General features: G+C 37.3%; 4 protein-coding genes and 1 long non-coding RNA gene across 11 annotated transcripts; 2 read left to right on the plus strand and 3 right to left on the minus strand.

Moving 5' to 3' along the window:
* Nucleotides 1-28,289: 28,289 nt before the first annotated feature.
* On the minus strand, nucleotides 28,290-77,017 carry LOC141909879 (carnosine synthase 1-like). Of its 6 annotated transcripts, none has more exons than XM_074800549.1 (6): nucleotides 76,977-77,017; nucleotides 50,664-51,349; nucleotides 47,714-47,876; nucleotides 46,949-47,248; nucleotides 42,753-43,018; nucleotides 28,290-30,498 (listed from the first exon to the last, which is right to left on the minus strand). In XM_074800549.1, the coding sequence occupies exons 2-6, from the start codon at nucleotides 51,303-51,305 to the stop codon at nucleotides 29,254-29,256; spliced, it is 2,616 nt and encodes an 871-aa protein (XP_074656650.1). In that variant the 5' UTR covers nucleotides 51,306-51,349; nucleotides 76,977-77,017; the 3' UTR covers nucleotides 28,290-29,253. The 6 variants fall into 6 exon arrangements, with proteins under 6 accessions (XP_074656650.1, XP_074656651.1, XP_074656654.1 ...); XM_074800550.1 differs by having other exon boundaries at nucleotides 76,981-77,007; XM_074800553.1 differs by lacking the exon at nucleotides 76,977-77,017 and adding an exon at nucleotides 54,792-54,813.
* LOC141910123 (uncharacterized) lies at nucleotides 55,361-56,710 on the plus strand. 2 transcript variants are annotated; one of them, XR_012619837.1, is made up of 4 exons: nucleotides 55,361-55,463; nucleotides 55,620-55,738; nucleotides 56,338-56,451; nucleotides 56,692-56,710. It is a non-coding gene; the product is annotated as an uncharacterized LOC141910123 (long non-coding RNA). The 2 variants fall into 2 exon arrangements; XR_012619838.1 differs by having other exon boundaries at nucleotides 55,620-55,727.
* LOC141910298 (uncharacterized) lies at nucleotides 60,221-61,363 on the minus strand. The gene has a single exon (XM_074801029.1). The coding sequence runs from the start codon at nucleotides 61,361-61,363 to the stop codon at nucleotides 60,221-60,223; it is 1,143 nt and encodes a 380-aa protein (XP_074657130.1).
* On the plus strand, nucleotides 70,233-70,778 carry LOC141910299 (uncharacterized). Its single transcript, XM_074801030.1, has one exon. The coding sequence runs from the start codon at nucleotides 70,233-70,235 to the stop codon at nucleotides 70,776-70,778; it is 546 nt and encodes a 181-aa protein (XP_074657131.1).
* A 52,737-nt stretch (nucleotides 77,018-129,754) lies between the features above and the next one.
* Nucleotides 129,755-133,129, minus strand: LOC141910300 (uncharacterized). Its single transcript, XM_074801031.1, is given in 4 exon segments — nucleotides 129,755-130,726; nucleotides 130,729-130,754; nucleotides 130,757-131,024; nucleotides 133,037-133,129. Coding segments are annotated over 4 exon segments (1,359 nt in total).
* Nucleotides 133,130-144,179: the final 11,050 nt, after the last annotated feature.

The raw sequence follows: 144,179 nt of genomic DNA on the forward strand, positions 1-144,179 counted from the left end.
TAAATTGAAATACCGATACATAGAATAAAATGCATTGACAGATTCTGACCTAATATGCAACCACTGTGTAAACGTCAAATATGATTCAGCTTTGAAACCGAACACATGCGGACGTACAATGAACAAATATGAATTTATTTGACCAGGCATTTAATTTGGCATTCTAACATCATGATACTGTATTATCACCATGCTTAAAAATGGATCTGTCCAATTGAGAACTCATCTTAAGCACCTGCTGAGTCGATAGATTGAGTGAATTTACAGATAAGAGCGTATTATGATTTAGAATAGAATTATGAAGTTAATGTTTTTATGGAAATATTTGAATAAATACATATATTGTAGTGTAGATTCAATCAATAAATTATGAATTGATTTGGTCTGGATTTCCGGCTGATATTGATTTTGGCTTTATGGATTACAAATTCTATAGTGATAAACAATTGATACCTGCAACATGTGTGTAAATCAAACCTATTCCACTAGTTGCGTGTGTTTCCTAATAAACGGGAGAGTGACTCTTGATCTGAGTTATTAGAAAAATTATGTTCATTTAGATATAGAAATTCATTTTTTTTTTGAAAATTCTGTAATAATATTTGTTCTGTCCTAATTTTTATTACTGTATGAACCAGTGATATGCTTTGTAAATATGATGTAATAATTTTTTAGCTTGTAAGTTACAATTCTCATGTGCTGCACTTCTAGACTTTCCAATTAACTGATCATGATCTCTTACTTTTTTTATCAGATGAATAGAATACTTGATAACAATAATAACATTTATCTGCAAAATCAAATTCTTCTCTATCTTGTTCTGTCATTATAATTTCTATATTTGTATCTAATAGTTTACTAAATTTTATTTCATATTCAATTAACAAGTCATAAAATTGATTGATAACATTTTCATTTCTATAATCATAATATTCACTTTTTAATAATTCAGGATAATCAGATTTATTATATAACCCGAAAGCTGCAGCTGATTGATGGATCTTTTTAATAGTATTTGTTTCTGGTGGTTCTTCTGAAAAATCATTTTCATTAGAATTTTATTTCTTTCTTTTATAATACATTTCTTTTCTATCTTGATCAGTTAGTTTTGTATTTAGTGATTCAAAATCTCCATATATTACAAATGGTACTTTATTCTTGTGATCATATTTTTTGAATTCTAATATTTTATCTTTTTCTGTTGGAAGAACTAATTTACAATAATCATGATTGTCACATAATTGTTTATGATTTAATAATGCACTTTCAGTTCTGAATTTAGTTATACATTTTCTACATAGATATATTTTATTATCAAAATCAATTTCTGATTTGAAAAATAAATCAATTCGTTTAATCCACATATAATCATTAACATAATATAATATATCTATAACACCATTTGAATCATAATCTTTTGAGAAATACAAAGGTTCTAATGTATAATGTTTAATATTATTACCTTTTGTATTTAGTAATTTGATTAAATCGAATACATTTATTTTTACATCATTATCTCTTTCTATTTTTGGAATACTTTGGATTCTAACAGGATAATTATCTATCTTATAATCATTTTCAAATTGTTTATAATTTGATACTCTAAAGCTATGTGTATTATCAGTTGCAGGATGTAAGCAACTTATAATTGTCCATAGAAAACATTTATCATCAAAATTGTGTACATTAATAACAGCATTAGTTTTAAATGGTAATTTGATATAACTTGGTCCATTTATATTATCATCTTTATAATATGATAACTTATTGACACGTGTTATAAACGTGTAAAGTCATAAATATAATTTCATCAAATATTAAAGCTGATCCTTCAAAATATTTCTTTTCTATTTTACTTGTTATTTCATTATGACATTTATCTAATCTATCATCTAGGCCCTATATGTTGTTTCGAAATAATATGTTGTGAATGAAAATTTATATTATATATTGGTCTATCTTCAGATTTTATGAATTTTTCAGATTTTATGACTTTATGAAGATATACTAATTTTAGGGTATTGTACGTCTGTAATTATTTTTATAATATTTTTCATATTTTCTAAATGTTTTTTATTTTCTTCTAACGTTTTACCTTTATGAAATTTAAATTCAATAGCAGCTGGTCCAATATCACTTTTGAATGCTTCAGTTATTTCTATTTCTTTTTTTTATCTAATGAATTAATATAATTTCTAACATCTTCCATCTATGGTCTTTTATTGTTTAATTTACTTTGTATTCTTTCAATTATCATCTATTTCTAATCATTATCTTTATCAAAATAATCTTTACTTAAAATATCATTATTAATATTTATTAAAATTAAGAAAAACTGTTTTAAAATCTAAATTATTTTTATTTTTATTTTCCTTTTTTTGTTAAAAGAACAACAGAATTTAAAGTGAATAAAATAATTAGCATTGAAAACGCGAATTATACTCTAACAGTACTGTACATGACTTATGCCAAAATCTTTCTGTCGATTTTTAGTTAGGCAGTTTTACCGCAGGGGGCGCGTGCATCCCCTAATCAAATTATCCAGAATAATATGAAAGTCAATATATTTCTTTTAGAGGTGAAGATGTAGTAAATGAATTTTGTAATAAAATGATTGAATTAGAAAGTGATTTTGCACAATTATTAAACAAAAATAAAAGAATAGTTATGACAAAAGAAGATGAAATTGATTTTAATTATGCAACTCATTGTTGTTATTGTGAAAAACGTTTTTATGCCGGGCCAATTTTACTACGTAATGTTTCTAAAATTTCAATTGTATCTTTTATTTCCAGTGAATCGATATAATTTCTAATATTTTCCATATAAGGTTTATTTGAAAGAGATTTAGTTTTTGAAGCTGGTTGTTTTACTTGTTGAGGTTTATCATCAAAATGTTCTGTTCCTAAATTATTTTCATTTAAATTTGGTTTGTGTTTTTGTGATCCAAGATGTCGAGATGTCTTTTATAATTCCATTTTGCTATAAATTCATTACAAACATTACATTTAATTTCATTTTTTTTCATATTTTCTAATTGTTATAGTATAGTATAGTAGTATTTATTTATCATTTGGTTGTTACATTATTACATGATTGATATTATATAATATACAGTGAAAAAATGTAACAAGAAAATGTGGGCTACACAGAGATATCTCAAGTGCCACCCTAAAAGAAAAACATTAACATTCATACAAATTCACTCTAACACATGCACACTACAAGCACCACACGTATACACACACGCACACTGCATTAGTGAATGCATTCAAACAAAGAAATACAACATGGATGTTCAAAATACATAATCACGATAATTTAAGGAATTTTTACGTTAGAATACTGATAAACTAGTAGAATTACGAATCGGTTTATGGATAGTATTCCAGAGAAGAGGTCCAGAAATCTTTACTTTGAATTGTCTAGAATTAGTTCTATAATTTGGCGGTCGTAATTATCCATCGCCCGGGTGTTTCGATTGTGAATGTGATGACCGAGTTGCCAGAAATTTGAGAAAACTGTAGGAAGTTTTGCATATACGAAGTTATAAACAAGGAAGCTAGTTGTAAGTTGTTGATATATCCTAATTTCAATATATTCAAACGGTTAAAAATAGGGTCAGTAGTAGCAAGGTACTCCGATTTACCGATTAAACGAATCGCTCTTTTTTGAAGAATAATTTTAAAGGGCTCAAGTTACATGCGTAGTTTCGACCCCAGACAATGTTACAGTATTGTAAATGGGGGTGAATCAAGGTAAAATATAATATACGCATAGAATTGGTTTAGAGCTTGTGATAAATACGATATAAAATTGCATTATTACGAGAAACTTTTTTACAAACTGAACTGATATGATCTTTCCATGATAGTTTTTCGTAAGTAGTTACACCCAAAAAAATTGTAGACGAGACTCGGTCAATCTCTTGGCTGTCAATAGAGATTTGTGTATTACCAATATACGACTTACTGACTATAATGTAACATGTCTTTTTTATATTAATAGATAGCTTATTAGCACGAAACCAGATTACAAGATTTGATGATTCACATTTGACAGTATTAACAAGACGATTAATATTTTGATCGCAATAGAAACAATTCGTGTCATCAGCGAACAAAATGAAATTTAAAATATCAGATGAATTTGTAGTCATTCATAGAGATTAGAAACAACAAAAGACCTAAGATAGAACCTTGGGGCACTCCAATACCAATACTAAGCGAAGTTGATTTAAATGCTTCAATTTGAACAATTTGCCGACGGTCACTCAAGTAGTTTTTGAACCACATCAGTGCGTTACCTTTTATACCTTAATGGTTTAATTTATGTAGTAAAACGCTGTGATTGACAGTATCAAAAGCTTTGGAGAGTTCTAATAATATCCCAATCGATGGTGTTTTAGATTCAATATTTGATGAAATTTTATCTATAGTCTGAGTCAAAGCCATTGCTGTTGAGTGTTTTTTTCTGAATCCAAACTGGTTGCTATTTAAGAGTGAGAATTTATCACAAAATGAGGTTACTCTATTGTATACAATTTTTTCCAAAATCTTGGAGAAACAGGGTAGGATTGATATAGGTCGATAATTATCAAAACAATGGGTGTCACCTTTCTTAAAAAGTGGACGAACTCTGGCGATTTTTAGTTCAAACGGAACAATACCTGATTGTAGGCTGCAATTAAATATATGAGAAAGTGGGTCTCTGATTGTGTCAATAACGTTCTTAATAATTTTCATTGAGATTTCATCGATAAGAAGAAAACATTTTCCGCTGTTGGACGTCTTAAATAATTTTCAAAACTAACTCCGGAATCTGTAATAGTATTCGCCAAATTTTGGCCAACATTAGCAAAGAAAGAGTTAAATTCATTGGCAATATTATAAGAACCATTAACGGCAGAACCATTCAAATAAAAACGTCTGGTTACTTTGAGTTCCTAGACGATTTTCCAATAAGCGAGTTGGGGACATTCCAAGTACCTTTCATGTTTCCTTTAAAAAAAATGCAATTTACGTTCATAATAATTTTTTTCTGCTAACCGTAGTAATTTACATAAGATGCGCTAATAGTCTTTATAACGTGTTTTTATCTCAGGGTCTGAATTACGCAAAGTTTTTCCATACAAAATGTTCTTATATTTGATGGAATTAATTAAGCCGATTGGAAGCCATGGTTTCGACCATTTACTTTACGATGTAGACCGTGGTTGGATGAACGGAAAGCATTCATTATAAAGACTAGTAAATGTGGATACAAATAATGAGTATGACAATTGAGGATCCATATTATCATGAATACTAGACCAGTCCACGGCTAATAAACATCTATAAAATCTTTGTACATTATGATCACCCATATTTCTAGTTGGGGGTTGCGAACTATTATTATACACGATTTCGCATCCACTAGACACAGTGAATACTGGGAAGGATCAGTGATGTCACGACAAAGAATACCAGATTTAAACTGATTATAAATATCATTACTAAAAATGTTATCTATAATGGTGGAAGAAGAACTGGTTATCCTAGTTGGGTTATCAATCAAAGGGACAAGGCTACCATAATATCAAGAAATACTTCTGTTGGTTTATGGTTATCCGCTTTTTATAAATCAATATTAAAATCTCCAAGAATATAATTGATCTTATTCTCAGCATAGAGCTTATTCAACAAAGAATACAAGTCATCATTAAAAGAACTAATATTAGATCCGGGCGGACGATACCAATAATTTTATTTTTTGCCTTGCCACCATCAATTTCAATAAAAAGAGACTCAAAACTATTGTAAACAGTAATATCCAGACGTACTTTAAAGTCTAGACTTTCCTTGATATATAATGCTACTCCACCGCCATTTCCGTAGTCACGGTTTTTAAAGACGCTTTCATATGTGGGAATATTATATAATTGATCATTGTTGACAGTTGACCAGGTCTCAGTGAGACCTATTATTGAAAACTTACACTTCAAAACATCTAAGTAATCAGTGAACGCATCACAATTTCTATTACAACTTCTTATGTTGAAAGAGTAAATAGAAAAGTTATATTTATAAGGAGAAAAATTATTAACATCAAAATATTCACATGAGTTCATTATTACGAGTGATTACGAGAAAACACAAAAATGGCAAAAACTCATCTATTCAAAAATAAGGGTTTTACATTCGAACAGTCATTTACATACACGTAACTTGTTTCATTCATTTACGGTTTCGTCAATATTAAGCTTTTTCGATGACTTTTCTGCCGAAGGAGGAGTTTCCGATAACGATCTTTGTTTACGCTTGGAACTAGCAGTAACCGATGTGAATGAAGGTTCTTCGGCTGCGGATAAGTTACTGGCCTTAATAGCATCGGTAAAGTGTTGCACTAACGCCGATTTTCCTTGATCATTCAGATGTATACCGCTTTTATCACTCATCAAATAATAGCGATCGCGGACACCGCCGGAAGGTTGTAGAATAGCATCATTATGAATGAATACATATTTTTGTTAATCATATAGTTTATTGCTGTATGCGTTAACCGTACTTGCTGCTGTATTTAATTCTTTTACATCGCCCGGAGTGCCCGGGATGATGCTTGATACGTAGACGCGGGTATTAATAAACTAATCCTTAACTTGTGATAAAGCTGAAAATATATTCATTTTGACTGTATCACAGTCAGTTCGGTGCCGGTTTACATCATTTGTGCCTAAGTGCACAATGACGTCAGATATCAGTGATTTCTCGGTTACACGATCAAGCAGTTTATCAATATTTTTCGCCGTAGCTTTCTTTTCTTTCATTGGAATTTTCTGAGTTCCTGCCTGGAACTCACTGTCTCCCATTTATAACGAAAGAAAATTACTTGTGGTGATGAGTGATTTGTCGATGTCTCGACCTCTGATCTGAAAAAAGCATATTCCAATTACTCACTTTAACAATAAAGATATCATTTTGCAGGTGCGCATAGTGAAGAAATTACCTCGACAGTCCAGCGTCATTGAGCACGGCGCGGTCGGAGCCCGCGCCAATGTTGAAAACTCTTGCGCAACTTGATTCCTTATATACTGGGCAAATTTATCGGTCAGTTCAGTGTGGTTGAAACTACCTGGAGACAAAGTAACGACGTAGAAACGTTTCTCGCAACTGAATATCTAGTTTCTGGTAACTCATTCCGGAGACCAGCATCAACTAGTTACCGTGAATCGGTAACCAGATATTTCCGCTGTGGATTTCCAGGACGTTAGAGATTAAAATCCGGCGAGCTGCGGTATTGAATGATGTATTATTTACCGATTCCGATCATGATATCCATGGCAAGGATGGTGTGTTTGTGTTGCCCACCCGATTCTAACGATGGAGAATTTGGAAATGGATGAGGGGAATCGAGTGCTCGCGGATGTCCTGCAGTGATTTTTGGGACGAGTTCAAAAATATAATGGGTACCAATTCGGAACATATGCCTCTGCTATGACATGATTATTGGTCTGAAAAAATGGGAAGCTGTTGGAAGAATAACAGAATAGGTTATAATCAAGAAGGATATTTTCCCTTTTTTGGCGTAGCCACTTGATTATAAAATATTCTGAAAATGATGGCTATCGATTTTGCTTTCCAAATATCTTCTGATTCTAAAATTGATGGCTCTCGATTAAATGGCCCATATCTTTTAAGTATGCCCCAACTGCAGAATCATAAGTTCTAAGAGAATGCACTGATATAATTGAAGAAATCAATAACGATGAGTTGGTTGAGATATTAGGTACTTACGACTGTCAGAGGCTCCGATTTGAGACAATGTTCAGCACTAAATGCGGTTAATAAGCCACATTGAGCTAGTGCAAAAACCATGGTTGATCGTGGATTGTGGTATTGTGCGAACTGGAGTGCCGATAACTTAGGAAAACCTGAAAGATTGGTATGATGAACTGAAACCCCGAAGAAGATATTAAACTTCTTGTACGTATCCCCGGCGGTTCCTGAACTTTGCTGAACAAACTGAAAAGCTGAAACGCTGAAATAAAAACGCTGAAATTTCAGGGAATTTCCGAAAAACGCCGAAATTTCAGGGAATTCCCGAAAAACGCTGAAATCGTGCTAGGTACCGACAATACACGTTTTGAAATGTTTTCCGGGCCGGTGTCCGCTGACGTGTCCTGAACCGTGTTTTATGCTCTACCTTCGGTTACAGAGATATGCCTTAAGGTCGTCGTCATGATCGACTTGATCGATTGTGGATTGCGTGGATTGTTAGATGTGTTTTTGCCATAGTTTTATGTGCATATACCGGTACGATCTAACAATGAAGTTATCACTTTGAATAAATTCTTAATTACAGTAATATTGATTCACAATATTTGTTGGTGATTTCTTGCAACTTATCATTGCCAAGTCTCATACAATGTACAAGTAGCAGTTGAATGAAAGAAAGTACAGTTAGGCTGAACCTGATAACCCAAATTAAGTGCTAGCATGGAACTAATGATTATTTTGATTCTATTTTCGGTGTCATTGAAATTCGTTAATAAAGGTTCAACCGTCATAGTATACCGTACTTAGCATTGCTACGATTGGGTGCCATATTTCTATAATTTCTACAAGGAGGAAGGAGTCTTTAAGTGTCTTTGTTCCCGGGTAGGGTACGGGGTAAAACCTGGTTTACTTTCTCTTTCGACTTGCCGGAGACTACTTTCTGCAATGTATTGCATGCTTTGATTTGTCTGGCCTATAGGAGTTGAACGATATTTTCCCATACACAGGCTTGGCTTTAGTGTAGATGAAGGCTAGGCACTGCACATTGTGGATTGACTGGAACTCTTAACTCACAAAATTAAACGAGTCAACAAGAAAGATCCAATAATTGGACGTTTGTCTAACTATATTATTTAACAGCTTGAAATAATACATAACACATTCTGCAAGAGTACACAAAGGAAATCAGTTCTTACATTATATCAGAATCAATAGTTCGCTTAACTCTGGCTAGAATTCTGGTTCCATTGCTTCATATTCTAATGAAATCCACTAGCATACCTTAGAATATCGCTTAGCTTAAGACAAAAAATTTGGTACCAGGAAACAGGGAAGAAAAGTGGGTGTACTGTACATCCGCAATTGACTTATTTCTCTCTGGTTGAAACAAGTTATTATTGAAATAGCATTCGAATAGCCATTTTATTTTTAAAAATTGTGTCGTTCAGCTATCCTGCAGCAAATTTCGCAGTTGAAGTTTACTGGTGCCATCTGATTTCTCAGTATCTCAAAAAATTTGCACATTCTAAGCCTGAATCTAAAAATAGAAAAAGATGCATTTAAGTAGGATATAAAAGAATAGTGGCTCATACACCCTGGACTATATAGCCTGTCGGGTGGGCCTAGTTTGAAAGCACTGAGGTCCGAGGGAACAGCACTTAGTAAATAAATACTGAAATTAAACTTACAAAGCACCCAGTACTTGAGATGATGTACTTGACAAGAAGTGTCTCCAGCTAAGCAAATCAACTTTGTCTATGACTCCTCCTTTTATAGATTCAGTAGTAGTCTAAAAATAAGAATCGGTACATTTTTCTAACAGTTGGTATGTCATTTCTTAAAAAAACTAATTATTATCACGCCACAGCAAATCAATTATTCACAGTTGTTGAATGGTTTGCCCGATTTAGATTAATTGGTTGACGCTCATTAGTATGACCCATAAGTAGGGGCCTACTGCATGCCATTGGCGTCAATCCATTCCATTCCATTCCACAGGGAATTATAAAGAAATTTAGTTAGATCCCTTTTGTCCAAAAGCTGCATCATTTATATAACTAGCTGTCAAATTTAATTTACCTCCTTCAGAGAATACCATAGTGACATAGTCCGTCGCCCATCAACGTGTTGACAAAAGAAAAGTTGCTCCATGTTTTATACATGAACGTTCAAATAAGATATATTGCGTCTTGCAGGGAATATTGAGCATAGTGTTTAAGTTGGCTTGCACGGTTTGTGAATGGGTTTTCCTCATTATGCTGCCTATATGCATTAAAAATCCGGATTTCAAGCGACTTAATTTGTCCAACAAGTGGCCCTCTAGAAATATACTCCACACATACTGTCCATGCATGTCTCTGTAACCGAAGGTAGAGACTAAAACACGGTTTGGGACTCGGCAGCGGACACCGGCCCGAAAATATTTCAAAACGTGTATTGTTGGTACCTAGCACGATTTCAGCGTTTTTCGGGAATTCCCTGAAATTTCGGCGTTTTTCGGAAATTCCCTGAAATTTCAGCGTTTTTATTTCAGCGTTTCAGTGATTCAGCTTTTTCAGCGAAGTTCAGGAACCGTATCTCCGGATACCATGAATCCGTTGCTCAGTAGCGCAGTTTCTAACGTGCGATCATCCGATCAGAACAGGAACTCTTTCTTAGATATACTGGATCCAATCTGAGTACACCTCTAAGATAATTGTACACTTCAGTCAAAAGCCTTCTGGGTTGGCAAGATATCCCATAGTTAGTACTTGTGGTAAAATTTCAGAAATTTCAGATTCATTTGAAACGTGGAGCACAAGGAGAAATTCGATGTTAAATCTCATACAAACGAAGGATGTAATACAATTTTCCGACAAAAACCGTCGCCGCACTCGGTGTCGTTTTCGGCCATCGTAAAATGTCGTTTGATGAAAAAATGGGGCATCCGCCGTGCTAGTGTAGACATCATTGATTCCACTTACGGCAGGTGAGGATCCGCCAGATTTGCTAGTAGATCGTTGTTGTCTGCGTTTGGTTTCTTCTACATTTTGAATTAAATCTAAATGGACTTTTCTCTTAAATGAATCAATTATTTATGAAAACCTACCGATATCTGAGTAGAAAAATGGAAGTATCGTTTATTTGAGGGGTGTTGTGATAGTATATGGATTGAGGAGTCTGGTCTGTTCGATGTTCATTGAAAATGAAATAATTTCGACAACGGACGACCTACAGGCTTGTAGGAGCTTTATTGGAGGTTTCGAAAAATAAGAAATCAGACATTAATCTTGTGGATTATCATTGAAACAAGACAAATCAACGATTCAAAATGTCAATACTGAGTACATGACGAACTAGAATAAATAAATTTAAATTAAGTCAAATACATGTTCAGAATTATTTTTTCCTATATGGTAAAAACAGACTACACAGGTCCTCAGTCATCAATATCTGCGATATGAAGCAACCATGCTGCAAGGTTCAAATGGAAATAACGGAATACAAGTGGAAACAAGTTCCTTACTCTTTTACACCCTCGGCAAATAGCATCGAATGGGTTAGTACGGAAAGAGGTTGTGTGAAAAAAGGTAAACTTGCTTAAGGCAAACATGGTAGAATGGCGGCTTAGTAAGAACGCACGCAAATAATGGAGCGCCGACTTAGCTCGTCAATTCTGCCCTAGCATGATAAAAGGCAGTAACTTAATTTTTAAAGTTTTGAGAAAAACGCGATTTAAGATTCACGGCATTCCCCCATCGATCCAGTTAGTATAAATTCTTCAAATCTCATACCATTACAATCAATTCATTCCAAAACACGGTTACGCATATTTTCATGGCAAAAAATTCATTTTTTCTCAGAATTATTTGATATTTTGTCAGTTACTGCTTTTTGACAGAAAATTGAGTCATATTTTACGTGTCCCTGATAATAAGAAAAGAAGTATTCCAAAAACGTGTCCGCATAAAAAGCAGCAACTCCAATTTGTAAAATGTTAAATGCCAGTAACTTCAAGAGAAATATAATAAAAAGCAGTAACATCTTTGTGTTCAGTTAAAGAGAAGTAACCTCAGTCCACACAGGTGGTGTTTGGATCCCGATATTCAAACGGGACCGAGAACACTGTGGGCTCGTATCTTAAAATAGGCTTGCATAGCGGACAAACTGATGATAAACATTCAATACTACAGAAAACAGAAGTTTCACAATTGACAAACTGATGATAAACATTCAATACTACAGAAAACAGAAGTTTCACAATTTTACTTGAAACTTAAAAGATAACTTTTTATTCAGAAAAATTTAACCGAACTCGAACTATAACAAATAACAAAAATCTCAATCTTCAATATAGTGAAAAGGAATAAACGAATTCATTAATCAACTGTCCGTATATTTAAAGAAAATATTCAGCCACAGTTAATCAAGCTCTTTCAGCTCCATCTATTCAGCATTAATAAGATCGATAACATTGTCACTGTTAGGCATATTCTCCCAGAATGCACGTTTCGATTCTGGCATCAGGGGGCACAATTTTCGCACAATGTCAGCCTTTTTCTCTGTCAACAAGCCACGTTGTTGTTCGCGTATCAAATTTGGAACTCGCAGATTTGCCAAGGACACATTCTTTTTCAGATAGGAAAACGTTTTCCAACTTTTTTCATCATGGCTACTTTTGAAGAGGATTTCGACTGAACATCTGCAAAATTTCAACGATACTATTTCCTTAAGAAGTGGGCGGCCAGCTTTACCCAGTTTTGCCAGCGACTGGTTCCCAGTCCAGGCATGAAAGTCGTCATTTGTTATTTCAATCACATCAATTGTTCTACCATTTGAATCAGAAATTACATGACGGAAATCATCAAAATTAAATACGTTTCCACCTGGAACCTTCTTATATTGGGCTTCTACTCCAGCGTGTATACTATCAGCAGCCATGAAAGTGTGGCCTGGTTCGAAATATTTGAATGTGATGTCTTTTGCTTTGATGAGCTCTGAGTTCACTAATGTTATCATTGTTGTAAACAGGCAATAGCACTTATTCTGGCTTGAACAATTATCAAGCCAGAATACGATGTGTTCGTACGTGCTGTCCTGCAAAATGGCATTGTAAAATGCAGAGGAAACCTCTTCTGCTGCACGTCCAGCAACTCCTTCATGCCAGATGATGGAAATATTGGGCCGTTTGTTACATGTGTTACTCTTTTTGCCAACTGTCGCAAACGTTTCATGATAACATACCAATCTTTTAGTGAAGAGTACGCTCTTTATTCCTGGCATCCGGGGCAACATGATCACCTTTTGCAGATCTACTGCACGGATAATAGTGTCGTTTAACTGGCCAGATTCAGCGTCTTGTTTGTAATGCCGTCTTCCTGTTTCTGCTCTGGTTGCATGGGCTTCCTGATTTTTGCAAATTGAACATTCTGCTAGGTTGTGGTCCTCTTTAGTGTGGATTTCATGCTTGAGGCACTGCTCGCACTGCTCTTCTCCTAGCTTAGCAAAACTAATACCCATCTCTGAAACTTGGTGTCGGTACGTGGTATAGCTACAACCATTAGGATGCTTTTCTAGGAAATCGTGGTGCATTGTTTTTATTGTAATGTCTGACGGTAGATACCGCCGATTGGGCGCATGCTCCCGCCGATAGTGGCTTACACACGGATTGAATGCCTCAATATGGTCTTTAATAATATTCTTGTCGATAGTTTTCATGTTATGAGTTGTTCCACGTCTATCATTTGCAGGTGACATATTTGTGACAGGTGTATTCTTCATAATGTTGAAAACAATCGAATCATTTTTTGGGTGATAGCCTAACGTTGTCAGAAAAAATGTTTTACAAACGGGGACTTCATTCCCATCTTGTGCGAGAAATGAATATCTGAAACTGAAATTCCGCCTAGAATCACCACCGTTTGTTTTCCGAACTACTGTTGTGCGACCAACGTAATTGTAAATAAATTTCCTTCGGTCATTATAACTATCCAAAGACCAATATTCCTCCCAGATTGCCTCACGTCTTTGCTCCGATATGACTTCACAGCACATCCTTCTACATTGTACGTTGCAACCAGCTTTTAATATATGCTTCGCAGAATCTCGCTTTCTTCTGCCTTCATGGGTCCGCATTTCTTTTTTGTACTTATACTTTTTTTTCGATTTTTCTGGTTGATTTTCTTTATCTTCATCTTGATGTTCGACGTTGTTTTCAGCGGTATGATTAACAATCTTAGTATGCTGTCCGCTAGCAGTGATGATTTCATCAGCTGCATGATTTTCGGCTGGTTCACGCATCACAATTTGATATCCATCAGCAGTGACATTTTCATCTATATGGTTCTCAAAACTATTGGGGGCTATGTCACCTAATTCTGAATCAATATTTGGATCACTGACGTCATCGTCGTTTAGCTGATTGACAAAATTCATGTCTATCGTTGTGTTTAATGTGCTTAATTCTAATAGCCCTTCACCCACAGGAACATCTCCATCAAAATCAACGTGGGTGACTACAGGTCCAGGTATGGGCGGCAGCGTTAGAATTGTCGGCGTTAAGCGTCTCCGTTTTCGCTCTAAAAACAAAATGTTAATATATTTTAAACATCAGCAGTTATTTTCTCAGAACCCATCGTGTTTTAGTAGTGGCAAAAAGAAATCGAAAATATTTAAAATATCAGATGTTTCAACGAAGGTGGCTTTTTTAAGCAATCTTATCTATTCGCGAGTAATCGTTTTAATTTACACCGCCGAGAATAATGAGTGTACAGAAATTATTACTAAGGAGGTACTTTCTTCACTTTGGACATTCGTTTTTTTTCAATAAAAGAATAACCAACTTTATCTTTTTAAAGCTCATCGATCCATAAAATGAAACCTAATCGACATTTAGACAGTATCTATGAATATATACACCCCTCAACTTCAGATTACAAAACAATGAATGACACTTACCAGGAGACCTTTTCCCTAGCGCCAATTGTAGCATTTTCATTCCACGGGACGACATATTGCAGTACGTCACAGTGATCGTCAAAAAATGGTAATTACCAATTATAATCTTCATCATTAAAAAAGTTAAATATATGACTTACTGAAACCTATATATTTGGTGAATATCTATACCAGCTTCAACGTCCAACATGACTGAAAGTTATCTCATAAATTGACATTAACTAATCATTTGAATTGTGCAACTTGATTTTCATTGAATATATTCCTAACTCAGTAGCGAACAAGTTTGATTTTAAGATCATTTAAGAAAAGTGTCAAGCGTGGTATTACTATCACTCAATAGATGGCAGCACATGCAGAAAATTAGAGTAGTATGAAAAAGAAGTGACTCGAGGTTCCTGGTATGTAGAAAAGCAGTAACTTTGATTGCAGGTATTTTAAAAGAAAGTAACTTCGCGGCGCGATATTTTAAAAAGCAGTAACTTTATAGGCTGGTGACTTAAATAACAGTATCTCTGTTATTGATTATTATGAACAGCAGCAACTCGTAACTACACTATGTTGAAAGGCAGTATCTTTGAGTTACTGTTGTTTGTTCCGAGATTGATGTATACTTGTCCAGAGATGCTGCTTTTTATCTCGCTTTACAGGGTTTTTTTTCAAATAGCGCCCTCTATATCTCACAAACCGAACTATATATAAAAAAACGGACTTGACCAGGTGATTGCGCACATTCTTTTACTTCAGAAAAGTTGAAAAAATAAATTTCCCCAAAAATTGAGTTACTGCCTTTTATCATGCTAGGGCAGAATTATAGTGCTATTTAATTGTAAGAATTAGATATCAATCATGGATTAAACCGTTGAGAGAACCTATGTTATATGATTTTTGGCCGCTCGGGAGGAATCTTTCACATATGGACATAGAGAACATACTGAAAGACTTCCAATATAATAAGACGGTGGTACTGAAGTTTAACAGTCTGGAGTGACTGCTGAAAATTTTGAACAAATATTACCAACAGTAGACACAAAAATATTGGATTGGATTAACGAAGCTACCATACACCTCGGTATGAACGACGTCCCTCAACCTTTAATCAGGCACAGATTGTATCAAACTCAACATGAGACTTGCCGTAGCCGAAGTGCAAGAAGAATTCCAAAATGCAAAAGTCTGCGTTTCAAGCGCAATTCCTAGAAAGGGGTAAACAATATTACCAAGGATTTCGTCGCTGTATCGAGCAGGGTCTACTCAATATCAATCGTCTCATCAATTACTATACACTTCGTTAACCTTCCGGATCATTTAGAGATCGCTACTCTACCTGCCCTAGAGACACAAGTGACATTCATTGGGAAATCCGCACTTGATTCACACTTATACAATGTACTTTCTGATATGATCAAGCTGAAGTCTTCAGTAGGCCTATTCCCGTAGTAAATAAGCGGAAGGATCACCCACTAACATACGCACCACCAAGTGCCGAAAAAGCTACTAAGAAACAAAATGTTGATAATAGAAACTAGTGGGATATAAGATTATTTGTTTCCCAAATATGATTGAAGTCTCTCAAATGTTATTTGATACATAATGGGTAGTCTTCGAAATAGACGTATCGTTATCCAAAGAAGTCGGATAAGAAACCGGATTAAAGGAATTTCGACCCTGTGGGACGTACATTACGTCGACATAGAGCCACGCGAAGAGTTTACAGTGTCCCCTGAAAATTTGACATTAACCAGAAAGAATGTCACGAGGTCACGTGACCGGGAAACCTCAAACCATATAACGGAAACTCGTCACGTTGGAAATGAATATGTTTATTTACACTATATACAGATAGTAGCAGACAGATACTTATATTCGGCGCAATAATGATCTTTGCTGCATCAAATCATGCGGTCCGCAATGGATCGCGGCACTTGCAGGAAACAAGATGAAAAAATCTCTCGGCACTTGTAGGAAACAAGATGAAAAATCGCTCGGCACTTGTAGGAAACAAGATGCCAAATCGCTCGGCACTTGTAGCCGGGGAAGTAACCTCGGCACTTGTAAGCGGGAAAAGTGATACTATCGACGCGGTACGTATAGCCGGAGATACAATAAGCCACTGGCAGGCGTTAGCTACAAAATATAAGCTAGACACAAAAACACATTTTGAGTATCATACAAATACTACAAATAATGATTTAAAGTTACCTAAATTAACTACCTATCATTAAATTAATTATCATTTTAACTATGTAAGAACACAATTACCATTATACTTGATATATAATTATAACTAAATGTCAAAAAGGACGTAAGAATCTCACTTATATATTTAAGTCGCAATAACCTTTACTAAATTTCGACGTTCACGCCAAGAAACTACTGAATTGTTACTGTAAAACATGGAAAACTAGAAAATATAAAACTCGTGTAAAACTTACCCCACGTATCGGGCAAAGCGCGCTCGTGGCAGCTGCGAAGTACACTCGACGCAGGCTTATAATATACTGCCGTGATATATGGCTAGTAAAGGCTTATAAATGCCGTAAACGTTACGGTCAACAGAGCAAGGTACACCTAGCTAACACAATAAAGCAAGGATACGCTAGTGAAGATATATAGATTTGACACGTAGTAATTCATCGACCCCATTCGGTCGTGACAAAGAACATTTTTTATCATTGATTTGAATCGAGACGGGGAACAATGCGAGGATTTTTACTCGTTGGAATATATTTAATGCATAGTATTAATGTTTTCAGCAAAAGATAAAAGGGATGTGTTCTTCAAACTTCTGGACTACAATGAGGAAATCATTAAAACGGAAAATCATGTGAACTTTTTAGAATATTGTGCCAAGAACAGTTAAGTTCAAAATGGGTTATGGATCTTGATTAAACCCCAGATCTCAAACGCGCGTCAACTATTCTATGAAAAAATCGTATAACATCGTCAATGACTGTAGTTTCAAACTAATGGATCTTTTAATCGGTGAACTCAGTTCCAATGATGGAATGGCCCATAGAAAAGGGGAAGATTACGTTAATACGTGCAACAATAAAATTGAGAATATTCTCAAGAGAACGAAACAAGAAATATGTGAGTTATCACCTGTTTTAGAAAGAAAGAAATTACGTCATTTCGACTGGTTTGATATGAAGTAAACACCGTTAGCCCGTACAACACTGAATTCAGAGAGTGCTTCTCCGTTAATAATCCCCGTACAGCGATCGTTAGGATTGATAGAAAAGTGATAGCTTACGTTTTACCGACATCTTGAGAACTTTGGGAGAAAGATATCCCATCTACAGAATTGCCACATGAGTCCAAACGCCATCAAGTTCCACAGTTAGAAAAAAAACAGGAAAGTTGCTGAAATTAACCTTTCAGAAAAAATACAAGAATCAAAGATTAATGTTAAATGTACGAAGTCAGTGTTATACCTACAAAAACAAATGACGAGATCCAACTATTAGGCAAAAACAAATCGATTGTAAACCTATCGTCAAGATTAAACTCTGACGACGAGATTTCACTACTTAGCCGAGGCCTAAAATGTTGTCCGGCCCCTAAGAAGACCGATAGATTTAAGTTACGTCTAGACGTAGAATGAGTTTTCCCGACGTTTACGTCTTCAAGATCATTTCAAGAATAATAACAAGTCCGACACCGATAACGATATTCATCCTTTTCACGTAAAATCATCGGCAAGTAAAAATCTACCGTTAGAAGCTTATATTTTTATAGTAGAGAGAGAAATTTCAGATTTGACCGATATACCATCTAACAACTTGTGAAGGTCAGAAAGGCTAGCCTTAAATGATTTACGAAATGATGTCTCAATCGTCATAAAAGAAGCCGGAGCCATTGTTATAATGGACAAAGACGTTAACGTGAAAGAAGCGATGCGTCAATCTAAGTTTGTGGATTTTCATTTACAACCATTTGAGTAACATATCTTCGGTTACGAGGGATACTACAGATCTGATTAATCAATTGTAACATTTTGGTAAACTTCCAAGTCATGCACTTTTGATGAGTATTGACGTAGTATGTCTATATCCTAGTGTCCCTATAAACGAGGGTATTGACTGTGTTAGGGAATTTTTGTCAAGCACTTTGTAAAGCATGTGAATTTGTACTGAGGTTAAATATGGTCAATTTTGGAGATAATCTTTAAGGTTTCTTCAGAAATCTGGTACTGCAAATGTCACCAAAATGGCGGCTTCATTTGCTAATATTTGCATGCATTATTTTGAGACCCGATTGCTTGCAAGCGTTGACCAAGTCCCAGATTTTTGGAAATGATTCATTGATGATATTTTGGCTTTTTGGCCTCATTGAGAGGAAACGCTTATTAAATTCATAGAAAAGCTCAACTCCTTCCATCCCTCCATTAAAGTAATTCAGAAAACAAGATTCAGGTTATCTCGTTTTTGATGTCATCAGCAAACCTACGGATGCACATATGTACCTTGAATATGATTCTTGTCACTCAAAAAAGTGTAAGGACAGCTTGCCCTATAGACAAGCTCTTCGCCTTCAAAGATCATTTTGTCGAGAGGGGGTACCCAGAAAACTTAGTTGAAAACTAAATTAAAAGAGCTAAAAATCGCTCGAGGGCTGAATTTCTACAAGTAAGAAAATGTGATCAGACCATTTATAGTTGATTTCCACCCAACAATTAGTAAAGTGGGCCATATCATCAATACTAAATTCAATCTCATTGAATCAGACTCTAATCTAGCCCACATCAAGACACCAATGGTAGCATATCGTCGACCTAGGAATTTGAAGGATATGCTGATTCATTCTAATATTGGCATGGGCACAAAAACTACGGTTATTGGTATGAATAGATGCAACAGTCTACGGTGTCAAATTTGTTCCGTTGTTATAAACGGAAACAAGTTCAATAGTAGTTTAACTTCTGAAGTTTTTACGATAAACCATTCCTTTAACTGCAATTCGAAAAAAAAATAAAATCTATTTAGTATCATGTGCTTTTTGTCAAATGAAATATGTCGGTTTCACAAACAATTTTCGACTTCGACTTCGGAATCCATCCGATCTCAAGAGTCCAGATCATAGATAAGTGTGATGCAAAGAATCCTAATATTCGTGAAGGATTTTGGCAGTATCGACTCAAACTTTAACGCCATTTGGTCTCAGTCTCGATCTCGAGTTTAATAGGTTGTTTAATAGGTTATCACTTGTAATTTTGATTTTTGATTTTTCAATTGAAATATGAGTTGTGAGCGAAATGAATACACTCGTGAGAATTATATTTGTCTGTGGTATTTTATTAGAAAATCAATAGTTCCAACTTCGGTATGTGTCTAATCAAAGAGGGTGGGGGTTAGAAAACGAATTAGACAGTTATTCTAATTGCCGCAACTATAATTGAAAGTTAGCTGTTGTTTATTTTCTAAGAAGAGTGGCTGAAACAGATTTTTGTGAGCCAAAACTGAATCCAAAACGTTTCTATTTGCAATGCCTTTGATTTGATTTTGCAATTAAGGTAGGAAATCTAAAACCATAATTAGTTTGAGCCGAAAAGACTTGCTGCTGTAATGGCTTCATAATGATTTCTTTACAGACGTGTGTCAAAAGAGCTTTCACAATTCGAACTTTTTCGACAATTAAAGACCTCGCAAGTGGTGAACAAACGGCTGCCTCAAGAATGAGTGATATGTCCCACACAACTTCTGTCACAATTTCCACATTTTCTGGATGGGGCAGAGGATTTTATTTCCTCGTTTGTCCGTTCATTTTGGCAAAGATGCCACAGCAGATGCCACAGCATGCATTCGCAAACGCAGACATTTTCGCGTTTGGGCCCCCTTGATCGATTGCGCCCTCTCCATCACCCCTTAAGTCACCTGTAATTACAACGGATATCTTAATCAACGGATCAAATTACTTTCTCCCCAGAGCTCCATCCAACACATCATCCCTTTTGATATTAAAAATAGTTGAAACTTCCTCCAGTCTTACTTGTCGATACAAATCTTTCAAACAATCCTCATGAGAGATATATTGAGATAAGCTAAATATAAAATGTAACAACTGCACGATGACTATGTAATTACTAGGGGATGTCTTTAATTAGGCTGAAAAATATACCTTGTTTCACTGTCTGCCATCTCTACCCACCAAAGTGATTAGTATGCAAGTGTAGGTTAAAGATAACACGTATAATTTATTGATAATCACGGTACAATATATTGGTCAATGGTACCAATGCTTTCTACTTTTTGTGAAATTGGACACCAGCCGAAAGGGTTGTCCAACAGTGCCTAGGTAAAAAACTTGAGAGTAGAGCAAGTAAAACTTGATATCATAATTCATATTCTAAATTAACGTAGGCCTATAATTAATTATATCGAATAAAATATTGTTAAATTTATGATTCAGGCTATGCTTGCAGCACCCTCGCTGGAGAGAAAATTCCCGACAGCCAGGGTTTTATTGCTTTTGATTACGCAAATTCAACAAGGACTCGAGCCTCCTGTAGTAGTCTTATATTATGGCTATTGGCACCAGTTGCGGTGGAAGTCGAGCGAAATTTATTGAAAATTTCACGAATTTCGTCTTCTACTGACGACCCCTGTTGTAGCAGGTAGCAGCTGAGGAGGTTCTGATAGTAGAAGTATTATTAATAATGACGACGACGACGACGACGACGACGACGACGACGACGACGACGACGACGACGACGACGACGACGACGACGACGACGACGACGACGACGACGACGACGACGACGACGACGACGACGACGACGACGACGACGACGACGACGACGACGACGATAACGACGACGACGATAACGACGACGACGACGATAACGATAACGATAACGATAATAATAATAATAATAATAATAATAATAATAATAATAAATGTAAATGTGCCCTGTTCAACTTTTTTGGATTGATGATAGAGACGTTGTTTTTCTGAATTGTTAAACGACTAAATGGCGAACTAGTCGTAGGTGGCTGCTCAAACTGTACTGGCATGCTCTACAGCTAATTTACAGTCGTTGATATGGCCAAACATTGATAGGTGGAATACTTGTTGAAATTATTTTTTCTTTGAAAAATCGCAGAAAAAGTTAATCAAGCTTCAATTTTTTTATACTGCGTGTCACAGGTTCCTCCGAAATGATCAGATATTAAGTAAATCTCTGTTAATAGCATATATAGAAATATCTTTGTTATGGATGAGTAATCAGTAGGATGTCTTCTTTACATATCAAGGATGGGTCATGTAGACCACGCCCGGTTGGTTTTCAAAGACGCATTCTAAATCGACCAAACTTGATAAATGAAATTTAGGCTGTTTCTACTTTTGATGGTATCAATTAATCTTTTCGTCCATAATTTAAGAAAGTTCAATTGACATGGTCACTAGAACAAAACACATCAAAAAGCACCTCATGGCCAACATTGTAGAATGAGAAATGATGAGCACCACATTTACATGATTATCCCCGAGGTAACACCCAAGAAACGCGACGTGTTACTTTTTGGTTTACTTCCAGGCAGCTATGTTCTCTTGAAATTGATTCTAAGGTATTACCGTTGTCTGATCAATAAAGTACCTCTGTTAAACGATAAGCGACATACGTATGTGTCGCTCAATGCAATATTCCGAACATTTATGGCATTTTTGCAAACTAAGACGTTAACAGCCCGATTTCATTCATCAAATTAGTTTTTTAAGTAAAATGGGTAGCTTCATAATTTGTCTTTGAAGAAGACACCCTACTTATTACTAATCCAACGTGAACATCTATTTATCAATATTGAGTAACTTATAAATATTTAATAATATCGGAACCATTTGCTGGGACACATTGTATTGGCAATGTTTCATTATCATATATATTGTATATTACCATTTTATCTACGTGTGCTTCATTCTTATCATATCACTTATATAGTAGAACTGTAGTGCTTGTTGTTATCAATCGGTATCTGTCGGCAGTTAGTAAGACCGGAAGGCGTGTGACTCGTGCAACGGAGTATGTCGCCCGTTGGATGAATAAACCGTTATAGTTGTTTCTAAACTTGTCTAAACTATGGCTTTTATCTAACGTGGTCGTACTTAGCAAACATTTCTATAGGAAAATGCTATTAAGAAAAGCCGGGAATTCTTAAATGTATCGTATAGCCAAGGTTTTCCTGTATTCATCGGCATTCACCTAATTCGATGTATACTTAAGTATTGTAATTGTAATGTTTTTAAAAAAGCGGGATTCACATCGTCTAGGGTTCTCATGTCTAAGTGTATGTAGTGCATTGTATCAAATTACTACATCAATATACGTATACAAAACCATATACAATATACAATAAAATAAAATAATAGAAAAATAATAGAATATTTGGGTGCCTCATAATTTTGGCCCTTTGCTGACGATATGCATGTGTATTTTCTAATAAGGTAGTTAGTAGTATTTTCCTGAACCTAAGGATTCTACGTAACTTGTGGTACCCTGGTGTTAATTGAGAAATTAAACGAGACTTACCTGTAAGTTGAATTTTGATTGTAATTTTTCGGAATTATACCAGATGCGAGTGATTACATGAGATTGAGGCTACTTCCGTTACGTCACTATTCAAAGTCTTAAAGAGGCAAGATAGATGTGCAATTAAAGCATGAAATTCGTTTCGGAATAAAAACGAAAAAGATGCGAGAATTCTTAAATTAATCTGTATGAAACACAGAAGAAAAATAATATTCTAACACAAACCCAGATGCGAGATGGGTGGGCATTAGAAAAGGGCGGGCATGTAATCACTCGCATCTGGTATAATTCCGAAGAATTACAATCAAACTTCAACTTACAGGTAAGTCTCGTTTAATTTCTCAATTCTTCTCCATTATACCAGAATGCTCGTAATTCCATGAGATTTCAAAGTCATCTATTTTGCCGAAACTTATTACACACAAGGAAACAAACATAAATACCTTAAATCAAATTGAAGCAAGGACCGCATTAGCCAATTGCTGCGAAGGATGATCAACTACAGTTTTATTGTAATATTTTGCGAAAGTCTGTTCGCAGCTCCAACCAACAGCCTGGAGAATAGTGTTTATTGGGATAGTCTTAACAGCCGCAGACGCAGAAGCTGAACGAGTAGAATGACTGGAGTATCGGTTGATATCAACTCCAGAGGCGAACAAGACATCTTTAATCCAGCGCGATAATGTCTCACTTGACGCTCGTCCGTGAGGTTTGTTAGTAGAAATGAAAAGATGATTGTCTTTCCTAAGACCAGCCGTTACACGAATGTATTCTTTGATACAAGATACAACGCAAATCTATTTATCATAAGGATAAGCAAAAAACGAAATCGGATGAGTCGGTTTCCCCGGTCTATCTTGTTTCTGTTTGACGAAAAAAAAGGTTATATGATCATCAAAAATGTTCATGTCATCGATACGTAATTGATGAAGCACATTACGACGAAGTCCTGAAACAGGTGCCATTAAACATAAAGTTTTCTTAGTCAAATCAGATAGAGAAAAATCATGTAACGGTTCTACTGATTTCAAAAACCGAAGGACAATACCAACATCCCACGTATCATTATATTTAGGTATAGGAGGACGATTCTCGAAAATACCTTTGAAAAGTCGTTTCACAAGAGGGTCGGACCCAATATTAGCGGATGGTGACGCAAAACTAAAAGTTGAAATAGCAGATCTTGCCGTATTTATCGCACTATATGACAAACCTTTCTCATATAATGAAGAAAGAAAATCAACTAAAAGTTCTGCAGATGGGTTTCTATAATCAAACCCTCGGCGAGTCACATAATCGATCCATTGTCTATATACACATCATATTGCCGAAGAGTTGAATCTCGAAGAGATGACAAAAGCAAATTAATCGACAAATTCGACAGACCCAGAGAAAGCAAGTGTTGTGTTAAAAGCGACTAACCAGCAAACTTAGCTGTTTGTAAATCGGATGGATTTTCTCTGGATCTTGAGGAAGACGTAGTAAATTCTTTCTGCAAAATAAGGTGAAAGTTTGATTAGTCAAGTTAATCAACTTTGGATACCATGATTGTGACGACCAATTAGGCACCACAAGAATACCGTGACTTTTTTCTTGTTTAATTTTAGACAGACATTTAGCAATTAAACTAAATGGAGGAAAGGCATACCAAAACCAATTTGACCAATTCACAGTGAATGCATCTATACAAAAAGCTTGAGGATCAGGATGCCAAGAAATGAACTTAACCCGTTGGGTATTAATTCTAGATGCAAATAGATCAATTTCAGGTTGTCCAAAAACTCTGATAATATCAGAGAACGCAGTCTTATCTAATTGCCATTCTTTATTGACCGATTGAACGCGTGATAAAATATCTGCATCAAAATTCGATATTCCTGAAATGTGAGTTACAGAAAGCCATGAATTAAATTTGAAGACTAATTGCCAAATCTGTTTAGCTAAACTATTCAACTGAGGAGATTTTGTTCCTCCCTGATTCTTAATGTAGGCTACTGCAACGGTATTATCTAATTGAACAAGAATATGTTTGTTCTGAATAAGTCCACTGAAAAAAGGGCAAACAAAACTGCCCTAAGCTCTAGAATATTGATGTGATTCAATTTCTCTTGCGCATTCCAAAACCCATAGGTTTTAGTTTGATTGATAATTGCACCCCAACCCGAAAGAGATGCGTCAGTGGTAATAGTTATATCAGGCGCATGACGTGTAATTGGAGCAGAAGCAGAATGAGAAATATTCTCAATCCACCAAATTAAATCAGTCTTAGCTTCATCAGAAAGAGAGACTTTAGTATTGAAATCTCCTAACGATTGAGAAAGAGACGTAGACTTTTTCTAAATTTCGATAATATAATCGACCTGCCGGCACAGCAGGAAAGGAAGAAACTAGAACACCCACGACATGGGCAATATGCCAAAAAGACGGATTTGGTTTGTGCAACAATGTGGAGCACTCTTTGATTATTTTCTCAATCTTATCCTGACCTAGGAAAACCTTCCAAGTCATTGAATTTAACCAAAAGCCAAGAAACTTTCTCTGAACATCAGGATTCTTCTCTGACTTGACCTCATTAATTAAGTAACCACAATTTTGTAATTGAGTTTTAGAAATCGATACATTCGAACTGCATTCGATACAATCCAGCCCTTGCAAATAAATATCATCGATAAAATCGGCAGAGATGTAACCTGACTGACGTAATGGTGTTAAAACCGGTTTTAATAATTTCGTAAAAAGTCTAGGCGCCGAAGAAATCCCATTAGGGAGACATTTATATTGAAAAAGATGACCTTTCCAAATAAATCTAAGGAATTTCCTATCTTCAGGGCAAATTGAAATAGAATAATAGGCATCTTTTAAATCTAATGAAGCCATATAACAACCTGGCGTCATTAAATTCAGAACAGTATTCAATGAAGTCATTTTAAAATGACAATATTTTACAAATTTGTTCAGATGAGTTAGATTCAAAATGAGTCTAAACCCAGAGTCTTTCTTGGGGACAACAAAAATGTTTGAAATAAATTGCCCATGAGATGGAGAAGCAAACTCAATAATTCCCCTCTGAAGGAATTCAGATAATAAAACGTCTATAGCAGACTGCTATTTACTCGAAAAGAAAATAGTTCGAGGCAACTCCAATTGACATGGAGGGAGGTTTTCCCATTCAATGTGGTAACCTTTAACACAATCTAATAAATAACTGTCTGAAGTTAATGACTCCCAAAAGGTCAAAAAATGTCGAATACGGCCAGCTACAGGAAAGGAATGACTTACCATTTTTTCTGGTCCTGAAACTGGCCCTTCCTCCAAAAATCCTTCTTGTTTGGAGTATAATTTGAAGGTCTATAATTAGGATATGGTTGAAATCTGCCATACCGAGCACGACCACGACCTTTCAAAGCGCTAGAGCGACCACGACCACGAAAATTAGTAGGAAGAAGTTTCCCAACCATTCTAGTTGTCCTATCGTTTTCTTTTAATTTTTCGTCAAGGTTATCCCCAAATGATTGATCCCCAATGGGATTCGAGGGTAGCCAAAGCGGCTTGAAAGAATCTTTAAAATCTGTCTTAAGAAGCTCTCTCCTTCTCAAATTCAACTCAAAGTTTCCTTGAGCGAAAAACGAAAGCGCATCATACAAAATGGCCCCTAACGATTTCCTATCTAAATGTTTAGAGGAATCAGTTAAACTTTCAACAACACGGGAGATAGCTGTAACACCCCGAAGATTCCAATTTTGGATTTTCTGCAGTTTTACATCAAAAGCTGCAGATTCTTTAGGAAGTTTCATCCATATAGGCTGATTAACTTTCGTAACAGCCAACTTTGATGTATTATCAGGACAAGCATAGTCCTTAGCCTTACGTTCTAGCTTGTCTAGAAACTCTTTCTTTTCTGGATCGTCAGTTCCGAAACCGGATAAAAGTTGAGTCAATAAAGACGAAATATCTTCATTTAACGGAGGTCCAGTCACTTTAAAAGACTGAACCTCAGATCTCAAAAAGTCTAATAAATCATTCGAATCCTTGTTAACAGGAAGATTATTGTTGTCATCTGATTTATTAAAGAGACTTAAAAATCTCTGACCGATCGAATCAGAATTAGAAATATCAGCAACATTATGATCATCGTTATGACAGGCGATATCCGGAGGATATTCGGCAAAATCTGAAGACATCTGATTTTCAAGGTCTTCTAGTCTCTTTTTCATTAGTAGAAATTCAGACATAACCGGATTAGTGGAAACACTATCCGCAAACTGTTGGGTTTCAACAGGACTAGACGATGATTTAGAAACCGTAGACGGTTTACTCGTTTTGACAATTCTCTGAGGAATTAAGTTTTTATCAGAGGACGCAGTATGCGTCAAAAGTTTATAAGAAAGGCTCTGACGACCTTCATTGATGGCCGAAGCCATGTAATCCTCATCGTCAACGACGTGGGAATCAATTTCAACTTCTTGACCGATGTCAAGAGGAACATAATCTAGATTAGACTGCATGATTGAAAACGATACCCAACGGGTCCGAAAGTCTAATCGAAAAATATATGAATAGCTAGGGCCTAGGCCTAAAAGGCACTAGCTAAATAAATGAGACCAAAACAAAAGTAAATTTAATAATTCACAAGAAAAAAGCTACGGATATTCAGCGAATTCCGAAGACTTACATTGAAAAAGTTATAAAAAAGGCCTAAATGAGATGTTGAACGATATTATTCAACAAAAATAACGAGAACAAATTCTCGGACGTCTCGAAGTGACGGAAGTCAGCAACTCAGTGACGTAACGGAAGTAGCCTCAATCTCATGGAATTACGAGCATTCTGGTATAATGGAGAAGAATTCGGTATTGCGTATTCAAAAATCAAGAAGTTCCTGCATTGGCCCTTCTGGTTTTGAGCTCGTTTTGGACATATAACAAAATGCTAATAAACGTAACTGCACATAAACGTAATGTTAGTTTATACCAAGCTGTGAATTACAATATCACGAAAATGCTAATAAACGTACGTAATGCGCTCATAAACGTATAGAGATTACGTCATACCATGCTGTGACCTCAGAGGGATAATTATCATGGTTCGTACGTTTCATTTGTATTGAGTCCGTATAAAAGTTGTGAAATAGCTCAATACCGTACTGAAATAAACTGCCCAAACTTCACACGTCGATGTCCTAGCGTTGATAACTGGTTTCTCTGTCCGTGTCCCGACATATCCTTAGAACGTATGTGGCTTTAGACTAGCCTCTAAAGCCGTACCGTACTGTACTGATAAATTATCCCCGAGGTAGTAAGCGAATTCCATGGCAGTCTGAACAAGAGATATCATCACAATGAATCGGATTAAGAAAATTTGCCATACAATGCCAGGAGAGGCACATGATAATCCAATGCAATCGACTCCCAGGTAAATGGAAGTCGACCGTTACTAAAACCAGAATGCATGGTTCGAGCGAAAATCAAATAGCCTATTGATTATAGGTTTGGGGAATTTCGTTGTAAAATGCTCCCAGAATCGGGCGATACCGAAGCCTGCGAGGTATTTATTTCTCTTTCAATTGCATAAATTCGCATAAAACTCAAAGAGATACATACGGGTTGAACTCACCAGATGGCGCAACACTACACTCGGTCATTTCAAAGGATGAATAAAGTTATTTTATGATGTCGTAATGAAAATGATTCTATTTTCGACCGAATTTGGACTGGTTTTTGGGCTCCCGCATCCAAATAAGTCTCGAATAAACGATATTTTGGCTGCTGGGCACGGGGGTCAAGACCCCTCACCCCCCGCGATCTGCGCCGGTAGATAGATATCAACTTTCTAACTCTGTGTTTGGTATATATTTTACCGAAAGTAGATTTATTTGTTGAAAGTATTGAATAAAATTAAAATGAATTCAATGTATATTTGGCGGATTCGGGACCCTATATATTCAGTTCAAAGTTCAACGTTTGTGGACTAATCAAGACAATATGACTGATTGCTGATAACGCCATCTGGTGGGGTAGCTGATTTAATCAATAATCAATAATCTAGATCTAAACAGTGTCCTTGCGAACGAAAATCGATGAACTTTTCCACTTCGTATTCGTCAGACGAGATTCTAAGACGTTCGCAAACGTCTATCAGCTTCACTTTGGCTTCATCTAAATTATCAGCTTTCACGCCCACGTAGCAAATGTGTATTTCGGTATCAGCGTCGACGACTTCATCAGGCGCGTATGATTGAATCGGCGTGAACAGAATCTCACCTGAACTCTGCAATTCGTTAATTTCGTCCATCATATTCCATAGATGGGCGTGAAGCGAATGTAAGCAAGTGACGCCTAGTATGTAGACACGAGGTGTGTGTGTGTAGACGTGTGGGCGAACGCTGCACGCGCACATGTAGACGCATCTTATAAAGTCGATTCCGCTGCATTCTTTGATCCAGGTGACGCTGAAGCCTCCGATGCGGGCGTTGATTTCGATGAGTTTAGGACCTTTCGAAGTCGAGACCATCTCCACGTCGAATACCCCACTGACAAGGCCTATAGCGCGGCAACATTGGTAAGCAGCCGTAGTCATCTGCTTGACCTGCTCGGCGGACAAGCACGACGGCATGCAGAGGGAAGTCTCGAAATAAGACGGTTTCCTCGTCGGACCATTATCCCAGACAAAAGCCGTAATCAACTGTCCTTTGTACATGACAAGTTGAATGTCGTGCTCGACTCCTTCGAGAAAGTTCATCATCATCATGCTAGTTCCGAAACTTTTCCCGGTTATAGGTGTCACCTCTTCCGTTTCGACCTTACTTCGCACGACGTTGAAGTAACCCTTGGCTTCGTTGATATCTTGGACAAGTTTCACGCCCACTGAACCGCCTCCATATTCTCGTTTGATAATGCACGGAAACTGTACCGGCGATGCGTCTATGTCCGCTTCCGTTTCCACGTGTACGGACTTGTCAGCGTAATTTCGCGTCTGAGGAAAGTGCTTATATTCGCTGCGGCTTTCGTGGATGGCTTTCAGTGTCGACGATTTCTGCTTCGCGATTTTAGCCCCGTTGATACCGGACCCGTTCAGCGACAATAACTCACATATTTCAGCGCACAGCACGATGCAATCTTCCGATACCGTGCAACAACCGTCGATTTTCAAACCACTGCTTTTGAGAAGGTGTATAATATTCGCGACGTGCTCGTCGTCTCGGGTGTGGTCGGATAGATCATAGTCGATGAAATATGCTACGTCTGGGATGTAACCAGTCTTGCAGTCGACTACTATCATCTGAAAGCATAGAATATTAAGAGAGATACAGGACACGAATACGCTTGCTAAGATTGGGGATTAAAAAAACAAATCAGGGCCCAGTTGCTTAGTCACAGTTCTTTAGCCATCCATGGACGGCTGGTTTCAAAACATAAGGAAGGGAACCGCTGAGGTTACAACGGGGTTCGCCTCATTGGTAAATATATTTGTGGATGAACGAAATCCGAAAAGATTTAATTTCTGACAGGACGAGTGTAATTTGTAATTGCAATTAGCAATCTCAGTTCAAAGGCAGGGTCCCGACCCCAAAATGTTTTCCAAGTCCGCCCAGGGCCCAATTACACAGCTGTGACTTGAGTCAAAAAGCGGTCTCAAATCTTAAGACAAATCTAAAGTCCTTAGAAGTAAGATCAGCTATTAAACTTAGGTCTTAGACTAATCATGACTGTTTAAAGGCCCCTAGATAAAGACTTTAAGGCATTGAAAAATGAAACCGCGTTTGTTATCACCACCCGCCTCGGAAATCGGGTAGATATAAAATGAGTACTTCCGCGTCTACGATTATATTTTTTTTTTTTTATAAAGAATGAAATACTGCTGCCCACATCAGTTAATCTGTGATCGTATTGATATTTTTTTCTATTTTTTCGTACTTGGAAATGGAAGAAAATGCCGTGCTAACAAGATGCGTAGGGGCGGACCCCAGACCTAACCCTATGGCGAAAACCACTTCAATGCGTAGCTAAGTTCCATGAGCAGGAGATCCCCTGAATTTACGCGCTTATGCATGAACAAAACTCTCGAATTTCTTGTTTTTACTATATGATATAGAAGATTTTGGAATAGGGGTCTGAGCTCTGACAGCCAACACTGTGCCAAAATAACGTTTAATAATGTTTAGGTTTTGATGAAATTTCACAAATTATTTTTTCTTTTACATCTTTTGCACATACAAGTCCTTTTGAAGCATTCATTGAGACATAATTCGCTGATTCTAATCAGTTCATGGTAGGATTTAGTAATATTTTTGCTTGTAGAAGGCTAAAATCGCAGATTTCGTTTAAGATATTTTGAATCGTAAGATATTTTCTCGTAGGAGGCTCGGTCTAGGCTTACAAGTTTATTTCATAAAGGCCATCCTTGCCCATGTGGAATAACCACATTAATTCAGCTTTCTTTTATATAATAATCTAGTTTGACTGACTTTTTGTTTTGGTGCCAGATATTGTCAGGAATTTAAGGGGTAGGGGAAATGCATATTTTCGTTGAAACCATGACAACCGAAAGGACGTTGTAGAAGGCTAGTTCTGATATTTTTCCTAATTAGTACTAGTGACAACTACGCTTGGTAGATAAAATTCAACCCAGTCGAAGGCCTGTGGACGCAGTAGGGTGCATTCGAATTTTTATCCATAGCCATATATCATGTCCATCGGTGAAAAACCTATCAACTCTTCAGAAAATGCTGTATAATTGTTTAATTCATATTTTGGAAGTGTTTGTTTGACTTTGATGATATTGATAGAAAACTTGGATTTTGTCGCATACGCGTGATTTGTGCATATTTCCACGTGTAATTGGGCGAGAGCTATTATTTTCCATTGTATATCTTGGGTGTCCCCAGTCTTTCTAAAACTGTACAAAAATGAGAGTCCATGAACAAATGAATTATCAAATTCTTTTCCATCATAAAATTGTACCTGAAAGAAATTTTCTTAAAACTTTTGATGTTTGTACAGCATCTTTTCTAAATAGTGGGAAACTCCATACATAACGACTAAAAATATCGATTATATTAAATATCCACCAATAATCATTATTACCTTTTTTAAGATTTTTCATATCAATCAAATCACCCTACCATTGTTGATCTACATAACTTACCATAGTTTTACGAGTTTTATATTTTCATACAATTTTTTTATGTGTAGTATGTTGGTTGTTCTAATATAAATTCATATAAATATATATCTTTATATTTAACTAAGTTATGTGGAATTATCTTATTTAATTTATCTTATTTTACTTGCCGCCAAATATTCTTTACAGAAGGAAAGGCAACCGAACTCTTAGGATTATAACATAAATTTCTTAAATATCGTTCTTTAGGATTAGGAGATTTTTATCCCCCATTGATGTATCATTAATATTAACTATTTATATCTAATATTGAATAATATGTAATTGTGGATTTGTTATAGATAATTGCGCATCAGCAATAATATAAATATTAATTTTATAATTGTCGATTCTTTTTTTTCATAAATAATTGTATTCCATCTTTTGTATTTTCTAATTTTTTCCAGAACCATGTTATGAATTATCTTCAGTTTTTCTAAAATCTTACCATAATCAAATTTTTTACCAGTATAATGATCAATTTGATTAATATCACAATTTTCGGATAATTCTATTTTTTCATTCATGAAAAGTTTTTTAATTTCTTCCCATTGATCTATCTATCATTCTCATTCTTTAACAATAAAATATTTTACTTGCAATACCTTCAATTGTTATTTCTACTTTCAATATTTCATGATTATAATAATTATCAACATCTATCGTACCATTAGCATATACTTTAGTAAAAAATATTAAAATACCTTTAATTGATCTTCTAAGCAAGTAAATATTTTCATTAATCATTTCATCACTTGCGTTAATAGTTACAGTTAAATTTATCAATATAATAATATATTAAGAAAATCCTTGATTATATCGAGTTCGAATTGTACCCGCAATATCTTCATTGGCTACTGTATCATATTCTAAACATATATTTGATAATTTGTAGCCCATATCTTCAATTACACTAGCTATTTCTATTTCATTAAGGGGAGCAAATGTTTTTTCGAATATTAAATCTTCTTGAATTGCATATTTATTTAAAGGTGCATTTATATTTATCATTTCAAAAATCTAATGGAATTTTATATTTACTATCATAGATCGTTTTAATTAATTAATTAAATTATTCACGACATTAGTTACTAATGCATTATTAGCTTTTGATCTCAATTTATTTTGATTTTCTGTTTGAATCCCTTGAAATATAATATTTTTTCTATTCTCTTAACAAAAAATAAAATTAACAAAAAATCATTATAATGCGCAAATAAATTATAATAATCATCTAATGTAAAAACAGTTTCCGGTCCAATTTTCAGGGTTTTCTGTTTCTCCGTAGAAAACCCTATTGATATTCGCGTGATTTATTCTTTTTTTCCCCTTTTCAACACTATTTTCGTCGAAAGTACATAGGATTTTTTACCTAACCGGTGTTTCCGATACAATGCGTATAATATCCTTTAGCTCAATTCGATCTACAAATACTCCATCGTTAATTTGATGAATCGACGTTTTAAAAGCACAGTCGGCCCGTAAACATCGAAAATTGGGCCCCATTCAATGAGGTTTTCAATGAAGTTTTTTCTGAGTCGTCATCCCGAAATCCACCGTAGGCTGCTCGTCACTTCGATTATCAATTCAAGTATAGATCAACAAATTTATTACCGCAAGACTTCATATTCAGCCGCGGTCTTCAAACAGTAATTTTAACAATTACCCATTTTCTTCTTCAGTACACTCTACCGATCCATAGGATATTCATCAACATCATCAGTTACATCAGCAAGCGCCGCTGCGCCAAGACGTTGTGTACTTTATTTCTCCACTGCTCACGATCAGTAGTAATTTGTTTTAGGATTTCAATATCTTATGTTCTAGTTTATGTTCTTATGTTGAGGTTTATGCCAATCGTAGAAATATCTTGTTTAATGTTTGACAGCCAGGTTTTACGGGGTCGTCCTCCCGGACTTTCAGTTGGTCTCAATGACTCTGGTAGTTCTTTACGTACTGGTGTTTCGGATGGTAGGCGCATCCGATGTACAAGCCAAGTTAGCCGTCTTCTGGTTATGATTTCACTCCAGGGCACAGTATCTGTTCTTTTATTCATTGCTTTGTTGTTAATAATTTTCGGCAACGTTAGTCCTAGTATTCTTCTTAGCAGATATCTCTGGAAAGAATCAATCTTGATTTCTAGAGTTACGGTAAGAGTCCATATTTCGCTGTTATACAGAAATATACTACTGAGATAGGCATTAAAAGTTCGGATTTTCGTTTCGATGCTAACTGTTCTATATTTAAAAATATCTATTAGGGTGTTATACGCCTAGAAATGGTATGTTCATCCGTTTTCGTCTCGTTGGTTTCTATAGCTCTAAGTTTTGAAATTGAAGGTACAGTTTGTTTAACATTATCAATTCATCTGTGTTTAGCCGTAGTTGCCCAGTTAAATCATCCGCATATTTAGGCTCTATTCCAAAGAATTCTTCCTCTGATATAGTAATTATGATCTCGTAGCTCTTTTACGCAGGTGTCTGTTGGTTTCTTGCAGTAGCTATGATCAGTGTAATTGTCTTCAGGGTTGAGTGTAATTGCTAGGTAGAAAATGAAGAGCACAGCGCTGAGGCAGTCACCTAGTGGGATACTTTTCTTGGTGATGAAACTTTGCCCTGTTGTATTTCCGATTCGTATTTGTAGGCTGACGTCTGTAATCAGGATGTGAAACTCGTCTGGATTTGGTATTTGGTAGAGATCTTCTAGAAGTTTGTTTCTGTCGTTAATTCCGTCTACTGTGTCAAACGCTTTGCTCATATCAAGCATAAGAAGATAGACATTGTATCCTTCTGATGCAATCGCTTTCTCGAAAGTAGTTTTAGTGCAGCTACTTGCTCTGTGGTGCTTCTTCCTGGTTGATAGGCACTCTGATCGGTAGGTATTCTTGAGAGCTGTCATTCCCAGTATCTATTTATCCTGCATATTGCAAGTATCTTGCGAAGTATGGACAACAATATTATGGGTCTGAGGTTTGTTGCTGGACCTTACTTTTTTCCAGGTTTTTGAAGTGGTGTTAGGATACCTTGTTTGATCTGTTCTGGGTATGATCCTGTGTCTGCAATGATGTTCAATATAGTTGCGAAATCTTCGTGTATCTTCGAGTGGGCGAATTTCAGATATTTTGCTTTCAATTAATCTGTACCAGCACTTTTGTTGTTTTTTAAGGATTTTATGGCTTTTTGTATATCTTCTTTGGTGAAAGGTGTAGTTAGTCTAGTTGGATTTGTAGATATTTCAGTTCGTCCTATCAAAGATTGATTGAATGTGTTTTGTTGTTATTCTTATCTTTTCTTCTTCGCTTCCCAGATATTCATTGTTTTAATTCAATACGAGTAGTTGTACGTTTGGTTTTTTTTCCTGTTAATTAGACGGACAGCTCGGTGGTATCTGGTGGAGTCAGCTTTTTCGGTCTCAATTTCCTTCAATTCTTGTTCTATATTTTCTATATTTTAACTTTAGTAATTTCAGTTCTGATTTCTTTTTTGAGTATATTACTTTGTTGATTTAGTTCTCGCCTTCGTTCTTTGTTTTTTTTGTTGATTCGATTGTCTTCCTTTAATCATGCCTTTGTCCTCAGCGACGTCATTTTTGACTGTTTTGGATTTTGCCTTTTTCAATGGCGTTTTTCTCTCCAGCAAGATGATTCGATGTTATCGCAGATGTTTTGGGGTGATGAGTCCATATTTCTCCAGCGTTTTTCAGTTTTGTTTGATGAAGCAACGTGTTTGATGAAGCATCGTCGTTCCGCGGATCCACTGCGAGTTTCTCCTCACCACGAGAATCAAATCAAGTACAAATAAATTTATTACTCTCAGCAATTTTGCCGTGGGCTTCAAACGGTTAGTTTAACAATATTCTAATTTCTTTTACCATATGTCCCGGATATTTACTGCGAAAAATCATTAAAGTACCGGCGAGTCGTAGGTCTAAACTTAACACGCCGAACTGATGCAGTGGAGAAAAGCTGTTGTGTTGACGAGGTATAGAATCTGGGCGGAGAAATGCTGTTGCGGTGACAAGGTATCAAAATAAATGAATTCATTATTACCAGTGATTCGGCTGTGGGCTTCAACCATTTGTCAATATTCTATTTTTCTACAGTGCATACCGGTCCTTACTAAATCCACAGGATATTGATAAATACCTGTATATAACACATTCTCATCCGTAAGCTGGACTCACGCTTGATATTCAGAGTAAGGGAGCATCTCAAAAATTTCTATAACAAAGTTCCGTCAATTTGAAGAACTGTCTGATTGGTTTTAACTGGAACTATTGATTTTCTAATGGGAAACCACAGACAAATATAAGACATCTCTGTTAATAGTGGGATTTTATCTTATTATCTCAGGAGTGTATTTTGATCACAACTTTTAATTGAAACTCTAATAGACTTTATAAACAAAGTAAAATACATCTAAAATTCCAACAGCATCTAAAAGAGACACGGTAAAATCAACTGCGTGTAACATATTTGAAACTGCAATTCAATTCAAAGTTATTCTTGCACCGCAATAAATCAATAGTTCGGCAGTCATGATTTATTCGCAGGAGGCCTTAACCCCACCACACCCCCACCCCCTCCCGCGAGTTATTCTATTTGAAGTAACAATCGAAATTTTGAGATGCTCCCTAAGTGTTTTCGATGCCGCGGGTGATGATATGACGTCGTTTCTAGGCCGCTTTAAGTGTTTATTGAGTTGTACGCGACCTTTAGGCATACTGTGCTCTTCAAACAAACGCAAAATAATTGCTGTGATTATTTGGACGCATTGATTTAACTTCAAACAAAATTTGTGGTAAAAAATCCGGCTACAAAAGATTTAGGGATTATGAAGAAACAATCGTTTCTTAATAATCTGAAAAATAAAATTGATTTTACGAATCGAATACCAGAGCTACCCTTGTTAAATAAGGTGTAGGAATACGATGTTTAGGAGGGTTGAATAGCAATAGGCCTAAGCGCCTTCTGTCAGGCCTACGCGCACACGTAGGCCTACATATGAAGATTTTTTTAAAGCTGTTATAGCATCGTCTGAGCTGTGTTTCGTTCGAACCAAAAATATTTTGTTCGATCAAACAAAACATTTTATCTTATTTCCAAGATAAAACAGTTCCGTCGATTTCGGTCACCTTTTTTGTTCGTCGAAAAATGCTGAGCCATTTAAGCGACCCCTGATCATTGATGCCATTTCCTAACAGCTTGTTTAGTAATCGCTAATGTAGTACCTTATCAAATGCTTTTTTTGAAATCTATAAAGACTGATTAAGACCTAACAATCGATTTTCAAAAGTCAAAAAACAATCTGGTCCAATCATCCATGGTTTCAATTAAGCCTGATTGACTGTATGTATCCCTTCCTTTTATAAAACGGTGTTGACTGTTGAACAGGATTCTGAATTCCCTTCAATTTCATATATAGTAGCGCTGCGGCAGCATACACGCATTCGTTGGTCGGCACATTATCCAGACAAGATCAAGAATACGAACAAGGCTGTGCAGAAACCCCGTAATCGCTGCTTTGCTGCTATATTTATAGTTATTTTTGTATCAAATATCTACCAACGTTATTATTACGAACGCAACATTATTATTATTATTTCCAGTTAATTCTATATCATCGGATGAATACATACTATTTGGAACATAAAATGATTTTGATTTAATCGAGGAATTCTAACATCAAAAGTTTCAGATTAGCATTACTAGGATTATGAGTAATTATATGATGACAATGTTCTGCTTTAATTGCGTTAGATATTCTAGATTTATTTGAAGGTCTATATATTTCCCATACACCAATTATTAAGAAAAAAATTATTTTCTTATTTTGATCATATTTACTAATCCAAAAATAATAGCACTTACAACTGTAATAAAGAATAATATCATATATGCTGCAACAAAACTAATAATATATACAGCAGATTTCAATATAAAACTTACAATTGACGCTATAAATCCAGGTAAAGCTGCAGCAGATTTTTTAGATAGTTCCAATAAATATTTTGATAATTTTTTGTATATTAGGTTTTTTGAGGGTTATGTGTAGATTTTAATGGATTTGATATACTCAATCATATTGTTGTAAAAATAATTGTTAAAGCTGTTAAAACTGAAAGATATAGTAAAACCTTCTGATTGAAATAATGATTTTATTCTATCTTACAATGATATTTCAGAATTTGGTTTCATTAACAAATCGTTAATTATAACTTTTAATCTATTGACACAATAATCATATGATTTTAATAAAAATTTGTTATCACCTTTCTGTAATTCTAAATTATATTTTAAATCATTAATTTCTTTTTCCAAAAGTATTTCTTTTCGTTAATATTCCATTTCATCATTTACTTGATGATCTAAATCAGATTAATTGTTTTAATTCTTTATTTGATTTAACTAATTCATCTTGTGAAGTCATAATTCTTTTATCTCTTTTCCTTTTATTTTGTGCAATATTATTAACTTCATTTCTAATACTATTAATTTCTCTAATTGCTTCACCAGAAAGAATATTAAAATCTTCTAATTCTTTATCTGTTACATCAAGTGATCAGTTTGAACCATCTCTGATTTAAGTTTACTGGTTTTCGAATTAATAACTTCTTCAGGAATTGTTTCTGATTCTAAATTTCCATCAATTATATTCAAAAATCATCACTTCTTCGATTTAATATTCTTTTATTTTGATTTACTTCTTGTTCCGTAACATCAGTTTTATCATCATTATTATTTATCTTTTTAATTCTAGGTTGTTCTAATTTAGCCAAAGTTGATTTTTTTACTATTTTATCAAGACTTTTATTAGAAGATATCTTGGAATAATAGTCATCTATCAAATGCCAATAATAATTACCATTTAAATATTTCAAATTTGGGGCTAAATATTCTTGTATGTTCTTTATAAACAAATCCAACAGAATCAGGTATTGGTAAATTAGTATCAGCATCATTAAAACTTGTGTCATTTGAATAACTTTTAACACCGGGTTGTTATTCATCAGGTGTCTTAGATTCATCGAAAGTATCCATTTCAATATTTTATTTACCTGTCATTTATATGATGAAAAAAAAATTAATATTAAAAATATGATATTCCACCAATTACAATTCCAATACAAGATATAGCTAATCTAATATTTCCATGCGATTTATTGTCATTATTACTTTCAATTATTTCATGTTGAATATCATCAGTTTTTATATATTCTGATGTATTATAATTAGGGTTTCTGCTGCTTCGCAAAAAACCCTCTTGCAATTCTCGTGATTATTACCTTTTCCACTTTCCAGACAAACATTTTTTATAAAATGTATTTCCTCTCAGATTCGACTGCTGATAGCTTATAAACGTAATTTCCAATTCTCACAGAAATATAACTCAGCGTCTGACCATTTCGAATTTGCATATGGTATTCTATTATGAATTAATCCCGTGTTATTGCCGGGTCTAAACAGCGACAAGAATAACGCAAAGCATTGTCATCCATTGATAAAAGTACATCCCGAAAAGCCTACAAATTTTTGGACGAACTCGACCGTCAAACTCAACCGTAAATCGCGAATTCAGACTCACAACTAGTCCGGATCCGTCATTCACCGCGAAAAATATACAGCCGGTGCGCAAAAAGTGTCTTATTAATAAAACAACATGAGGGATGGTTGAAATAAATTTCTGCTTAAATTTATCGCGAGTTTTTGGACTTTAATGAATTTTATCGAAACTCTGATCCCTAAAATGAATCAATTAATTTATTCTATTCGTACATCAATTTACGTTGGCCTCATTTCCTGAAGATCAACGTAATATGGACAGAAATGGTAGGGATTTTCATATGGAATTTCACTTCCGCGTTCACTTGACTCGGAGCGATGACAATGACAGCAGAGTTAAAGTAATTTAAGGTGAGAATCCATTAACCAGGGAATGTTAGACATGATTTCTTGGTCTTACTGCAGTTAAGGCCACCTTTCCACTGGGTGGTGCTATGATATGTGGTAGCAAATCAGTTCTCGACGAAGCACTGATCATTGTTGGCTACTTACTTAATGCCAATCTTTTTTGGGGATACGCATAGCATAGATTAGGGAGGGCCCTTAATGTAGTGTGTAGAGCCAGTGGTAGACCTAAGTAGTTAGTAAGGGGCTGGTTTACATTCATGTATACGACTATTTATTTCGATTACTTTCTTGCCAGATATTATTCGTGGAATGAACTGGTCACTACGGTCTTCATTTGCGGATTCTTGCAGCTCGTGGGAATATATTTAAACCACAGTGCGCAAGTGTACGTTTCAAATCAAGCTTTTACGAAGCCGTAACTTATGCGCAACTGTCTCAGATACTGTAAGTACTTGAGATTTTATGTTATTGTTTTTCTAATGCCATGTTTAAAATATTTGAATTAGTTATCAGTCGTACTAACGTACATACAGAATTGGATTCATTGTTATTATGAGATAATAATTCATGGACATCAAGAGTCCTACGATATACCCTTGATATGAAGCTTTTTAAAGTTTATCATAGACTTGTTTTGGAGAAAACCGAATTAATACCAATTCCACATGGCTTAATGGTCGGTGTCTGTGCTCTGCGAGAGGTAATAGATTTTTCACGACGAACGCACGATTAAAATTTTAGATTTAAATTGGTCTCCTGCGATATCTATCATACTTTCTTTCGCTCCTCTGTTATACTACATAACTGAGTAATTCTTACATTTGATTGCTTAATTACAGGTGGAAAGAGGTCAGATGGCATGAAAACCGAATTTGGCTGGCCAATTGGCGCGAGTAGATAAAGCGATGAGGTTTCAAAAGGTGTAGCCAAATGCTTGTATCATCAGGGGTAGACAAATTATCCGCAGATAAAAGAAAACTTCACCTTATTGATCTTCAGTTGATTTTGCTGTAATTATTCGCCTGGATAAATCAACAAACACATCCTAATTTCAAAATCTATGTTCAGTACAATTTCTTTTAATAAAATGAAAATTCATTTGGCTAATTTTAATGTATTTAAGATTGAATTTGAATTGATCTTAAAACTAGAGCAGAAAGCATTCAGCAATTTCGAAAATCCTAGACTCATAATCAAATTCTGTGAGTCAGTTAAGCTCGAATCAAGTTGAGGACTAAGGTGCCTAAAATTCAACTCCTCGATGTCCCTGTAAAGCCGAGTACGATGGAGTTTACACAATGAAAAACGTTGGACTGTGTAAGTGATACTTTCAAACGAGAAAATGGAGAACCTACGTAGGCAATCGATACACGTTATGCATATTCTTTTTTTAACTCCTTTATTTGTGAAGAGAAAGCTGTTACTAGTTGTTCCCCACGTTGATTCCGTGTGATTAAAAAAACGTATTATCGGTACGGTACTAGACGTAGGCTTCTGTCAAAATAGTTTTTAAGGAACCGTGGTACATGTTTGGTCGTAGCACATTTCACGTTTGCAGCTATCTAAAACTACATACGGCCCAACCTAGAGTGAAAAGTCAATTAACCTCGATAACCGGTGTTTGCCCCGGTGCCGATCTCTTTGTCCGACTACGTTCCGACTGCAGCAGGGGACTGGCAGCAAGTGAACGATATCAGAGAAAAAGATTGTCAGATAAAATTGCGATTCGACACTGGGTATCCCAGCGGGAAAACCCGGTTACCATTTATAGGGATAATGAAGAAATTCCGTGTTTTTTAAAAAATTCCGCGATTCCGTCATTCCGCGATATGACAACACCGACCTAACACGGTGGGGGATTTCCTTCGATAATCGGCTCGGATGTTCTGGCACACCTGTACTGGGATACCCCTCCGTTCTAAAGATTATTTCAAAAGTTAGGTTGGGTATGAGGGGCGAAGACCATTAATCAATGCTTAGCTAAGATGCTGGCCTATATGAGCCGTAAGCAGGATTTCCCCTGAATTTACGCGACCATATGAACTTAACTCTTGAATTTCTTATTTTTACTATATGATATAGAAGATTTTGGAAAAGTGGAATAATCTGAGCTCAAACTGGACGTCAAGTGGCGTCAGTGTCTGACTTTGTCAGTAAGTCAGATTCGGTTAAAAGGACACTTCGAAGGATCCACATTTACGCGTTCATCAAAGGGACGTCCATCGGGCGCCTTCGGCGCCGGGGGTCTGTCTGATATTTTATTTTGAAGATTTTTTTAATTGAAAAAAGTAGAAATAAACACTCGCCTCTCTGAACACTTTTGAGAAACCAGTGTTATAAACACGGGTTCAATTTTGAATGCCCTAATACAACCACGATATCACCCTTCGATCTACACGTTCTGCACACATGTGTATAAGTAGAACGATTAGAATAAATAAATTCTCAATGCACTTATACATACCTTCATATTGTCGTGCTTGGCAGTAGTCCACATGAAGTCTTTACTGGCGCGCCCTTTTCCCAACACTACAAGAGTTTTTCCCCACATTGCAAACTTCTGAGATTTTTCGCACATCATTTCGATCAGCGGAATAACCGATGTACCAGGATGTAAGTTTGTATTGATGAGCTCGTAAGCCAGGAAGCTGGATAGACTGCGACGGCTTTTGACTCCGATTCCTATTGGAACGTACTGACCTTCCTGATTAGTCAAAACGTAATCGACGACTAAAAGTTAAAAAAACGAAATTTACGTACTGGACAGCTGCACATTATAATGTTCGGTCGATCCACCCATGAACTCATCCATTTTTCGACTACGCCCCTTCCAAAAATCGTTGATGAAAAATGCATAGGTTGGTTGAAATACTTCTTCAGAGTTTATGAATAAAAATGCTGATATAGAGATGGGTTTTCGCTTAACTAACGGATGTATAGTTAGGTTTTACGCCCAACGTCTGTATATATTAATAATCCGATGCCATCTCCGAGAGAAAGAACACATAAGTATTCCATTTTGGTTCCTATATACTATTATTTCATTTGACTGACTTATTTGCGAGGGGAGACTAGGTGTTAGGTCTCTCCCCGGAGCCCTGATGGTTAGTAACTGCCGAGGTAAACTACATGACTCAGTACTCATACTGTACTGCGTAACTAAATATGGTCAGCTATAGGAGTACTGGCTACTCTAGAGGTCTATTTAAAGCTGAAGAGGAATTATGTTTAAACATGCACTGATGATTATATAATCATAGCTCAACTCTGTATCATATGCCCCACCTTCCATTTGATTCGGCCCTGAATCAAGCATATGCCAAGACCGGGAACCAATGACTCATAAACCAAACCTCGATCACTCAGGGAAACGATCCCTAACCCCCGTAAAACTTTAAAAATAAAGTCCCAGCGGCTGCCATTTCAATGATCTAGACCAGCAATGGACACGTGAGAGTTCCTGCAAAATTCTACGGAATCAAATAGTAGAGAAAAACTTCCACGATATTCTTTTCTTAGACGTGCATTTTAAATGCTAAAATTTATATGAAATTAAGTTGCCTTGAAATTTGGGAAAATTAATTTTAAATTATATTCTTTGAATAACCTTAGCGACACCCGAAAGTAATAAGTGAGTGATCAATATGATCTACATTTAAGTTATGATATACAAGTTTCTCTTTGCTGCACTTGTCACTTAATCAAGTAATCTGGCCCACAAAAATAAGTTAAACTAACAGCAATGTAGCTGATGACACTACGGTTTTCGTAGACAAGCTATATAATTTCCTTTTTTACAATTCTTAAGTATACAATTATTAAAATGATAGCATTATAAAGTAGTGCAATTGTTGCGCAACCTATATATACGTATCTATATATTAATTTGGGGCCAAAATTCATTAACAGCTTTATTCATGCGACAAGATATAAATTAATTATCACTTAGTTGATAGCATAACAGTGTAGGGCAGTCCCTCTTCATTTAGAGCATCTTAGATCCATTGTCAGCTGTCTACTCAATTTTCGAAACTTATGACTACCATGTGTCCAATTTTAATATTTTAAATAGATTCAATTAAAAAAAACATTAAAATTGAATAAGCTAGTGTTGCTTAATAATCTTATTGTTTTTCTAATGTTTTTCTTATATTTCTTATTGATACTAAATTTCTTTACATTTGACTAAAATAATATTAGAAAAACTTTACCTAAGAAATTTTATATCATATATGAATAAATTAAAAAATAAATTATTCCTGAGACTTAAATTCAAAAGATAAAGCATGATATGTATTTAATACCATTAATACGTATTTATTACATTAATACGCATTTAATACATTAATACGTATTTAATACGTATTTAATACATTAATACCTCAAGGCCCTTTTTTAACATCAATATAATTTTTAAAATATTTTTCATTTTCTTATTGTCTATTGTCTATATTTTCTTATTGCCTTATTCTCAATTTGAATTATATAATTTATGAATATACAACACTGAATATAAATTTATAAAATATGATAAAATTATTATTTGAAATATTATAGAATTTAGAATGTGTATGAATGGATGAGTGGATGAATTGGAAGAATTGGAAGACTCGTCCATTCATCCATTCATCCAATTCATCCTCTCATCCATCAATATATAAATAGAAATTGATCTTTTTCATTATCAAACTTAATTTGAATTATGTAATTTATCATTAAGCTCATAAATATATATATGATTTCTTAATGATTTTTCATTTTTATATCTTTTATTGCATATTTCACAGCATTTAATATTATTAATTCTATCTGAAATATAATCAATGTTTTCTTTTAATTCAGCGTATCTAATTTTGCAATTATCATAGAATTCGAACAACTGTTTCAAACTATAAACTGAAAATGAAACTAATCCTGTAAGCATAATAATTGATTTAATATTCTGTTGATTTTTATATATTAGATGTAATATTTCTAATACCTTACTCTCGCTCATTTTTATAGTTAAATATATATAAAATAAATTAAAAGATGCTATTTTAATCCTCTAAATCATTTTTATAGATTATTTTTTTTATTGTTATTTTTTCTGTGATTGTTTCCATTTAATTTCTTTAATTTCCTGCTCAATTTTATATTTTCATTCATCAAATCTTTACTAATATTTTCATAGTAAAAGAAAAGCGCGGCCAATATTAATCCTCCTGCTACAAGATAATGTTTTAAATCACTTTTCCCAGTCGGGGTGAAACCATCCATTTATTTAAGAAAAAAATTAAAAGATTTATAAGTAATTTGAAATATCTTATTTTGAGTATGAATATTTAGAGTTGAATTATTATTTTGAGTCATGATATTTTGATTTAAGATGGTGTGATTTATTGCTTCGAGAATAATATTTTCCACAATTACATAAAACGCTTTTATTAGGATTATATTTAGGCGTAACAATTTCATTATCTAAGTTACATTGAATTCCAATATGTTAAAATGATTTTTCATTATCTAATTCACATTGAATTCCAATATTTGATGAATTTTCATTATAGATAATTTGTTTATTATCAAAATTAAAATAATAATATGAGTGTCTTTTTTCAATTCTTAAGTTAATCAGATCATTGTAACTTTTAGAAAGTATTAAATCACTATCTCTTTCATTAAAAGGAGTTTGAAGTATATTTATTATGTTTTCATCTAAAGTTCCTTAAGTATCTGTTAGTTCAGTAATTGAATATGTTTCATTTGATAATATTTGATTAATTACAGTAATATTATCAATTTTATAATGCCTCTCACACACTTAATTTGATTTCTTAATGTTAAACTGTGAAAATAATTCATTGGTTTCATTGATTTCGATTTTGAATTTTGGTTCTTCTTCTTCTTTCTTCATTTTTATAACAAAACTTTTATTAAAATAAATCTAACTCATTCAAATATAAATATTCTATGTGAAAATATGAATTATTGCACTCAGACTTTTTATGTTTAAAAATAAGAATTAATATAAATATTCAATGATTTAAATATGAATTATTTCACTCGTTAATCACTCGTTACATTTTATATTGAAAATATGAATTTAACGCATATAAATATAAATATTCACTGTTTTAAATATAAATTATTTCACACGTTAATTACTCGTTACTTTTTATATTGAAAATTGATTTTTTATCATTCGAAATCTATATTTGATCTTATTTTTCTAGATTACGCTAACATTTTACTCTCACTTTTAAAACATGAAATTAGTAGAGTAATTGGTAATGTCTTGTTTCAAGTCAAAGGTTAAGAGGGCGAGTGATTAGAAATATTTTTATGAGCTCGACCTCTCGACCTTTGGCTTGAAACAAGACATTACCAATTACTATGGGAGGTTTGGGGTGTGAAATAATGAATTCCTTCCTTGTTCCTACATAAATAATTCAGATCCAACTTACTGGGGATTTAGCAGCGAACGGCAGTGTGCTAAAGGAATCAGGTGGATTTAAAGAGGTCCATTTAAAAAAAATCCGACACAACCCCTTAAAAATCCTGAGCCTAAGGCGTCTCATGCAACTATTCCCCTTGAAAAACCGCCCCTGCATTGTACAGAAAATTGCATGAGTTACTTACTTATCACTTGAAGAAAAACATTGAGTAATATCAACTTACTTATCATGTCTGTTTGGCAATCAGTGATTGTATTTTTGGCCTTTTCTTCGTCAAGAATCATTATTCGTAGCAGATTTGCAGAATCATTTACTAACTGTTTTTTAATTCTACGTATTTCGGACGCTGCTATACCCCACTGACTAAGCGTCGCCTGTATCGACTGCGGTACTGTGTTCTCGCTGGTAATTGGCTCGTTTTTGCGCCCGACTCTACATATGAAACCGGTAGTGATTGGTTCATCGCAGCGCCCTCTACACGTGATAACGCTGATGCGGAAAGTGGCATCGTCTCTACCGACAGCTGTAAGTATTAAAAATTGATCGCAAAACAACTTTAAACGTTTCGTATCAAAGTATTCCCTAGTGAGCAATTAAACTCCACCTAAAAGCACCATCTAACGTGTTAAACAAATATCATAGTACCCAGAGCTATTTGAACAAAACATAACACCATACTGTCCTCTAAACACGATTTCTAGTCAGCTGAACATCCACTACATCACAGTGCACCCTAGTAAGTATAACATCCACTACATTAATGTGCCCCCTGGAGAGTTTTGACAAACACTACGTGAAAACCCTTAAGTGTCCCCTAGTGAGTCGAATGTTCTCTACATCACAGCGCCCCTAGTGAGCGTAGTGTGCACTAACTTCAAAGTCACACCACGTCATCCCACCCCCATAACTAAACATGCACTACAACGTACCACCCTCATAAAAGAAATCGTTCTTTTTAGATTTAACTCCAATAAGATAAACCACGTACCTTTGGAACCAGGATCGTAGAACTTCTCAATCAATACGCCATTCCCAGATTCGGGCTGCGACAGAAGGGTAACGGCTCTATTGCAGATATTTTCATATTCGTCTTTACTGTGAATGCTTGCTGTTTTTTCATCGTACGAATTTTTGATCGGTTTGATCATAATCTGTAAGCGTTGAAAACATAGAAAGGAAAAATTAGTCAATCAGCGCTGACCGGGACACGAACAGATACAAACTTTAACTGCTGCGGAATCTGCCGGATTCAAGTGAAACTCCTAGTTCAAGATCAGTGAAAAATGCAGAAGCCGGGCGTTGTAGGTAAAAATCCCCTGGGTACCCTAGGTGAAAAATATCCCAGATAAAAAACACTTGATAAATATCCCATGGGTAAAAGTTCCAAAAATCTTTAAAGTAGGTAAAAATCCCCACTTTTTTAAGAACATTTCAAAGGAAGATATTTCTCCAATTCTGTTCATTTGCAATAAAACTGCTACGTGCAATGAATTTTTTCGTTGAGATAAATTCGTGAAAGGATTTTTAGAATAATTCTAATGAACTTTTTATTTGTAATATTTTTAGATTCGAACTGAAACATTACTTTTAATATGTGGTATAGGCCTATTACACTGTGCGATGCGATAAATTATTCGAAATAATTTACTTTTAATTTTAAATATTTCGTATTCAAGCTAGTGAAGATTTTAACTGTGCGATGAACTTTTATAAATTTAACATGAGCTGTGCGATAGCTCTTAGGATTAATTCAGTATTGACGAACAGTTATTGATCCAGAGGAAGTCCCTTTGATGAACGCGTATTATGTGTATAAGTTTCTTTTTAACCGAATCTGACTCAATTGTACAATAATTAGTATGCTCATAATATTATTTTGCTATACCATACAGCAGAATATGTATAAATTGGACATATCAATATGAATAAATGCACCTAGATTTTATTCATTTGCACACTCTATGTCAAAAGGTGGGCGATTTTAACTACCGGTACTTTGAAGAATTTTGGATTAATTTGTCCGACTTAAGTGAAACTCGGAGTTCAAGATCAGTGAAAAGTACATTTAGAAGCCAGGGGTTGTAGGTCAATATCCCCAAGGTGAAAAATAACCTAGATAAGAATCCCCTTGGTAAGCCCAAAGCCCATTGCCTAGACCAAGAACTTGTCCACGGTCCACTTGGTCAGTGATTATCTTGTATAACACTATGTACATCAAGTAGGTGCCTCTGGGGATAAGTATGCCCATATCAGTGATTTAGGATTTTGAAGGTAGAACAATTGGTTCTTTGGGGTTCTTTTCTCTATGCATGCGTGGCGTTACCGGAAGTAACAGTCGTTGAACAGTGTGTTGACGGCGGGGTGTCACCCCAGGTAACATCGGGGTAATGTATACAGGCTCCTGTACTATCTAACTGGCTTCGAAATTCAAATTCAAATTCAAAATCTTTATTCAGCATAAACAAGTGCACTGTTTGCGACCGACATTCATACATGTATGCATGTTACAACAATGTTTGAAATATAATAATCTACATCTGAGTAACAGGAACCGATAGAAAAAATACGATAGACTATGTATGGTTTGAAAATTTAACAAAAATACTCTTCAGATATGTTTGTAGTGGCGGATTTAGCCTACCGCACTTGCCGCTAATGCGGTAGTCAAAATTTTTCCTCTAACAACATTTTATTTATTTCATGGATGGACTTGACTTAGCTGATTCCTTGGAAAAAAGTAACCATATTAAAACAGGATTTTTTCCTTCCAAAACCCAGGAAATGTCATCTCAGCCCTTTAAATTTTTCAAAATTATCTGGGGGAGGACCCCCAAACCCCCCGTTGGCACGTCGTGTCTTCGGCACTCGTATCGCACATATCGTGCCTTCGGCACTCGGTTGCCGAAATGCGGTAGTCATATTATGCCTCTGGATCCGCCATTGGTTTGAGCATACTTTATACATGTGAACAATGGTAGTTTTTAATTAACATTACCGTAGTAGGGACATACAGACTTTGGTATACTTTAATAGATTTTGGATATCTAGCTTATTTTTTGAGTTAAAAGTTTCCACCAAAGTTTGTATGTCTAGTTTTTCAAGTCTCTATGTCTGCCTATAATGAAGCTTATACTGCTTCTATGCTACGAGCAATTATCTCAATTATTGAGATAATTTCTCGTAGTTGTATGTATGCCTGGTAGTCTTGGCAACCTCAGGCACTGGCTTTTGTTCGACTTCGCTGGTGGATGCATTAAATTCGATTCAGGTCACGACGTCGGTGAATTCAGGTCAGCTTGTATACACAGAAGTAGGGCAAAATTGATTGCATAATAAATAGATCTGACTGCTATACTACATAGATATGCCATTCTTTCCTTGGCAATTTTTCGTGGCCAATTTTTCCTTGGCAATTTTTTCGGTTTACCGTACTGTACACCATCCACTGGATATAATGGAGATATTCAGAGACAAATTGAAGCTGCGAATAAGCGGGGGATCCTCTAGGGCCCCGGTCAAAGGTCAAAAATTATGTTTTGATATTTAGGGCCCCTAACGACTCCAAAATGTCAAGATCATCAGAAACCATCGGAAACATCCTATTTTAGCATAGGGAAGCGTATTAGACCTTCTAGAAGTCTGATAACCGAATATTTTTTAATATTTTCTTCAAGTAGTCAGCAGAGTTCGCATGGAAAGAGTTTTTAAACCAGAGTACTTCGCTAAACCCTGCACTTCAAAGAATCCATAAATTCTATTCCGACATATATATGGCGGTATTACGGGGTTTAATTGAGTCTTATTCCAACACAGATTATAAATGTTCTGTTCTTAGAAAAAAACTGGCTTTAGGGGTGGCACTCTACTTTGATCCGGGAGGGATGGACTCCGGGCGTTCACTGGTTGAAATACCCGGTATCCATGTACAACTTACGTACCTGGCAATTGAGTGAGTCAATACTTGTGAGGAATTTTTCCATTCCTTTGCCGACGACACCGTGTAGTAGATCAGTTTGCGAGTCAATCTTCTGCAAATCTATATTTGCATCATCAGGTACTTCATACCCCGAAACGTCGCAACAAAATGCCAATGTCTCCGGATATGCTACACCAGCCCGGGCCATCAAAATACGCGTCCAAATTCGGTCGTCTAATCTACCATTTACCGGATTCGACGTCGGGCAATCTAAACCATTCTCAAAACCATCTGCAAAGTTATTCGTCAAGTAACTCACCCTTCGCGGAGGATCGAACACATCTAAGAAGCTAGAACCTCCCTTGTACATCGAAATCGCTTTGTGCAGATAGACCGCTTTTAACGGCGGATTTCGTTCGCTGTGTTTCACGGTCAGCCACGAAGTCGACAAAACGAGATGTACATTTCCCGGGCAAGACTCGCCACCTTGAAGAAGTATCGGCAAACATTCTTTGAGGGGTGATAGAATGGCGATAGTTATGCCACTTTCTGGTTGTTTTGTCCTAGGTGTTTGCGTGCGATCCTCAGTTTGCGGATACCCGGTTTCCTGCAGCGAGTATTGCAGATCGTTGTACAATTGTTGGACCGTATCTTGTTCAGGCATCGTAGAAAGTTTTGACTCGCTTATTGTCTACTTGATGCAAACTACTAATATAAAACAAAACAAAAAAAAATAAATGAAAAAAGGAAAACAAGTTTTAAAAAATTAGTCTTTAGTACTGTTACTTGATATAGCATTCTAACATATTTATTGTGAATTTTGTAGTTACGTATATGGCTTTAAATTTTCCCTATTCACGATATTCTAGCCCAGAAAATTTGACGAGAAACTTGCCTAATATGAACAAGAATATTCAATCGTCGAACACTAAACAGTCACATGGGACCGAGTGCAGTGTCCACAGGGTCGATCAGAGAATAGCTATAATAACTGCATCTACGTAGGTGACACGAATTTGATATAAAGATGCGTTCTTCCAATAAGAAAACAAGCGGTCTGTGTAAACATCAAACATCGTTGCAAATTTTATCTCCCACGTAGAAACGCTCCAAGTACCCTCAATTCAACGTGGATATAATCGAATGATGATTGTAATTTGAAGAAAAATCTTAAAAGTTCAGAAAATTTCTGCGCAAATAGTTTCACCCGAGAGTGAAGAATATCGACGGTCAACCATTCGCGCGCGCTTAGCGTTAAACTCAATCCGCAGTTTCAGTAAACGTTCTATTGTATCACAAACCATGAAATAGTTTTGTAGCCAATGACAAAAAATTAACCAATTTTTTGAGGCGCCTTCGTAAAAGTGACGTATTTTTTCTTTAACGGTTACTGCGTCCGATTATTGTAGCGAGAAAAATTAAATTAACACCATCAGAAAGTAGACATTGCCAACTTTCTTACGATACGTTCCCTTAATTTTTGTGGCGAAAGGGGGATGGACGACAATAAATCGCGCTAAAGGTTTTAGTGTAAAAATACGTCGTGGCCTGCGGGACAGCCTGAAAATGGCACCTGGCAACATTAAACCTGCCAATTTGATTGACGACGAATGATTTACGAAGGAATTCTAGAGCAGTATATAGATGATCTATCTGGAATGTGGAAAGTGGTCTGGATCTAACAGAAAGCCAGTTCTAACCTCAGAATTTATAGAAAGTACATATAAGTCAACACTACAAAATGTTAAATATTTAGATATGTAGTCAATATCTCCTGGGACCAGATCAAAAGGCCCCAGTATCTGACAAAGGCGAGGTCTACTATACGCATATACCAACAAATCGCCAGGATATTGATTGAAAAGAGCAAATAATCATATTGAGCCGAACAACGGTAGATTTCTTTTGTTCAAAGCTCATAGTAACTTACAGACTCGAAGAACTGCGCTTGTCGTGCTGATTTGGTCGGCGACTAAAATGGCATTATGACTCTGTATAATGAGCTGTGTATGGTATGTATTAAAGGATGAATAACCATATCATATCATATCATAATTTAACGTCAATTAAAAGCCTGTAAAGGCCTATGACTAGACAGCCTCTTGCTTTGAAACAAAGTTTACTCTCATGAGGTAGGCACTTAGTGTGCCCTCTTAGTCTTCCTTTTTTTATGAGCGTACTGTCTTGAGATTAAAGTCTACATTTTTTCTTAGTGATTTTAAAGTTTTCTTTTTTTTAATTTCGTAGTCAAATTTCACTCTTAGAAGTCCTGATAGCTATTCTTTTTCTTTCGCTAAGCGTAGCCCTGATGTTTAATGGCTGTTTGTTGTTTAATGGCTGATTCCCAGGGCAGTTGATTCAGACCCCTCTGATAAGGAGCCGCTCCATGTTTCACTGATATCAACCCATTTACCCGACGCTTGGTCATCTGATGAGTCCATTTGAAATCTCACAATATTTCTCAGAGGATTTTTGTAGTCTGGTCGATTCTTTGCACTATTTCTCGTCTCATTTTCTGTAGAGCATGCTTCAGTCTTGCTTGTTTGTTTCGATGGTCTGTTAGAAGTTTTCGAAGTTTGTAGCAGTTTGTTTTGTAACCGTTGTTCCTGTGTCCAGTTTCGAGTGATACTAACAGCATTGAGATTACTATCCTTTGTTTTCTGCAAACTTAAATATGCTTGTAAGATTAGTTCTTTTTCTGAAGTTGTTGAAAGGATAACTCTCATTGGCCTTGGCTTCTTATCATCCCGTTTTCCGAGCCGTATACGTCTCGAGTGTTGGCAATTTTCCTCCGAGCCCCAAACATTTCATTCGATTTTCAATTATTGTTAATTCAGAATTTTCACCGCTTTAAGAGTCAGCTATTTTTGGTTCTGCAAAATTATGAATTATAATATGCGTTCGGCGCTATCTATTTCTTCCAAATCTTGCTTGAATTTATTGAGTTGATCTAACAGCTGTGTGGAATGATCATTAATTTCCTCAGATATAGCACATGACATATATCTAGTAAAACTATGTTGAACATCTAAGTCTGTTTGTTTTTGTGATACATACTTGTCATATTGTTGAGAATTATCCTTTCTTCCAATTTTTCCAGGCTAAATTTTAAGTCTGATATTTCTTTGGTTGCTAATTCTTTAAAGTTCCTCAACTCCTGTGACCCATTAAACCTGTCAATGATAACTTGTTGTAATGGACATGTATTACCATACTATATAAGTACATGCGATTTTCAGACGAGACTTCCCTTTTTATAAGTGCCTTAGCCTTTGTGAAGTAGGCTATGTCTATTTTGTTGTCCTTGAAATCATTTAGAGAATTATTCCAGTTTACTTTCAAGGATATGATGTCTAGTTCAGGAAAAACGTATCAAAGCGAACTTATCAAATTTAATTGGTGAATCCTTTGTGAAAAACAAGTTCAGGCATGTACATATTGTAAATTTATATTTTGAGTAGATTATTTTAAAAATCAAAAGTTATCAAAATTCATGACAAAAATATATTGGAGATAAGAAGAAGGATAAGAAATTTTCGAAAATACGTATCGGGTTCCGATACGTATCTTCAAAAGGATACGTATCGGTTCCGAGTTCGGTTGTCGACCAGCCCCAAATGTGCTGGCGATGGTTACGAGAATGGTTACGATTCCTAGGATATACTTATTGAGGGAAGACATAGCTATAGGTATATAGTCATAGGCATATAAGAAAACAAGAGGCCCCAAGGCCTTGTACCTACATGACGCAGTAGAAGAAGAATGATTCAGTATTCAAATTTTTACAGAAAGATTTACATTGTAACGATGTAACAAGTTTTGAAATAGATAAGATGGTATAGGCTATGTGGCGATAATGTTCAGTTTCTGTTAATATATCCTCACGAAAAGGCAAGCCCATTTTAGCTGCCCTGCAGAGATTCGAAGAAAATGCAAAAAATGCATCAATTATTGGCGTAGGCATCGTGCTGAAAAGAAATTTAAGATGGATGGCAACCCTGGTGGCCATACTTGAACTCAATTTTCAATAAGGGGTACACATTTCACCTACCAATATTCTTACACCTTCGAGATTCGAGATGGCTGACCTAGCAGCAATATTTTAACATATATGACATCCATATACAAAAGGCATGGACAGCTTACCTACCCTGATCCTCACACCAGATTTTGTGGAAATCCATCAAGAATTGCAGGCTGCATCGTGCAAACAATAAATTCAAAATGGCCACCCCAATGGCAGCCATATTTGATCACCAATGACATTTTCTACAATAGGGGTGGACATCTCGCCAGACCAAATCTTCAAGCTAATTTTCAAAAAGATTCATCGTAAATTACAGGCGAATTACTGTGTCGAATTCAGTTCCAGAGGGCCTGGCCTTTTCGAAAAACTAGCACAGATGCCTATTTAAATCACATGTAATTAAAAAATTCAGTGTTTCTTAGTTTGATGTCCCTGTTTTCATCGCGCACGTGGTTAAAATTATTGTTTACATCGAACGTCTTCAACAGCTGAGGCGCATTTGTTTGAAACCGGTTTGCACAAACCGGTTTGGTTTGTAGGAAAATCGCATTTGTTCATAACGGTTTGCAAACCGGTTTTCATAAACCGTCGTCTTTGTTCACGCGTAAGCCTAAATGGTTATTTTATAATGGTTATTATTATATAATGGCTAATTCCGACCAAACCGTTCGCCGAGCGGTTTGCAAGACCAAACCGACTTTTCCAACATGGCGGTCCCCTTTGATTTGGTAATCGCTGATAAGAAAATATCCGCCGTAGCTGACTCTATGGACGCTTTTGAATGGATCAGAGACAGTAAGATTAAATACTAGTTTATGCACGGAATATATTTAATTCGTAAAACTATTTCTAATAGCGATTGTATGTGCTGTAATTCGCTCCATTGCATGCAATTCTATCTAAATTCAAAGTTAATTTATTGATAATGCTCATTGAACATCCTTATTTCAGATTCACCTGCTGTCATTGAATAAATTAAATCTGATTATGACTTAGCTGCATTACCTCCTGATGAAAAAATTCACATAAGGGTTCCTGACGATATTTTGCCTGGTAATGGTAAGAGTTAAGTATGTTTAGAGTTCTTTAAGATGTAGTAGAGTAGGCCTATCTATGATGTGAATAAAATAGTACCCAGTCAGTAGACTACTTTACTCCCAGTCCTGGCACTAATGCTATTGATTGCCATATGAATACCGGTATCATATGTTTAATCGTCGTGAGAATGAGCAGTTTGAAATATTTTGTATAAAGCACATCTTCACCCGTCAAGGGATTCGAACCCACTACGCTTAAGCTGTTCCCCGAACCCCTTGACCTCACGAGTCGTTGGAGTCGTTACTAGCCGACCAGAATCCGGTCGTACCAATCACAGCGCTTGTAACAAACCGTCAGTAGACTTCTGTTGGTTTTCCCGTTAAATTGACCAATCAGCGAACGTTTTACCGATCAAGGAAGTATTTCGCAAATCGATATATGACGTCATGCGCAACAGCGCCAGTAATGAAATCACGCTTCGTGAGGCCAGGGGGCTGGTGGAAGCGAGTTCGGGAGTGATACCGCATATAAAGCATTGCGTTTTATGTTACGTAGGACATATGTGATGAAAATAGATATGAATGCTCGACATAGTCATAGATCCTTTGTTAATTTGTTTCCTTTTTTCCAGTTCACAAGAGACCAATTCAAACAGAAAATAATGTACGTGTATCTAATACTGATGAAATTACTGGTAACAGGCAAACAGTAAACAGTAAAACAACTGTGAAAAGTATTGATAGTGGTAAGTCTTTAATATCAAATAGGCTACAGTTAGTAACCTTTCCTTTACTAAGTTATGTTTATTGATCTTTGAATATTATAGCTATATTTTATGATTTTTGTTATAGGGGACATCTTTCATTGGTCATCCGTGCTTAATCAATATTTTTAGCCCATTATTAGTCTTGCTAAAAAAAACAGAATATGCCTAAATTTGTTAGTTTTTTCTGAACAATATCATATTAAATTCTTTTATTTTCAGACAAACAACAAATGCCTGATATCATTCACCTTCGTACAGAAATTGATGAGGACTTTAGTAAAATGGGGAAGAAGAAGCGTCCACTTTGGGAAAAAATTGCTGAAAAATTGAAAGAAGGTTATATATATACTTGCGAGCAGATTAAAGCTGAATGGAACAATTTGGTTCATATGTACAAACAAACCTGTGATAAAAACAATCAAACTGGGAACTCCCCTGCAACGTGAAAATTTTTCGATGAGTTGGACAATATCCTAGGCTCCAAGCCCAACACCTGTCTTGATTTCACTGTCTCAGCATTTGAAAATCTCAACAATAATGATATTGAAGAGAGTGACATTAGTACTAGTGATGATCCTTCAGATTTATTACCCCAGAACCCCCCAAAGCGCAAAAGGCCAAATAAACGGACGCAGGAGAAAATGATACCTTGTTTCTCCTAATCAGCCGGGTAATTTTTTATATTGCAATAAAATTTGTAATCAGTTTTCATTTTTATAACTGCCGGGTCCGATCATGGTTTAATAATGTACAGGGTAGATAGGCAGCTGGCTGGGTCAACTTTTTAGCTCAGCAATGAGGAGAAACAATGTATCCTATTAACAATGTAGCCTAGGATTGGTGTATTTAGTTTTGAAGTGATTTCTTTTACATTTTTCTACGAGTGTTCAGTAATTGGTCAAATCTTACCTAGAAGCTCAAGTGATATAGTATCTAGTAGATTTTACTAATGCATACATGATATTGTATAATGAAGATCTCAGGAAATTAACAAGTTTTGTTGTTCTGTTAATCACTGTCAAGATGGCGGTATAAGAGAACATTTAAGACATTTGGGGCTCACATTTATAATTTTTAAGTTTTTGTTTATAATAAACGATTTTATTTAAGTTTTATGTCAGATATTTTTATTATTTCCTTCAACATTTTGTGTTTTTCTGTAAGGAGAGCCTCATGTGTTGGATGTAGACATCAAATTGAAATATTTTGGTTTATCTTAACATTGTACGGACCTTGGTTTCCCAAGATTAATCCTATTGGATTGTTCATTTAACCTCACGACGGGACCACAGCCTTTGAAGAGTCACCCGCAAACTGTAAGCAGCCCCAGCAGGACTCGAACCCACTTGTCACTCGCCACTTATAGTACACCAGCATTACGCCTTATTCAAGTCAGCTACCAAGGCCGCGCTCTTGTTCACCAATTTATCATTCCTCTTGTCCTCAAGTCAAATCAAATAGGAATCTCTGGTTGAAAATAGAATGCATCGTAGAATAAAAAAACTAACCATTAAATTTTATTTCTAAGAGATTTATTAAACCAATTTCTGGGACAAATCTAATAACAAAACCACATGTTGAGTGACTGGTTCTATGGAAATGTCTGCATCAATATTTAAGTACAAATTTACAAATTGAATCAAAACAAGAGATTAAACGGTAAATGTCATTACAAACCAGTATTAAGTAGCACAGATATAATATCTCTTTTCTGTCGCCCATTTACAGATTCTCCTTCCATTTCACATAACACTGGTACATTATTCTCCTGCATGTTATGCAAGCCCTCTTGCATATAATCCTCAAATTCTCCGTCAGTTAACATGCAAATGTTGTGAAGTACAAAACAACTACTAATGAAGTTCATCATCCGTTCCATGTCGCTCATATCTATATATTTCAAACGTCGGAATCGGCCTTTTGAAATACCAAAAGTATGTTCAACCCTCATGCGTGTTGAGCTATGTTTGAAATTGAAATTTTTCTGTATTCTGGTTACATTGCCAGTGTCTTTGAAAGGGGTAATAAGGACACTGCTCAGAGAATACGCAGAATCTCCAAGTAAATGACTGTTAAGAGGAAATATACTTTCTTGGTTATCAGTACTTTCGATTGCATGTCATAAGGGAGAATTTCGAAAAACACGAAAATCATGGATTGATCCAGGCCAACCAGTATAAACGTCAATAAATTGATAGTCACTATCACAGATAGCACATACGTTTATGGAATAAAACTTTTTTCGATTGATGTATGCTTCTGGACTCTTGACTGGTGCCTTTATTGGTATGTGCGTGCCGTCCACAGCGCCTAAAACTTTCGGGAATCCTTGAAGTCCTTCGAAACCCGCCAATATTTCTTTCGCACGTTCCAATGATGGCCACTTTATAACCTTTGGCATGACCTGTCTAACCACACAGGCAGATACCTTAACTGAAAAAAAAACATACAACAAATACTTATTACATTACAATTATAAATTTTCCATCAAAACTAGTTTCAAACGACTCACCGATAATTTTATGCACGGATGCTTCACACACGCCAAACATGTAAGCAATATGCATGAGTGTTGCCTGTGTTCCTGCATAATATAAGTAAACAAGTAGTTGTTTTTCCACGGGTATATTTCGTGTACCACTTTCGATGATGTACGGTCCAACATACTCCAAAACCCTATCAAATGTTTCACGAGTCATTCTAAAACGTAGCCTAAAGTCCTCTGGCAGATATCTACTTACTGTAACGTCACAGTAATTTGCAATCCGATTTACAGATCTCCTCTTTTTGTGTTTAACACATTCAAAAACATTTATCAGAACACAAGCTGGGGTCGATGACGAACGTTTTAGAAGCGTATTTTGATAACGGTTTGAACGAATACTGTTATTGGTCACAGAACCAACAGAGGAAGACAATTCAGCTATCGACAAAACGCAGATGATTTTCTTCTCGCTATCATCGGCCATTTTGAATACCCCACACAGTAAACCGTCGCATTTGCTCACACTACGGCAAACCGGTTTGTGACGTTATAAACCGAAATAAACCAGTTTGTTCAAACCGCTTTCAAACGAATGCGCCTCTGATACAACCGCACCCGCGTCTGTCAATCATCTTTATTGATTCATATACTAAAATGTAGACTATGAAAAAACTATGGGGTGAATCAATCCGGATTTTTTCAGTAGAATGTCAGACACTAGGTACCTTTCTTTAAAGGTTTATTTGTTGTATGACATCAAATAGGTTACCGTATATAATACTTTATTCATAACTTTGAAGCGGCGCGCCGACGGTGTCCCGACAGTGACAAATAAGATAGATTTTAAATTCAATTTTACTTTTATTTACCATGTGCTTACCATTGTTACATCAATTTCCTGTATTTAGTACATAATTCTGATACTGGCGGCGCCACTGCATAGTCTATAGTTATTTTCACCCAGCTTCGGTGACACTCCCGACAGAGAAGACGATAAACGCATGTTGTAATAAAGAACCTCCGAACGCTGGGTTCTTAATAATATATTAATAGAACCTCTGAACACTGGGTTCTTAATATAGAAATAGAACCTCTGAAAACTGGGTTCTTAATATAGAAATAGAACCTCTGAATACCTCTAGGTTCTTAATAATTAACATTCAATCTCTTCGATTTTAAAGTACAGTACAGTTAATGTCCGCGAAACGCAAAATCGTTTTAACATAAATTATATCCAACTTAATGTCAGTTCAATTCGATACTTCATAGACGATTGTCACTGATGAAGTCCTGTAAAAGTTCTCTGGCTTTCACCGTAGCTTTCCTTACCGGTCGTTTTAGGATAATGTTTTCGGTGGGTGGTTCGATTTCTCCATCCGATATTGATGACTCACTACTTTCCACTTTTCCGGGACACTCTAATGGATATAGTGTATTGATAGCGCGTCTGGTAGTATTTCCTGATGGAAGTTTCACCACTACGGAACGACATTCTCCATCTGAGCTTGAAAAATTTTCTTCAATTTTCCCAAATTTCCAGGAACCTCTGGGCAAATTGTCTTTTATCAAAACAATATCCCCAACCTCAGGCACAAATGGTGACTGTGAATGAGGCGCTTTTAATGTAAACTTTTTTCTTTCTCGCAGACTGAGGAGATAGTCTTTATACCAAACTACCCAGAATTTATTCAGGTGTATTTGACCTTTTTTCCACAGACTGGTCATTTTTTCTCCAGAACTCATTCCAGGCCGCTCATAATCTGGGTCATCAATTTCATCATCGATATGAACATTATCAGCTGGAATTCCTGTGTTAGTCTTAATAGACAAGAAATCCCCAGGTGTTAAGGCAACACCAGAGTTTATATCTTCACCAACATACACGATAGGTCTCGAGTTAACCACAGCTTCCACTTCTTTCAGAATTGTGATTAACTGATCACCTGAAAGGCTTAAATTTCCGATAGCTTTTCTTAGTGATTTTTTCACCACACCGACCATTCTTTCATACACGCCACCTTTCCAGGGTGCTAATTCAGTAATATACCGCCTAAGAATTCCTTCATTGGCTGCATAACCTTTGATATCAGGATTTGTCATCAATTTCTTCCAGACAAATGCCAGAGTTGCATCAGCTAACTTAAACTGAGAGGCATTATCCGAGATTATGTTTTTAGGTTTTCCACGTTGAGCAACAAATCTTCTCAGACATAGCAAAAACTGACTCGTGCTCATGTCTCGAACCATCTCCAAATGTATTTCCCTAACTGTAAGGCAGGTAAACAGACAAACCCAGACTTTCATTACTTCATTTGCTTCTCGAATGTACGGAGGACCAAAGTAGTCCAAGCCAGTATAAGTAAATGGAAGAGATCTACAGACTCTTTCATTCGGCAGTGGTTGCATGTTAGTTGGTTTTTACGGTCCACCTTCATAATACCGGCAAGTTCTGCAGCTTTTTATGACTCTGTTGACTTCAACTCTACCGCTTGGCACCGTACTCACAGTGCTCACTGCGAACATCAGCTAATGTCTGGGATGTCCCACTGTGCAGATTCTTTTGATGATAATGGGTTATTATCAGATTAGTATATTCATTTTTCTTTGGTAGTAATTTTGGCTGTCTACTACCTTCTGACATGTCGCTATTCACCAGCCAACCAGCACATCTGATGACGGAATTTTCATCTAGTAACAAACCTAACTGCTGTTTCAGTGTGTTTTTCTGGTTATGTTTTACAGCATAAAGTATATCAGCATATGTCGATTTCTGAGTGGCTTTATCCCACATCAGTTTAGCTGTCTCCAATAATTCAGCTGACAGATCAGAATCAACTTTTTTCTTCATCAAAATGTCGAGGAATTTTATGATCCATGCCGTCACTCTCAAGAGTTTTAACCAAGTTGAATAATTTTTTGTTTCAAGACCAAAGGGACCTAGGTTTCTTCCTGTTAGGCCCTCTCCAGCCACGAGTTTTAACTAGCTTGAAACGACTTCCTTGAAACTGACAATGATCTCTGAATCTACTGTTTTCTGGATATCTTCTGAGTTTAGTACATCAGTATTCCAGGATGGCCATTTATCATGAGATATCAGTAACCACTCTGGACCATGCAACCAACTTATGTTGTTTTTAATTTCTTCACAGGTTTTCGGTTTTGTGGCGAGATCAGCTGGGTTTATTTCTGATGCTATATATCTTCAGACTTCAAAATTTCAGTAATCCTGTTTTTAACAAAATTTGTTAAAAACAGGATTACTGAAATTTTAAACTTTTCTTTGTTTTCAGCCGTTTGAGGACACATTGTGAGTCGGTCCACAAAACTCTACTTTTAATTGGCAAAGAAAGCTCATCTTCAATGAATTTCAAACTCCTATCTCCTATCAAGACAGCTAAGAGTTCCATACGAGGAATAGTTATCTTATTCCCTTTAGGGGCTAAACGAGCTTTAGCAAATACCAGGTTAACACGACAGACGTCACCGATAGTTACTCTTAAGTATACAACAGCAGAGTATACACGATTTGAAGCATCACAGAAGCACAACAGCTGATAAATGTCTTTATCACCAATACCAATATAGCGTGGTATTTCTATGTACTGTAAGTTCTTCAACTCTCGAGAAATTTTCTGCCATCCTTTCATCTTGGCTGAATCCAGTTCATCATCCCATTTCATCTCTTCACTCCATAATTTTTGGAGAAATAGTTTGCCATCAATAACAATAGGCGCCATATACCCCATAGGGTCATACACCGATGCAATATCACTAAGTACTGTCCGCTTAGTTACGGTCTCATGTGTAGAATCGTGAGGCGAAGGAATTTTTAAGGTATCATCAACAGTAGACCACCAAATACCCATCACCTTCAATAATTTTCTTTCATCACGATCACTCTCTGGTATACCGTTTAACAATTTGCTTGAGTTCGAGGCGAATTCTCTTAAATTCATACCTGCACTGTGAAACAATTGTTTTGCTTCATGGTAAAAATTAAGGGATTTCTCATCATTCTGACAATGTGTTTTTTCTTATTTTCTTAGCCACGTCAGTGTCAGCTTCTCGCATGAGATGATCAATTACAGCAGCGGGTAAGAAGGGACTAGAAATTATACCGAATGGTACACGGCAGAATCTGTATATTTGAATATTGTTTCTGACATCAGGGATTTCATCATTCTTCAAACCAGAAAAATCTGGTTACATCTCTGTCAGGTAACTGCAGCGCCACCTGCAGAAATGCCTTTTCGACATCAGCAATTATCGCCACCTGATAAAGACGAAAACGTAACAGCAAGCCACAGAGATTTTGCAGCGGAACTGGATCTCTAAACAAGCTTCCATTCAGACTACTGCAATTTTTTTTCGCTTGGCGGATGCATCATATACCACTCTGACCTTGGTTGTAGATTTCATTGGTGTTACTACGGCATGGTGGGGAATATAATGTTTCACTGGACCACCAGAATTTTCATTGATTACTCGTTCAATAACGCCTTTCTCTAATTGATCTCTTATGATACTTGCAGAGCGTTTAGACAAGTCAGGAGATCGATCAAATCTTCGAAGAAGAGATTTTAATCGCCAGTAGGAGATTGTTGTCGGGCCTTGTTGTCGGGCAGTTCCAACTCCATGGCCATTTTACAAAATATCTTTCATTCTCATACTTCAAAGTTTCTTCAAACATCTTCAAAACATTTTCATGACTGGAGGTTATTGGATCAGTTATGCCTACAGACTCTAGCTTCCACCGGTCTTCAAGGTTTAGACCTTGAGTTGGGTATCTGTAAGTGTAAACCCAAATTGAAAACCCTCAATATGATTGCCATTCGACAAAGCAATCATACTTATTTCATCATTTCTAGTTTCTGAATCAAATCTTCCGGCAAATACCCATCTTAATTTGGATGAGAGAAGGTATAAGCCTTCAGCAATTTGGATTTTCTCAGGTAAAATAAAATCCAAGTAGTAATAATTGCCCACCAGTATGTGGATCACTGAACACTCCGCCGAACATGGAAATGAATCAGCTAATTGTAGATCTTTCCACAATCATTTCATATTTTTGAAGACTTCAGCGTTCAGTGGAGATCTAATCATTTTTCCAGTGATTTTTGGAACAATGTTGACCGACATTCGTTTATATGAACCATCCTTTAAAAGTATATCCACTTTAGCTGTTGGTGAATTGACAGCTTTTGGTTTGTCACATCCAAATGTGACCACAGAAAATTGTTCAGTTTTATTAGACTTCAAGTTAAGTTGTTTCACCAATCTTTCAGAGACATAGTACCGTTGACTACCAGTGTCGAAAAGCATTTTTTGTGATATTATTTTTTCTGGATCACAAATTACTGTAGTTGCCGTTTGCATTACGACTGCTTCTCCAGAAACAAACAAACTTTCTTCTGATTGTAGAGATTTAGCTTCATTTGATTGAACCTCGATAGGGGGCGCCGCAGCTGCCAACTCCGAGCCAAATTTTCTGGGGCACAGACTGCGGTGATGTGCCTTTCTTAAGCCACAGTGTGCACATATACGATCTGTGACCCAACTACTTGATTGATGGCCCTTTTTAAGGCATTAAGGCAAATATAACAACAATCAATTAATTGATTGATTGTTCCTATCTGCAATGGTTTTAAATTTTGAGCATTTATCAGACCAATGCGCAGCTTTACAGTATATACAGCTTGGAGTAGATGGTTAACCAACTGACAGTGCCTGCGAAGTTCTTGGAAAAATTTTAGGCTGAGGCGATTTTCCATTAGTTGGTTGTTTGTGGGAACCATTTGTCTTTTCTTCATTTGAGGAAACTGTCGAAGAACATTCTTCAGCCACTTCTCGGGTTGAATGTAAGCTTTCAGCTTTTCCCGTAAACTATAAACTGACCATTTCTCACCAGGGTCTTTTTGCAGCTCCAGCTGTACTCTGACTTCCTTCGATAATTTCGAATTTATTACCGAAACAAATACGTCTTGACTGATATTTTGATTAAGTGTCTCACGGCAACGAAATTGTTGTTCTAACTCATCATAGGTAGCACGTAATCTAACCACTGTGTAGTTGCTGGGGTAACATTCATCAATTTGGGGTAATGAGCACTTATTGACGACTGTTCATCACCAAATCTGTCCATTAATATAGTACAGGCTACTCCACACTCGTGATAGCAATGCCCTGAATTGAATCAAGGGCAGCACCAGACAGCATACTTTTCAGGTACGCCAATTTTTCAATCAGAAATTTTAGTATTTCTACCGACAGTAGCCTCAAATTGGTCCATAAATTCTTTGTATTTCAATACGTCTCCGTTAAATGAACGTATTTTCAATTTAGGTAGCTTTGCGGTTTGTTCTTAAATAGCGGTGGTACCCGCAGCTGGACTTGTAGGTTTACTACTGCCAATTAATTCTTTTCTTTTTTTCAATGCTGGTTAGCCTTGCTATCCAGTCAGAGGCATTTGACGGCAAACGCTCAAACAAGGTCAGTGTCGTAGGCCAACGATAACACGAAACAGACCACGGTTTTGCCGGTTAAGAGCGTCTCTCCACACAAATTAGAGGGACTGTAATGGTCCAGTTAAGTTGACACTCACCTTCAATAAACTTCGTATGGATAAAATCAAGATAATTCCACCTTAACTATATTTCCACTATTCAACGATCGATGCGCAGCTTAAACATGGCGCCGCCATTCAATACGCTAGTCACGATGTATCTCTACACACATCAAAGTCACACGTGAATTACAAGTGTTGACTTATGGGAAACGATCGAAATCTAGCAATTTGGTTGGGAAAAAAGCAGCACTATAGTTGAAAAAAGTTGATAAACCACTTCCGATTGTCTAATCATTTAAAAGCTTTGCCTTCACATGGAACTATTTCCGCCTTATCACAGGTGCACTCGTGCCGCCGTGATTCGCCCATTCAACGATAAAAACTTTCCCACGGTCTTACTATCGGCATTTTCTAATAAGTTAGGGAAATATTCTTTAAAAAAGCGAAATTTCACACTCTGCATTAATAAGATTAGAGTATTTATTCGTTTGACAAATCTTGCTCCGGACTCCCACCAACAAGGTATAAGTGGCGACACGAAAATGACGTCAGCGACTCACTACCATCTTATAACCTTCATGACTAAGGTAAAGATTATCATTAATACACGAAATATATTGTTCTATATTGTAGGTTTTTATAGGGTCTATCATTGCGACATTGCACTGGATTGAAGAGGATAAGGGTCTGTACTATTAGCTCTTCAAGTACTTGGAGTGACTAAAATAGGGTCACGTATGATGATTGAACTTTCCCACGTCACTCAAGTACGATCGACTAATACGTACACTATCCGTATGGCCTGCCTGGTCTCGATATCTGACATGATGGCAGGAAACCTTACGTCGTTAGAAAATGCGTAGGACAGGACAAGAACTATAGCATTAGTAATGAGTTAGCGTTTAAATAATGACCAGGGGCCAACTGTCGAGAACGACATGTTTCGCACCATGTATACTATACAGTAACCCTATACTGTAGTTATAAAGTTAGATGCTGTTTAGATTCACAAAATACAACACGCTCGTCGACTTTGCTCCTTCGGATCTGGCCAACTCTGTGGTGATAGTCACTCCATCACATTTGGTGCCGTGACCAGGATCATGTCGACGACATTGGAAAATGCGAATGACGAAACTGAGCGTCAAAACGCAATGGACCAAACGAGCTGTCCTACAGCATCTCGGTTGGCCCTCCGAGGGCAGTATCTAAATATCTCAATCGTGCAGAAGAGGTCTACCAGGGCCTACAATCCGGATCAACAGAAGTAGGCCGAAGTTCAGGATCTAGTAGCAATCATATCATCAGCAGTCGCAAAGCTAAACCTCACACAAGAACTCGATCAAATAATTCTCTCGTTGACACCTCATGAAAATCTACAATCATCCATCACATAAGCGGATGATTTCGCATTCGAACGGATTATCGAAATACAGATAAAGTACAGATTCGTTATTGAAACGTTCAATAACGACACGAAACGGACGACAACGACCACTGATCAGCCAATTAACAATAAATCAAGGCAAGTCAATTTACCTAAGTTACATTTACCGACTTTCAACGGGAATTTACTACAATGGATCTATTTATAGATGCATTCGAATCAGCTATCCACAACGATACCGGATTAGACGACATCTAAAAATTCCAGTATCTTCGCAACTCAGCAGAGAAGCGGCCCGATGCATCCCGATGCGTCGAGGGCTTATCACTGACAGAAACAAATACGTCGAAGCCATTGAAGTCTTGAAAGTACGGACAAACTCATGAATTGATCAACGTTTATATGAAGGCATTGTGGGAATTGCCAAAACCACGCGAAAATATACAACAGATGAAAAAGTTCTACGATGAACTGGAAGGCTATATCAGGGTTCTAAAATATATCGATAAGAACGAGGAGAGCTAGATTTCTAAGACCGGGAATTGAAACTCAGATCACACGCGACCATGGTGACTCAGCATGGAATTTAACTAAATTGAAGAAAGCGTTGCAGAATGAGATTCAAGCGGGTTTTACAGGACAAGCCATTCAAAGTGTGCTCATCAGCGATTCAGAAGATGAAACCACAGACACGTCGTTATTAATTCATCACAGAAACCAAGTCAAACTAGCCGTCTAGACCGTAATTATAAAATTCAATGTAACTACTGCACGAAAGACCAAAAATCAAGGGATTGTCTGATCTATAACACTCTGGAAAAACGGATGGATATAGTGAAAAGATAAAATCTCTGCCGAAATTGTTTGAGGAAAAATCACAAGGCCAGAGACTGCAGGTCACGCTATTGCTGTTCCGTATGTTCAGATAAACACCATACATCTCTCTGCGGCAAAAAACCACAATCAGCTGGTCGTAACGATCAGAACTCGCGACGGAATGACAGGCAAATGTACATCGGCGTGCTAAATTCACAAGACTCAATCACCGTATCGACGTCAGTCGTTTTAAAGACAGCTGTTGCTGAAATTACTGATGAAAAACATCAAAGCTCCGAGACCGTCAGCATATTGTTTGATGAAGGTCGATCCGAACTTGGATCACGGGGGTAACTGCCGTGAAATTAAACTTGAAACCGGAGTCAAGCGGAATACTGAATCTTTCGATCTTTGGAGATACTAAATCTAAACAATGGAAATACGACCGGGTCAAGTTAGCCATTAAAACCGAAATTGGAGACGTGCCGATAAGCGCACTCGTAAAATCGAACATTACGACACCTATGAGTAATCACATCAAAGATACGTGAAACTTACATTATTTATCGGGTCTGAAACTGGCGCACCCTGTAAGCGGTCGCGAATCGTTCAAAATCGCTCTATTAATTGGATCCGACTACTACTGGTCCTTAGTTGAGGACAAAGTCGTCAGGGGCAACGGCCCGACAGCGGTTGCATCAAAACTCGGATATCTTCTTTCGGGTCCGCAAAAAAATTCGAGTCACGACCGTCGTGACTACGCGAACTTTATCCTCACCGATGATACTCATAAACGAGACCAACTCGAAAACTTTTGGAGAGTCGAAACTCTCGGGATAAAACACCCGATAATCGAACTTACGTTTGAAGATTACGCGACGGATTGTATCGAAATGGCGGGAAACCAATACGTTGCGCATCTACCGTGAAGGCCGGAACACCCTCCATTGCCGACCATAGACTGAACACAGCCAACCGAACGCAAGCGATGGTCAGGAAACTAAATAACGATACCTGGAAAATCTATGATCGAATCAGCGAAGATCAAAAAGTGCTTGGATTCAACGAGACGATCCACGAGGAAAACGAATCCGAAGGTCATTATATACCGCACCACTCGGTGAAGAAAGACTCAGCTACAACACCAATTCGCGTCGTCTATGATTGAAGCTTCCGTACGCGTCAGTCACCGAGTTTAAATGACTGCCTGGAAAATGGACCGCGGGGGCTACTGGTTAACGATCTTGGTTCGTTCTTGATGAACTTTCGTACATTCGACGTTGGGCTTAGTAGTGACATCAAAAAGGCCTTCCTACAGGTGGGCCTAACCGAGCCAGACCGGAAATTCACGAATTTTTTTCTGGCTAAGCGACCCAAACGATCCCGAAAGCGAATTCATTACGTATCGATTTAAATCTGTATTATTCGGAGCAGCGTGCTCACCCTTTATTCTCAATGCCGTCATAAAATCGCATTTGGACAAAGATAAGAGCACGGTAGCTAATGATATGATATCGAGAATATATGTAGACAACGTCGTTACGTCGGTGAAAGACGAATCGACGGCAATCGATTATTACAATAACGCAAATCGGATTATGTCCGACGCAGGATTTAAACTATGTGAGTGGACTAGTAACAACGAAAGCCTCAGACATATTGCGAGGAAAGACAACTTATGAACGGGTATGACGTTGTCAGCAACCTAGGACTCGTGTGAGATCTCAATCAGGAAAGGCTTAAATACAAACAAGTGATCGAGCATAGCGAGCCAGAAATCATTACGAAGCTCGAAATCGTCAGGAGCGTGGCGAGTCTTAATGATCTGTTAGGACTGTTATCGCCGGTTCACATCAAATCAAAAATATTCATCCAAGAATTGTGGAAAGCGAATGTCTCGTGGGATGAATTATCACCAGACGAAATGAACAATAATTGGAAAACTTTGTACCGAGATCTACAAAATGCGAGAAAAATAGCCATTAACCGGAAGTATTTTTCTACGCCGTCGGAGGATACCGATACTGAATTACATTGTTTTGTGGACGCGAGTTCACGTGGCTACGGACGTCAAGAGAAAAACACCGCACTTGTCATAGCGAAAAACAGAGTTGAACCCGTTAAACAGCTCTCGTTACCGCGCCTCGAGTTAATGGCCGTCGTCGCCCGTTTGATCAGATATTCATTCGATGCGCTCAATCCATGTTGCCATTTCAGGAAAGCGATTATCTGGTCCGATAGCGAGATGTTGCACTAGGAGTAAAAATCGACTTCCGTGTTTCGTTCAAAACCGGGTGCACGAGATAAATCCTTTGAAATTAGATAATCTCAATGTGGAATTGAATTACGTACCGACCCAAGATAATCCAGCGGATCTACTTACACTTGTATACCCATTCATCAACTGGCCAATTCAACACTATGGTGGCACGGGCCCGACCGGTTGAAAGTCGGTGATTGGCCAGTCTCGCGATTTCAAGCCGATAACGAAATTAAAACCGATTAAAATGTCGATACAACATGAACAGTTAGAAAAAGCGGGTATCTTAAAGATCATTGATCCAGAAAAATATGGAACGTTGACCGAACTCGTTCGTGTGACCGCTTATTTCCTCAGATATTTACATAATCTGTGGAATCCGGCCGATAGGATTAGCAGGGAACTCAGCGCCGATGAGATGAAAACAGCAGAAAACAAATGGGTCATGGACTTACAGGAAACATCCTTTAAATCTGAATTGAATCAATTGACAGATCAGAAACTCAAACGCGGTAACCTGGTCAAACAACTGAAAATCTTCATCGATGACAGGGGACTTATTCGATGCGGCAGTCGTGTGCAAAATTCGTCTTTACCGTACGATGCCAAATTTCCCATTCTATTACCAGATCACCATATTACGCGTTTGATCGTGTTGTTTCACCACAGGAGGTGTAAACATTTAAGAATTGGCGGGACTGTTACTGCTATCAGGCAGAGATACTGGATACCGAAAACTAGACAAGTCGTAAAATCAGCTCTCAGAAAATGTGTTACGTGCGCTATAGTATAAGGCTCCGCCTACTGTAGACCTATACCACCGCCACTTCCAGTTTCGCGCGTTGCGGATGTTCCGCCCTTTACTGTTACTGGAGTAGATTATTCCGGCAGTCTATCTCGAATCAGTCATTAGTATGACACCTGCCGCGTTTATTCGAGCATTCCGGAGATTCGTTTGGCGTAGATCATTACCGCATGAACTGATCAGTGACAACGGGTCATGTTTTCTAAAATCTTGCGTAGAGATAGAGGAAATCGTCAATTCGCCGATCGTCGCGATATATATGGCGAACAATCGAATCAGATGGACATTCATTCCCAAACGAGCCCCTTGGTTGATCAACAATCGACCTCTCACGTATGTGTATAGTACGGAAGACGAGCCTCTTCCGTTGTCTCCGTCACAACTTTTATGCGGTCGCCAATTAACTCTGTTGCCGTATGAGGACATTGATCTAAATGATCCGGACTTTAACGTTTCGTATACCGATATTCAATGCCATAATCAAACGAATTCGATTCAAGATGACGGACTAACGCGATCACGTATTCGTTTACGTCCCAACAAAATTACTTATCAAGGGCTTTGTCTGTCGATTATAAAAGGAATAATGTCTTCACTGAATAGGAAGTTTTCGATAAAATTTCCTCTTCAGGAGGTAAACTCGAAAATTTCTCACCAGGACGTTATAGATGCAATTAAAGACAGTATGGACGATGACGTGAGTAGTATTATCTCGATTCGAATCACGACGCGATTTTGTATCATCACTGCAGTGGATGAAATAAGCAAAGATCTTCTAAAGCAATCCGGACTATTTTTTCATGGGGACAAAATCGTTTCGGAGGATGTTGATGTAAATTTTTTGACAGTTAAAATAGTCGATGCACCGCATGAGATGCCGATCAGACCCATCGTTAACTTTATTCGGAACTATGGTGAGTACGTTGAGGGATCGATCAATAAAGGTGTGATTAAGAACTCGCAAATATTGGGACAAGATACTTGAAGTTAAAACAAGTTACGAAAGTAATTCCAAATTTTACGCAAATCGACGGATTCCCTATAAGAGTATACTGCGAGGGCAAAGGGTGTCAGCATTGCCTTGGTGATTCAGATGTGGCGCCTCAAATCAAAAAGCCCGTGATTGTACCATGAATCAACCGAACGATACGACAACCATCGAAGCGAGTGATTATTGTGAGAATCTGCCAAACGATCAGACCAACATACTACTAATAAAGTATTAGTAATCGGTGACTCCAACCTCCGTAACGTCGAGTTTCCGGATGGCATTGTTGTTTGTCAACCGGGTGCTAGCAGTGAAAAGATCTCGTCACATCTGAATAAAGCGGAGAAACAGATACCAGATAGATCGACGATTACTGACGTTATTCTACATCTAGGTACGAATGACATCAGTAACAACAAAAATTACACCGACACCGTAGTTATGAACCTGTCATTAGCTATGGCCAAAACAACTGAACAATTCAATGATGCACAGATCCATTTTTCGAGTATTATCCCAAGAAAAGGGAACTCCAACAACGTGAAGGAATCCAACAGCCTTGCGATAGGAGTAGATAACCATATAAAAAAACTATGTGTTGAACAAAAAGCACATTTATCGATAACGACCCCGTTTTGAAACTTAAACCATCCGGTAAAGCTTTGGACCACTTTTATTCGCCCACCGACAAAAGTGGCATTCACCTCAGTCAAACCGGTAAGCTAGCGTTGCTTAAAAACTTTTGCGAGGTAATAGATGGCGTTTCCGGTGATTCTTTCTGCTCACCGATTTCGGCAAAACACAAGGAGCGGTCCCTATCCGAAACACCACCTTCGATAGAGAATAACAGGAAAAAGCAATATGTTGAACATTGATTGTGATCCTTGCAATTTTGTACGAACATGACTAACTCCGATTCTGATATTCCTAGTGCAAACAACAGTTGTTTGTATCTTAATGTTGATGAGGATTTTCCTCTTGAACGGGGAAGCTATCTGTTATTTCACATGATATCAGAAGCCTGAACAAACATTTTGACTGTTTTACCGACTTTTTGACTTGCAGTAACGGCCAATTTTCGGTCATTGGTTTGACCGAAACTTGGACAAATTCTAATAATTCTGACTCCAATTTATATAGAATTAATGTCTACTCGAGTATTAAGTCTCGCGCCAATGGTCAACATGGCGGTGGCGTAGCTTTATTTTTCATAGAGAATTTCAAAGTTCGGACTAACTTGTCATCTAAGTATCTAACCTTCGAATCTTTTTTCATCGAAATTGTTTCAGAAAAAAATCTAATATTATCATTGGAGTAATATACAGACCTCCAGGAGGAGAATTACCAACGTTTAGAGATGAATTCGAAGTCTAAATGGCTGAAATTACTCGCCAGAACAAACTTTGCTATTTAATGGGGGATTTTGATATTGATCTCATTAAATATGATATGCACAAACATACAGAATTTTTTCTCGAAACATTATTCTCCTATTCCTTTTCACCTTTGATTGACAAGCCTACGCGAGTGACTTGTGACTCGACGTCTTTAAGTGATAATATATTTTGTAACGATTTGAGAAACATTCATAAATCTGGGATTTTTATCACCAGCATTTCGGATCATTATCCAATATTTACTATTTGCAGTGGTGTAGAGCCTCTGTCTGATAAACAACCTTATAAAACTAGAATCTTTTCGCAGCGTAATATTTCTAAATTCCAAAGATTATTAATCAATACTAGCTGGAGTGAAGTTTATTCTTCTGATAATCCTTGTTCCGCTTACTCTGCCTTTATTGAAAAAATCTCTTCAGTTTTATTAAGTTTTTCCGTTGGTATCTGTTAATCCAACCGATCCATCATTTCACAAACCTTGGATAACTCCTGGTATTGTCACAGCAATTAAAACAAAAAACAGCCTCTATAGGAAACTTGTTCGAACTCGTTCTGATAAAATAGAAACCAAGAATAATTCGTACAAAAATCTCATTTCAAAGCTTATTAACAAAGCTGAATCTGATTATTATTCTGAAAAGTTACTTGCTGCTGGAAATGATATGAAGAAAAAGTGGAATCTGTTGAACACAATTTAAGGGAGAAACACTCATTCAAAACTACCAAACTCTTTTACCTCCGATCAACGCATTCTTTCTGGTGATACAAATATTGTCAACGAGTTCAACAATTTTTTTGTAAAAAATTGGTGAAAAGCTTGCTAGTCAAATCCACGATACAGGGCAATCTTTTCCTCAATATATGAATAAATCGTGTCAATGAAAATATCTTTTTTCTCCCTACCTCACCCAATGAAATAAGTGATGGAACTCGAGTTTTATGGTATCCGAGGGGGGGGTTGTCATGATTGGTTCAAAAGTTATTTGACTGATAGGAGTCAAGTAGTTAGTTTTGATAATACTATATCGTCCCCATTAAAGGTATCAATTGGTGTACCGCAGGGTTCCATTTTAGGTCCTTTACTCTTTATTTTATACATAAACGATTGCGTTAATGCATCCAAGTTGCTCCAATTTATTCTTTTTGCCGATGATACCAATTGTTTTTATAGCCATACAAATATTAATGAATTGGTTTCTACAGTAAATTCAGAACTAGTAAAACTTGGTATCTGGTTTCAAGTGAACAAACTTTCTTTAAACATTAAGAAATGTCACTTCATAATTTTGGTAATGCAAATCACTTCAATTTTCCCATTCATTTAAATGGTGAATTAATCAAACATGTTCACAGTACACATTTCTTAGTTCTTTTCATAGATGATAAATTAAATTGGGATGTCCATATCAAAAATATTTGTTGTAAATCTCACGCTCCATTGGAATTCTGAATAGATTTAAAAAACATTTCCCATCATATCTCCTTATTACCCTATAGTTTTGTTTATCCTCATTTAACATTCTAACATTCTAACATTCTAAGATTGAAACGCATTTTACCAAATTTCAACTCAGTGTATTCTTGTTCAAATTCAATAACTCACAATTGCCAAATTCTTTCAACCATTATTATCAAAGGAATATAGATATACACTCGCATTCAACTAGAAACAATATTTTTTTCCGTATTGCTAGATTCAGGACCAACAAAACTCAATTTCCTGTAAAAATCTCTGGTCCTGTTGCTTGGAACAATTTGCCAAAAAGTCTGAAAAATCTTTCGTGTATCCATATCTTCAATTGTATCTCATGAATTTGTGATTCTGAATTTTTCCAAGTTTATTTTAATGCTTTTGTATTTGTCATCTGTTACCAGAGTGTAAGAATGTATGTATGTTAGTGTGATTGACAACGTCTGTGTATGTGTGTGTGTGTGTGTGTGTGTGTGTGTGTGTGTGACATGTTTGGTGTAGGTATATGACTGTATGTGCGTATGTGTATGTGTTCGTCTGTTCGCGTGAATCTGTGTGTGTGTTGGGGGATTAGAAACTTTCGTAAGCCTTTGTTGGCTTCAGCTAATCTCCCCCGCATTATATTAAAATGTCCCATACTTGTATATTTGTGTATATCCTTATGGTATGTTGTAATTTATTGTGGAAATAAATTATTATTATCATTAACGTTGTAAGAACTTTTGAGTTCGTTCAAGCGACGTTGGAGCCGTGAATACTTAATAGCGCTCAGAGAACGTGCGAAACTTGATGGAAAACTCGAATTTAAATGTTTTTCGATACGATGTTAACTTGCTTTCTATAGATAGTCATTTATTATGAAATATTCTTTATATACTCATTTATTCTACACAACGCAATGTCTCTATTTCTAGCCCTTATGGCGATTCAATTTCATACGTGAAACTATCACTTAGTATAGTGATTATTAAAATCTTTCAGTTTAATGCGATACATGTTATCTTGGAGTAAACTTTCTAATTTGGCGCTTACCGCCGCCCCGGAGTGTCGAGAACGACATGTGTTGGTTCTCTTATATGATTCGTTGATGACTCTCTTATATGATTGGTTGCTGTTTCGCGCCATGTATACTATACTGTAACCCTATACTGTAGTAATAAAGTTAGATGCTGTTTAGATTCACAAAATACAACACGCTCGTCGACTTTGCTCCTTCGGATCTGGTCAACTCTCTGTGGTGATAGTCACTCCATCACACCAACGACTACCAACGAATTACTAATGAGAACACGAAACATTTCCGCCCGAACTATTGAACTGTTCACCATCATGTTTTCTCTCTGGAATTCCTATCGTAACAACTTCACCAGCCCCTATATTGCTATTTTTCGATTATCGCAAGGCATTCGACTCAATTCCGCAGGACAAACTTTCCAAAAACTACATCAGTGGTTGGTATTTAATGCAACCAAAATACTCTTGTTGATGAAATACTCTAGGTCCGTGATGAAACAGTTATATAACCCCACAATACACAAAAGAAGGGACATCCGAAAAGATTTCCTTGAGCAGCTTTTATGCTTTAGTAATGCTTCACCCCTAGTTTGTATCACATCTAATTACAAAATTTTTCTTTTCGCACTGAAATGGATTACATTTCATAATTTCAGTTAAATTATGCTGATGACTATTAGGATATATAGTCGAAACGTTGAAATAATTGCTACTAACTCAAGGAAACATTTCAGACCATTTTTCTTGCAGTATATGCAGGAATTTTCTATTACCTTGTTTCATCAAGGTTACAATTTGGTCAGTTTTCCTGAAGATGACTAGAATTAGGATATCGTCATCATCAATTGGCGGATATTGTTTTTAAGTTGAAAAAATGAAAGAAGAATTTCGGACTTTGCTTTTACGCTTAGTTAGTACCAGACATAATGAGGCTATTTGTTCCGGATTGCGTATATAACTAGCAAATTATTCTATAACTACACTAGTTTATATCAGTCGAACTATAGCTTCACGACACAAATTCGGTCGACAAATCGGTCTAAACAAATGCGATTGAACCTAATGGTTTGCCGGCTCTAACAAAGATGCACCGCTGGATAAAACCTTGATGAATATTCTTCGAGGCCTACATTTTTGTGCAACTGTCTTTTTTCAAAGATTCGCCAATAAAATTGTCAGAGGATATGGCCTAAACGTGTGGATGGGCAATTTTTCTCAACTCAACGACTGAATTTTCTAAAAGTTTCATCGCTAGTACTATATTTCTAGAAACCATAAGTAATGCCCACATTTGTATGAAAATAAATGATACATACTTACGAGAGATGTTTAAGAATTGTATTCCATTCTGTAGGCAGTTAGTAGTCTGCGGTATACACGTACATATCTGCAATCCTTGTCTCGAACGTACGTACCAAATTTCTTCACTTGCTAGAATCGTGCAGGCACTCTTTCTTGTATTCAAATATTGTTTACGTTATTGTCAATCCATGATTCGGACCGATTTGGCGTTGTTACTATCAGGTAGCGTTTGCAAAGAAGCTGATCAAACGGAGTTTCAGTATATTGATAACATTTCTGAACTAAGTGTATCAAGAGATATAGAATAGCGCTAGAGTTTTAAATAGACGTATGCACTAGACTAGCCATATTCAGTTGCACAGTACACGGTATAGGTAGGCCTACTGCTGATTTCTGTAGATTATTCTAATAGTTGGTGTTTTTGCCTCTTTTGGTTGATTTAATTTGATTCATACTAATTTTTCGTGTCCCTTACAAACCCACCAGTCACACCTGCTGGTAACGAAACAGGGGGTTCGATTTTGAAATCGGAAATCGAAGTACAGATCGATATATAGTTGGGTGATCTGTCGAATTCACAGATTTTGTTCGGTTTAAATCGAAGGAAAAATGGTAAATTTCGGTTCCAGGCCGTGTTTACAATTTTCCAGCCTGGTCCGGCTAGCGACTGATAGAGCTTTAATTTGACTGCCTGGTTTAATACTTTGAGATTTGGAAATAACTAGGGGGTAAGATCTTGTATATTGTCCATATCTATATTTGGTCGTTTCCCATGTGTAAACTCCGATTATTTATTGTAGCCTAGTTTTTTTTAGTAGGTTTTGATATAGCAATCCTCTATGTCGCCTGTCCTCCACGTTGCCTAGATTTAATTGATCGCGTAGAAAGAAGCATATTCCGAAACGAAAATTATCTCGACGTGAGTGGTGTTCTGGTGTCTGAAGTGTAGTTGTTGACATCGACGGCGCAGCTTCTATGAGATTGCAGCTTTCTCTGCCAACGACTGCAATGTGTACTTCCCATGAGGTTTAGATTTCCTTAAAGGTTTATACGGTGCACTCTTAAAATCAGACAACGGGGACTGGACATTATCTCTCTGATGATCATCTTAATTAGCGCATTGATTCGAATAGCAATACTATCAAAAACAACGTGGAGACCACATTCAATAATATATCGTTATAAATCTATAAATATTAAATGGAGAATAGATCAAAACTGTTACCCGGACTCAAAATTGCGGATCCATTTCAGGGGTGGATTCAAGGGGCAGGGGGAGCGCTCCCCCCTCAAAATTTCAAGGTGCCCTTTTTTTCAATTGTTTTTTATTTCAGTAAAATTTTACATAGAACTAAACCATCCGTAGTTTGGTGTTTAATAAATATAGTTGATCTTTTCTTGTGACTTTCATGGAGGGTGCCTAGACCACTCTTCCTTTTCGACTCTTATCTTTGGCTATTTAATACATGTCTAGGATACAGGATTCGGAAAGGCTCCCAGGTGCCACCCGAAAAGCCCAGGTTAGCTTTAAAATTCCATCAAATTTAGAAATGCGGTGCGAGGTGTGCGTCACGCTCTTTGAGTGCCCTTATTCGTCAAAATGTGCCCTAACTTTACCTGCTCCCCCGCCTTAATCAAACCCTAGATCCGCCCCTGAGGTTTCACATGGTGAGGTACAGTTAAAATCAGTTCATTTTCAACGAGTTAACGCTTAGCTAAGAACTGTGGAACTTGGTCTAGAACCTCAGAATGTTTGACCCGTTTGTTTCGGGACGTAGTGTACATTGTATCCAAGATATTATATCAGTGCATGTGGTTAACATGTGGGTCCTTAGAATTCGGATGCGCCCAGGAAACTAGGGTCCCCCGCCAAAACTCATGTTAGGTAGATGTGATGTGATGTGATGTGATATGAATTATCTTCGTATATGTACATTCACAAAATCAATGAGCAAACAGTATAGCTATTATATACGTAATTGTTGAAAGACTACTTTAAAGCACTACAAGGAAGCAGCCCTCAGAATACTAAAGGTTGCAAACCTATAACGAGTTAAAATATCAACAGGCTGAAGGAAGAAAACATGTCTGACTGTCAGTCAAGTTTATCTTCGACTTGAGCCGAACAGACAGCAAGCAATGTGCAGGCTATGTATGTTTTAACTCTACCGCCAATGCATATCATGCATGCGCTGCTGTGGCCTTCACCTCACTGTTGCCCCTACTGTGGTAAATCATGCTTTACCGGGTTGCACGTAATTATTTTCGACTAACGAAATGAGACGTTTCCCCAGATCAAGCAGGTGGATATCACAACGGAAAAAACACGAAGATGCAAACAGTAACCATTGAGCCAAATCATCTTGTTATATCATGGACTCAAAAACGATTTCGTTTTTGAGTCCATTAGTTATATATGTACCGCTACTTATTTCATCGACTGATACAGGCGCGTTTTGCAATGGAGGATTCTACGATATCATCTAAATATATCTAACTATATATCAAAAGCTATCATCCATCAGATGGGCTTAAACGATACCACTTTGTTATTGTAGCAGTTGGTTAGCAGCACCGGCGCGTCCATGTGTCTAATAAAATGTTCACGTACAATTTCTGTTATTTCGACTGAGGGTTATTAAACTTATAAATTCTCGTGTTTCACCGCTAGCAGTTTTTGATAATCAATGAATATTTTGTAAGTAGTCAGGCCTTGTTCCAGAAATTGAACGAGATTTCATTCAAAACGCATTAAATAGTTCGCAACTCCGACATATTTGACTCATAAACGCACAATTACTGCACCCGGTTTCAAAGACCGGGTATCAAAGTTACCCGTATGGGTAAATCCTGAACCTGTGTTTTCATAGAACGGGTATCGAAGTCAAATTCCGATGATATTGCGCAATGTGGTACCGGCACCGCTACTGTGGCAATCGAGGATTCCACGCATAGCAGGCGAGGATCCGCAAGGTCCAGTTATACGGTTACCGCGCTTTAATTTTTTTCTACATTTCAATAATTCGAGTAGTCGTTTCTCATTAGTCAATCAATTTCTAATAAAACTATACCATACACTTATTGGGAACGTCAATCTATAACTGAGTGTATTGTCGCGCCATCGGGTTTGTGCCAGTACCCCATTGATTATGCAATTTACTAAGAAAAATGGCGTGAAACAATAACGTAAACTAACCAAAAAAACATCAAGTAGAGGCGCGTTCACACTACGTTATTCAGACTGGTCTAAATTTGACCAATTTCCAATTTGGACCGGGCGAAGCGTTCATACTTTCAAAATATTCGACAATTCAATTTGGACCGACCTAAAAGGAAAGGAATCGCGAGACTTTTCCGATTTTGGAACGGACTATCGTGTGTGAGGACAGAAACTGGTTCCAGTTCCGTCCTGAATTGTAATCTGCTTGTAGTTGCTTTGAAAGTTCGTAATGAAAAAAGACTACAGTAGTTCAGCGCAATATCGTAATTTGCACTACTCGGCCTTAGCTATATTTCGAACCAATTTGCTGGTCCCAGGAGAGGTTCTCTTCAGATTTGAATATATCATCATTTAAATTGTTTATTTATGGGGCATATCGCGCGGTTCTGTCTCTGTATTCCGAAGTTAGAACAGGCTTTACACTGTGAGATCCAGACCATAATTCCCTATTTTTGCGTATTTTCTAACATGTGATGGAAGTGTAACATATGGAGGATCAAAGTTCTTCTCGAGCGTGGGGAACTATGTTTATCAGATAAAACAAATTCGTTTTCCACTACCTACAGTTCTGTTACCTGTTAGATGGTTACTAATCAAATTGACAGGCGATGCTCTACTGATTTCCTATCTTTTAGATGTAAGAAGCCCACCACATGATATTCATACATTCATATATATATATATATATATATATATATATATATATATATATATATATATATATATATATATATATATGCATACCATATATGTATGTACGTACGCACGCACGCACAACGCACCACACACCACACACACGCGTGCGTGCGTGCGTGTGTGTGTGGTGTGTGCGTGCGTGCGTGCGTGCGTATATATATATATATATATATATATATATATATATATATATATATATATATATATATATATATGTGTGCGTGTGTGTGTGTGTGTGGTGTGTGCGTGCGTGCGTGCGTGCGTGCGTGCGTACGTACATACATATATGGTATGCATACGTAATAAAACGACCTCCTACCGACGATTAAACTGTTCGTTTACTGTATATTGATCTACGTTATGACTTTTTTTCAAACATCAATGTCAGTAAATAGAAAACTACTATAAGTAACAGTCGTGTCACAAGCGGAATTTTATCAGCAGCAATGAAATTTTGCAATCCCTAACTCAATTCACTTCGAACGTAAAGTGCCAGGGCCCCGAGATGGGCACGGGAACGACATACCAAATATTAATATACAGCTATGAAATGTTCTACTCGATGGGGTACCCACGCCTCTACTATGAAAATCGAGGATTCCACGTAAAATGGAAGGCGAGGATCCGACATGTTCGTTTGTAGGTAGTTGGTCGTCCGCGTTCGATTTCTTCCACATTTCAATTAAAACTGAATAAACATTTTCCTTAAATGAATATCGGAATTGATGAATGAAAACTATTCCCGTCCGATATCATGAGTAGAAAAATGAATCTATTATGTGACAGGTCCTGCGATAATATGTGGATCCGGGAGCCTAAAAACTCGCGGTTCAAAGTTTATTGAAAATGAACTAATTTTGATAACAAATAAGATGTAGTTCGTCGCCTAAAAAGTTGCAAGTGGAGCAAAATCTATTGTACACTATTGGTAAATCGAGATTTGAAAATGTATTTACAGGTAAAAGATAATACCCAACTCTGGACTGGAAAAGCTGCTCAATAAGTCGCCATCAAACTGATTGATATAGTTTTCATACGTATATTTGTCTAAACTTAATGTATAATGGATCATCGTTCAACTTGAAGTCCGTCTCTTGAACGCGCTGATCTACGGAAGAGCAATGCGGCCAACAACATTTTATTTTCCGTTTAAAAAGTCGACTTTTCGAATTAGTAAGTCGTATTTTCGACTTAGTAAGGCGACTTTTCGACTTTAAAAAGTCGACTTTTCGAGTTCGCATGTCGAATTTTCGGCTTAGTAAGGCGACTTTTCGAGTTAGTCAACCATTCAAAAAGTCGACTTTTCGAGTTTACAAGGCGACTTTTCGACTTAATAAGTCAACTTTTTGACTTCATAAGTCGACTTTTCGACTTAAAAAAGTCGACTTTTCGAGTTACTAAGTCGACTATTCGACTTTAAAAGGTCGACTTTTCGCCTTTTAAAAGTCGACTTTTCGACTTTAAAAAGTCGACTTTTCGAGTTACTAAGTCGACTATTCGACTTTAGAAGGTCGACTTTTCGACTCAAAAAGTCGACTTTTAAAAGTCGACTTTTCGACTGTCACTTTTTGGTACGGAAGTACGGAAGCGATAGAGGGCCTCGAGATGTCGCGTTCCAACTCGACAAGTCGTCATATCTATGTCGACATACCGCGATATATCGCGTCAAGTCGACATGAATATGTCGACATATCGTGACGTTTTCACGAAAAATTTCGCTTTTTCGCCCATTTTCCACGGGACAAGCCGTCATTTGAAGACATGTCTAAATGTATAATGTCACGATACATGTCTAAATGTCACGATATGTATATGGCACATCACCGGGCTTTATGGGCCATATACTCCTTGAGATGTCTGGCTGTACCCCCTACCCCCTCCCGTTTGACTATGGGCCTTAAGTATGCGTCCTTTTATTGAAATTAGGTCAGCTATGTCATTGGGCCGAACAACTATCACCACCGGCGGACGTACGGACGAACGAAAAGTTGACTTTTTAAAGTCGAAAAGTCGAATTACTAACTCGAAAAGTCGACTTATTAACTCGAGAAGTCGACTTTTTAAAGTCGAAAAGACGACTTTTTAAACGGAAAATAAAATGTTGTTGGCCGCATTGCTCTTCTGTACCTATCCGTATCACCTGGGAAGTGACGATGAAATCCTGTACATTATGGTGAGGTCACCTCATAGGTGACTGAGCTACTGACCTAATTGTCCGCTAGATGGCGAACTAGTGAAAGGTCGCTGCATTTATGACAAATGCTTTAGAGTGAAATACCCAAACACCGATAGGTGGCGAGACTTCACGATAAAACATTTGTTTTAAATATCTTTTGACATTTTTTGAAATTTTTGAAATATCTCGAAAAATGTAATTTTTTTATTCCCCAGAGATAGGTTAAGATACCGGTTTAAAGAAATTTTACAAAGAATTCCATTAAGTCTAGTTTGCTTGCAGGAAGGTCGCTTTAACACCAAAATCAACCATCCTACGTTTTTCGTGATTGTGCATAGGAATACGCCCCTCCGCCAATTCTTGCACAGGAATATTATGTTACTTCCATCATAATTTTATAGATTAAACATTGCAGGGTTTCTAATAAATCAAAATTTTCATATCTCCAGATTTCACAGCCGTTTGAGCTACAATAGCAATCAGACATGATTATGCAGTATAGTATAGTAGTTTATTTGTCACCATCAATATGTACAAGATTAATAATAACAATAGTAAATTACAAACAATGAGGTGACAGGAGCCTGAACAGAGCGAACAATTTCGCTTTAAAATTTTCAACACCTTGTGAGGGAAAACCGTTGAGTGTATTTCATGCTAACGTCCGAAGTGTCAAGAAGAACTTTGATAACTTCAGTGATTACCTTCAAACTCTGAACCATCAATTCTCTGTAATTGGATTATCCGAAACATGGACTGACGAGAATTTCCCAAATGAATCCTTGTATCACATCCCAAACTACACTAGTGTTTTTCGAAGTAGATCGAATGAAAAGGGTGGCGGTGTAGGTATCTTAATAAATAATACTTTTCGGTTAAAATTAGGGAGGATTTAGTTATTGGTAAATATCTATATTTGCTGAGTCTAAAATTTTAAATGGAGTCTTCCTTAACGATATCAGAGATCATTACCCGATTTTTGCTGTGATGGATATTTTAAATGAGAAATGTAATCCCAATTCCCCTAAAATTCAGATCCGTGATATTAATCCAAGGTCAATCGAAACATTTTCCCGATCATTGTTAGCCAGCGATTGGTAGTGTGTTTACCATAGCAATAGTCCAGAAAAGTCTTGTAACGAATTCTATAATATTGTAAATACGTGTTATGAAGCATGTTTTCCGGTTAATAAGTGAATAACACCCAAACAACACAATAAACCATGGATTACAGCAGGGATCAAAACGTCTATCAAAATTAAGGATAAATTATATAGAAAATATATAGGTAAAATAAGTATTGAGAGCAAAGCCAAGTATTGTAAATATAGGAATTTCTTAAACTCTTTACTTAGAAAAATAAAGAACGTTATTACAAAGAAAAATTTTTATCGTGTCAATATGATCCTAAGGAAACTTGGAAAATAATCAATTCATTACTTAATAAGACCAAAAATAAGAAGTGTAATTCCGAGTTTTTACACAATAACAGGGTTATTACTGATGAACTAGAAATTGCAAACCAGTTCAATGATTATTTTGTAAATATTGCTTGATCTCTTGAGTCTAAAATTCCAAATTCCATTGACGATTTTAAACAATATCTTGGCGATAAAAACGATGAAAACTTTTTTCGTTCACCTACAAACGTACCCCTCAGAAGTCGGGGAAATAGTATCTAACTTCCAAAGTAAACCAACGTGTGGATGTAACAATATCAGCAATAAATTACTCAAATCAATTATTTCCGTTATTTCAAGTCCCTTAACTCATATTTTTAATTGTAGCTTTGTCACAGGTATAGTTCCCAATATTTTCAAAATCGCTTACATAACCCCTATTTAGAAAACGGGTGATAAGCCTTCTTTTAGTAACTATCGCCCTATTTCTGTTCTACCTTCAATTTCAAAGGTGTTGGAAAAACTTGTTTACAATCGGTTGATAAAATTTCTTGACAAATATAAAATCTTAAATGACCGGCAGTTTGGTTTTAGAAAAAAGTACTCAACTTCCTCTGCATTAACGTACATTACTGATAAAATAGCAAACTCTCTAGATAATGGTTTAATAACCCCTGGGGTTTTCATAGACTTATCAAAAGCATTTGACACAATTAATCACAAAATCCTAAGTTCAAAATTAGACCATCTACGGTATACGTGGCATACCATATCTCTGGTTCCAAAATTATCTAACTAATAGAAAACAAGCAGTGAAGTTCAATAACTGTTTATCCTCAACTCAATTCTTTTTGCGCTGATGATAGCAACTTTTTTACAGCCATCATGATCCAAAATTTGTCGAATACACATTGAATTCAGAGTTGGCTAATCTCTTGCAATGGTTTCGGGCTAATAGATTGTCTGTAAATGTAGGAGAAACCCAGTATATTATTTTTGGTAATAAAGACCATATTAAACTCACCATTAGTCTGGATGACCAAATTATCAAACGTGTTGATTCTACAATGTTTCTAAGTGTTATATTTGATCACAATTTTACCTGGAAGGAGCATATATCTTTTACGTGTAGAAAAGTATCTCGTGGAATTGGTATAATCAATAGATTAAAGTACATGTTACCTTCTGATATTCTAAAAAATCTCTACTATTGTTTCGTTCACTCACACCTACATTATGCCAATCTTATTTGGGGAAATGCCTCTAAAATATATTTGCAACCATTATACATCCTTCAGAAAAAAGCCCTTCGGATAATCACTCGTTCAGATTGGCTTGAACATACATCCCCGATTTTCAGGAAATTAGAAATTCTTAAACTGGATGACATTTACAGACTTCAAATTGGATCGCTTGCCTTCTTAGGTATCAACCTTTTATTACCGACCATTTTCAAAAGATTTTTTCATTCTCAGGAACACCAAAAATCTTCGTTCTAGTTGCAGACCCATGGCCTTATCAATAGAATTTCCTAAATCTAAATACCAGTATACATCTATAACAAGAAAATTAATTTAAGAAAATTATTTGACGCCTACGAAAAAAATGTAGAATTTCTGGGCTAAGCTAATGTGGAATTGCAAATTTGAAATCGAAGTTTTAAGAAATTTGGGGAATGATGAGATTTGGCGATTGGATAGATGATACAGGTCTTCGACTCTAGTAGTGGTTTAAATTTTTTTATTGAAAATTCTCAATGATCGCGAACTTGCGACCGACTTCATTTACTTATGCCTCTAAGCTGGTCTGCAACTTCATTGCCTCCATGGTTTAAGAAAGAGCTCTTCTGATGTCTGCTTCATCATGACCTCGAGCATTTCGTGTGGCCTAGCCAGCCGGCCCGGTCCCCGGGCCCGGGCCACGGGTTTGGCTGTCACTCGATATCCTAGAGTCTTGAGTCTGGGTTGAAGTAGACACTGTCATTTAAAATAACATGCTTATGTTGTTCTGTATGAATTACCCGTGTGTCATGTATGTTGCATTAATTTATTTTAAAATTTGTATTTATTGAATTTGGGAATTTTACCCCGGGATTTCAATGTTATAAGGATCAATAAAGAATTGAATTGTCACCTAATACACATGCCATCAGAGGACGCGGAGCCGTATATGACAGCTATGCTATTATAAATTGCTAATCTCACGAAACCTGCATACTCCTAATATCAAACATATTTTCTAAAACGTTTGAATATTGAAATTATATGTTTACACATTTTCATATTGACCGCTTGTAGCCGCTGATGAAATTCACGCCGGCCCTTCCCACATCGTAGATAGCTTCGTCATTCCACCGGCATGCCCACGTCAAGGTCTGACTTTTATATCGGACTTCCGTATCGTGTATACATCCGCCATTTAACCGAATAATCCGATTTACTTATCATTTCTATTTATGCCTGCCGCTTCTGATATAATCATACATCCTTTACTATTACAATACGTCTTCTAATGATATTCAATGCAATATAACATTTCGGATTTCAAATATAGGTCATTATATAATCACAGGAAGCCATTCTACATCTATGTCAATATTAAAATGCCAGATAGCTTGGTTGTGTACACATAGACCTGTGACGTTTTGCACGTCGATTTACGTCTGTCGTTTGTAAAATGACGCTGAATGGTTAACATTTAGGTTTAGGTTTCATAATGGTAACGTTTTATAAGGCGTCAAAAAATTCAAGGAGCGAAATTTTGGAATGGTTTACCAGAGAAATTGAAATATCTAGACTCGATATCCAACTTCAAAATCCAGCTTCAGCGTTATCTTCGTTCGACTTATTAATTATCTGTGTAATCGTTTATAACGTGCTAAATTACTTTATCTGCAATTTTCTATGTATATTATGTATATTTGGTTTGTTTGGTAAATTAGGAATGAATGTGAATTGGTGTAAATGTCTGTGTGTATGTGAGAGTGTATGGACGAGGGATTAGGACTAAATTAAGCTAACTTTGGCTTCTCCTAATTCCTCGCATAATTTATTGGTACGTTGTTTTCCATATATTATGTATTCATTTGTAAACTCTGTAACAATCTTTTATGCAAATAAATCATATCATATCAAAATCAAATAATTCAAGCATTACATTATCGGAAGTTTCAAACGCCTGACCTAGTATTGCATAGCTATCATAACCAATTTTTTTTGCTTTTACGAAACTGTCATTCCTGTTAAAGTTTTCCCCGAGATACACAATCCTAAACTTTACACCTCTAATCCCTGGTTTCCAAACATAAATTTCGAAATTCGTTTATTCCTACTTTTAATTCGAGCTAACACTAATAATTTAGCTTCATCATCCACCGTATGGCCCTTGTCGGCGGAGTATTCAAATCGTATCATCAAAATGTACAACCCGAGAGATGTCTGAATTACCGTGTCGTCCGCATAAGGCATAATTAATGAATAAGTAAAGTCATCATTTCTCGATCACAATTCAGATTTAGTTTTTCAATAAACAACGAAGTTGGTTTACTGCATGAAATAGGGAATTAGTCTTCGATATCGTATAAAAATAAGGAAACTAGTCAATAGGCGATAGATTTTCACCTTGTCTTAAAACCTTATATCAGCCGCAAAATATTGTGACGTGTTGCGTTAAATTTAATCTACGGAAGACCTTGCTCGTTTAACGCCATGTGGTGAGATAGCTGGTGTTGCCGATTCCCCGTTCATGTGCAATGAATGGAAAAGTCAGAAGTTCTACGTCGAAACGCCTATGGTTTCCACGGGTTTTCCACTGGTGAAAAGGAATTATTCTCTAAATGCTTAGTATGCTCAGCTGTTTGGCGGTTCTAATGAATGTTTTGCAACGCCATATTGGCTGATCGTTTGAAGAAATAAGTCGCTGGTATTTGTTGATAAAACCCTGAATTAAATCCAACTAGAAAGAACCGGTTATTTCTGGTTCACTTTTGGTGTGTTTGATATAGTCTGCAATGATTAAAATGGTTTATTGGTTAACTTAGATATCGAGTCAATACAGGAATAAAATTATGTATGTGATCAGTCCAGGTTATCTATGAATTAAGATCATTTACCTTTTGACATCATGACTTTTTGCTGGAAAATCCTTACATTGGACAAGACTAACATCGAGGAAAGAATCGTCGGGTGACGTCGGTAACGATGGCAGTACCCGTCGAAAGTTCGATGCATGTATCGAGCCAATATATGAATGTGAAAGCAAGGCACACTTAAGATAAGTGGCTCATGTTTGAAGGTGAAAGCTTATGGGAATGTAATAAGAGTGTAGTTACTATTATTAGAATGCGAAGACTTATTTGGGGGGTTCAGGAGGGGGTATAAGGAAGTGGCAGGGACTGAACATTAAGAAGAAGCTGAGGGCTAAGGAAAGTGAGGTATGTACGGAATATAAATATAAGTTAAGGGTTTGGCACGGAGAGAGAATGAATTGGAGGTTAGGCGTGACCATACAAAATATAACTGTAAGTTTTGAATATTTAACTCGAGGAAGAAGCAGACTGAAGAACAACCCTAAATGGTAGTCAGATTACCGTGGTGACGCACGGAAGATTGGGATCGCACACAGAATGTGGAGAGTTCTTCAAATCTATACCTGACGAAATATAAGTTTCATCAAATTATTGCTATGAAATCGACGTGTTCGTACATTTTTCATTTTTTGCGGGAAAATAGTACCTGGTGAATAAAGAAATTACTAGAGAACTCAAACCGGCCAGGTTTTTTTTTTCCAGAAATAATTGCAGCAGTAAGGAAAATATCCATGTCTTTAAAATATCCTCTGCGACTCTCGTAATAGGTCAAACTACGTGTACAGTGTACTAGTGTTGAGTTGGCATTCGACGAAAATACACCCCACCTCAGATACCAATTATTTTACTCAATCAGTTGTGTATATATGTTGTTCAGTATAGGTTGACTGAGAGCGCCTTTTCTAGCGTCGCTTACCATCTGGCCGAGTAAACATAGCACACGATGATCTCTCTTACTCTGTAACTTTCAGAACGATTTGTAACACCACACGTGGTTACCCGTCGGATCTACGTCCGGTTACCTCGCTTCAACGAATTACCCGTCGTTAATGCGCGACGTTGAAGTCGTTGGTTCATCAACAGCTCTCTACCGGGAACTTTCAACATCAAACTTACCACGACATCGAGCTGTCAATATTCTATAGTGCACACAAAATAAAAATGAATTCTCGCACGCTCGAATTTATTTGTGTTTTATTCACTCAACCTTTGGTATCAAACAACATATATACACTATATACACTTACTAACTACCTTCTCGTATCTAATATTTGAGGTGAAAAACATTTACTGGACAACTTATTATCAAATCTAGTAATCATAATTCTTTTCATATTTGATATGTTTATTGGTTTGAAAATGCTTTGATTTATGTGATTTTGAATATTTACCTCCACAAAAAACAATATATTTTTTCATTAGATTTAAATCTAGAAAATTCATTGCCTAAATTACATTGAATTCCAGTAAGTATCTATTGGTTCTAAAGTATCTATTGGTTCAGTAATTCAATATGTTTCATTCGATAATATTTGATGAATTAGATAGACATATCGATTTTTATATTATCTTCCATACACTAAATTTGTTGTTAGGATATAATTTTTAACATCAAATGGTAAAAATGATTTATTAGTTTCTTCGATTTCAATTTTATATTCGGTTTCTTCTTCTCCTTTCTTCATTTCTATAACAAAACTTTTATTAAGATGAATTGTCTAGATTGTTTATATCTAAAAACTTATAACTTATAAATTCTAACTTATATCGATATAAACATTTGGTATTTCAAATCTAAATTATTTTGCCAACACTTTACACACACTGTTATTAATTTCATTTCATGAGCTCAACCCTTCGACCTTTCGTATCAAACAACATATATACACTTACTAACTACCTACTCGTTGGTGCATATGATAGTAGATTCTGCGGTTACGGTGAACGAGAAATCACCCGTAACGGTTCGATCTCGTTGATGTTTATGAGTAACGTACATCTGTAGAAGAAGCAATTTTCTTAAATTTAGCAAGTTACAAACATCGAAGTGTACAAATTTGCCATAACCAGATTACAATGTCAGCTATTATTAGAATGATTAGAATGGTTCGGATATTTATGCTTTGAATCTGACATTCATGGCTATTAGTTTAAAATTGATCCGTATCTTTGAATTGGCTTCGGTTAAAATACATGACGGATGGAACAGCAGCAGTGAACCGATCGCCAATATACATGAACAAACAGGACTACCATCGGTAACATTTTACACAAAATCCAAAAAAGCAATCATCACAGGTTTTTCATTATTTCAAATTTCATACGCAATTATTAGTTTAAATCTACAGAATATCCGATTGGAACGTCACTAATCCGTTGATCCAGACCTCTATTAACCAGATTGGAGTGCTCATTCGCGATTACTCATTCACATGTAATAACTCTCTGATCAAAACACTTACATTGGTGGTTTATCACTGCGCAGGCGTTAAGGCTGGCTTATGTCGACAAGCAACGCGACGCCTACCGACGCAACTGGGTTTATCGCCGATTAGCGGCAACTAGCGGCCTACGAGAGGCAGCCAGTTGCTGTTCTATCGGTTCGATATAAGCCGGCTTGCGACGGTAACCCGACGCCTATCGACTCGTCGCAAGGCGTATCCGGCTAGTTACCCATGTGCTACTCCGGCCTACGGTAGGCGGACAGTTGCTTTCGATCGCCGACATAAGCTCATCTGCGACGCGACGGAACTGAGCGCAGGGGTTCCAGCCAATGAGAGACCGCATATACATAGTACAAATTATCACCGCTAGCTATAACGTCATTCATAATTAGTCAATAACTTTCGTAAACCAAACTTTCGGCACGGCAGAGGACTGGACCGATAAATTGGTAGAATTATGGTGTGAGCGGCCATCGTTATATGATGTCGCTAGCACGTTGTATTCAAAACAGAATCAGAAAGATCATAGTCTTAAAGATATAGCTTTTCTAATAGAAATATATTTCCTAATAATTCAAATTTATTCTCAAAATGCTTATCACGTGACCATATGAGCCGTTGCAGTTGCTAGTAATCGCAACCGACATAAGCAGGGAAGCAACTGGGAGGATCTCATATCCCGCTAGTCGACCTCAGTTGCTGCGAATCGGAGCGCAGTCGACATAAGCTGGGCTGCGATCGCGGTTGCTCTCAGTTGCGTCGGTAGGAGTCGGTAGGCGTCGCGTTGCTTGTCGACATAAGCCAGCCTTTACAGTATACATCGGCTTCAACTGGACACGCGATCTAGTGACTTCAAGTGACATCATCGGTGTATATGAATTGGAAGGGGTACGTGTAGTAGGAACTGATACTATACTCTCTCGAATCCTCTGCGTTAATTCAGACGGCTTTCTATGCATACTGTGCGTTTCATTGAAGGGTGCACTTACAACCAAGTCTAAAAAAGAAATATACTTTAAAATTGAATCGCTTTCGATGGTTGATGTTAATTTCTTGTCTATGTCAGTAAGTACTCTAATAAATTCGGATCGGGACAAATCATTGCGTTTGAATGGGGAACCGGCACACCAGCTATCCCGTCAGATGGCGCCACTGAGATGTCAGACACACTCGATCAAAATAAGTTCATTTTCAAGTAACTACTTTGATCTTGATTTTCGGTCTTCCAATCCAAAAATTTGGCAAATCACGCATCGACATAAACTCTGATTAAGAGTTCATATGTGCCACGATTTGCATATATCATGCAGATATTTTGAGAAATTATTGTTAGATTTTAATTGAGTTTGAGAAGAAATCCAGCGTCGACGTCGTATTGTACACTAGCGAACCTGGCGGATTATAGTGGAATTCCGCTTGCCACAGTAGCGTTGCCGGTACGCTACTGCAACTGGTTCCGGAAATGACTTGATTTGTTCGAGCGTTGTTTGGTATCGGGCGAATGGTTCAGTGCGCTTTCTGATCAGGCACGGGCCAGATCTGTGCCAATTCGTCCAGAGCAAACATCGTATTCGCGTGATCATTAATTCAAAAAATCTTTCGAGACGATACGTACAATGACCTTTGAAATGTCTAGTGAAATGACTGGAAACAGTCAGTGTTCAACATTGTTCAACAATGATGACGTTAGAAACACGCATCAACACACATAAACAATAACAGTGAGCACGTGATGAAATTGCCGATTTAATTCTCAGAGAAGACTGAACTGAAATTAAAATCAGTAGCATATTTATAATTTGTGAACATATTACTTTATAGAATAACTTTAAGTTCAGTTTATCGCCCGGTGAACCAACAACGAAAAAGTGTGCAATACGTCCCTAAATGCTGTTAAAAAACAGACTGCTCTATTTCATTTTGTTACGATTGCGTTCGGTAACTGTGTGTGACGATCGTCGTAAAGTAGAAAATAAGCTGGTTTTGTCGTCACGGCCCATTCACTAGGTGCTCCAACTGGTTCACAACGATGACCCTGGAATGGAAATACCCTGACCGAATGGAGAGCTATAGTGGTGTCATTTCCTTCTGACATAATTTCCTACCCATCTACGTATATGAAAAATGAAGGCTTGTGGTAAACGGAAGTATGATGTTGCGTTTTTGGACCACCCTGTATTGATGAGTTAATTATTATAAACATTATAAAAAATTGAAAGTTCGAACTAACGACCTTGACTAACGACCTCGACATTTATTTAATTTGCATTTATCAGGAATGTAACGTTATGGCCCGAACTATACGCCACTGCAATGTCTATACAAATGGGATAATCGCATGGCTACTGTGGCGATCGATACCACGTATGGCAGGCATGTATCCGTCATGTTCGCTAGTAGATAGTTGGTCGCCCGTGTTCGATTTCTTCTACACTTCAATTAAATTTGAATGAACTTTTCTCTTAAATGAATCAATTATTTATGTAAACAATACCAATATCCGAGTAGAAGAATTAAAGTATTGCTACATTTCGTGAGTGTTGTGATAATATATGGATTTGGCAGTCTGGAAATCAAGTTCAAAATTCATTGAAAATTATTTAACTTTGACAATGGACAACCTACTGCTCGTCGCGCCATCTGGTTAATGGATAGCTGGTTGTGTGGGTGCCACATTGACGAATTGTTTTCTTCTTTTTAAGATTGATTCAACCAATTTCTGATAACATTACGCAATCAATCATGCAATTTACTGCGGGAATTTGCATGATATAATTACAAGTAAGCCAGACATATGTGCTTTAATTGCGCTCATTATGAACACTTACGAAAATACATAAACTGAATATCAATACTTTTGTATATTTTCGACTCATCGCAATGATACAGCGCAAGCGAAAGTGGCTAAAGAACTAAACAGGTAAGATACAGATACACATTAGCACCCATTTCCAAAGTTTAACTCGGAGTTAACTAAATGTTTAATACAGTACATCTACTGAGAATAAGGGCTTCTTTGAGATGAGAGTTTACAGAGAGTTAGCTCAGAGTTGAGTCAGAGTTTCCTTGTTTCCTGGAGACTAGTAGTTTATTCGAAGTTTTAACTATATCCTAACGTCGACTTCGAGAATATTGACTTATCAGCTTTGGAAACATTTCAGACTCTTTTTATTTTTCAAAGTAGCATTACAACACGGACTCAGAGCTAAGGAGTAAAAAGATCGAATAGATATCATTTTATAAACATATGTACACATGTTTTATATATCTAATATATAATTCTATGTAATAAGCAAGTCTTTATTATTCTAGGTTTTATATCAACAATGATGTTCTACTACAAGTTATTCCTCTTATCAATCGTCTTAATTCACGTCAATGAAACCAAGAAGGTACGTAGTTTGGGGAGGACTTGTCGAAATAATAACTTATAGTTGTATAACTTATATGCATTTTTACAAGCATGTTCATAAAATGAGAACATGACATAACTGTGGCGATGTAAAGAGATAGATTGTCTCGCCATCTTAGAAATCAAACCGCCAAATTGCTCGTGGAGGCAATTTTTTCACAAGGTTGATCCTTTCTTGCGCATGCGTTACTCCACCTAATTTCCGGCTATATTAATCATATTTACTGGGTTCAAGGGTCCAAAGGATAGAGGTTTGGGGGCTCTTGACCATTTGTACACATCTAACAAAACGCATAGTTTAAGGCAGAGATACCCCACCGTTGCATGGGCAGCGGGAGAGCTTGTAACTAATTAAGATCATGCGTGTGATTAGTGATTAGAAAATTAGTGAAGTACTCGTGGACGAACGAAAATCCATAAACTGTCTGGGTTAGGGTTAGGTCATGCATTATAATAGAGTAAGGCAATATTAAGTTTTAAAAAAATATAATGCCGTCAGTTGATTCTCCGTTAGTGCAGTGTTCTCAACCGTTCGGCCATAGTCTGTGTTCGAATTCCAATTTTCGCAATGAAAACGTTGAATTTTTAGGTCAAGCAACGCGCATGCGCACAGGGGAAATCGCAAAAAAATTGCCTTGCGGTGCGAGTTTTGTCGACTTCAAGTCATAATATACAAATAATTGATTAGTACGACCTTTTGACGGATCGTACAAATACAAATAAAAATAGACTTTATTGATCGTTAGCAAGACAAAATCACCATCGGTTTAGTAACAATAAAGTGGACAGAACAGTGATAAAATTTGCACTTTAGAAAGTTGAACACGATCAATTCCAACGATATTATCGGTCGATGGATCGGTGATGAATGGATCGCCGACGGATCGTATGGGCGACCTCTAGTCGTCACACTTTGAAAAAGAAAAAAATATCTCTCCCGCTCTGCCCATGCAACGGTGGGTAATCTCTGCCTTAAACTATGAGTTTTGTTAGATGTGTAATGGTCAAGAGTCCTCAAAACTCATTAATAGAGACTACTTCAGAAAGTCACTTATTCGAGTTTAACTGTATAGAAAATAACTAACCATCTTTGATATCTTTTTTGTCTAACAGGCAGCCACCACAAGCCGGTGTCGGGCTGACCTGGGCATAATTCGAAGGATCGACGTGGCGAAAAATGGACGGGTTCGGGTGCTCAGAGCTCAGGTCGAATATGAAACCGATTTGAAATATGAAATAGCCATATTGACAGTTAAAGGACATACAGTTTTCTTCAGAAAAGGTATTTGAAATAGATGTAACATCTCCTAGTCCGTAGTTTCCACCGCTACCGAACAAGATGATTTTTGGCTCTCCTATTTGTGGTCTTTACTTGTATTGAACATGCAACAACCCGATGAAACCAGCACGAATCAAAGGAGATCTATGAAAAAATTGCTACTTGTTCACTGCCCGTCAGCAAGTTTAATTCTGTTTTCACAGGGCCCCATTCCAGAGGGCACCACATGCTGCGCCAAGATGATGCGTACTTTGGTTATCCACTGCTCACGATTTGTAGTAATTTGTTTAGGATTTCGATATCTGATGTTCTATTGCTGAGGTATTAATACCGGTATTAATATAAAAAGGCTACAAACCCTATGACATAGAGATCGGTACTCCTGGTGACGGTGTACATCCGTTTATCTCAAACATTCTATTTTGTTATCAAAAGGAAACGGTCGAGTCTGAGCTATATATGATCATCATACATTTGGCAACTGGGCACAGGAGCTCGTAAAGACCCCCTTTATCGAGATTCAAACGTTTCAACTCCTGACACAAGAGTATCATTTGATGTAACTATCTAACGATGGACGTATAAACTATAGATCTAGTATATACTATACATAATGTAACAATTGCGTAGTAGTTTTAATACACTTTTGGGGCTCATTGAAGGGGGCCAGCGTAATTGTTTTCGTATGGATAAATAGTCGTTGCCAACCGCTCGAGCAGTTTTAAGCCCAACGCACTCGACGATGTAGGGATACTCGGAAACAAGGGACAGATAGATGATTCCTGCATCGTATGTGTTTACGAGAACCATGGTTTCGGGAAAAAACGTATCAACATGATGGTGGTTTCCTTTTTTGTGTTTCCTGCATCGTGTGCGTTGGGCTTGAAATTACAATGATATTTCTAATAAGAATGGGTATCTTTTCAGAAAATGAACGCCAGTCAAATGAGATAAGTGCCGGTGGCAAACCGTTGTCCATTAAAACATTCCAGTTCAAAGTCCATGCAGACACGCGCGTCGACAAGCTCTATTTTCAGTTCTACATAACAGACGCCGGGAATTGTTTCGGGGTGTTCCGAGCAGATGTCAAACTAGGTCCGATCTCTGATGATAAATTGGAGGTATCCGACTTCCAGTTGCCGACCATCAACATGATCACACCGCTCGTGCAGAACGTGAAACAGGGTTCGGGATATTCGCTTATCACGGAAATGTCGCTGAAATCTACCAAGAAAATTGACCATTCGAGAACTTATAAACGATGGTCGAAATACGTTCACAGGCGCGATGATGGACGTAAAAATGTAGTGAAAAATGAAGGTCGGTAGCTATGACTGCTTGAGATAGCTCATTGATAATCTAATGAAAACCCCGCAGAAAGATTAAAACAGTCCAAAATTCTTTCCTTGAGTAAAAGATTTATTTTCGACGTTCGGTTGTATCTTTTAGTCATCTTCAGAAATACTAGCCGGATACAAAAGTGTTTTTCAGATATCAAAGGTTATAATGAGGACAACATCAATAATCCTGAAGCTGACTATTAGGATATAATCGAAACGTTGAATTTTTTTTAGTATAAATTGATTTTATTAAACGAGTCAATGGTATACAAAATAAATACACGCTAAGGTCCAGAGGACATAATAAGCAATTACAATTATAATTGAAATGACAGTGACATTTGACGGTGATAAAAAATAAATAAATGCACGTCGAAACGTTGAATGAACTACTAGCCATAGGAAACATTTCGGACTCTTCTTAACCTGGGCTTTCATCAATATACGAGAAAATGTCACTAAAAGTTGAGTAGGCTTATAATGTGTGGAAAAATATTAGTCACGATTTTTTTCAGCGAAGAGAAACTGGTTGAGCTCCAAAAAGGTTTACGTGGTACGACCCGAAATGGTAGTTAGTAAAGCTACACCTAGTGATGAAGGCATGTACTGTTTTGTGTTTGGGTTCAGTTACATGTTCACGCACTGCGTTGTCGTTCATTTGGTAGGATCGGGAACTTTCGGTAAAGTCACTTACGTGAAGGTTTTCAGCTCAAAGACAACGCCGCGGGTTACGAGAAAATCGCAGGGGATCGACATTGACTCGTTGAGCTACTATGGCAACGTTCCAGTCTCCAGAACGGGAGACATGATCTACGTGATGGTCGACGGATGGCCTCCTCCGTACGTGCAAGTGTTTAAAACCGATAAGCACGGCGTTACGAGGAAATTGACGAATGATGTATACTGCGGATACGATATGACGACGACCAGGGTGTGTTTCTGGTCGGATGATGACGCGAATAACTCGTTCACTGTTGAAGCCGGATACAGGGAGCCGCTCGTGAGAAAAGCGTTTGAGACGATGATCTACACACCGATCGAATTCACTGATGGCAAGAAGAATAAGAAAGTATCGTTTACTGATGGGAACGCAACGAATCAAGTGAGTGAATAATTTCTGTGTGGCACTTTAAGAGTTACACTGCGCTCTTAGACCTGACCTGCGTGAATTGGTCCATGCCCTTGCTAGTCTTCCCTTCGTGGTTGTTCACCCTTTTTGTCCAGACAGATTTTGACAAAGCCAGCTGGAAATTTGACAATAGGGTCCTCTTTGAAATAATTTTGTTTCTATGGCCAATACATTCTAAGCGCATTTTGAATCTATAGCCAATCTAACAATTTAAGACCAGTGTAAGCACATTTGGTTCTCTTCCATACCTCACAACTTAAGGCCAATCTAAACTCCTTTTGATTGTATAGCCTAGCCATCACTGGATCAGTCTGGCCACATCTCGGGCCTATCTATAATAATCTAAGGCCAGCCAAAGCACATTGTGGTTCTACATGTATAACAAATCTAACAACTCCAGACAAGTCTAAGACTATTTGTATTACGTAGCCTATAATCCGTCTAAGCACATCTTCGTTCAATAACCAATCTAACAACAAACACCAGACTAAGCTAAAAATGAAAAGCGTCAAGACAATTGTTGGACTAGCCATCACTGTACAACTGGTACAACAGTAATAATGCCAGATGTAAAAAAGTCATGTAATAATGCCAGAGGTAAAAATGCCGGAAAGAAATATGCAATATATCTGTTTATGCATATTCAAAATTATAATAATTATAATAACCTATAATTTTAATCTAATGCTTTCAACGAAAGTTTCAACAATTAAATGAACTATTCATTTAATTGTTGATTTGATATCATGAAATACAACAGGAAATTAATTAATCTATACAAATGTTATATCTAAAATATGCATTCATTTTCTTATTTCCAATAATCTAGAAATATGTTACATCTGAATGCCATCTAGTATGAATAAGACTATCATGTCCAATGTTAGAATATTCTCATGTTTTAATTGCCTAGGTCTTGACTTTTTGAAAATAAATTACTGATTCAGTTTTTTTATTTCGATTATCTAGAAATACGTTATATCAAAACTGTGCATTCAATCTATAAAATCTAGTGTACATAAGAATACCATGTCTAATTTTAAGAAATTCTCATGTTTGCAAAACCATCTGCATATTTTCGTCTGGCATTTTTAGCTCTGGCATTTTTACATAAGGTATGGTTTTACCTGCATGGCATTATTACCTGGGCTCGTACAACTGGGCCCCTATCGTACACTGCTATATGGCAATGTTGGTACACGGCAATAATGCCAGAGGTAAAAATAAAATGCCATAGTAAATAATGCCAGAAGTGTTTATGCCGAGTATAAATGCCGGACGTGCAAATATGCCGGAGAAAATGCCAGCAGGAAATATGCACGATATCCGTAAAATCATATTCCAAATCGTAACAACAAAAACTTAAATTAATGCTTGCCTTTCAACGAAACTTTTGATTCGAAATATCATAACAAACTAGTGTGTCAAATCTTCATGAACTACTCAGAAAATTGTTGGCTGTATATTATGAATTACGACTAGCTTTAGCTAGTTTGTAAAGGTCATTTTGAATTCATTCATGAACTCAATAATAAATATAGCTGCAGAGAAGCGTTAACGGGTTTTCCGACAAGCCATGCGGCCAAAATTAAAGGAATTAGAGAAATTAAAGTTGTTTCATTCGCGGGATTCGAACTTGATGTGACACCTTCTGATTTAACAATAAATTGCCGGAGATTTGAACCAGATATAACTTGAGAAAATTGAAAGATGTCACCAAAGTAAACGGGTGCAGACAAAGATGTATGCAGGAATACGAAGCACCTGAAGGGACATACCGATTGCCGATCTCTAGTAGTATATTTCCGCCGGTGTTAACTGTCTGACAGTAAGTAATTCTAAGTTTGAAATAGGATGGAAAGCACATACATAGAATCTACGCAGAGAGAATCTGTTATATTACTACCAGAGTTCAACATTTCGTTAAGAAGATGTTTATAGTTGTCTATCTGATAGATGAATTTAAAGTGACGAAAAAAGTGGAAATATGTAATAATAATGATAATCAACAGAATTACAAAAGGGATTTCGACGAAAGTCAGAAAACCCTAATTATTGATTTCATAGAACAAAATATAAAAACAAGTTCATTGATGTAGGATGTCTAACTACGCATTCATTTTGTGAATTTCCAATAATCTAGAAATATGTCGTCTTATAATAATATCATCGTGTGAATAGGTCTATCATGTTAATATTGATATAATAATATTCTCATTTTTCAATTACCTCTATTTTTAAATAAATGACTGATTCACTTTTAATTTCTAGATATATTTTATACTTAAACTGTGTACTCAATATGTGAAATCTTGAATAAATAAGAATATCATGTTCAATGTTCTCATATTCTCGTATTCCCATAATCATCTGCATATTTCGTTCTGGCATTTTTTTGTCCTCTGAAATTTTCACCTCTGACATTAATACTTGGATTCGCAATGTTAACTTGTTTAACTCCTTTAAAAATCAACACCTTTTCCATGTAGGATTACTATCATTTTTAGCCTCTCAATTGATATTTAATTTGCCCTATTAGCATAATAACTCCACCAAAATGCCTCTACCTAAATATACCACACCTAGAATCCATCCACCCAGAATACCCTCATATGTGACTAGAATCCCTCTAGGCCCTAAATACAGTGGATTCATGCCTGAAGAAAAAATTAGGAATATATAAGTGAAACAATTTTAGAAAGAAAATTCTGTGTGATGCTGGAGCTAGAATGTGCAGGACAGACTCATTGTTGAAACCAATTAAAGTTCTAACGTATAGTGTAGTGATTAAAAGTAGTTAACTGAGCACAACTAAGTTCATTTCAGTGTATTGTTATAACAATTGTTGCAGTTAAACGGAAATGAACTGAATTCATTGTGAAGACCGTAATCTAGCAGGCCCGGACATGGGGGTTCGGGGGGTTCGGACGAAACTCCCTTTGGTGAAAGTTCCCTTTTTCAAATTTTGGACTTTCTCCTAAAAATTTTTTATCAAAAATTTCATCCCCAAACTAGAAAGGGCACATTTAGTCGTCCCTAATCACACACGCAGAAAAGAGGTAATACTTTTATTGTACGAGGCAGATAATTTCAAAGAAAAATCATGGCACATTCAGTCGTCCATCAATACCAAAAAATTAAAGAAGAAAGGGCACCTTTTGTTGTTTTTATCAATCCCAAAAGTAGGAAAGTGCATACTTTTACTAGACGAGACAAAAAGGTTTACCATTCTTCAGGATTTCATCTTTATTGCCATGAAACTACATTTTCATGCATTAAATTACCTAAAAGCACAATTTGTATCAGGAATTCATTAATTGCTTGGAAAAGCAGTAAATCTTCAAACATTTCTTGCGGAGGTTTCCCAGACCACCCTCGTTTTTCGGTGATAATGCACTTTTTTACAAGTTGTCCCGTGATCCGTCCATCTTTATGGTCCAGATTGCAGGAAATCTAAAAACTGGTAAATACATCAAACACCCCTTTGGCGATCACACTGTCCGGCCCACCGCCAGCGCCATCTTGGGTGCCTTTTTTGGTGACATTGCCCTTTTTCTCCAAGCAGAACTCCCCCCCCCCCCTGTTTTCTTAGATTTCAGGACTAACTAATATCCTATAATTTGAATATTACTTCCTTTCCTATATGGATCAAAGAAATCTTGCAACAGATTAAAGACATGAGGTAATCAACCCGGATTCGTTCTCTTCCCAGTTTCAAATACGTTTTTGGTGTTTATTTTGTTTTCTAGATCACGTTCGAATGCGAAGTCACTTCAGAACCGAAAGCCACGATCACGTTTTACAAAACACCAAAATCTACAAACTTGCAACCGGAGTACGTAGTGACCGAGACGGGTAACACGCACATAGCGACGACTTCCAGAGGAAATGTGGTGAAAGCTAGGCTGACTGTCGATAGCCTGAAACCAAGGAAACACGAGCCTGGATACTGGTACATTTGCAACGCGGACAACGGATACGACAGTAGCTTCCAGGGGTTGTATATCAACCTAATCTCCGAATAGTAGCAAGGGGAACGAAGCTCGATGGCGATGAATAAAAATGGACAACCGATGTAGAATATTGAATAATATGTAATAGATGAAATCGAAGTGACGGACGCCTCGTCACAGCGAATTTTATCTAGTACATGATACATTATAGAACTACGGAAAGATAACTTGTACGTTTGGTGTGAATCAGAGAAAATCAGCCAAAACAATCTTATAGAAAGAAATGAACACTCACAAATTTACGATTTTGTGAATAAAACTTCCTCAAAGGAAAATCCCTAAATCTTATTTCATGTGTAAAAGTTATCCGATGACATCGATCTTATATTGAAAAGCCTATTGATCCCTGGGATGCATAAATCATTGCAATCTAATATCATGAAATTAATAAAATCTAAAATTGCCCGATCCAAAAATGCTGGATTTTAGTGAATGCGCTGCCGGATTTTAGCATGACGTAATTTTACTTCCGATTTCGCCATGAACTTCAAACCGGACATCAATTGACGTCATTTTTTCTGGCTTCGTCAAAGTCAGATTCGGTTAAAAGACACTTTGAAGTAACCACATATACATGTTTATCAAAGTCGCGCTCCTTCAAATTGCCGTATGTTATTAAGTGATTAGAATTATTTCGATGAAATCTTTGTGCGCTTCCCAGTGCGACATTTGAACCAGCAAGGCAGAAAACCTTTGCTGTGCGGCTATATTTTTCGTTATATTTTGGCTTTTGGGAGTGACGCAGGCGGCTTCGTGATTTGATGCGAAACAAGGTATCACTTTATTGAAGGGCCTAATCGTGTTTATATATATGCAGAAAAATGAGCATATTTCTATAGAAATTGAACGTAACTAAGTCAATATGAGAATATCTATAACTCATGTTTGTTGACGACTTGTTCATTGAAATTGTATGCCATCCAATTTCTGTTAATACTACCCAATCAAGCTATTGATCCTGAAAATTTCAAAAATGTAGATTAATATTTGTAAGAATTACGAACTTTTGAATGAGATGAGCAATAATTGAAGTTGAATTATCGGGAAGACGATATCAATGTTTATAACTTCACCAGCGCACATTGTTGCATTAACTTTATAAATGAGTGATATCATAAAAAAGTTTATTATCAGCCGAGTTCATCGATATTTCTACTTTGTTTCTATCTTAATCAAATCCAGACATATGAACGAAATAAAAAAATTAAACCGGAGAAAAATAGGGACAAAAAATTCAACAATGCGGACCCGGCGGGTACCCAAAAAAATGGCGCCTGGAAACTGTAAAAAGGCTTATTGACCACAGAAATTGGCATGAAATATGTAATTACGAGAATACCAGACACATCAGTTATGTGCGTATGAAGAATACCGAAAAAGCATAAAAACTGATTTTCGACACTACTCAATTACACAGTCGTGGAGATTACCTAAAAACAGATATGAGGTAGAATATACATGAACTGGATTCAGTTTCAGAGTTGTAAGTTAAGATTTGACTCATCTCGTTGAAAACGAAGTTATTGTATTTAACTGAGTTAACTCTTAACTTGAAAGTTAACTCATTGGAAATGCACAAATTTTAACTCACGACTGTAAAACTGGGGCCAAGTTCTATAGTTTTGATAGATTTGACTCGAAACACATTCCAAAATGGACTATCTTTATTTCAGAACTGTGAAACTGGGTACAGTTCCATGGTTATGAGTTAAGATTGGGCTCGAGGGTTAACTAATTGGAACTAATGTTAACATAGAGTTACTCACAACTCCAACGCAAATGGGACCTTGGACCCAGTTCCATGGTCAGGGTTTGACTCGGAGTTAACTCTTTGAGAATGAGGTGATTTCAATTAAGATCCGGTAAATCAGTTTGTGAGTCGAGATTTCACTGAGAAATGTGGGGCTTGTACAGGTACTTTACATATTTGTATATAATTCTGTTACTTAAAAATACTTTGTACTTATCATTCTGTTTTTGTCTTCCAGGTACCATCGACAATGACGCGGTACTAAAAGTTGTTTATCTTAATCCTCTTAGTTCAAGTCAGTGAAGCCATGAAGGTTGGTATCGTAGTATTTAGATTATATCAGCTATTGTTCCACAGTCAGGAGCTCATCTAGGGGTTTGTGGCCCTTGCACAAACAAGACTCAACTATTTTGAGTTGCCCTTTTCTGAATGCTCTTTTCGACAATATCATTTGAAATACAGCTGTTTGACGGCCAATATGACGCATGTGAACAATGTGTGTGACTAGACTCTTCAGTATTCCTGAATATGACCATCAGGATGAATGTTAAACTAATAACTCAAGGAAACATTACTGACTCTTTTACTCTCAGTGTTGAAATCTGTATCATCCTTACAACACTCAGACTCATAGTGTTCCTTCCATCAATGATTATAACACGAACAGCATCGCATTCCCTGATGAGATGACTATTAGGATGTAGTCGGAACTTCGAATATTCTGTACCTAGTTTATATCATTTTCTTATTAGGCCTACTTAATTAGTGTCCTTTTTCTGATAATCTCATGTTCTGATGGCAAAGAGAATAAGAAAGTATCATTTAATGATAGGGACACAAATAATCGGGTGAGTGGATGAGTTTTAGTATGCGACAAAGTGCTCTTCTTCTTGATATACGTACGGAGCTCCGAATTAGTACGGACGCCTTCTTGTTTGCGTTGCTGCCATTTGTAAAAAAAATACATTGTATATTCAAAACTAGCTGCGAATTTGACACTGATCCTCTCTAAGATTGCGATATTTGGGAGTACATAAAATCGTATGAATGGATTACATTTTTTATGATAAACATAACATTTGCGAACTACTTGAGCATCGCGACTTAGCTAGATAGTTTTGCACGTTGAATTTTCATTATCTTTTATAACGAATATTTTAGCAATAGGCATTAATTCAACTCACTGATTATATTGTGTTTTATAGATCACATTTGAATGCGAAGTCACCTCAGAACCGAAAGCCACGATCAAATATTTCAAAACATCGTTCGGCATTGTAGATTCGAACTCTGGCTGCCTGAGTACGCGGGTTCCGCATTACCGGAGATGAGTGACACCCGTGTCGAGACTTCTTCACGAGAATATATCGCGAAAGCTAAACTCACCGTCAATAACTTGATACCAGGGGAATACGAATCTGAGCGCACATATATATGTAGCGCCGACAATGGCTACGACAATATCTTCAAAACGTTGGTTGTAAAATGGCCCGCAACAGGTCATTCCTTCAACGCAACAATGTTCCACCACTTAGAAATCGATTAGATTCGCCGAGTTAATACACATGATTAAAAAGTTAAATGAAACTTACCTGTAATTTGAAGTTGGATTGCAATTCTCTTGTCATAGTATACATCCATACTCCCTACTCATAATTTAACACTGTATAACTTCCTCATAGACTCTGCCATTTAGCTGCAAAGTATAGAGCCAATAACGTTACCAGTTTCATCGCCAATGACTTAAGAGTCAACTCCGATAGAGCATCAATGAATCAAAATGGGTTAGCAACACATTAACATCCCAGGCTTGTATATAACGTTGCAGTGCTATAGTCTATTATTGAAAACGCCTCATTATCCTTGAAAAATCTTACTTTTAATATCCGTTCTGTACTCGGTTTGCTTGTTCCTGTCCCCGAAAATCCTTCGTTCTGTAGACAGCCCCCGACAAATGGCATGCGACAACTTTTGCCACAGTGGGTGTTCCACATCCGATTCCGGTTGCCTCGCTAACCTACGGTTTTTTGCCGAATGTTCCGCAAAACTTCTGAGACCAAGATGAAAGGAGGAAAATGTAGAAGCTGAGACAACGCCATTCAACAGTGGATGCATCTACAGCCCACGCTTTCGTATCAGGCTAACAAGACACACATCTGTCAACATGACGGTTATTCCTCAATAAAAACAAATCTACGCCAATACGCAGATTTAAATCATTTCTTAAAATTTCAGAAAATGTTGGGGTGGAGCATCCACTTAGTTTTCTGATTACATTCCTTCTGTAAAAATTCGGCTTTATTAACCCCTGGTAGGCAGCACTGATCCATATTCTATCTATCAGAGAGCTTACTTGTTGGAACAAAAACAACAAACTATGTTGGAATTCATGCCCTCCTGGGGACAGAAAAGAGTTATCTCTCGATTAGGGTGCTTCATCTTTATTTGTGGAAGCTTGTTAATAGGCGCTTTGCCTTTTTAGCTGGCATTTTGCCTTTCCTGATTATCCCCTTCTTAATAGGTAGCGCCTCCTTCTGGCGACCCGAAGTCCCAGTCTCCATTGCTCGCAGTACCAGAAGACACACCCACCTCGCTCCCTTTTGTGCCCTTCATCGTAGACCAAGAGAAGCTAATCGTTGAACTCAGCCTCGGACATGATCACAAAGTTAATTCCAGTAAATATAGGATATCGGGTGACAAAACGTTCAGTTAGAATAAACACCAAACACAAACAAGAGCTTCTACGGAAAAGTAATCGCCTCTGCGAACCACAGAAAAATAAACACGTGTTACTGAGTTAAAAGCACTATGTACAATGAGTAGAAAGTATATATGTATATCTCATGCTATCTCCAAGTGACCAGGAAGGATAATGAGAATGGGAACCGTAAAGCCAATGATCCCACAAGGTGGCGTTATGAGCACTCGATCTTACGTTGTCAAAATTAATTCATTGTCAATCAGCTTGGAACTGAATTTCTAGGCTCCCGAATCCATACAGTACTAAAAGACCCACCAAATATACATTACATCCATTTAACCAGTGATTGGCATAGTTTCCATTGATTTTGATTTATTAAGTGAAAGTCTTATTCGATTTTTACTGTTAAATGTCGAAGAAATTGAACGTGTACGAATACTGAGTTATTACTAGAACCACCAGGTGGACCATAAGCTTGCCATTTAAGTAGAAACCCCGATTGCCACAATAACAATGGGAGCAGACCATTGCGTATCTGAACTCTTCTGGTAATGCGCCTCATTATACTGCTATTTCTACACGTTTATATAACTATAGAATGAAATATAGCTGCACAGCAGGGATAACGGTTTCTGCCTAATTGGTTCATATCTCGAACTGGGAAGCGTACGAAGATTTCATCGAAATAATTCTAGCCCATAACATATGACTATTGCCAAGAAGCGCAACCTGGACGTATCGGCCCCACTCCGCGCGGTTGAGTGTCTTTCTTCCTGGGTCAACATTATGCTGGATATGTGGATATTAGCAATACAGTCCAAATTGTTTATGATGTCTCAGATGGAGCGCACGGGGCAGGGCCATTATATATTGCTGACTTATCCAAAATACACTTACACAGCGCAACGTCTTTCAATGTGTAAACTCTGTCGTACTCGGCATTATAGGACAGTGAGGAATTGAATTTTAGCCACGAGCCCTTGGCTTGATTCGAGCAGAAGACCTTAAATAACTTCACAGAAATTGATTATGAGTCTAGGACTTTCTACATTTTTGAAGAATGCTTTCTCTTGTTTTGAGATTAATTAAAATTCACTCCTGAATACATTAGTAAAAAAATAGGCAAATAGGTTCTTATCTTACTGAAAGAAATTTTACTGAACACAGATTTTGAAATGAATTATGTGTCGATTGATCCAGACGAAATAATTACAGCTAAATCAACTGACGATCAACAAGGTGGAGTTTTCATTTATCTTCGGACAATTTGTCTACCCCTGATGATACAAGCATTTTGGCGACATCTTTAATTTGAAACCTCAACGCTTTATTTGCGCGCGTCAATTAGTCAGCCACAGTCGATTTTCATGCCACCTGACCTCTTTCCACCTGTAATTAAGCAATCTAATGTAAGAATTACTCAGTAATGTAATATAATAGAGCAGTGAAAGAAAGTATTATAAATATTTAAATCGTGCGTTTGTCGTGAAACATCTATTACTACTGTCTCGCGGAGCATAGACACCGACCGTTAAGCCATGTGGAATTGGTATTTTAAGGGCTATTCGGTTTACTCCAAAACAAGTCTCTGATAAACTTTTAAAAGCTTCACATCAAGGGTATATCGTAGGACTCTTGATGCTCGTGAATTATCATCCCATAATAACAATGAATCCAATTCTGCATGTACACTAGCACGACTGATTACTGATCCAAATATTTTAAACATGACATTAGATAAAAAACAATTACACAAAACGGCAAGTACTTACAGCATCTGAGACGCTTAATTTGAAACGTACACTTGCACACTGTGGTTTAGATATATTCCCACCAGCTGCAAGAATCGCTAAAGGAATTGAAGACCGTAGTGACCAGTTCATTCCACGATTAATAGCTAGAAAGAAAGTAATCGAAATAAATAGTCGTATACATAAGTGTAAACCAGTCCCTTACTAACTACTAAGGCTTTCCAATGGCTCTACACACTACATTAAGGGCCTAAATCTATTCTAGACGTATCCCCCAAAAAGCTAGGCATTAGGCAAGTAGGTAGCCAACAATGATCATTGCTTTGCCGAGTACTCATTTGCTATCATATGTACTAATATCATAGCAGCACCCAGTGGAAAGGCAACCTTAACTGCAGTTAGACCAAGAAAATCATGTCTTACGTTCCCTGGTTAGTGGATTCTCACCTTAAATTGCTTAAACTATGCTGTCGTTGTCATCGATCCGAGTCGTCAAGTGAACGCGGAAGTAAAATTCCATCCGAAAATCCCTACCATTCCTGTCCATTGATTTGAGCGTAGAACTATAACGGAATATTCCGTTATAGTTCTATGATTTGAGCCAGAAATGTAGCCAACGTAAATTGATTTACTAATAGCAGTAATCAATTGACTCATTTTAGGGATCATAGTTCATTAAAGTCCTAAAACTCGCCATAAACTTGCGATAAATTTAAGCTGAAAATTATTTCAACCATCCGCCATGTTGTCCGCAGTAAATGACGGATCCGGACTAATTGTAAGTCTGAATTTGCGATTAACGGTTGAGTTTGACGCTCGAGGTCGTCCGGTAATTTGTAGGCTTTTCGGGGTGTACTTCTATCAATGAATGACAATGCTTTGCGTTATTCTTGTCGCTGTTTAGACCCGGTAATTATACGGGATTAATTCATAATAGATTACTATACGCAAATTTGAAATGGTCAGGCGCTGAGTTAAATTTATTTAATTTAAAATTACGTTTATAAGCTGTTGGTAGTCGAATCTGAGAGGAGTTACATTTTATGAAAATTTTTTGGCTGGAAAGTGGACCATTTATAATAATAGATATAGCTGCATAGCAGCGATAACGGGTTTCTGCCTAACTGGTTCATATGTTGCAATGGGAAGCGTAAAAAAGATTTCATCGAAATTATTCAAATCCGTCCATAACATAGGACTATTTCCAAGAAGCACGACCTGGGTCAACAATATGCTGGATTATGTGGATCCAAAAAAGCTACCATGTAAAAAGTACTGATGTACCAAGTAATCAAAATGGGTTTGAAGATACCGAAGATATGGTCCCCCGGTGGCAGTTGTATCAACTTGAACCTTGTGTGTCGAGGCAGGTGGTGGCCAGAAAAAGAAATATTTCCGGGAAAACTTTTTTGGAGACGCAAGGCATTGACTGATCAATTGTGTTGTTTTCTTTCTTAATTTACATTTGATTTGGCAGGTCATCTTGCTTAGGAGTCCGTTTGTCAAAGCATCGAAGCAACACAGTCCAACTTGTTCATGTCTTAGATGCAGCGGGCCAGGGCGGTCATTATATTGCTAACTTATCCAAATAACACTTACACAGCCCAACGTTTTTCAGTGTGTAAACTTTATCATAACCTGCATTATAGGACATTGAGGAATTGAATTTTAGCCATCTGAGCCCTCGGCTTGATTCGAGCAAAAGACCTTAACTGACTTCACAGATTTTGATTACGAGTCTAGGATTTTCTAAATTTCCGAAGAATGCTTTCTCTGGTTTTAAGATCCTTTCAATTTCAATCTTGAATACATAAAAATAAGTCAATCAAATTTACATTTTATTGAAAGAAATTCTAATGAACACAGATTTTGAACTGAATGACGTGCTGATTTATCCAGGCGAAAAAATTACAGCAGCAAAATCAACTGATGATCAACGAGGTGAAGGTTTCATTTATCTTCAGATATTTGTCTACCCCCTGATGATACAAGCTTTTTGGCTAAATCTTTTGAAACATCAACGCCTGATCTAATCGCACCAATTAGTCAGCCACAGTCGATTTCCATGCCATCTGACCTCTTTCCACCTGTAATTAAGGAATGAAATGTAATAATTACTCGGTTATATAATATCATAGAGGAGTGAAAGAAAGTATAATAATAGCTGATTACTTATCCAAATATTGTAAACATGGCAACTGAAAAAATAACAATTACATAAAACGTTAGGTACTTACAGCATCTGAGACAGTTGCGCTTAAGTTACGACAATGACGAAAAAGCTTGATTTAGAACCTACACTTGCACACTGTGGTGTAAATTTATTTCCACCAGCTGCGAGGAGTTACATTTTATGAAAAATTTTTGGCTGGAAAGTGGACCATAAATAATAATAATAATCAACAGGAATACAAGAGGGTTTCTGCGAAAGCAGCAGAAACCCTAATAATAATCAACAGGAATACAATAGGGTTTCTGCGAAAGCAGCAGAAACCCTAATAAATAAGTCAGGCCCGTACATAGGAGAGGTTCGAGAGGTTCGGACGAAGTGCCCTTTTCAAATTTTTGCCGCCTGAAAGATTACTCAAATTTATCTCAAAAATCGGGCACATGTTGTCATCCCTATCAATCGCAAAAATAGATAAGGGCACATTTTTACAGGATGAGGCAGATAATTTTAAAGAAAAAAGGCACGACCGTTCGTCAATCAATTCCGATAAAAAATAAGAAATGGCATTTTGTGTCGTTTTTATCAATCCCAAAACTAGGAAAGGGCATATCTTTACAAGACGAGGCAGATATTTTTCAACAAAAAGGGCCTTTCTTCGGGATTTCATGTTTAATGTATGTAAACTACATCTCAAGGCAGTTAACTTCCTAGAAAGCAATTTGCATCAAGACTTCATTTATTGCTTGGAAATCGCACCAAAAAGCAGTAAATTTCCAAAACTTCTTTGGGAGGACCCTCAGACCCCCTCCCTCATTTTTGGTGGGTAATTTTGGTGGCTTTTTTAAAATCATTACTACAGTGGCCCATGGATCCACCCTTGTTTTGTCCATATTTCAGGAAATTGATCTAAAAACAGGTCAAATGATAGGTCAAATATCAAAATTTTCTCACCCCGTCGGCGATCGCACATCTTGGGTGCTTTTTTGGTGACATTGCCCTTTTTTCTCCAAGTAGCACCCCCCCCCCCCTGTGCATGCGGGCCTGCAAGTATACACTCATGAGACATTGAATAATTTGGAAGTTGATATTTTGGCTATTGTTGAATATTGTAAGCAAGTAAGTTGTAAGTTGTATTGTAAGCATTGTATCGTTGCTTTTTGACGATGGGGCGCAACGGACGTTCATTACGTCTCAATTAGCCAAAGATTTAGGGCTTCCAATCACTAGGAAAGAGACAGTAAGCATGTCTGTTTTTGGATCTGATAAACGTAGTACATCATTTGGATTTGGTTACATTGAATGTCCGTTGCAATGATAGCTGTGTAGTTGTAAAAGCATTGGTAGTACCCGAAATTACTCAGCCTATATCAGTGAATACTGCATTCAGAGATATTCCAGAATTTAAATCGCTGCAGTTTGCAGACACTGTAAATTCTGACAAGATTAATGTTCAGGTGTTAATCGGGTAGGATTTTCATTATGAATTTGTGACAGGTCATATGATTGAATCGTCTGTTGGTCCTGTAGCAATTAGTTCGAAATTGGGCTATTTGGTTTGTGGTCCGGTTGGTATTTTTGCTGATCGTCCTGTAGCTGTAATGAGTGTATTAACAAGCGCAGGAAAAACGCCGGAATCAGTTGGTGATTTTTGGTCATTGGAGAACATTGGAATTATGCCAAATTCATCGTTTGATAATGATAAAGAATTTGTTACGTATTATTGCACGAATGAAAAGCATGACAATACATACTACGCTAAATTGCCATGGCGTGAAAATCATCCAGTTCTGCCGTCAAATTTTGACGTGATAGTGAATAGAACGCATTCAACTATTGATAGATTAAGGAAATCTCCTGAGATGTTGGGAAAGTATTCGGACATCATTGTTGATCGGCTTTCAAAGAATTTCATCGAAAAGGTTTCCGAATCTGAATTAGATAATTCTAATGTTAAACACTACTTGGATCATCACCCAATATTCAAACAGTCAGTGACGACGCCTGTGCGTATCGTATTCGACTGTAGATTTAGTGTAGGCGATAATCCTAGTTTAAATGACAGTTTGAATAGTGGCCCTTCGTTGTTCAATGAAATAATTCAAATACTCATGAGATTTCGCTTCGGTAAAATAGGTCTAACTGCTGATATAGAAAAAGCATTTCTACAGATTGGGTTACACCCTCGGGATCGTGACGTGACTAGATTTTTATGGCCTAAAGATCCAACCGATCCAAATTCACCCTTAGAGGTATACCGTTTTAAACGGGTTTTGTTTGGTGCGACATGCTCGCCTTTCATTTTAAACAGTACAGTTTTGTTCCATTTACAGAATAATTTGAATTCTGTTACCAACGATTTGATACACAACATTTACATGGATAATGTAGTTTCCTTCGTAGATTATGAGGAACAGGCCTTGGAATATTATTCACGATCGCGAGATGTGCTCGCTGAAGGTCATTTCAATTTACGTTCCTCGTCTTCGAACTGTTCTGTATTGAGGGAACACGCTCGAAGTTATGGCGTCTTAGAGAAGTCATTAACTGTAGACATTTTAGGTGTTACTTGGGATACCGAATCCGATTGTCTATCATTGAAATCTAGATCCATAAATACTCTAGAACCCGGTAAACCTATCACGAAACGCACAGTGACGAGAGACATGAGTAAGATCTATGATCCATTAAGGGTTGTTCACCCCAGTAACTGTTAAAATAAAGGTCTTTGTTCAGAGTCTTTGGAAGGATTCTTACGACTGGGACGATCCCCTGCCAGAAGTTTTGTGTTCTCGGTGGAGAGAAATAGCTGGTGATCTAAGCAATCTTCCAGAAATCTCGTTACCTCGATATTACTTTGCCGGTCGTGATCAAAATGCACAGCTAGAATTGTTTGCTGATGCCAGTAAATCTGCGTATGGGGCTGTTTCATATTTGAAGTGTGGTGATGAATGTATCTTGATTTCTTCTAAATCACGGGTAGCTCCTTACAAAGAAAATACTATTCCAAGGTTAGAATTAATTGCAGCATTGATAGCGTCAAGGTTGACTGATTATATTTGTACCGCTTTAAAGGCGAATGCTCCAAATATCGATGTATATATGTACACAGACAGCCAGATCGTGTTATCATGGCTTAAGTCTAAAAAGAAATTAAGTGAATTCATTAGGAATAGAGTGTATGAAATAAGATCTTTGGTTGAGAGTACACGCTGGTATTATTGTAGGTCTGATGAAAATCCTGCTGATTTGCTCACTCGAGGTGTTGATTGTTCTAAACTACGTGAGTTGTATCAATTCTGGTTCCATGGTCCAGACTGGCTAATTAGTAATGTTAGGCCGGAGTACCTTTCGATGCCCATTGATGATTCTGAAATCCATGTTATGTCCACTGATTCTGATGCCGATGTTTTCGATGCACCGTTACCGTTTGTTGATTATAATTGTTTTTCTTCTATTGTTAGTTTGTTACGACTGTCTTCACTGGTGTTTCGATTCATCAACAACTGCAGAGCTGGAGTTACCCCGAGGCTTCACGGTAATATTATTACCTTACTCGTTTGATAGTGTACAGAGAGCATTGTTACAACTTCCATTCTGGAGTTAATTCTACTATCGCAAAACTCAGAGAGGTCTATTGGATTCCGCAGATTCGACAACTTGTAAAGAACATACTTAAAAAATGTGTTGTATGTCGCAAATTATCATGTAAACCTTACAGGCTCCCAGATCCTCCACCCTTGCCTATATCTCGAATCACAGAAGTAACATGCTTTCATTTCACAGGCGTGGATTATCTGGGGCCTTTGTTCGTAAGATCGAAAAGTGGAGATTATGTAAAAACACACGTTTGTTTGTTTACATGCGCGGTGAGCCGTGCAGTTCATTTGGAGCTTGTGTCAGATCTTACTACAGAACAATTCATATTAGCATTTAAGAGATTTGTGTCACGTAGGTCCGTACCTAGACAGCTCATTTCTGATAATGCATCTACGTTCACTTGTGCTAATGATATTCTGATCCGCAGAGTTTTCGACATATTCATCCCAACAAGGGATTATTTGGAAATTCATTCCAAAACGTGCCCCGTGGCACGGCGGATTTTATGAACGATTAGTAGCTTTGGTGAAATCATCAATTTATAAGGTGCTAGGTAGAACCTCCGTGACATTTGATGAGTTGCATACTTTAGTTACGCAGATTGAAGGTCGATTAAATGACCGTCCAATTACGTATATATCTGATGATGTACGCGACCCGGAACCTCTGACTCCGTCCATGCTCCTTTGTGGACACCGTCTTACTTCTGTTCCGGTTGCAGATTTTGATAATACTGATCCAGAGTTTCGTGTTGATAATGAGAAATTTGTGAAAAGATATAATTATTTGGATTCATTGATTACACAATTTTGGAATAGATGGAAAGGTGAATATGTGTTAAGTTTACGTGAGTTTCACCGTACTACGGGCCATTATTGTTGTGATAAGGTCGGTTCAGTAGTTCAAATTCACGATAGCGTTCCTCGTTTAAGGTGGCGTCTAGGTGTAGTTACTGAATTACATCTGGGAAACGATGGCCACGTGAGATCCGCATCTCTTAAAACATCAACCGGATTTACGAATAGAGCTATAAGTTGTTTGTATCCTATAGAGGTTTGCGCTAAGGAACCCGTAATAAGTTCTTCAGTGAGTGATGCTCCAGTAACACGTCCGAAGAGATTCACGTTTTATCAACACGTCCGAAGAGAGCAGCGGCAGTTGCAGCAGAAGCAAAAATTCGTCAACTTTCGCGCCGGGCGGAGGAGTCGGATGATGATTAATTGCGCTCTTGAAATATTTATAATACTTGCTGTTTAAATTTAATTATTGTATGTATATCTGTATTTTTATTTGAGGTAAACTTGAATGATGTAAGAAAATGAAATTGTTATATCAATTTTGAGATTTATATATTTTGCGGCGGGAGAAATGTTGAATATTGTAAGCAAGTTTATCTGTATATCCTGTTGTTACGGTTTATGGTCGAGTTAGTTCACGGTTTATTACTCACATTATTTGTACCTTATATAAATACAGTATTGGGAATAAATTTTATGTCATTTGTATCTGCGATATACGTGTGTGTGTTATTGGTCTTTGGTGCGCCCGTTTAAGGGCCCGATCGTCGCAGAGTTTTCTACAGCAATATTAATTTTTGTAATATCTTTTTGTTGCCTTATGGCTTATTGTGACTCATTATTGACGTCGCAGGTGTACATTAACCAAAGCGAGAGGGCTTGAATACCGGTAGCGATTTCACAATGGGACAAGCTCCTGTAAGCAGGTAATTTAGGGAACCACCCAAGGCCAAATTCTACAAAAGCAGAGACTATAATGTACATAGAAAGAATTGGCTGCGTTCTCACTACGGAAAAACTATTCAAAGCCCGACAAATAACCTGTATTTCATAAATTCCAAGCTCGGTAATAATAGTCCTAACTACGCTAATAGTTATGACGCGATCTTTGGGGAAGAGTCGGTCGCCTTCGTCATCAGTATCTGTTATGGCCGTGTCTAAGTGAAGGGATCAAGGATTTGACTGTGAAGACCTTTTGACCAGCGAGCCGCGCAGCAGCGAAGTCCGAGCGACCGGATATCGCAAGACTGGGGCGCTCAAGGGGTGTCCCTCTCGACGTTTCGAAAGTTTTGGAAAATCCTCGGGAAAATGGTGGAATATGATGGCATTTGAAGACACGACGTTTCGATCTCACCCTAGAAATCATCGTCAGGTGTCAAGACAACGTCGTGTCTTCTATATATTTTAGATTGAATAAATAAATTCTTGTTTTTAAATTCTTTTAATCTGTAGATAGTGGGTTTTTATCTTATTATCCGTTCGCCACGTTTGAGTTTGGTTATCGTTCTATTGGTACTTATTGTATTAATCCCCACCTGTGCGGTCATTTTGATACCCCTCAACCAACGAATTGACCATGATATCTTCATATACCTAATAATACCGAAAGTCGTACCGGACTGCTCCGTTGTTACTGCATGTGTCGCCCTGAAAAATTTGCCCGGTGGTAGATCTCGACGTCTTTTATCGCTTGGGCATAGTTTCCAATTCTGGAGCTTATGTGGTGGGTCATTGACCAAATTTCTGTAGTTTCTCCTACTATTCACTAAGGGCGCATGGGTCTGCTGGCATCACTGACTTGAGACGAGACAGCCACAGTTGCCAGTTGATACAGTACGAGTTACTGCTGCCTTTGAGACCCGGCTGCTGGGTCAGGAAACAGTTTTTCAAATGTAACAGATGATAGTAAATAAAAAAGCAACTAACCCAACTTACTGTAACCTACGATGCACTGTTGCCGGTTCACACTCACTTACTGTAGTCAGCAGAATGATGAGCTGGACTGAAGCGTTAGCGAAGTGTGTGACTAAACTTTTTTTGTTGTTTATCTGTACCTGCTGCACCCACGGGTTCAAATCTGTACCGCATAAAATTCATACATAATGAAATGATCATATCGGTACTTTGCACATTTTTTTGCTATCTAAAGTTCTGTTACGGCCCTCGATGGGAAGGAGAAATTTTGGGTATGATATAAAGGGACCCAGCTATCCACGCGGGCACATGTCAAGACGGTCCCGAGATCCCATATGGTCTCTACGGGCACGGGTGATCACACCACATAATAGGCCACTTTAAAATGCTCGTACTCAATTCACGTGCAATGAATTAAAAAGTCGGAAAATCTACGTTTAGAAATCACCCGGCTTTCCAGTACTAGCAATGCTTAAATTTTTATCATACCATTAATTGAAAAACGCCTAGATAGTCGTCAATCATTTAAAAGTAGAACATTTAGATTGGATACTGATATCTAAAATAATGCATCAGAAAGTGCAGTTTGGCGTATGCATCTCTCGTCCACTTAGTACGTACATTTTCTAAGAGACTCCCTATAAGAACCGTACGTCCATATTCCTTTCATCACTTCCCGTTCGAAATTTAGTAGAATATTTGTTTATCTCCCTCCCCAGGAAATCGTTACATATAATACTAATTGAACGTTCATCCTCGAAGTTTGTAAATCCCCTGATTTTCTTTTGGTGTTATGTATATAAGGCGAGTCTCCAGCACTGAACAAACTATGACGTCACGTTCACGTGCAATTACTCTGTTCTGCTCATAAAATATGTACATATCTATTTTTAATGCATGCAGAAAATGGCGAGGTCAGTCGTTGAAGTATTTACTGCAGCTATAATAATTTCAATGCTATTCCCAGTCACCACAAGGTCAGTATACAACTTAAGCCTGGATTTCCGTTTAAATTCACTTCTTATTGCAATCATCATTCATAATAATCTTAATTATCATTGATGTATTTATCATCATTTCTTAAACCTTGAAACCAAGCGGACATGAACGTCCAGTGTATGTACAGCCTTGCATGGCTCTTTTCAGCAGGGTCCTATAATACACTTCATATTTCTATGATCCATTTACGTAACCTAATTCAATGATGATATTATATTTTCAAGACAAAGTTTAATAATTATTTTTAATACAATTCAATAAATACAATACAAATGGTGTTTTAGTTTCAGCCAACGATGTGCAATGCTCAAATATGATCGACCTGTTAAAATCGATCCCATTGTCGAACATGAAAATGTCTCATCACGCCTTAGACGATCATTTCGACATAACTGATGCCTTGGAGGTAGGCTTAAAGGGCCAGGAAAAATTCTGGTCAATTTATTCTTTGTACAATCGTAAACAGACAATTCAGAAAAACGCTTTCTCATTATTGACAATTGATTGTGATCACTACTAGATAAACCTTCTGCTATTTTGCAGGGGACCCTATCGTTAATTATCGTGAATACTTGGATTTTCTGCTACTTTGCAGAAGGCTATTGTTATTTTCATTCATGATAACTTTTTCCGCCCCTTCCAGCCAGTCAGTGTTCATAAAGTGTATATCGCCTATCAAACCGACTACTGACAGCTACTAGCGCAATGAATAATCCGCTGGCATACGTCATATCTCTAATATGTACATTCCTCCTTATTTAAGTCGTTAAATAGTACATTGTTTTACATTGTCAATGATGAATCATGAATAAATGGCATAATATCAATCGATAATATTTTGAATTTGAATATATCAGTTATTGAGTTGAATTGACCAACAACCAGTCTAGCTCAGATATATAACGCTGAAAAGATAATTATCAGGACATGGAAATTTATCAAACACAAAAATTAAGATATGATGAAATATGTTCAATTTCAAAATAAATGCCAAAATTCACGATTGTCATTTTGAAGAAACGCCAATATTGATCATGTTTTCCTAAATTTTGCAGGAATATAGATAGGAACGAACTAACCCATATGATGTTCTGTACAACACTAACTCAACTTTATTCAACGACTCAACATACACAATATAATGCCTGGTCAGGCATGAAGGAGGCTTACAGAAATAAAGGCCAAATCCAGAGTTAATACCACATACCCAATAAGCCAAACACAATTCAGGACACTCCCGGGGCCCAAAAGGTCAACATTATCATAAATGACGATAAATCACACAGTTCATATCATACTTTTAATTTTATCATTAGCAATTACCGCAGCTTTTCTTAAAGTTCTAGAACGTAATGGCGTATTAACCTCGATTTTCAGAATTTCCAAGGGCATTCCAATCCCGCCACGCACATTATGAATACTGTAACAGTCAATTTCCAATGGATAAAGTTTATTTACTGGTCTATTCGTTACTCCAGAAGAAGTATTAACAATCGCGGAACGCACCAAATTATCGGAACTGCGAATAAGATCGGTAATCACACCAGACTTCCATCTAAGGCGTGGTAAGTCATCGTGTATAAGAACGCGAATATGTTCCGAGTTATTCTTACTAGCGTATATATGCCATTCGCGTAAACTGGTAAGATATTCGTTAATCCAACGACGTCTAAACGACAACAATAATCCCGCACGATATCTTACTCTTTTATCGATATCAGTCTGATTTATCACGAACTCTGGGTCACCACGTTCAGACTCTTCAACACGGATCTGCGGTAACGATGTAAGTTTACGACTAATCAATAGATGCGACGGAGTTAAGGGGTTATCGTCTTTCACGTCCGTCGATAATACGGTAAGTGGACGGTCGTTTAAAATGGCCTCCACCTCGGTGATCGCAATTCTTAATTCCTCAAACGATAAGTTTTGGCGACCAAACGTTTTCTTAATACAAGATTTTACTAGGCCGACTAAACGCTCCCAGTATCCACCATGCCACGGCGCACGCTTACAAATATATTTCCACGTGATACCCAAGGAAGCTACGTGATTTTTCACCTCACTGGCCGAAAGAGGTTTAGCTATTTCAGTAGACGCTCTAACCTTGGAGTAATCATAATGATTACTCCAAGCTCTAACAAAGGTTGAAGCATTGTCGGAATAAAGTTCTCTATAGGTAGCGAACGACGGCTAACGAATCTGCAGAAAGCTTGAATAAAACTGTCCGTGCTCAAGTCTGTCACTAACTCTAAATGTATAGCCCTGGTCGCGGCACAGGTAAAAAGACAGACGTAAGTCTTCTGTTTCCCGGCTAACAGCGGCCCAAGGAAATCTAGTCCGCTGTAGAAAAACGGCGGTACGTCTGAGACACGGCTCTGCGGTAAAGGCGGCGAATTCGGCAAGCAATATGGTGAGCCTGCTATTTTACGACATGGCACACATTTACGCTGTATGCGTTTTACAAACGGACGAACGGAAGTTATCCAGTATCGCTCACGGATTTTGGCTACAGTATTGTTTGTTTCCAGATGAAAACACGCTCTATGCGATTCCTTGACGATCAAAGCGGCGATCTCACATTTAGGAATCAATACTGGGTACTTTGCTTCAGTATCTAACGGCCAATTATGAATACGACCGGCACTTCTGATGACACCTTGTTCATCAATGTACAGTCTCAGATGTGAAACGGTTTGATTCTTCTTGCTGTTTCGAATATCCGATATAAGCTCATCGTATTGCTGCCTCTGAACCGATTTTAGTTCCGCAGTCTTTAACTCGCACGAACCAAGAACATCTAATTTTCGATTTTTGACGTTACATCTGCAGTTGTTGATAAATCGTAATACTAAGGCTGTAATACGCATTAACCCTCTCAGGGTAGGAAAAATCATGTACACTATACATATCGAATCGCTAATGTCCGGTAAACGAAATTCAACTTCATGTAGTTCTGCTGCAGAGGTGTTGACTAAACACGTTTCGCTCTCATTTACGATTTCGTTGTTCACTTCATTTAAATTCACCGCGTGTAGTTTGTTCTCGCTAATCCAACTAGGACCGTTTAACCAGTCTTTACTGTTCATCAATTTAGACGCTGTTGTACCTCTAGGTTATATGTCTGCAGGATTGGAACCCGAACAACAGTAATTCCAATTCGCGATATTCGTTAATTTCCGAATTTCGACAACGCGATTGGATACGAATCTAGGTAGCGATTTCGCTGAATTCAACCAGGCTAGTACAACTCTACTGTCACTCCATAAGCGAACGTTCAGATCAGGAATTCCTAATTCAGCCCCCACGAGCCGCAACAAGAGCCGCCAACAATTCCAGCTGCGGAATTGTAAGTTGTTTCGCTACGGGTGCTACGCGAGTTTTAGCTATCAAAAGCGCGGAAATATTTCTATTGACCAAATAAGCCACTGATCCATAGCATGACATACTTGCGTCACCGAATAAATGTAGTTCGAACGGCTCTGACACAGAATGTCAGAAGTATTGACGCGGTACGGATAAACCAGAAATCTCCTGTATATCGCGCGCGATGAAACTCCATTCACGACATAAGTCCGGCGCCAAAACATTGTCCCAGTCTAGATCTAACTTCCAAAGCTTCTGAATGAAGAGTTTCGCCCTGATTACTACCGGGGTCGTGAAACCCAACGGATCGAATAACTTAGACGCTTGCCGTAATACAATACGCTTGGTAACGTCATTATCTAATTCCACGGTTTGAACTGGTTTTAATGCGTTATAATCCGTTTCAGTGTTCCAATGTAGACCTAACACATTCGTTTTTGTAACGGACTCTGCTAAACTCCGTCATCAGATACCAGTTCTTTAATGTGCCCATCGTTGCCGTTCCAGCACCGTAGGCTAAATCCTCCTTCACTCATTACTGAACGAGACTTGACGTAAAACTTTTCGGCCATAGATCGATCCCAGACCGAAACTATAACGTTATCCACGTAAATATTCTTCATGATGATATCAGGTATACGTGATGAGCGTAGCATCAAATGTTTATAGATAGTTGCATTTAATATAAACGGCGAACTGCTGGCTCCGAACAAAACTACTCTGAATCTATACGTAATTAACTCGCTAGTAGGATCATTAGAATCTTTGAGCCACAGAAAACGCGTAAAATTCCAGTCTGCTTCTGGCAACAAAATTTGCAAGAACGCTTTCTCAATGTCTGATGTTATAGCTATACTGTGTAGACGAAAACGCATCAATATCGCTGTGATGTCGTTTTGCATACGAGGACCCTGGTCCAGACAATCGTTTAAACTAACAGAATTGTACGGCGACTTACAGCTACAATCACAGACGATTCGTGAAGGTGTTGTCTGCGACTGATGATAGGCGGGGTGGTGCGGTAAATAGTGTGAATAAATGTCCGACACTTTTGCATCTGGAAATCGTTCGATGAAGCCCCGATTTTCTTGTTCGGCAATAATCCGATTGTAATCCGACAAAGTATCGCTTTTTACCAACCGATGAATAGTCGATATAGTTCTACGCTTACACACGTTGAAGTATGTCCAACAATGAGTGCTCCGCTTTCCACGGCAAGTGCGCTACATAGCGATTTTCGACGGGATCAAAGTTCACAGATGATTCACAATAGTCTAATATTCGAGTTTCATCTGCCCGTCGATCCGTTCGTGCTTTAATCCCCATTGTCTCTAAGTCCCAAAATCTACGAAGATCGAGATCTACGCGCTGATCGACTAACGTGATTTGAATATCGACGCATCTTCACGTTCCGTAGACGTGACCGGACCAGAAACTACGTAACCAAGTTTAGTTGCAACGGCGGTCGGGCCTTCACTATTCGGATCGCGAATCTGCTCACCCATAACAAATTCATAATAGTAGTCCAATCCGATCAGAAACGAAATGTCAAACAAGTCGTCGCAGTTTAGTGGGTGAGCTAATTTCAATCCTCGCAAATAGTCATATTGTTCTAATTTTTTCCTCGCGGAAACACGAATGGACACTGAAATATTCGGGATTGCAAGTTCTTCCAACGATAACGCTGTTATCGGTACAACGAATTTCGATCTTCACTTGATCTAATGTAGTAACTTTTTTTTCTCACTAGTCCCGTAATTAGACAAACTAATCTTTTCCGTACTAACTGGCTCTAATCCGAATTCAGCAACAACCGACTGACAAATAAAGGTCCGCTGCGCACCATCGTCTAGCAAAACGTTAGAGTCCCTTGAAGCATTTCCACCGGAAATAGGCACGATCGCGGTTTTTAGCAAGACTGAACCCCGTTGTGACGTAGGGGTCAAGCCATCGAAGACCTCTTTAAGCTGTGTATTTCCATTCGTTAGCTGAGCTGCGATTGGTTTCACCTTATCACATTCTGAAGGTGCAACCGCGGTGGTCTTCTCGGGTTTAGGCGGTGGACATATGCTAATATGAGGTCGGCGCTTACATTTTTTGCACGAGTAACGGGATCAACAATCTTTAATACGATGATGACCAAAACAGTTGAAACACAGATTTTCGGCTTTAATAAACGCTATTCGGTCACCATAAGTGGACACTGTTCTACAGTCGCTCGAAAAATGGTCATTACTCTTGCAAAAAACGCATGATTTCTGCCTTGCTGCATTCGCTTTCTGTGATGCGCTCGATTTACGATAACCGATATGACAATCTTGACCAGTTGTACTCGCGAACAGAATTGTGGAGAGAAATTATCTTCACTTCCCACACCTGCTTCTAAGACGTTAACCTCCTTGGCTATAAATTCACGAATTTGCTTTAACGTGAAAAATGTATTACCATGTTCACGAACCATATTCTTTCGGATTTCGGATAGGAGTTTACTCTGTAAAACTGACGTGAGCATATCCCCTAAACACGATTCATCGCGACCGGCAGCTATCAAAGATCGAATATGTGATTCGACCCTATCATGAAATTGACGAAGACTCAAGGCAGAGTAACTCGGAATGTTCAATGCAACGATGGCCTGCATATGGGCGTCAATGATCTTATGCGGTTGTGCAAATCGTGAATGCAAAATGTCCATAGCAGTGTGATAATTCGATTCCGTTAACGACAAACCACTGAATCGATGCTTAATTCTGCTTCATCGTCCAATAACGATTTCAAATATTGGAATTTCTGAATAACCGGAACAGATTTAACATTGTGTACTGCTGCGCAGACAGAATCGTAGAAATTCTACCAATCCATGATATTGCCACTGAATCTTGGTAATGAAAGTTTTGGTAGATTCGATAGTGGACATTCAGCCTTGGTAGATGTTGACACGGGATTCGTTTCAGGTACTGATTATAATATAAAATCCGATCGCGATATTGTTCCAGCTGGATCTCGTATTCGGTTGCCTTCGAATAGTAAGTTGTGTCATCTGCTATACTTGACAGAATATCATCGCCTAAGTCACTGACGATGGCCAATTTCTCACTGATCTGAGAGCATAATCTCTGTAGTTTCTCCAAATCTGGTTTTTACGAGGTTTGACTGTTAACCAGAACGTCTGCTTGATCAGTAAAACTTTTAACATGGCCCAGTTGGGCCCCACGCTTTCTATTCTCTGACATCGTTCTCGAGGCTCCAGGGACCAATTTCCTAAATTCTGCAGGAATATAGATAGGAACGAACAAACCCATGATTTTCTGTACAACACTAACTCAACTTTATTCAACGACTCAACATACACAATATAATGCCTGGTCAGGCATGAAGGAGGCTTACAGAAATAAAGGCCAAATCCAGAGTTAATACCACATACCCAATAAGCCAAACACAGTTCAGGACACATGTAGTACAAATCGAATCCCACAGAACCCTTCTTTAAATAACGCATAATATAGTTATCAATGTATACACATTATTGTACAGCGTCAAAACACCAAATGATCTGTAGAAATCATCGTGCAACGGCGAATTTATTTTTCACAAGTGACCCGCGCATGCGCAGTAATGAAATGGCTATTGGATGATCCCAATCTTGATTGTCGATAGAAAATGGCGGCTTTTTGAATAATCGTTCTATAGAGAGTCCAGAGCGTAAGGTTATGTTAACAGAGTCCAACAGGTCAGAGTTAAGTTAGGATTAGAGTAGGCTTAGGTTTAGGTTTAGGGTTTTAAGGGGGAAGAACAATAGGTAAATGTAAAACATGTTAATATAGTAAAAAATTGCTTATCCGGTACTCGAGCAGTGCGTGCATGTTCAAATCCCATTTTTGAAATCAACATCGAATTTTCTAAGACGACTAAACATACTGAAAAACTGATTAAGATAATTATCTGATACTTATCTTAAGAGAGTTCCTGTAAACATTAAGAGCTCCTGTTTACAAGTTGATTGAACTGCTGAAAAGTGAACTATTGTTCCGATGACTCCTCGATGAATACAGCACTATATAGCTGCTGTAAGTTTTTGATGGATATCCATTGCATATATATTCTGAATTCTAATTTGAAGTACATGACTTCTTTCACAGAACTAGACGTTTTTAGAAATTACAATTTTGGTTGACCTGACATTAGTAGGCAATCGTAACTTGCGTTTTATTTTGTAGTTGGCTCCATAAATGCGAAGACCTTTCATTATTTATATTGGATTTTTAATATCGAAACATAACGAACATGAAATGATAAAATGCTGATCTGAAATTAATAACACATAGAATTTAAACTCTGATCTTAAATAAATTTGAACACTGATCTTAGATTAATTTCCTATTTAAATCATTCATTATCATAATAGAATACAAATCAACTGTTAAACTTACATGTTTTTAACCAATATATTCTCCTAAATACTCGTTTAATTGCATGAAATCTAATCTCTAAAAAGAATCGACGTGTCGCTCGTTGTATCTACAAAAGTTCTCATCCTAGATTTTGTTGTTACACGTAACTCGTGATGAGGCTCTCTATGAGCTTTTCGTACCTTTAACACCGGCCCCATAAATTTCCAATGCTTCGAAATTTAATTGATTCATACTACTTCTAGATTTAACAACTATTTAAACTAAACTTCTAATGATACAATTCAACTTATGCATAACATTTTAGATTTATCAATTCAAATATCGTTCTCCGATTCAATAAGCCTAGCTAATTTGGTGATGGGTCTCACGTAAGTTCCATTTTGTGTCTTTACGTGGCATGACCTGGTTCGACCATCGCGACTTGTTTCAACCTTCAAGATTCTCCCATACGGCCAGTAAGCTCGTCCAACGCTGGTATCTTGAACAACGACGATATCTCCTACCTGTATGTCAGGATTCTGATGTTGCCACTGTAAACGAGTGATGTATAGCTTGTGGAAGTGCTTCCACACTTGTTCAGTGACGAAATTTACTCTTTTCCATCGACCTCTATAGATATCATTTTCGGTCGTTAAGCTTGTGTCGGTTTCAACCGTAGTTATACCCATTAAATGATTCGGGGTAATGGCAACTACTGTTGTGTCTTCACATGACGATGTAGTCAGTGGTCGGCTGTTCATAATCCATTCTACTTTGACAAGAACGGTCCTCAGTTCTTCTTCAGATAGTGTCTGTCTATTTATCAGTCCGTACATAATCTTTCGTACAGACCTGATTTGTCTCTCGTAGTGACCTCCCATGTGACTAGACAACGTTGGATTAAATTTCCATTCTATGTCATCTTTTGTCAATTTTTCTTCAATGAGTAACTGCTTGTTCATTTCAAGTAAGTCGTTTCGCATTTCTTTACACGCTCCGATCCAGTTTGTACCATTGTCGGACCGTAATATCTTCGGTGTGCCTCTTCTATTAACAAATCTACTTATGGCTAGTAAACACGACTGGATATCCAATCTACGCGCTAACTTAAGGTGAATTGCTCTTGTAAAGTTACATGAGAACAACACTCCATACCGCTTCTTTTCACGCCGTCCGATTGTCACGAGCAATGGTCCTAAGTAGTCGATACCCGAATTTTCGAATGCGTGCGTAGCAGATGTTCGGTCTTTTGGTAAGACTCCCATTATCTGCGTCTCTAACCGTGCCTGGTATTTTCTACATATGACGCAATCTTTTAAGAGTTTTCTTACGACATTCATCAGGCCAATTATCCAATACTGCTCTCTCAATTTCGAGATAGTATGGTTCCTTCCAACATGACCTTCCATACAATGGGTTCTACGGATAAGTTTCCTGACCAACGGCTCTGATCCGGGCAGTATAATCGGGTGTTTACCCTCGTGTGGGAGCAAACTATCATTCAATCTTCCACCAACTCGTAGGATGCCGCACTCGTCGATCTCGGGCATAGCTTTCTTATGGGCTACTCTTCGATACGGGTTGGTGTCGGTTTAACGCTTTCAATTCATTCGTAAAGTATTTTCGTTGAATGGCTCGAATAACTGCTTGTTTAGCCTCCCGTCTTATATTCACAGGACTTTGTCCGTCGGACGATTTCTTTCCTACCACAATCTCAACAAAAGTAAGGATCTTCTCCCATTCAGATAATCGATTCAATATTTCGATTGTGGCTTCGACGCCCTCAATATCGGTCAATGGTTGCTCATCCGTGATGATGCGATAAAGCGTCGGCTGTGAAGACGTTTCTTCAACTGGCTTATCTGTTTCCGATTAACGCTAAGTATTTTGGTCCTTGTTGCCACAGAGTACCAGCTAGTTCTTTCGCGTTTCCTCCTCTGGACGCAATATCCGCAGGATTCTTCTTTCCTGGGACATGTTTCCAGTCTTCGACATGGGTAAGTGTTAAGATCTTTCCAATTCGGTTCCCGACGAAGACTGACGTTCTAATGGTGTCACTTCTTAAGTAATCCAGGACAATTCTACTGTCCGTCCAATTGGTGCTTTTCTGTAGTGGTAGTCGCAGTTCTTTCTTGAGCTTTGCTGTTGTTCTAGCTCCTAGCTGCTACTAGCTCTGCTCTTGGTATGGTTTCTCCTTTGAGAGGATTTACCCTCGATCTTGCATAAACCAACTTGACTTCTGTTTTGTTCGTGTTTTTGGTTCGGATGTAGGCGACAGCTCCGTGTGCCTTTTCTGATGCATCGCTGAACACATGAAGCTGGTATGTGTCACTAGTATGTGGGCTGTGACTGGTGATGCATCTTTCAAATTCAATTTCGGTTACGGCTTGAGTCCCGTCTCTCCATCTCATCCACTGTTTGAGTTGTTCATCGGGAATCGGGTCGTCCCAAGTCAGCTTCAGCTTACAGAGGTTTTGTGCTAGTATTCGACAATTAAGTATCCATGGTGACACTAGCCCTAATGGATCAAATTGTTTGGTCATATTTGATATTAGTTCTCTTCTTGTCTTAACGGTCTTCAAATCTGGTGCTCGATAGGTAAGTTTGTCGGTTTGCGGTTTCCACTTCATTCCCAGGGTGGGCAGTTCGCTGTAGTCTTCCTTTCCTACGTTTATGTCGCTTCCTGCAACAGCTTTCCGATCCTCGGGTATGTCGTCCAACACTTCTGGGTGTGTACTTGCGTACTTTCTCAATGGAAAGCCGCAGCGATCGGATGTTTCATGAACAACCGTCACTTCTTTCTATGCGCTCTGCGCATGCGTCCAGGAATTCAGATTATCGTCGACGTAGAATGCCTGGGTTGCTGCTTTACAGATCTCTTTATCTTCATGGCGCGACTGTTCTACTAAGCCGTGTCTTAGTACGTGGCACGCGCTTGCTGGTGACGGTCTAGAACCAAATGGATGCACTGTCCATATCCACTCTTCGGTATTTCCTAATTCATATATCCATAAGAGTCTGTACCAATTCCGATCTTCAGGGGCTACTTGAATTTGATGAAACATTCCCTGAATGTCGCTGCTTACTGCGACTGGATATTCCCTGAATCTTATCAGAACTCCATCTAGTCTGTTGTTGAGATCAGGTCCTTTCATCAGAAGGTCATTCAAGGAGATGCCGTTTTGCTGCGCTGATCCGTCAAACACAATTCGTAGTTTGGAATTGCGGTTTTGGTTCGATACTCCATGGTGAGGTAAATACAACTTTTCTCTTACTTCGATTTCTTCGTTCGGGACCCTCTCGATGTATCCCTTCAGCCATCAATCTACTATTGGGTATTGGTGGCAACGGCCTTTTAATTGGGATTCCTACTTCATAGCGATCACCAGTGTAGTGTGTGACAGCTTCTATTGTTTGCATGAAGCGTTTTTCTTCTGGAGAGATTTGAACCTCTTCACCAAGCGGCCCGTCATCGAACACTCGGGAGAAATGTGCATTAATGTTCTTGTTTAGATCATCTATTGAAATTTTATTGACTGAGGTGGATCTGTTCGCCGACTGACCCCTCTGGACTGGCCCAAGTAGTGTCCAGCCAATTGCTGTTCGCATAGCATACGGTGCTTCTCGTTCTGTGGGAATTATCTCAATTGGTCGTATTGCTTCCGGTACATTCTCGCCTAAGAGTAATCCGACTGGAGCGTTTACAAATTTCAAATCGACTTTTCTCAACTGATGATACTTCGAGACATCCTTTACGGTTGGAATTTCCTTCCTGTTAATAGTTACGGTGGGATGGGTGTAGAGCTCGTGGAGTTTGACCCAATTCCCTCCTGCTAGGCCTCGTACTTCCAAGTTTCGGATCTTTCTCGCTTCAATTTCGCTGCTTGTCTGTAACATGGTAGACAGATCTAATGTCGTGGCTTGTCCTCTCAGCCCCATCTGAAAATCCATGAGAGGATTCAAAATGGCGGCGGTGTTGGAGTCGCTTCTCCGTCACTGATATGGTTTTTTGGATTTTTACCTCAATTCTCAGTTAGCCGCAAGTTTAAACATGGATCTAAAAAGACCTCTCACGGTCGTTTGTTATGGTGGAAGGATTACGGAAAGTGATATCCTATCAGCCCTGGGATCTAAATCAGTTCGAGTGCGTGCGATTCAAATCACAAAAGCTTGTGGAAGTGCTTCCACACTTGTTCAGTGACGAAATTTACTCTTTTCCATCGACCTCTATAGATATCATTTTCGGTCGTTAAGCTTGTGTCGGTTTCAACCGTAGTTATACCCATTAAATGATTCGGGGTAATGGCAACTACTGTTGTGTCTTCACATGACGATGTAGTCAGTGGTCGGCTGTTCATAATCCATTCTACTTTGACAAGAACGGTCCTCAGTTCTTCTTCAGATAGTGTCTGTCTATTTATCAGTCCGTACATAATCTTTCGTACAGACCTGATTTGTCTCTCGTAGTGACCTCCCATGTGACTAGACAACGTTGGATTAAATTTCCATTCTATGTCATCTTTTGTCAATTTTTCTTCAATGAGTAACTGCTTGTTCATTTCAAGTAAGTCGTTTCGCATTTCTTTACACGCTCCGATCCAGTTTGTACCATTGTCGGACCGTAATATCTTCGGTGTGCCTCTTCTATTAACAAATCTACTTATGGCTAGTAAACACGACTGGATATCCAATCTACGCGCTAACTTAAGGTGAATTGCTCTTGTAAAGTTACATGAGAACAACACTCCATACCGCTTCTTTTCACGCCGTCCGATTGTCACGAGCAATGGTCCTAAGTAGTCGATACCCGAATTTTCGAATGCGTGCGTAGCAGATGTTCGGTCTTTTGGTAAGACTCCCATTATCTGCGTCTCTAACCGTGCCTGGTATTTTCTACATATGACGCAATCTTTTAAGAGTTTTCTTACGACATTCATCAGGCCAATTATCCAATACTGCTCTCTCAATTTCGAGATAGTATGGTTCCTTCCAACATGACCTTCCATACAATGGGTTCTACGGATAAGTTTCCTGACCAACGGCTCTGATCCGGGCAGTATAATCGGGTGTTTACCCTCGTGTGGGAGCAAACTATCATTCAATCTTCCACCAACTCGTAGGATGCCGCACTCGTCGATCTCGGGCATAGCTTTCTTATGGGCTACTCTTCGATACGGGTTGGTGTCGGTTTAACGCTTTCAATTCATTCGTAAAGTATTTTCGTTGAATGGCTCGAATAACTGCTTGTTTAGCCTCCCGTCTTATATTCACAGGACTTTGTCCGTCGGACGATTTCTTTCCTACCACAATCTCAACAAAAGTAAGGATCTTCTCCCATTCAGATAATCGATTCAATATTTCGATTGTGGCTTCGACGCCCTCAATATCGGTCAATGGTTGCTCATCCGTGATGATGCGATAAAGCGTCGGCTGTGAAGACGTTTCTTCAACTGGCTTATCTGTTTCCGATTAACGCTAAGTATTTTGGTCCTTGTTGCCACAGAGTACCAGCTAGTTCTTTCGCGTTTCCTCCTCTGGACGCAATATCCGCAGGATTCTTCTTTCCTGGGACATGTTTCCAGTCTTCGACATGGGTAAGTGTTAAGATCTTTCCAATTCGGTTCCCGACGAAGACTGACGTTCTAATGGTGTCACTTCTTAAGTAATCCAGGACAATTCTACTGTCCGTCCAATTGGTGCTTTTCTGTAGTGGTAGTCGCAGTTCTTTCTTGAGCTTTGCTGTTGTTCTAGCTCCTAGCTGCTACTAGCTCTGCTCTTGGTATGGTTTCTCCTTTGAGAGGATTTACCCTCGATCTTGCATAAACCAACTTGACTTCTGTTTTGTTCGTGTTTTTGGTTCGGATGTAGGCGACAGCTCCGTGTGCCTTTTCTGATGCATCGCTGAACACATGAAGCTGGTATGTGTCACTAGTATGTGGGCTGTGACTGGTGATGCATCTTTCAAATTCAATTTCGGTTACGGCTTGAGTCCCGTCTCTCCATCTCATCCACTGTTTGAGTTGTTCATCGGGAATCGGGTCGTCCCAAGTCAGCTTCAGCTTACAGAGGTTTTGTGCTAGTATTCGACAATTAAGTATCCATGGTGACACTAGCCCTAATGGATCAAATTGTTTGGTCATATTTGATATTAGTTCTCTTCTTGTCTTAACGGTCTTCAAATCTGGTGCTCGATAGGTAAGTTTGTCGGTTTGCGGTTTCCACTTCATTCCCAGGGTGGGCAGTTCGCTGTAGTCTTCCTTTCCTACGTTTATGTCGCTTCCTGCAACAGCTTTCCGATCCTCGGGTATGTCGTCCAACACTTCTGGGTGTGTACTTGCGTACTTTCTCAATGGAAAGCCGCAGCGATCGGATGTTTCATGAACAACCGTCACTTCTTTCTATGCGCTCTGCGCATGCGTCCAGGAATTCAGATTATCATCGACGTAGAATGCCTGGGTTGCTGCTTTACAGATCTCTTTATCTTCATGGCGCGACTGTTCTACTAAGCCGTGTCTTAGTACGTGGCACGCGCTTGCTGGTGACGGTCTAGAACCAAATGGATGCACTGTCCATATCCACTCTTCGGTATTTCCTAATTCATCTATCCATAAGAGTCTGTACCAATTCCGATCTTCAGGGGCTACTTGAATTTGATGAAACATTCCCTGAATGTCGCTGCTTACTGCGACTGGATATTCCCTGAATCTTATCAGAACTCCATCTAGTCTGTTGTTGAGATCAGGTCCTTTCATCAGAAGGTCATTCAAGGAGATGCCGTTTTGCTGCGCTGATCCGTCAAACACAATTCGTAGTTTGGAATTGCGGTTTTGGTTCGATACTCCATGGTGAGGTAAATACAACTTTTCTCTTACTTCGATTTCTTCGTTCGGGACCCTCTCGATGTATCCCTTCAGCCATCAATCTACTATTGGGTATTGGTGGCAACGGCCTTTTAATTGGGATTCCTACTTCATAGCGATCACCAGTGTAGTGTGTGACAGCTTCTATTGTTTGCATGAAGCGTTTTTCTTCTGGAGAGATTTGAACCTCTTCACCAAGCGGCCCGTCATCGAACACTCGGGAGAAATGTGCATTAATGTTCTTGTTTAGATCATCTATTGAAATTTTATTGACTGAGGTGGATCTGTTCGCCGACTGACCCCTCTGGACTGGCCCAAGTAGTGTCCAGCCAATTGCTGTTCGCATAGCATACGGTGCTTCTCGTTCTGTGGGAATTATCTCAATTGGTCGTATTGCTTCCGGTACATTCTCGCCTAAGAGTAATCCGACTGGAGCGTTACAAATTTCAAATCGACTTTTCTCAACTGATGATACTTCGAGACATCCTTTACGGTTGGAATTTCCTTCCTGTTAATAGTTACGGTGGGATGGGTGTAGAGCTCGTGGAGTTTGACCCAATTCCCTCCTGCTAGGCCTCGTACTTCCAAGTTTCGGATCTTTCTCGCTTCAATTTCGCTGCTTGTCTGTAACATGGTAGACAGATCTAATGTCGTGGCTTGTCCTCTCAGCCCCATCTGAAAATCCATGAGAGGATTCAAAATGGCGGCGGTGTTGGAGTCGCTTCTCCGTCACTGATATGGTTTTTTGGATTTTTACCTCAATTCTCAGTTAGCCGCAAGTTTAAACATGGATCTAAAAAGACCTCTCACGGTCGTTTGTTATGGTGGAAGGATTACGGAAAGTGATATCCTATCAGCCCTGGGATCTAAATCAGTTCGAGTGCGTGCGATTCAAATCACAAAAACTGGTGAGTGTAGAATTACGTTCAAGGACACGAGTGCAGTTGAGGATTTCATAAAAAATCCACCGAACATAAGAGACCGCACGTTAAAAGTTGATAAAGCTGACGATGTACAAGATGTTACGAACGTTACAATTAAAGATGCACCAGTTGAATTATCAGATGCGTTCATTGCCTCCCAATTATCGACATACGGTGAGGTAATAAATGGGAGTATCAGAAGAGGGAAAATAAAAGACACCGATATTTTGAATGGCTCTATTTATGCTAAATTGCTTAAAGTGAAAAGTATAATTCCAGTTAATTCAAAATTTGGAAGATTTGAAGTCCGACTTTACTGCGATAATAATAAAACGCAGTGTGTGTATTGCGGTGAAACGGATCACCAGTATTATCGTTGTCTCTTGCGTACTCGCAAACTCTGTTTTAAATGTAAATCTCCAGACCATCTAGCAGCCAATTGTCCATCTGGCGTTTTATGTTTCTACTGCCGTAAGGAAGGGCATAAAAAATCAGAATGTCCGATATTACAGGGGTTGGAAAAAAGACTAAATTTTGACGACGACATAACTGATCATCAATCATGTGAGGACAAATCACATTCCACAGTTAAAACTCCTACTCATACTCAGTCTACCGTCACTGACATGTCACCTGCAGAGAGCCGCACCGCTAGCTCGACAATTGTGCCCCCGAAACATATTATTATGGGTGACTCGAACTGCTCTCGCCTGATGTTTACAGATATTCCGGAAAGCGTTCACGTGTGCAGCGTTTCGGGTGCAACGGCCCATGATGTAAATAAACTTCTCCAGAAAGTGGACCCGTCTATTGAAAATGCGAAAATAAAATCGATAATCTGCCATCTAGGGACCAACGACATGACTCGAAACAAAGACGATCATGACCAAACAATCCTGGATATGTCAAAAATGATAAATATCCTTCGAAATACATTTCCCAGCGCTCAAATTAATGTATCTAGTATACTACCGCGTAAAGGAAAAAGTAAGACCGCGCTAACCTACAATGACACTTCTTCAAAGATCAATAACTATCTTCGAAAGCTATGTGACAGTGAAAATCATTTGAACTATATAGACAATGATTTGGTATTCCAACCAAATTTTTCAGTTAACCAGTCGTTATTTGATTCAACTGATAGGTCAGGAATCCATATTGGAATCGATGGTGCCAAAGAACTTACACAAGTCTTTCTTCGTGCATTAACACCGGATCAGAATAAAAAACGAACCAGAAGTCAGACATCATCATCCGATATTAGCCCAACTGTTCACATGGCCAAAAAGGACAGAATTTCAGTCCCGGATGATTTACCGATAACATCAGTCTAATAATGCTACCTATTAACGAGTATTATCTACCCTATACTTATTCATCATCGACATCTTTAATAATAACAAATGTCAATACTTTGATGTAAACTCTACTGTAGAGTTTGAAAAGCAACATTTTTCAATCTGTGCTTTAAACATTCGTAGTTGTAACAGAAATTTTGATACATTTTCATATTTTTTGAGCAATTTAAAAACTGACTTTTCTATTTTCGGGTTTACCGAAACCTGGACTAGCGAACTTCATGATAATGGCAGGCTGTATAATCTCCCAGGTATGAAAAGTGTTTTTAAGTGTAGAAAAAATTGTCAGGGAGGAGGTTTGGCCCTATTTTTCAAAGAAAGTTTTAATGTGAAACTTAGACCAGATCTATCCGAGGATAGAAATACTTTTGAATGTCTATTTATTGAATTGATTCTTGAAAAAGAAAAAAATAAATTAATTGGTCTGATCTATCGACCACCCGGACAAAGCATAAATGGCTTTAATAATGAATTAATTCCACTTTTAGTGAAACTTAATAGAGAAGACAAAGTATGCTATCTTATGGGCGATTTCAATATCGATTTACTACAAGTTAACGCCCACAGACCAACTGATAACTATTTAGAAAATATGACTTCATTTGGGTTCATTCCATTAGTTGATAAACCCACAAGAATCACTCCCACATCCTCGACGCTTATAGATAATATTTTTTGTAACGATATTCGCCATGTGTTTAGTACGGGTATTATTTGTACCGATATTTCGGATCATTTTCCTATTTTTACTGTCTGTAATCACGTTGAGCCCAAAATTGACCAAGAGGTGACTTCGAACAGAAACTATTGTGAACGTAACATTTCAAAATTCAATAGAGCTCTTCTGGCCACTGATTGGTCGGATATCTATAGTAATGCAGACCCGCAACTCTCATACAGCGCATTTAACACTAAATTCATGGAATTATATAATGAATGTTTTCCTTTTTCAACTCCCCGTAAAATAAACGAAAATAAATTACATAAACCGTGGTTATCATCTGGATTATTGAAATGTATTAAACACAAAAATCGCTTGTACAGAAAATCTTTGCGTAATAGATCACATTTGAAAAATTATTTGAATTACAAACGTACCTTGTCTCGTACACTCAAATATGCCGAGAAAAAGTATTATGAGACTAAATTACTTGCAGCCAAATCCGACATGAAAAAATCATGGAATATCTTAAACAGTCTAATTGGAAAATCTTCCAATGATCGGTGTAGATAACCTTGCTCTTTCAAAAGGAACGGTGTCGTTGTAAACGGCTATGAAAATATCGCTAATGAATTTAATTCTTTCTTTGTAAATATTGGTAGCAACCTAGCCAATCAAATACCAGATACAGGTGTCCACTTCAGTGAATATCTGACAGATCCAGTAAATGAAAACTTTTTCTTTTTCCCAACCCACCCTGATGAAATCAGTCAGATTGTAAATGATTTCTCACCCAGCAAAGGCGCTGGTGCTGATGGTTTCTCTGTAAAAGTAGTTAAGAAAATAATTGATTCTGTAAAATACCCGCTAACTCATATATTTAACTGTAGCTTAAATTCCGGTATAGTGCCGGCTGAACTGAAGGTAGCGCGAATACGTCCACTCTATAAAGCTGGCAATAATGACTCTTTTGATAATTACAGACCGATATCCGTACTGCCTTGCTTTTCTAAAATTCTCGAAAAGATAGTGTATAATCGATTAACCGAATATTGTAACAAGTTTCATATCATTCAACCAAACCAGTTCGGCTTTCGAAAGAACCATTCAACTGCCATGGCCTTAACATTGATAACTGATGAAATTTCACAAAATTTAGAAGAAAACAAATCAACTATTGGGGTATTCTTAGATTTATCAAAAGCCTTTGACACCGTTGATCACGAAATCTTATTAAGAAAATTATGTTTTTATGGAATAAGAGGCATCTCTAACAACTGGTTTGAAAACTATTTGAAGAATAGAAAACAATTTGTTCAAATTCAAAATTATAAATCCTCGTTATGTACCGTTAAAACTGGAGTACCCCAAGGCTCAATTTTAGGTCCCTTGCTTTTTTTATTATATGTAAACGACTGTATTAAATTTTCTAATGTGTTAAAACTTATATTGTTTGCCGATGACACAAATGCCTTTTATAGTGACATTAATTTAGACAGATTAGTACGTACAGTAAACATTGAATTATCAAAATTGTATACCTGGTTTCAAACAAACAAGCTGTCATTAAATGTAAAGAAGACGTCATTTATGGTGTTCGGTAAACTATTGAAACATAACTTGAGAATATCAATTAACAATATAGAGATCAAACAAGTCAATGTCACAAATTTTCTTGGAGTCTTTATTGACAGACATTTAACCTGGGACGATCAAATAAAATCAGTTGAAAAAAAAGTTTCTCGAAGCATTGGTATAATAAATAGAGTAAGACATAAGCTGCCAGTGAGTTCTCTTCGTACCCTTTATTTGTCGCTTATTGATCCTTACCTCCAGTATTGTAACTTAGTTTGGGGACGAAATTTTGAAAATAAACTTCAGCCATTAATTGTATTGCAAAAAAGAGCTATCAGGCTAATTTCTAATTCCTATTATTTGGCGCACACTGACCCTATATTCAAAGCTTATAATATCCTCAAGCTCAAAGATATCAATAAACTTCAGCTAGGTACTTTTATCTACAGATCTGTCCACTCCGAATTACCGAAATCATTCGAAAATTATTGGAACCAAAATTTTCAAATCCACAGTCACAATACTCGGCGACGTCAAGATTTACAAACACTTTCTTTCAATAGTCTAAGAAGAAAATTTTCAGTAAAAGTATCCGGCCCTTTACTTTGGAATAACATCAGTGAAAATCTAAAAAACATGGAAAATTCTAAACTGTTCCTAAGAAATTATAGAAAGCAACTTTGTGCTTGATTTTATCATACAGTTATTCGAACTAAAATTATTGTTTTTGGAATATTTCAGAAATAACTGGCTTATTAAATGATTATATCTTAATCAAGCTGTTATCATAGTTTACTTTGATTGCATTTTGTGTGTTAAGGGTTGACTGTGAGCATATTATTTTCTTTATTGCATTTCTCTTTTTTTCTTTTCTCTTTTGAGGGACCTGTTTTATACAAACTATTCCTTAGTTTCTACAGGCCCCTCCAGGTCTAATTTACTGTATTTTGTATTATGCTTTGTACACTATGCTGTAAATTATATTTGAAAAATAAAGTGTTCAAATCAAATCTTTTTAGCCAAAGTATCAGTGATAAAGCTGGCCCCGGCCCCAGTATCAAGGAACGCTTTCGTAGCAATTTCGACTCCATTGTCCAGACTACGAAGTCTCACCGGTAATACAGCCATAGCTATAGTCCCTTGAGACCAAACTTTTCTTGAGTTAACAGGTTCAGGTGCATCGTGTGCCGCTTGTAGGCCATGCTTCGTTGGGTCTACTTTGCTGTTTCCTTATTTCTTCATTACCAGACAATCTCTTATCATGTTCTAGGCACTTGTAACATCGGCATAATTTCTTCAAAATTTCATTTCGATCAGTTCTTGTCAATCGCTTCAATATCCAACACTCCTGGAGCAAGTGATCTCCCTTGCAGTGATGGCAGTATTCATTTCGTTCATTGGACGCTACATTATATAGGGGTCTTAGATTTGGTCGCTATTCTTCCATGTTGATTTAGCTTCATCTTCTTGGGTCGGTCTAGAACCATATCGTGGATTTGAAACCACTTTGGCCTCAATATCATATCATATTTATTTTCTGAATAATTTACATCAATGTATAAAAGATATAAAAGATATATAAGACTTACATTACAACATACATGTACATACGTATATATATACATATATATATATATATATACATAATATATATATATATATATATATATATATATATATATATATATATATATATATATATATATATATATATATATATATATATATATATATATATATATATATATATATATATATATATATATATATATATATATATATATATATATATATATATATATATATATATATGTATATATGTATGTATATACATATATGTATATATGTATGTATATATGTATATCCATATCGATATATACTGATGTAAAATAACAGCAGGGCAACCCGAAAAAAGCAAAGCTTGTAGTATGTTCACATGAGTTAGTAATTGTCTATGATGGAATTCTTTAGATTTCTTTTAAAAGAACAGAAATTTTTAGATAGTTTTAACTTAGGATTCAAAGTGTTCCAAAGTCTTGGACCTTTCGATCTTAATGAGTTGTAACGAAGGTTGGTTCTTGAATATGGGATTACGAAATTGATACCAGTACTATTTCGAGTGTTGTGGTTGTGAATTTGCGAATTAAGTGAAAAGAAATCATCGAAGGCTTTAGGGACATCATTTTTATTATATAAGTACATGAACTAGCAAATTTGTAGTTTGTTGATATCCTCTAATTTCAAAAGTTTGTACTTTTTGAATAAAGGTGACGTGTGCGCTAAGTAGCCGCTTCCATTAATCGCTCTAATCGCTTTCTTTTGTAATACCACTAGACAGTTAAGATTAGTAGTGGTATTATTTGCCCAAGTCATGTTACAATAATGAATGTAAGGATGAATAAGAGAATAGTACAATTTTAGAAGAACGGACCGTGGAACATAACGTGATAAGCGTCGGATGATACCAATACCTTGTGCCACTTTCTTCGCAATATTTTGTATATGGGCTTTCCAATTTAAATTATCATCAATTTGGACACCTACAAATTTGGTGTTACTTTTTGTAAAGGTACATCACCGATATATATTCGGAAGTCCTTTTTTTTCTTAGCTCTACTAAATACCATGAAATGTGTTTTGTCAAGATTTAATGAAAGTTTATTTGACTTAAACCAGACGTCCAAGTTTGCAAGTTCAAAATTGACAGTTTTCTCCAAAATTCTGTACTCTTTATGGGAAGCAAAGATATTAGTATCATCCGCGAACATTATAGTCTGAAAAATGGCTGACGCATTGGGACAATCGTCAATGTACAAAATAAAGAGAAGAAGACCCAAGATCGATCCTTGCGGGACTCCACATATTATTTTCATTCGATTGGATGTTTTATCTCCATATTTTACACACTGAAGTCGGTTACAAAGATAATTTTTAAACCAGATATTAGCTAAACCTCTGATACCATAGTGTTCAAGTTTGCTTAATAGTATTGCATGATCTATGGTATCAAAAGCTTTAGATAAATCTAAAAAAATACCTAAAATAGTCTCTCCACAATCCAATTTATCAATTAAGTTATCGATTATTTTTGTTAGGGCATATGAAGTAGAATGTTTTTTCCTAAACCCAAACTGGGAGTCTGAAATTACATTATGAGTTTCAAGAAACTCAATGACACGGCAATACATGATTTTTTCTGAAATCTTAGAGAGGCATGGTAGGATTGAGATGGGGCGATAATTTGTGAAACTTGCCTTATCCCCGGTTTTATAAATTGGACAAACCTGAGCAATTTTGAGAGCACTAGGAAAAACGCCAGATACCAAACTAAGATTAAAGATGTATACTAAGGGATCAGAGATAAGATGGATGACCTCCTTTAATAATTTCTGACTAATATTATCAACTCCAGAACTATTCTTTGATTTAAAAAGTTTAACAATATTTTCTATTTCTAATTTAGTCACTGGAGCAAGGAAAATTGTGTCTTCAACTCTGTTTTTCAGATAACTCTTGAAATCTTTGTTTGTATCTGGAATTTTATCAGCTAGTTTTGGGCCGATATTTATAAAAAAGTCATTGAAATTATTAGCTATATCGAGGGGGTCAGTAATGAATTGATCATTGTGTCTGAACTTTTCAGGAAAATCTGACGATTTTCTTTTATGTAATATAGAATTGATTAATCCCCAGGTCTGCTTGGAATCAGTCCCTATAGTTTCAAACTTTTGCATGTAGAAATCTTTTTTGCCACGCGTATACATTTGTGAAAACAGTTTCTGTATTTAGTAAACACTGATTTTGATTCAGCTGACCTCTTCTTAAGCGGTTCCTGAACTTCGCTGAAAAAGCTGAATCACTGAAACGCTGAAACGCTGAAATAAAAACGCTGAAATTTCAGGGAATTTCCGAAAAACGCCGAAATTTCAGGGAATTCCCGAAAAACGCTGAAATCGTGCTAGGTACCAACAATACACGTTTTGAAATATTTTCCGGGCCGGTGTCCGCTGCCGAGTCCTGAACCGTGTTTTAGTCTCTACCTTCGGTTACAGAGACACGCATGGACAGTATGTGTGGAGTATACTTTTAGAGGGCCACTTGTTGGACAAATTAATTCGCTTGAAATCCGGATTTTTAATGCATACAGGCAGCATAATGAGGAAAACCCATTCACAAACCGTGCAAGCCAACTTAAACACTATGCTCAATATTCCCTGCAAGACGCAAAATATCTTATTTGAACGTTCATGTATAAAACATGGAGCAACTTTTTTTTTGTCAACACGTTGATGGGCGACGGACTATGTCACTATGGTATTCTCTGAAGGAGGTAAATTAAATTTGACAGCTAGTTATATAAATGATGCAGCTTTTGGACAAAAGGGATCTAACTAAATTTCTTTTTAATTCACTGTGGAATGGAATGGAATGGATTGACGCCAATGGCATGCAGTAGGCCCCTACGTATGGGTCATACTGATTAGCGTCAACCAATTAATCTAAATCGGGCTAACCATTCAACAACTGTGAATAATTTATTTGCTGTGGCGTGATAATAATTAGTTTTTTTGAAGAAATGACATACCAACTGTTAGAAAAATGTACCGATTCTTATTTTTAGACTACTACTGAATCTATAAAAGGAGGAGTCATAGACAAAGTTGATTTGCTTAGCTGGTGACACTTCTTGTCAAGTACATCATCTCAAGTACTGGGTGTTTTGTAAGTTTAATTTCAGTATTTATTTACTAAGTGCTGTTCTCTCGGACCTCAGTGCTTTCAAACTAGGCCCACCCCATAGGCTATATAGTCCAGGGTGTATTAGCCACTATTCTTTTATATCCGACTAAAATGCACCTTTTTCTATTTTTAGATTCAGGCTTAGAATGTGCAAATTTTTTGAGATACTGAGAAATCAGATGGCACCAGTAAACTTCAACTGCGAAATTTGCAGCAGGATAGCTGAACGACACAATTTTTAAAAATAAAATGGCTATTCGAATGCTATTTCAATTATAACTTGATTCAACCAGAGAGAAATAAGTCAATTGCGGATGTACAGTACACCCACTTTTCTTCCCTGTTTCCTGGTACCAAATTTTTAGTCTTAAGCTAAGCGATATTCTAAGGTATACTAGTGGATTTCATTAGAATATGAAGCAATGGAACCAGAATTCTAGTTAAGCGAACTATTGATTCTGATATAATGTAAGAACTGATTTCCTTTGTATACTCTTGCAGAATGTGTTATGTATTATTTCAAGCTGTTAAATAATATAGTTAGACAAATGTCCAATTATTGGATCTTTCTTGTTGACTCGTTTAATTTTGTGAGTTAAGAGTTCCAGTCAATCCACAATGTGCAGTGCCTAGCCTTCATCTACACTAAAGCCATGCCTGTGTATGGGAAAAAAATATCGTTCGACTCCTATAGGCCAGACACATCAAAGCATGCAATACATTGCAGATAGTAGTCTCCGGCAAGTCGAAAGAGAAAGTAAACCAGGTTTTACCCCGTACCCTACCCGGGAACAAAGACACTTAAAGATTCCTTCCTCCTTGTAGAAATTGTAGAAATATGGCACCCAATTGTAGCAATGCTAAGTACTATACTATGACGGTTGAACCTTTATTAACGAATTTCAATGACACCGAAAATAGAATCAAAATAATCATTAGTTCCATGCTAGCACTTAATTTGGGTTATCAGGTTCAGCCTGATAACCCAACTGTACTTTCAACTGTACTTTCATTCAGCTACTACTTGTATGAGACTTGGCAATGATAAGTTGCAAGAAATCACCAAACATAAGAAAAAATATTGTGAATTAATATTACTGTGATTAAGAATTTATTCAAATGAAGTGATAACTTCATTGTTAGATCGTACCGGTATATGCACATAAAACTATGGCAAAAAACACATCTAACAATCCACGCAATCCGCAATCGATCAAGTCGATCACGACGACGACCTTCGGGCATGTCTCTGTAACCGAAGGTAGAGCATAAAACACGGTTCAGGACTCGTCAGCGGACACCGGCCCGGAAAACATTTCAAAACGTGTATTGTCGGTACCTAGCACGATTTCAGCGTTTTTCGGGAATTCCCTGAAATTTCGGCGTTTTTCGGAAATTCCCTGAAATTTCAGCGTTTTTATTTCAGCGTTTCAGCTTTTCAGTGTTTCAATTTTTTCAGCGAAGTTCAGGAACCGCTTCTTAAGATACTCTGTATAGAACTTCTCCTTATGTTTTAGTGAAATTAATAGACCTCTTGTCATCCAAGGGTGTAGCTTATCTTTTAATCGATTCCATTTCCTTTTGATTACTGGGAATGAGTTGTCATAGTATTTAGTAAATAAGGTGATAAATGTATTGTACGCCAATTCAGTATTGGTGCTATTATATACATCATTCCATTTTTCGGCCATTAAATACCTATCTCAACAAATGTTACCAAGTCTTCGTATCTTGCTGGATATCCAGTCTTACTGAAGATATTCGTATCCCGTCTGATCCATTTATATTACAGGCAATCTGGTAACTTGTCAACAATCTGGTTCATTGTTGTTGGGTGTCCTAGCTCTGTTAACCGTCCTAGCCCCTTAAGTGCGTTGAAGCTTTCTCTTAGAAGAATAGCATATCTGTCCATCTCGACTGGTGCTTTCATAGATAGTCTAGGCCAGGCTTTCAACTTTTTTACGTATGTATATTACTTGTGTCATATGGAGCGCCATATCTGGCTTCGAACAGTCTCATTGCCTCATTGTAACCTTCATTTGGTGATAGGTGAACACAGCCACGTACGAGTTCATGTGGAGTACCAGTTGTAAAGGCTCTTAACTGTGTCAACCTCTCTCTGTCGGTGTCCGTCCATTTCGCTACATATTCTTCAAAATCAATCAGGAATTCTCGAAACCTTGTTTCATCACCGCTAAATTTCTCTGGTTCGGATTTCGGAAGACGCATCTGCTTTGTCAAGTCTCGTTGGGTGTCTGCAACGGCCGAAAGTGCCGTTCAGTAGCCTGTGTCATGGTTGTAGTGTGGGATGATCCGCTGACGTCAACAGCTACGTCATGGTAATCGGTTCTGCCATTTCTTGGCACCGCTTCAGCTCGGGTTGTCTCTCTAGTTAATGACTCAACTTGTGGTGTCACTGCTGATGGTAGGTCAGATATACCTTCAACCCTTGTCATTTCTGGTGGCGA

This window comes from Tubulanus polymorphus, chromosome 8 (genome assembly GCF_964204645.1).
Source record: "Tubulanus polymorphus chromosome 8, tnTubPoly1.2, whole genome shotgun sequence".
Classification (NCBI taxonomy): Eukaryota; Metazoa; Nemertea; class Palaeonemertea; order Tubulaniformes; family Tubulanidae; genus Tubulanus; species Tubulanus polymorphus.

What these genes read in the sequence shown, in the direction of transcription:
- LOC141910299 (XM_074801030.1), top strand. Translation starts at nt 70,233, where the DNA reads ATGTCGATACAACATGAACAGTTAGAAAAAGCGGGTATCTTAAAGATC.
- LOC141910298 (XM_074801029.1), bottom strand. Translation starts at nt 61,363, where the DNA reads ATGCAACCACTGCCGAATGAAAGAGTCTGTAGATCTCTTCCATTTACT.
- LOC141909879 (XM_074800549.1), bottom strand. Translation starts at nt 51,305, where the DNA reads ATGCCTGAACAAGATACGGTCCAACAATTGTACAACGATCTGCAATAC. An exon ending in TTGCCAAACAGACATGATAA is followed by an intron (nt 43,019 to 46,948) that starts GTAAGTTGATAT and finishes TTTAACTTTTAG; the next exon opens with TCGTCGATTACGTTTTGACT. An exon ending in CCAAGCACGACAATATGAAG is followed by an intron (nt 30,499 to 42,752) that starts GTATGTATAAGT and finishes CTATGCTTTCAG; the next exon opens with ATGATAGTAGTCGACTGCAA.